The sequence below is a fragment of the Taudactylus pleione genome, unplaced genomic scaffold (genome assembly GCF_031769625.1).
Source record: "Taudactylus pleione unplaced genomic scaffold, aTauple2 ptg000095l, whole genome shotgun sequence".
NCBI classification, from domain to species: domain Eukaryota; kingdom Metazoa; phylum Chordata; class Amphibia; order Anura; family Myobatrachidae; genus Taudactylus; species Taudactylus pleione.
Window position 1 is genome coordinate 13,574,504 of NW_028284497.1, and position 143,770 is coordinate 13,718,273.

The window sequence follows — 143,770 nt, forward strand, 5'->3', positions numbered from 1 at the left end:
TCTTCGGGAAAAGGACACGATGTGCACAGGACCCCTCTAGGCAGCCGCTACTCACAACAGCGTGAGACGATTGGTAATCCACAGGTGTATGTGATAGACTGGAGTTTTAAGCTGTCACACATGCAGTTATCCGCTCTGTATTCAGAGCTCCGATTAGTCTATGCTCAATATGCCAGTCTCTGAAATCAGCCGGTTTAGTAGAAGGTGCAATAGCAGGATGAATACAAATCATAAAATCAGTAAACCCCACAGAAAATCAAATAATGTCGCTGATGCATCCCCAAATGTTAGCAGCATAATTGCCTGGAAATATTTAATGATAATAGTCTATCTGCCCACTTAATCCATAGTATGTTTCTAACCATAATATCAACTTTAGCTGGATAGTATTTGGTGCTTGTATTAATAGAGATGCGGTCAATATCCCGACCGCTGTGATTTCAGCGGTAAGAATGCCGACACCGGAATCCCGACACTTGTCAGAATCCCGGCACCGGCATCCTGACTGCCGGAATCCCAAGGGAAAGTAGCAAGGTTGGGGGGAGGGTTAGGCACTAAGAGGGGAGGGTTAGGATTAGGGTGCGGTAAGGGGGAGGTTTAGGCATCGGGGAGGGTTAGGTTAGGATACCGACCAACAAAGTGTCAGTATTCTAACCCTGTCGGGATGCTGGCATCGGGATTCTGACCACCTGGATCTCAAATGCCGGCATCCCGTACCCAACCTGTATTAATATACTTGTGACACAAAGCCTTTATATATTTTATCTTGCCCATTTCTTGCTAATTGTACGTATAATTTAGGTTGTTGCTTTAAATGGCTTTGACTGCACATATGCTGCTACTGCTGATTGAGCAGTTTATTACATATGTGTCCTTATACACCTAGCCTCAATACGCCACAAGAAGAGACTCCCGGCACGACTGTTCTGCTCCGGCAGATGTAGTGTTAAATTTTACGGCTTATTTGCATTGCAGACGCAACAAAACACAACTCACTGTACTATAGACGCTGGGCTGCGCCTTTAACCGCATAGGAATTAGTTTTAAAAACGTAGTTAGTCACAGATGAAGCACAGTAGAACTTGACGTGAGAAATAGCTGTATCCGCTTCGTATACACATCAAATTGATCAGTGTATTCTATCAAAGTAGTTTTGTCACTTCCAGTTATTTTATTTGTGCGAATAAGATGCATATTTTGAGCAAAAAAGGCACTCGGCATGCCAAGAGGGGCTGTTTGGCGCAACTGAAGCCACAGTGTATGAGGACACATCTGTACATGGGAAGGACAATTACATTTAATAAACCAGCACTAACTATGTACCTGCTATGAATTGTTTATAATACAAAATTTGCTAATGTGTTACACCTGTATGTAACACCCCTTTTACACTAAAACCCTGGGTCCAGCCAGGGTTTTAGAACAGGGTTTTCAAGCCGTGTCACTGCGGCTTGTAACTCATTCACACCGCAGGCTGGACCCAGGATATTGCCGGGGCATCATGTGCAGTTAATGGGACCTGGGTTGGATGACTCGGGACATCCATCTACACTGCCACGCAATGCGGATCCAACCCTTCTCGGTACGTGGGCTGGAATCTCGGGCCCTGGACCCAGGTTAACCCTTTTACACCGAGCAGCAACCCGGGTTAACCCGGCAATAACTTTTAGCTGAGGTGTAAAAGGGTTATTAGTGATCCAATCAGGTCAGTAGTAACTAACAGTGTTTTTGGCAATGATATCTACTGTACATAATGCTTGGTGTACTGTAGAGACCCAGTTTAGGTAGTGAAACATCCCTGGCTATATGTATAATGGTGTTGTAGTTATCATTATAAATGTGATGTTCTTCAGTTGAATGTTTTACTGATTTTTAAATTAACCTCCATTGGAGGGATTTTCATGTTAAAGCACTGGTTCTCAAACTCGAGCCTCAGGACCCCATACAGTTCACATTTTACAGTTCACATTTTACAGATTCATTTTCTACAGGTGGATGAATCTGTGAGGAGACCTGGAAAACATGCACAGTTTTGGGTCCTGAGGATCGAGTTTGAGAACATGTGGGGTAAAAGTCTCCTATGGTTACCAGTGCACCCATAATTGAGGGTATGGTGGCATATAGTAGATTTTAAGATAAAGTGCATACATATAAAACCAATATATTAGCTATTGTAATAATTTTACAACCAACACCTGAAATCAGACAGATGAGCCCTGAGGCAGTCCCCAGGTAAAACAAAATAAATTGAATAATAATAAGTAAACCAAAAAAGGAGAATAAAACACAGCTACTTGGTATCCCTATGCTTTTGTGAAAAAAAAAATTGTGTTGTAACTTTCAAAGATTAGACTAAACCCACCATAATAGCTAGCTATAGAATAATTAATGAACAATTATTTTTTTTTAATACTTTTCTGCTTTTCTTTGTATAATGCTTTTAAAATAAAAATGCTTCTCTATCCTATATAAAGTAATCATTATCTGCCAAGAAAAAAAAAACAACGCCTAATTCACTAGGACCGTGCTTCTCAAGCTTCATACTCAAGATACACCTACAGACCAGGTTTTAAGGATATCCATGCTTGAGCACAGGTGACTTTATTAGTATCTCAGAGCCTGATTCAGAGATTATCTGTTGCTCACTTTGCGAGCGGTTCCTATGTGTGAGAGTAGTCTTAGTGCATCTTACATGCATATGCATTTGCAAACAATCGCTTGGTCTGTGAAAATACTGGCTTTGCTTAAATCTCTGAATCAGGCCCTCCGTCATTTTGATTTACCATTTGTGCTCAAGTGTGGATTTCCTTAAAACCTGGACTGTTAGTGTGTCTAGAAACAAGTTTTGGAAGCGCTGTTCTAGGGAAGCATTTCCAAAATGCAGTCCTCAGGGCATCCTAACCGTGCATGTTTTCCAGGTCTCCTCACAGAAATAATTAGTCCCACCTGTGCATCTTTGAAAATGTCAGTCCGTAATGAGTACACCAGTGCTCCAGCAAAAAGATATTAAAAACATACACTGTTATGGTTGCCTGAATACTGAATTTGGGAAACTGTATACTAGGGAATAGGTTCCCAAAACATTACATGCTGTTGAGTATTTGAGATATTAGAGCAGTATCCAATTGGCCCCAAACATTGTTCGTGCGATCGGCGAAAAACGGGGATTTCTCGACGATTATCCCAGATTTTTGCCAGTTTTGTTTCACCCTATCTTATTATTTCAGTCGAAATAATAGGTAAGTTCTCCCGAAAACACATGGGTGCCACGATAAACTTGCAGACCTATGTGTTTTCGCCTTTTTTCAGATGAAAAAACTGCAATTATCGTGGATACTTTTTGGGACACATCAGGTCCGAAAAAAAACAAAACCTTATAAGTGCCGGCGCCAGGCTGACTTCGGGGCTAATTGGATAGCCCCGGGCGAGGTAATTAGCCGCAGTAATTTACCGCGGCTAATTGGATACCCCCCATACATGGAAAATAGATTTGTCCAGATATATTCCTAGACCTCACATTTGATCCTTGAATCCTTAAGGAACCACTCCTTATTTTTCAGTAGATGCTATGTCTTACCATACGTTGATTATTCAGAAGTTGAGAACTCTGATTAGTGTGAATTGTCGACAGTGTAATGTTGACTGCACAATACTGACGTGGCATTAATTTGATTTCAAGCATTTTAACCGTGTTGGCATTATACATGGTTAAAATGCATTGAATCTCATTACTATTGTGACTACCTCCCAACAAAACAGATAAAACACACATCTGTCCAGCTTGTTGAATATAACACTTTTGATAAATCTAGATTTGATGATTCCCCTTCCCCACTCTTTTGCCTTCTTTGAGGAAATATTTCTGTACTACTCTGGGAATCGCATGTTGCTCTAAATGAACATCCTCAAAAGAATATTAGTTTTGCAAACCTGTATTTCATTTTACCTCCCAACCCTCACGCGAGAAAACATTTCAAATGTGTCCAGCACCAAATTGTTTTATTGTTCTGTTCCTAAACTGCCATCACAGATTTATACCAAGAAGTGCTACCATCTGAGCATTTAAATTATTCATCTCACCAGTGATTCTTCAAAGGACTCAACAAGTGCATATGAAACCAATGGCATAATATGTCTATTGCATTGAATACTTATACTTTGAGGAACTGGAATTTAGCTAGTAAATTCTGTTTGGGGGGAAACAAATCTTGTAGGATGTTTTTGTATTTTGACGTTAAGAATAAGAAATGTTCCCATAGGACAGTGTGACAATAATGAAAAAAACATTAGGAATATATTAAATAATACATCAACAAGACAGATGATACTCCATACAGGAGCATTACTTGACTTGAATTATTTAGGTTTAATATTCTATTTCATAGACTTTCACAAGAAACCTAATAATGAAAAAATTCTAGATAGTGTATTTTGCCATTGCTTTTTTTTTGTTGCAGCTACAGAAACCACTACTAACTTTAGTTGTGCATTAGTGTTAATTATACATTTTGGACTTTTCTAATAAGAATTTAGATTGAGTATTCGTGACAAAATGTCATTTAGTGCAACAATTCTCTTTACTCCTCCTCCTGGTCAAAATAATGACAATTGTGCATGCAAAACTGAGAGTGTACAAGGTGGTTCAGTGTCTATTGAAGGAGCTACCCCAATCACTGTGGGTGGCCAAGGCGTTGCTGTCCAAGGTTCTGAACAGCTTCTACACCTTATCTATCAACGTGTTGAGAAGGCAGTTGGACTTGCTGAAGCTGCATTAAGTGTAGCCAAGGCAAATAGTAATCTCCTTAGTCAACTCCAGGATGAATTGAGCAGTCTGAGGAAAATTAACGAGGAGCAAGAAAGAACAAAGTCTCCAACAGATAACAGTCCAAGATGCAAATTATCAGAAGACGAGGAGGTTGAAGAAATTGGAGGAGTGCAGGTTGTTATAGAAGAATTGAGACAGTTGGGGGCTGCATCTGCATCATTAGTTCCTGGGCTCCATCCACCAGCTGTAGACCGAACAAGGGAAATCTGCTTACCTGTGTGTCCTCCAAATGAGGCTCCATCCCTTCTCAGTCCTATGCATATGCCGGTAAGTGAGAGCGCACATTTTTTTTATATATACAAAGGGATGATTGAAAAGTAATGAGTCTGCCTCTGTTCTTCTGTCCCATAGGTAGATATGGCAACGGTATGCTAGTTATTGTGAAGCTCCTATATCGATGTGTCTGAACCTGTGGTTGGACTGCCATAGTCTTTCTTTGGTCACAACGGGTGGAAGATCTTTGTACGTTTCGTTATTCATGGCGGATGAGGAAAATGTGTGTGAGATTACGGGCCATATTCAATTAGCTTCATACCCGCGATACTTTTTTGCATTCCGCACTTTTTGCCGACTTCGCGTGTTTTAGCCGCGGAAACTTATCGTTCGCACCCCCACTATTCGCCGTATTGAATTCCAAATGATGCGAAAACGCGTCCTGGCTAAACTGACAGGCGGAAAATGTTGGCAGAATTGGGAAAATCGGCCTGACACCCCCCAAAAGATGCACTAACATATGGGATCAATGTAGATGTCCCCGACTAGCCCTACTGAATCTATTTGGGGTACTTAAGTGCTGTCAATTGCTCCAAAATAGCAGCTTTGCACAAGTGGTGAAGAATAGCATTAAGCAGTTTTTTATGGTGAAAATAAGTTCCTGTCAAATTTGAGGTACTTGAAAATGAGTGCAAGCATAGTTAAAAATCGCTAAAGTCAAGTTTTAAGTGTTGCAAAAAATGCACCTTCAGCAAACACCTGCAATAAAAAAAGACAACTCCCCCATACTTGTAGACCCCCCAAAAGTCTATTTCGCTAGGTTTTTGCATTTGTACCCCCACTTTGTACTTATCCGCCCACATTTTCAAAGTGCTTTTTTGGGATGTTCCTCTTTTTTTGGGGGGATGTTTTTGACGCAGTTATCCTTTTAGGGGGCTGTCCAATGGGTGCAGAGTGGTTTCCGCACCACTGCACCCCTAAACCGCAATTCTGCATTTTTTTCTGCCGACTATTCAGAGGCAAAACTTTTTCGCCAGGTACATTGTATTGACTTTCCGCACCGGCGAAAAGTCGCAAGAATTGAATTCGGCGGAAACTTTCCACCTGGCGAAATGACGTCACTCGCGATACTTTACCGCAGATTCGGACTTTTCACCTGCAATTTAATACGGCCCTATTTCAGAGATGTGTGATTTAATTTTGTGTTAAACTTGGCAATCCACGATTCGTCACACGTTACAATCGATGTCAGGAAATCTCTGACACTGGAACGGTGTTCTTGCACAATTCAACTCGTCATTGCATCTGCATTTCTGGGTACTCACCTGGAAAACACGCGTTGCATTGTAAGTTCCTGAGCAATATGCTGAACTTGTTTGATTAAGATGCCAAGTAAAACCGAAAGTTTACGTAAAGTTAACCTGTCATTTTGCAACATCTCCGCAGTTTTGGCAATGTTGACATCTGTAACAGCAGTGGATGGTCTCCCAGAACCAAAATTCAATCACGCATCTCTGACATAAATCTCCCATACACATCTTCCTCATCCGCCATGATGAAACGTACAAAGATCTTCCACTCACTGTGACCAAACAGAGAAGACTACGGCAGTACAACCACAGGATCAGACACATCAATGTATGAGCTTCACAATAGCCAGCAAAGCATTGCCACGTCTACCTATGGGACAGAAAAACAGAGGCAGTCTCATTACTTTTCAATCAGCCCTCGTATTTAATTTACATGTACTGCAAACTTTTTACTAATATTGCCAACCAGTAGTGTATAACTGTTATTTTAATCCGACACTCTGAATTAGACTGTTCTGTTTCCTTCCTTTCTTAAAGCACAGCAGAGAGGCAGGTGTTCCCTCCCCGACACAGTAAACTCAAGGGAGGCTAAAATATATTTTATATTTCTAGAAATGTCTAGTGAAACATTTCTTAAACAAGTGCCAACAATCTTTATTATCTTTACTCCTTGAAGTCAGAAACTTTCAAATACATCACACTTCGACTACGAGGGAGGATCCAAAAGTTGGTGTCCTGATCATGATTAAAAGAGAGATTTAAGTTCAAGTGCCATTTATTTTTCGACAGTCATCAGTCCTATACAGTAGCCATGACATCATCATCAGATGAAAAGTCTTTCCACTAATGTGTTCCTTGAGCGTGAATTTCAGTTGGCGTCATCTTCTTAATTTGCAGATATTCAGTGACAGCTTGAATTTCAGGTTTCTCCATTTTTCAACTTTTAGTGATGTTGTTTCCAACTTTTAGTGATGTTGTTTCCAACTTTTAGTGATGTTGTTCCATTTATTATTCAATATCTGCAAAAATAAAAGCAGAATTGTGCTGTTATTTTTCCAGTGTTCTACCAAGACCTCCATTACATACATACAGAAAGTCAATACGGGGCGACATCTACTACTATGTCAGGGTACACAGACTTTTGGATCCACCCTCATAAATAAAATTATATTATTAATTAAAAAAAAAACGTAAAGGAATATTAATGGTTTTCCCTATAACGCTGAATTAAAGACAACTGATCTACACTTGACTCTATCTTAATTATCACTAGCTAAAATCTTATTATCCCTATATTACAGACCATTACATTAAGAATATATATTTATAATTATTGAAAAGGTAAGTATATTTGCAAAATCATCACTGTGAGGTTGTGTATACACTAAGCGGACTAGTGTAATAGTTGCAGCTGAGTGTGTGTACATTTTTTTTTTTACCAACACAGGTTTGTAAGACCTGGCTGAGGCGTCCCAATCCCTCTGTACACTTTATGACTGATCCTTGGAACAATTCCTAATCTTGTGCCTTCTTTCATTGGATTCTAAATTTAGGGAGATATTTGTAGTGATGGGGAAAACTATATAATTTCACTTGAGATATTTTTATACGGGTTGAGTAGCAAGGTCATTATCTGAGAGGGAGTACTTATTCAGTTTATCTTTGTTCCAGTTCAGAAGAATTAAGTAGTAAAGTACAGGCATTCGTAAGTAAGTAGGTTGGTAAGATAATCTCTTTCTATCCCTAAGGCTGTCAAAATTCAAACTGCTTTATTATAACCACCTTTATTCAGTAGCAAGATATGCATGATTGAAGTCTGCTGGAAGTAACAGGTCTCTCTTTAGGGTAAATTTATTAGGATATGTGAGTCCCTGTTATGTTATGGGGAGCTTATGCTTGTTAATTATTTTAGTCACTGGGGCTCTCTGTGAGTAAAGTAGGAAGGACAATTAACAAGAGAGAGGTGAACTGAGGGCCTGATTCAGACCCGCTCGCGAGCGCTGAGCGCTCGCTAACGGGTCGATGTTGCCCAAGTGCGCATGCACACGACGGAGGCTGCTCCGTCGGGCGCATGCGCGAGACCTGAATAACGATGGCCAAGCTGTGGTGATTGACAGCACGCCCCCTTTGGTGGGCGTGCCGGGGCGTGTCTGTCCAGACGGAGGCGTTCCCATGGGAACGCCTACTGTCTGGGGCCGGCCCCACTGACATCACTAGTGATGTCAGTGGGAGTGCTTTTGGCTCTGATAGAGCCAAAAGCACTCCAGGGTTTACGGCAGCGAGACCCTACCGCAAGGGTCTCGCCACAAGCCCGATGGTCGCGATGGTCTTGACCATCATTTTGGCAGCTTGCTATAGCTTTGGGTGGTCACCCACAGCTATGCGAGTGGCCAGGAGGCCGCTCCAAAAAGGAGGAGGGACGGCCCTGATTCAGAGCGAGCGCTCTGTCAGAGCGTCCGGCTCTGAATCATGGCCTGAATTCCTAAGTGTAAGATCTTCTGTAATGATGAAGGCAGTGGATGTGATGTATGAGGAATTACAGACCTCTATATTCCTTGTGCAGACTCTGCATCCACTGTGACTCTGGGCAATGCTCTCGTTCCAGTCAACCCCTACCAGCAATTTTTGCACTATATTAAAATGGAGACCCAGGAATAACATGGAGGAAAGTGGAACCATATACATTATGGGCCTGTTTATAATTCGGCCACGGTCTGGATGGTCAGCTTGAGACGTATTGCAAGTTTCATGGGTTGGGCCTGTACCAAAATATATTGACATGCTCAATGACTGGCCAAAGAGGAATGGTTGAATGTGAAAGTGCCCCTTTCAGTAGCAAGATATGCATGATTGAAGTCTGCTGGAAGTAACAGGTCTCTCTTTAGGGTAAATTTATTAGGATATGTGAGTCCCTGTTATGTTATGGGGAGCTTATGCTTGTTAATTATTTTAGTCACTGGGGCTCTCTGTGAGTAAAGTAGGAAGGACAATTAACAAGAGAGAGGTGAACTGAGCGCCTGATTCAGAGGAAGTGCTGAATATCCTCCCAGATGGTGATGTGACCGTGATATATAGAGATGCCTAAAATTCCCACCCTCACTCCTTATATCACTGAGTAAAACAAATTGGCTGTGTTCTTTTGGATCAAACATGGTGCAAAATGTACTGGAACAGTTGGATGAAAATCCCATATTCTTCTGATGCCCAAGATCAGGACAGATGACCTCCATATTCCACAACCACTAAATGATCGCATGGAACAGAGTATCTGGGAAACCAATATAGGCAAAAGAGGAGAGATCCCACCAGTGGACTAGAAGTTACCAACTAGTCCCCACTACTTCTGAGCCCAAGATACACAGGTCGTAGGAACATTGGCTGATGCTTGCATGTCTGAAACTTTGTAGATTGATTCCAGAATGGATTGATTTATGGAAGAAAAGTAAATTTTGTCCCTCGGGTAACCATGCAATAGGGCCTGTTCTGTAAAACAAAGGTACATATGACATTCTTGATTAATCTTAATCTATTTCAAGCCTAAAAATAGCTTTCTTAAAAACAAACAAAGACAGATACTTCTTGTATGTGTTATCCACTGCCCAAGATTTTTGCCACGGTGTCCTCTGTATCATTACAACATAAGCAGAGACTCTTTCCGCTAACCAGACAGTCGATGCAGCGGCCATGGCTTTTTTCCACGTCAAGTTCCATTGTGCTTCATTTACAGACTCTGGGCCTGATTCATTAAGGATCGCTATTGCTAAAGCATATGCAGACGGCCGATTGTTGCATACTGCGTATGCACCGCAGTGCGCGAAGGCACCACTGCGATCACACAGACCACAGCAATCGCAGAGTAATAGACAGGCAGTGAGCGTTTGGGAGAGTGGATGGAGAAATGCAGGCGTGTCTGTCCATTTGAACGCCATTCCTTGAGCGTGTATAACTTAGCCAGTGCAATTGCATACGCAACTTGAGAGCCCACTACGTGCAACAAGGTTAGCAATTTCTAAGTAAAGTCAGGGCTGCTGTAATTCTGCGTGAGGTGCCGATGGTACTCGATGTTACCGATGTTTATGGAGGATTGCAAGGTATTACGGATGTGAGATAGCGGTAGTTGGAGGCAGTGGTCATCTCTATGCTGGCAGTGCGATTGCATTCATTAGCATATTTTCGCAGCAGACCTGCTTGCGATTATGGAGCTACGATCGCAATAGCGATCCTGAATGAATAAGGCCCTCAGTCGCACACAGATATATAAATGTTGCATATTAAAAATTAATCAGATCAGTCTCCTGGTGCGTCCTAGTCGCAATGCCTTTTTGGGCAATAAAGATGCTCAGAGCTAGTAGAGTCACATGGGACCTGACTGCTCACTCACGCCAGCCGTCTCGCACTACATGGCCTATTGAGGCTAGGTGTATGAGGACTCATGTAGTTTCTGTGTTCACAGTACATACTGTACCGTACACTTGATGACAAACCTGAGCTGGTACTAATCAATCATTAAAATAACACTGTATTTTACAAGCTTTGTATGAAAATAAACTTGCCTAACTATATTGCTAGATAACCAACATTTAACCACAATCTAGAGTCAAAGCATGTGGTTCAGCTGCTTTCACCGTGCACTGGTATTCCAATGGCTCTGCTCCTCAGCAATAGTTGATATAATATATTGTATCTGCTCACAGCCTGTGTACACTTTAGTCTATATTCCATTACATTCCAGTGGGAGACAAGTCTGTCACTTTTAATAGGGACAGCTTCTGTTTGCAGTAATGCTGGCAGGTGTGTCATCTTCATACAATCTGTTGTATGCATGTTTACAGCCAGTGTTTCCTTACCGCCAGCCATGTATCTGTATGTTAACGCTGCACCTGCCATTCTGCACTGTATTTGTGTTTTGTATATTATACTGAGTTGATTTCAATCTCTATGTTGTGGAAAGCTGTAACATGTACATGATTTTGTTTGTGCAGGGCATTGATGACTTTTTAAATTCAGAGCCTCCTGCCCCAAGGATTTTAGCCCAAAATTTTGTGAAGCAGTTGGCTGACCCTCGATCTCATAGGGATCCAGTGGAAACACTCCATGAAGCAACTCCTTCGATCATGAAAATGACACATTCCCATCTTCTGATACAGAAGGATGGATCCCTTAGTCCAGGCGGTTTAATTATGGCAGAGTCCTCTCCAGATTCAGCAGAGATCAGGCCACCACATTCACCACCATCATTTGCATCTTTCTTTACTGGCTCACACAGTCGGCAGCACAGCAATGGCCAGAAAAACTCTCGAAGAAAAAGAGATCTTGTTTTATCAGTAAGTATTTAAACATGCAAAATATTCATGCATTACTGGCATGATCATTGTCAGTATATTGGAAGGTTTATTAAATACTGATAGAGATGTGCTATCTTACATACATACATACATACAACAGAGTTCAGTCTGCAGCAACATGCGGCTCTCCTGCTGACTTAGCATTGCCAGACAGCACTTGTGTGGGACTTGTAGTTCTCCGACCACTGGAGAGCAGAAAAAGTCACTGATGTTTAAGAAAATGTCTGCTCCTGAATAATATGGGTATGTAGATATATTTGATTGCTGTCTTAAGCTTATGGTACATTTATGGTATATGCACTATCCATCCTGTGTGACTAGAATGACAGATCTAGCACAGAGGTGTGCTTGGAGAAATTGTTGCATGAGTCAGTGCATAAACTATGTTGGTACATTATGAAAAACATTGTACATTTCTAGTGTTCATAATGACTTTTTATTTTCAGAAACTGGTGCATAATATTCACAATCATATCTCTAACAACAAGCGCTTTAATGGCTCAGAGAGGTAAGGGAAATCTCATTAACATCATTGGAAACTTTATTTTTTTCATTTTTTTTAATTCCCTGATCCCATATCTTTTTACAGCATAAAGTCATCCTGGAATATTTCTGTTTTAAAGTTCTTGGTGGAGAAGCTGAAACAAGAGCTGGTGTGTAGCATCCATCATTATACAGACAAAGAGCTGAAAGGTGACACAAACACATTTACCATTCTGTACATACGCATTCATATTTTATTTAAGATCATGTGATACTTAAAATACAGAAAATCTACCAGATATCGATGTTATGAGAGAAAACACAAAGTACAGAGACTTTTGAAGATGGTAGCAGTAAAATGTCTGATTTAAAGAATAAAAAAAAACTGCAAACTTTATTTACCTACATGCTTAATGTAAAAAACAAAATGTGCATATACATATACCGCTCCCTTTATAAGGTTAACCTAACTTTAAAACCAGTTCTATTCTATTCGAAAAAAGTGTATTCATATATATCCTATTATGTGTCATCCTGTTCATATCGCCACCCTCACTCTAGCCAGGGCCACCTGGAGATCTATTGGCCCTAGTGTTAGTGTGGGGACCTGTACATGCTGTCTTGTAAGTACCAAAGCCCTCTGCAGAAGTGAATCTCTGTATAGTATGTCTAGATGCAACAAACAAACTGTATATAGTGCCAGCAAATTCCATTGCGCTTTACAATTGTGAAAAAAATGGTAATAAATAAGTCAATATTCGGTAATAACAGTCTTCTCGCAAGTTTACAATCTATAGAAGGGGTGTAATGTGAAATACTGACTAAAAAGTGGTTTGTACAGTATTTGGCAGAGGACTTTCATTTCAACCTACAATATCCACAATCAAGTGGCTGACACTCCTCCATATATTATCTTTGCATGTCAGAGTAATTACGTAGAGCTTATTTATGTTTTATTTTCAAAAGTTGACTGTAGAGAAAAAAGATGTATAACAATAGTTGTTATTTTTTATGCAGTTTTCTTGGCCACCAAACTCGATTATTGTTAGAAAAAATCGTGCGCTCTTATTGAATGTATAAGCAGCTATCTATTAAGTTAGAAAAACTGAAAACCTATGTTGCAAGACCTCAATATAGACGCGCTTGTATTTGAGACAAATGAAATGTATCTGTTGCATGTGTTGTGTGAGTAATCCTTAACTGTTACACTAAGATACAATATACCCACTGTGTCACTGCAATGGTGAACTGTATCCGTGGAATGAAAATATCAATATCATAAATAATACAATATAAAATAATATAAAATTAAATGAAAAAAAGCTCCTTTGTGTATATATAAAGAAAGACCGGCAAAGTCTGACAACCTGTGCGCTAAATATAAAACATAAATGGTAAGATGTTTATGGCTCTTATATATACACAAAGGAATTTTTTGTAATTTCATTTTATATTATTTTATATTGTATTATTTATGATATTGATATTTTCATTCCACGGATACAGTTCACCATTGCAGTTACACAGTGCGAATTCACTCGGTAATATCACACTACAATCCGCATTCAATATGCGGATTGTAGTAAATAGAGCCCAAAGTATTAGTTACTCTCTTACATGCACTGTATATTTAGATAACACATTATGGAGCTGATTTTCTAGATGTAATGAAAACATTGCTTATATTTACTTGCATACTATGAGGAGCGAGCAAAAATTTGCGAGCATTGTGGGGTAACATAGCCCCTATTTGTTTTGTGTATTATTGGATTCAAATATATATGCTTCAGCCAATGTTTCATTATGCAATAGGTGCCTGTGTAGCCTACTTTCTTACAAAGAGGAGAGAATATCGAAACTCCATGAATCCTTTCAAAAGTCTGAGAGAAAAGGAAGAGAAGAAGTTGAGAAGTCGTCGATACAGGGTCAGGAAATACAGATACCTGTTCTTTCACTATCATAAGCATTTACCACTGGTGTTAATAACATGTATTTTAATAGTGGTTTTATTGATAGTAAAACACCTGTGTATACATCTTACACAAGAAACCTTTGTTTGTAGTGTCATCATACCCACTGCATTTTTAACATATGCTTGTCAAATTTGTTACATTGGAATTAGAAAATGCAACCGAACCAACCAGTGGGTATATGATCATACTGTTATTTTTGATTGGCATGGATTTACCATGCCACTTGTTTCCTTTTGTCCTTCTATAGTAGTACCCCTAGTTCTATCCAGAACTCTCTATATAACCATGCCATCATTTCATATTGTCATTACATTGTAGCATATCTCCCTGTCCCAAGTGGCCCGGTTTTTCCTCGTGTCATGCAGTAACACATTACCTATTGTCTGTGCAGTTCCTTCTGCTTTTGCACCACTGGTGATCATCTCCGTCTATCATGAAAAACTAATCATCATTATTAAGATGGCACAATCTCATATTGCAGGCGTGTCAAAATCTAGTGATACTCCAGGCCAATTTGAATGGTTAATGCTCAGTTTAGGCAGTACACATACTAATGGGATCCAGTCAAAATACCAACAGTCGGGATGCCGGTGCTTAGAATGCCGGCACCAGAATTTGGACACCTTTCAGAATCCCGGCACTGGCATCCGGACGGTAAGTACTGAGGTTAGGATTAGGCAGTAGGGGGAGGGTTAGGCACTAAGGGGAGAGGTTAGGTTTAGGCACTAGGGAAGGATGTTAAGTTTAGGCATCGGGGAGAGTTCGTATACTGGGCGGTATTCAATTGTTATAGAGCGCCCGATCTCCCATCTAAAGTGACGGGAGATCGCGGGGTGCTATTCAATTGTCGCAGTTTTTCGCGCTGATCGCGCCCAAAGTGGTCGGGTTTAGCCGCGTAAAGCAGCTATCCCCCAACCAAAGTCCTGGGCGCGACCGTGAAATGTGATGTTTGGGCGCGCAAACATGTCACTTTTCGCCCATTTCAGCTCGCACTCCGCTGGGGCTGCGAGCTGAAATAGTGCGCCGGCAGCTGATCGCACCTGACAGGAGAAACAATTGAATAGCTTCTGTTGAGGCACAACAATTGAATACCACCCACTGTGTCTCGTACCCAACCTATACTAAAGAGAGGTTGATATGTTTATTTTAATATTAAGCCTTATATAATTCTTTAACCGATCTACTAAATCACAGCTTCTCAAACTCAGTTCTAAGTACCCCCAACAGTGCATGTTTTCCAGGTCTCCTCACAGAATCACAAGTGAAATAATTACTCCACCTGTGGATCTTTTTAAAATGTGTCAGTGTGTAATTAATTCACTTGTGCACCAATTAGGTGACCTGGCAAAAGTGAACTGTGTGGGGTCCTGAGGACCGAGTTTGAGAACCACTGTACTAAATAATGTAAACATTGTATCCAAATTTATTTGAAATAAGAAGTCTTTCTCTGTTCCATTTATTATAAATGTGATTTTTTTTTTTCAGAACTCCTTCAATCCTATTTTTTTTAACTTCTGATATGTCCTTTATACAGCTTTTTGCAAACCGATCATGGGGTGTGCAGCAGTTTCCACCAGAGGAACAAGCCTTGTGGGAAGGGGTGACAGAGGAGTTAATGTCTGATGAAGAGGACAGTTTGTCTGAGCCAGGTGTCTGGGTCGCCCGGCCACCACGTTTCCGATCAGCAGATCTCTCCAGGCTATGTTATAGCATTGACTCACACTCAAAGCATGGCAATAAAACGAATCGTGTCTATGGTGCTCTCTCAGACCGTTTGCCTTCCACAGAGATTCAGCTTCTACCCCTGCACCTCTACAATCCAGACTGGGAAAGAGAGGTAGATGAAGAGGAGTTGACAGGGGGAGGGAGAAGCAGAAAATCCTTTTGTCCTGATCTAAATGCGTTCATACAGATAAAAGTTGAAAAAGATGAATGAGAGAGAATTATAGACAACAATTACATACCAATTCTTTTGATTACAAATGACACTTTGAAGAAAAGCTGCAAGTAATGGCTGGTATGTTTATGTGTGTGTGTGAAGGTTCATGTCCAAACACTAATGATAGATGTATTGGTGTGCACAGTGTAGGTCCAGCACACCACCTATGTCCACAATAAAGTGTTATTTTTATTTAAAGTGATATTGTCAAAGTTGTTCCTGATGAAGGCTACATATATGTTACAATTTACCTCAGCACAATGTTACCAATGCTGTCTCAAAGCACTGGGGTAATCAGTTCATTATACAACCAGCATTCCATCTGTGGGTAGTTTGTGTTCTTCCCATGTTTGCGTGGGTCTCCTCCAGGTGGTCGCTTTCCTCCTGCAGTCCAAAAACGTACTGGTAGTTTAATTTGGCTTCCTGACAAAAATTTACCTGTGTGTGCTTGTGTGTTAAGGGGGGTATCCACTTAGCGATACACAAACGACAGCACTATTGCGACATTGCAATCATGCTGTCGTTTGTATAGCTAGTGATGTGCTAGGACTGAACGTTCACTCGTTCAGTCCCGGCACATCCCTCATCCCCGCACATGCAGAACGTGACGAGATAGTCAGGTTGACCTGCATGTACGGGCGATGTCGGAAGCGACCCGCGGACACGCGCATTGCGGGTCGCTTCCATCCAAAACATCCCCTATGCAATATGCATGCGCGATTTGCAAGCGATTGCACGACAACGACATCGTTATCATGCAATCGCTTGTTTAAATCACTTAGTGGCTACCCCCCATTAGGTAATAAAGGGAAGATTAAATTTGCCACAAAGGCCGAGACGGGCCTCCTGGAAAGACTGGGCACAGGAACCTTATGGCAAGTAACTGCTAATTTTCCCTTGTACCCCATAGTGATGCACAGAAAAATAAGTAATGATCGGCTACTATAATAGACAGTGAAGTTCGCAGCCAGACCTCATGGCGGCACAAAGCTGCTAATTGAGTCTCCCCTTTAAAATGGCAAATAGTTGGAGGGCTGCATGTTTAATAATTTGTGTTTTGTTCAGGGCTTGATTAAGGGTACTGGATGCCTTAGACTTATACACCTGTAATACTGCTGAACACAGAGCACTTCATACTGTGCATGTACAAGTAACTATGGTTCTACAACTGATGTACTTGGAATCTAAGGATGTTTGTGGAGTGTTAAACAGACTTTGTCTGCTAGAGAATACAAGGAAGACTGTAAAGATAATCACATGCAGTTGTTCAAGCTACCCAGAAGGCATTGTAGCACAATGTACATAAAGATTTTAGCAGTGTTTTGTAGTTACATCACCACAGCCATTTGGTAGTCACTTTAAAAACTGTCTTCAGCACCTCCTTGGGATAGCTGCATCACTAACAAGCAAGGCAGGATTAATGGGGGGGGGGGGAGCGACAGGGGCGGTCATCCCGGGGCCCCCACACACAGGAAGGCCCTCATACACAAACCCGGTGACGGGAGGACTAGGGGCACAGATGGACGGCTGCCTGCGCTGCTGCATGATCAGCAGGGCGCAGGCAGATACCTGTAAGGGGACAGTCCGGGGATCCGCGGCGTTCAGTAACTTTACTGAACCGATGGTGCCAGTGGCCAGTGCAATAAAGTTTCTTTTGTTAAATTGATGCAGCGTTCGTGACGTCATGACGTCAAGCAGGGCTGCACCCATTGAAAGAGAGCAGGCAGCAGAGGAGCTGTGCTGCGATGAGCAGCCGCAAAACGTATAAGGTAAATGTGGGGTCTGGGCGCAGGGGAGGGAGACACAGTGTGCCGAAGAGACAGACAGGGTCTGTGAGAGGGTCACCAGGAGGGGGGCACTGTGGCTGTATTGGAGGGGGACAAGGGCCCCCGCAACTTAGTTGCCCCGAGGTCCCCACAAGACTTAATCCAGCCCTGCTAACAAGCTTCTAAGTTGTGTGGCCGTGGCCAACATGAAATGAATTAGGTCTCCATTTTATTCTCCTTTACCAACTTCTTGATGTCCCCTCACACCCCTCCATCCCCTCCCCTTTCCTGGCCCTGCAGACTAATCAGCCTAATGGATAATCAGACACTGGATTGAACTATATAACATTTGTTATGCCAGTTGAATTTAAATGTTAAACAGCTATTTAATTTGCCACTTTCTAAATCTTCACAGGATCATGAATCCAGTAAAACCTGGCATCTAAAAACCTGTATCTAATTTTTGGCTGCTCAGATTTTTCAGCAGTGACCATATAATAGATAGTTTTTACAAGCATTTTTATTAGTGGAACACGGAGACCATAAATAATTCCTTGAAAAATCTGACATGCTTCCCATGCAAAAAATATAGCAACTTAATTATCCACAGCAGTAGCCTGTAAGAATTGGTCTTCCATGTTAAACTTTTTAGCAGTTATTTTGCCTACCGAGAACTACTTTTATCTAATAGATTAACCTTTTGATGTAGGATAGCAGATATTAGTAGAGGAGATGGGAATATGTTTCACTGGATCCATCGACTGTTTAGTGCCGAAGGCTAATACTGCATTGGTGAGAATCCAGTGTTTACTCAATATTGCAAGTTTTTATCAGATGTATTAGTGGGCGGGGGCAGACATGCTTGTTTGCTTGGCTTCCACAACCGCAAGCCCATACATACAGGATATACATGCAATATCAGATGTATTAGTGGGCGGGGGCAGACATGCTTGTTTGCTTGGCTTCCACAACCGTCGGCTAAGCCCATACATACAGGATATACATGCAGTATCAGTTAAAACACCCTTGTATTTAAATCGGATATTATCAACATAAAATAAACAGGATTTAAACTTTCATCCTCATATACTGACTAAATTTTATGGCACTCTGCCTATTAAAGCTATAGACAGCTCTGAATAGGGACAATTTAATTATGGCCACATTGTATTTTGTTGGTTGTGTAAACCCACTACCATATGAGTTCATATTAAGTTCTGGGCATAAAGCTTGTGTTTGCCGACCAGGTCACAATGCCAACGCCTAATGGTAAGTACTCCTAACCCTCCCTACTCACAGCCTAAATCTAACCTACCCCCCTAGTGCCTAAACCTAACCCACCGGCAGCCTAAACCTAACCCTCCCCCTAGTGAGTATTGACTCTGGCTATTACCTGGTGGTCATAATAACGGCTGCCCCCCGGTAGGGAGCAGCCAGGTCGGACAAGCAGGAAGGAGTGATGCTTATATAGGGGGCGTGGGCGGGGATACTACCCTTCAATGGAGGCAGGGGGCGTTGTCGCGAAATCGCGTAATTTTGGCCCCGTCTCCGCTTCACAATGCCGTGGTCTTTGGCATTGTAAAGCAGGGGCAGGATGACGCGATTCAGTGCGTCATCGCCTCCCCCGCTGCAGGGGGATTCACTGGGGGGGGGTGACAGCTGGCCGGGAGGCTTACCTTCTTTTCCGGGGGGTCAGGAGCGGCACCCGATTTTCATGAGGCTCCTGACCAAATCGGGAGAGTAGGTAAGTATGCCCTGTATCCCACTTTTAAGATGGTCCCTGAGAGAGTCAACAAACTACAGAGTCCCTGGGTCTCTCTCCATGCCAGACACACATCTGAGGGGGCCGCTGGCAAAGAGAAAGTAAGACTTGTTACAGAAAGTGTAAAATTCTTATTGCCATTATGTACTGCTTCCCGGCACACTGCTTTTGAGCAGATTTGCTGGGCTTATTATTACTCACATACACTGTAGAGCCAGCTTGTCTCACACCTCCCCGAGTTTTCACAGCACCAGGCCGCTTTCCGTCCACGGTGGTGTCCTTGTTGAGCCGCCGGAGTTGTTACAGAGCAGCAACATGCTGCTGGCTTGGAGGAGAGAGGGGCTGTTGCGTTCCAGGACGCAGTGCCGCTGCACGTGTAGTCGCGCAGCGGGTGGTCTTCGGGGAACGCCAGAGGCTATGGTTACACAGGTGTTATGAGTGAGCAGGATGCTGCAGCTGGCCTTGCCTCCCCCAGGTATTTATTGTCAGTAGCCCAAGCTGCTGCAAAGCCAGGCATGAGACTGGCTAAAGTCTGTGTGAAGGCGCTCACAGCAGATACTGGGGGAGAGAGGCAGACAAGTTAAGCAGGGAACTAGGATTATTACTGTTATGTATTTAATCTGGTGTTTTCTGGTATTATAGATATATAAGCATATTTTCCTGCACTGTTTTCTCAGAAATTTAGGCAGTAACATACAGGGCTATGTGAGATTTATTTACCTTTTTTGGTTTTGGGTTTTTTTTTATCAAAGAATTTGGTCTTTTAAGAGTCCAGGTTCTTTGCATTTAACAGATGGGTGAATAGAGTCTTAATTAGCCTCTCTTTTTTTTCTATTCAATCAGTGCTACACTTTTTCCATGGGAATTTAGGTAGCTATCTGTTTTGATTAGACAGGGATCAGTCACTGTTTAAACTTGTATAAAATGTGAGAACAAATGCCAAAAAGTACAGACCCGGGGTTGATCTGTGCTGGTTGTTCACAGGGGGTTTCTTTATCAGGAAGTTCGGCTGAACAGCTGGTGGTGCCTGATTGGGCCACATCTATGGCTGACACCATTAGTGAATTACATCACTTTCAGGAAAATTATATGATACCCTGCACTCAAGCTCCTCCTTTGTCTGATCCCTCGGTAGAGCCCAGATGGGCACAGAATATGGGACGATGTCTCGCTCAGATGGCGATGTCCCTAAATAAAATAACGTCTGCACGGGCCACAGCCGTAAAAAGCTGTTCAGGCCATTCCTCAGTGGATTTTCCTGGAGAAGAGGTTTCAGCTACCTCTTCCCAAGAAGAAGGGGAATTGGATTATGACTGGGAAGACACCTTAAACTGGGAGGGTGAGGCAGCCAAAAGATCGGCAAGTTTGGTGCACATAGGTTACGCATGCAGTGCAAAATGTATATAGCTATGCATATGGGCGTATATATGCATTTTTCTGTGTAAACAGTTCGGGAGCTACACACGCCCCCGATTTATTCCAAATCGGCATAAGGTTGCTTGCCTTGCTGGCCAGGCACTGTCAATCTATTACACAGGCTCTCAGACTGTCAGCATGTCACATTAAGACAGAAGGGGGATAAGGAGGGCAAAGTTGTCACAGTGAGAACTGAGAGGGGTATTACAAAGCCTCTTTGTTTACTACATGATGTGCCATGTGGATGCCAGGGTGGTGATATAACACTGGAAAGCCAACAGAATTATCAATTATTAATAGCAGTCTTAATAAACAAACCAATGAGAAAAGGTAATTGCTAAGCAATTTCTTATAACCCACCACAGTGATTTACATAAAAAAAAACATTTGTACGGAATGTAGTCAGGAAGCCGGTAGTCGAAATGCCGACCGCTGGTTTCCCGACAGTGAATTCCCAACATGGGACTAATGATAGGCGTCTAAATACCGACGTCTATCATTAGCCCCATGCCAAAGTCCCGGGGCCGGCATACCGATCGTAGGTAAGCCGGGCATCGTGAGCGAATAGCTGCCTGGGGGGGCGGGCATTTCCCGGAACATGTACTTACTGGGTAAATATCAAATGGGGAACATCTGTACGTACTTCTCAGCCTGTACGTACTTCCCACCTGACCAGGATTGGGTGGGGCAGTCTGAATTTCAGGAGACTGACTTGCCATTGTGTTTTTCAGGACTTTTCTACTGATTCAGTTCATGCAACTTTGAAGGCTTGTTTTTAGACGAGAGAAAGGTTAGCTAGGGGAGAAGCTCTTCCGAAGCACTAAACATATCACCTAGAGCAGTGGTTCTAAAACTCGGTCGTCAGGACCCCAAACAGTTCACGTTTTCCAGGTCACCCAGCAGGTGCACAGGTGGATTCATTACTCACTGACACATTTTAAAAGAGCCACAGGTGGAGCTAATTATTTCACTTGTGATTCTGTGATGAGACCTGGAAAACATGCACTGTTAGAGGTCCTGAGGACCGAGTTTGAGAAACTGTGCCCTAGAGCACAGGTTCTCAATTCAGTCCTCAGGACCCCAAACAGTGCATGTTTTACATGTCTCCACACTGAATCAGGTTAAATAATTAGCTCCACCTGTGGACCTTTTAAAATGTGTCGAGTAATGAATACACCTGTGCAGCAGCTAGGAGACCTGCAAAACGTGAACTGTGTGGGGTCCTGAGGACCGAGTTTGAGAACCACTGCCCTAGAGTGTGATGTGATCATGCTCTTCTAGGGAGATTCTGCCCATGTCTTGTGTATGTGTTCCATGCACTATGTCATGAATATTAACCTGCCAGGACAGATCTTCTGATGTAGAGCTGTCCCAACAAAGTACTGACTTCTGGGTTTATGATCCAGGGGTCCCATTGCACATGCGCAAGCCATGAGGAAAGGAGAAGGATCCTTCGGATCGGTGTACAGGAACTTAGTTACATTGGGGAACCCAAAGGCTTCTGTAGTTCATGTCATCTATAGATGGCATTGCCTATCAGACACAAGCTTCGGCTAATTACAGACCCTCCAACATGACCCCTTCCATCTGGTACAAAATGTTCTGCTCCTGGACTTCCTTCTTAATTGATGATTGCAACCACCTAAGGTGAAACATCGGCCTCATCAATTAACCAGCTCAACAGAGGTGTCTGCAATCATTAATTAGATGGGAAGTCCAGGAGCAGAGCATTTTGTGTGGGTGAAGGGGTCATGTTGGAGGGCAGGTAATTACACTTTCTGGAGCTTGCTGTATATCATAGGTTCTCAAACTCAGTCCTCAGGACCCCAAACAGTGCATGTTTTCCAGGTCTACTCCCAGAATCACAAGTGAAATAATTAGCTCCACCTGTGGATCTTTTAAAATGTGTCAGTGAGTAATGAATACACCTGTGCACCTGCTAGGTGACCTGGAAAAAGTGACCTGTGTGGGGTCCTAAGGACCGAGTTTGAGAACCACTGTTGTATATGAACACATCACAGCCTTATAGAATTCTATGGGGCTTACTGTGCCGCAAGTCTGCATCAGATATGTTGTCCTGTGGACCTTTTTAATACGGTTACAGCTAGATACCCCTTCAGTTTCTGTACCCTGACATCATCAGTTATTGTCCAATGTCATTCCCTACCATTCAAGTGGCAGACCCTCCAACATGACCCATTCCATTAGGTACATATTGCTCTGCTCCTGGAATTCCCTTTTAATTTATGATTGCAGCCACCTGTGTTGAAAACACCTCATCAATTAACTAGGTCAACACAGGTGACTGCAATCACAAATTAGGTGGGAAGTCCAGGAGCAGAGTGTTTTGTACCTGATGGGGGGGGTCATGTTGGAGGGTTGGAAGTGGGCATAGAGGGGGAATATAATCTTGTGTCGACCATACTGAGCCCGAAGTTTGGCGAGCGAACAATTTTATTTTTTTAGTGAACTGTGAGGGCAGGGAACCTCACTGCAGGTCACTTCCAGGTACAAATACAGGAGGGGAAATATACCTTTCCTTTTTAAAACGTATGGCTAGCAATATGTATTGCAGACCCTCCAACATTACCTGTTCCATCAGGTACAAAATGCTCTGCTCCTGGACTTCCCTCTTAATTTATGATTGCAGCCACCTGCATTGAAATTCCCTCCTCATCAATTTACTAGTTTAACACAGGTGATGACATTCATAAATTAGGTGGGAAGTCCAGGAGCAGAGCATTTTGTACCTGATGGGTCATGTTGGAGGGTAGGGTATTGATGTAAACCACAGAAAAATAGCAGTTTAGAGATTATGCTGCATTTGTATTAATGATACATCCCAACCTAAAGAGTATAGTAAATATATAAAAAAAAATCAAGCATCCCTGACCAGGATACCTTTTTATGGTGGCACATATAATATAACGCAACAGCTCTTTCTAAAAAACAAAAACAAAAAAAACAGGGGCCATTTTCCCGAAGAGCAGCACATTTCGTTGTAGCAGGGACACAAGATTAGATTATATGCTCCCTCTAGAATGCTGATGAATTCGTGTGATACGCCTACTACAGTCAGGTGACTTCACGGGAAGAGAGTGACATGATGACTTTAAAAAAAACTCCCGCTTAGTGACATCTGCTGCTCTGTCTGGGGCGATATTATTGCTTTAACGACGAAGGCGACTTTATTATATAAGGTTTACATCATATGTGCTGGGAGGGAATGGCAGCACCGCAGTACATGTCACTCTTACGTTCTCTCCCCATTGTTGTATAGGAGACAGCAGTCTGCTCGGCGTCACACAATGTCATCCCGCAGCCTGCAGTATGGTGAGAACAAATCCTATTACCTAGCTTTATGCCCGCAGATGTGTGTAGTGTGTAACTGACAGGGCACAGGCTGATCATACTGTTACATCTATAAGGCTTAGCTGAAGAGCCTCTTCTCATGAAAAGTTGGCAGCTGTGAGTTTTGTATATCACAGTGTGATAATAATCTGCTTTTGGCTTCCTCAATTATTTCCATTTTGTAATAACTCATAAATAATTGATACTCCAGTATTTTTGAAGGCAGACTACCTTATTCCAAGTTACTGCTGATGTTAGTAAGTAATATAAGTAGATCCGTATATTATAATTAAAGTCATTGGATAATTTATCCAATAAGCTTGTGTCATATTTGTCTTCTGTCCTGAAATGAAACTTCGGATACTACTAATCTCTTGCAAGTCTGTACATAGTATACAGGTGTGCATACATGCCTGTATCCAAAGACATGCCTGCAAGGCTTGCTGTCTGAATGGGTTGGGCTTCAAGATATAGACGGGTGTCGGGATTTTGACGCCTGTCTTTAGTCCCGCATCGGATTTAGTCAGACGGTTTCCTGGCCGTCGGCATTTTGACTGCATTTTGAACTAGTTATTATTTGCAGGCTACTCATGTTTATTATGAATGGACTTTATGCAGTTATGCATGTTAGCTTGTTCATACCAATGTATAGTGTTTCTAAAAAAAAAAAAAAATTATGAATAGATAAGACTATTGTATTTAACTTTGTTTTCCTAACACACAACTGAGACTTCTACACTGTGCTCTATCCCTTCTAAATTTTATATACATACATGGTACCAGTGTTTTGGTCCGTGCCTTGGGTTTTGGTGTACAAAAAAGTTACCAACCAGCATACAGTACTCTGGCTTTTTGGACAAACAGTGGCAAGAAATAGTATGTGAACCCTTTGGTAGTACCTTTTATTAAAATGTACTCCAACCTTCATTAAGAGGCATATTTATCATTAAATATTTGTGGCATATTCCCTGGAAACACTGGTTTTTGGGGGATACCCACAACTATTAAGGCCCGTATTCAATTGCCGGACTTTCTGCCGTCATCACTGGTTTTGCCTCCGGAATAGTATTGTGATCGTTCCCGCTTTTCACCCTATTCAATAGCAAAGACGCGAAAGCGCGTCCCGGCGAAACTCATACAGGCGAAAAGTGCTGTCAGATTTGGGGAAATCTGCCAGACACCCCCCCCCCCCAAAAAGATGCACTGACATGGGGGATCACTATGGATACCCCCGAATAGCCCTGCTGAAGGTATTTGGTGTGCTGGAATGCTCTCAATAGCTGCTATTTACCGTATTTGCACAAGTGGTGAAGAATAGCATTTAGCAGGGTTTTTTTTGGCAAAAATAAATGTAGTCCCAGCAAATTTGGGGTACATGAAAGTGGGTGCAAGCATGTTTAAAAATCGCTAAAGTGTTTTAAAAACGCACCTTCAGCAAACAAAAAAAACACCTGGGGCATACTTGGCGGACTCCCTGGAGTCTATTTCGCTAGTTTTTAAGTTTGTCCCCCAACTTTTGTTTTTTTTTCACCCCCAAAACGAAAGTACTATTTTGGGGTGATCTAAAGTATTATTTATTAAACTTTTTTTTATGCAGTTTACCTTTGGGGGACTGTCCCATGGCTGCAGGGGTGTTCCTGCATCTTTACACCCCAAACCCCAATTCTGCACTTTTTTTCGCCTCCATTCAGAGGCAAATCTTTTCTACTGGTTACAAGGCGCAGACTTATCGAACTGGTGAAAAGTCTTTGGAATTGAATACGGGGATAAGTTCTCGTCTGGCGGAATGACATCATCGGCGAAACTTCGTAAAATGTACCAGTAGAGGCGCCACGCCTGTGTGTTCAGTAAACCGTGCATGTGTAGGAGTCCCAGCACAGGAGTGAAGAGACTGTTGATGTGGTCTCTTCACACTGAGCATATCGCAGGAACAGACTTCTTTCAGAGCCATAGGTGCGCTTTATAGATAAAAGCTGCCCCGTGTGAATACTTGTATCTGACACGTGATGGATTCTGTCTAAACCCTCATTAGCAGAAATATAGAAAAATGTCTGTGCAGGTGTAAACACACTAAGCCTTAAGGATTCCCAAAAGCTGTTAAAAGTAAACAATTTATTTCTCACAGTATCAATTCATCTGCAAATTCAATAAAAATATACATTTAGAACACACTTAATAACATTAAGTAAAAATGTAACAGAAATATTCAGCCTATACTAGAAGCCTCATATGCACATATAAATATAGTAATAAAAACACGGCCAATAATCAGAATTGTATCAGGGCTGCATACAAAAATCCACGATTCCAGGATAAGATCGGGCTGTGAGGGGGGCGAGTTGCGGGCCTTTGGTGATGCTTCCTCGCCGTTATAAAGGCAACTCACCCCCCTCGCGTCTAATGGAATTGACCCCATAGTATAGGTTGGAAGAAGTACCCCTAGGCTAATGACTTCTTAAAAAATAAAATAAAGTTAATTGGTGTCAGGAGTTGGCTAACCTGGGGCTCTTTACTAAAGTCGCGTTAATCTGCAGAGAAACTTTACTTTAGTATACAATAGAACATCCATGTTTTTACCATTATTATTGCGTTTATTAAGTGGCGGCTTTCAAATGACAAATCTGCCCAAATAAACGACCCACCTCCATTGTTATCCAGCCCTAGACCTTTAAGCCTATGCAGGATAGTGGAAAAAAATCAGGGGGACAAAGAATGTCTGTTCCTCCCTCCCCCAGCACAAGGCTTGACCATCCTGGCTTGGTGGAACCATATAGGAAATCCCCACAATGTCGGGGTCCCCTCACACTGATTCCACGAGACCTAGGGGATTTGGCACCTGGGCTGGCTTCCCCAGGGGGTTGGGCCTGCAAAACCAGCTTAGTGGCAGTAGCTATTCCCAACACACCAGGATGGTGAGTGTGGGATTGAAAATAGTATTAATATTATCCACCCTCCTGGTCCCAGCAAACCCTGTCATGCCCAAATATTAGGGCTTCCAGGACCACAAGTGTCAGCATGCCTTGCCAGAGGAAGCCCACTGGCACTTGTAGTTCACCTGGTAAGCAAACCTGAAAAAAAAATATAAGGCACACATATCTAATTGCAAAACACCTTTATTGAAATAAAGCTCCCTTAGACTCGGGATTGGTCCCCTCTGTTCATGTAGGCATCCAATGGAACAAAAAAGCCTAATATCTCTATGGAAATCACTTGCAGAAACTCTCAGAGGGATGGAAGGGCTGCGCCCTGATTGGTCAGAGTGCAACAGCTCTCACACTCTTTTTTGATTATTTTCACAATTTTTACATCTAGAAGCCTGCACAGATCCTAGATGGATTCGCAGCTGGTTTTGGGCAGGATAGGATCTTAGAATCTGATGGGATTAAAAAAATGAAGTCAAAACCAATGCTTGGTAAATACTGTATTTTGATGACCCTATAAAAACACACTCAAAGTGTGAGTTGCTTTTCACAGGAAGCTTGATATGCAAAATATTCTCTGGACAGATGAAACAAAGGTTGACTTGTTTGGAAGGAACACAACACTATGGTGTGTATTTGCTAAGGAGTGGGTTGTCAAAGCTGCCAGTATGGGGAAACAAAATGGCAAAGCATCAAAATCTTATCCCAGCTGTATAGTATGGTGGAGGGAGCATCATGTTTTGGGGCAGCTTTGCTGCCTCAGTGTCTGGTTCACTTGCTCTCATTGACCGACAAATGAATTCCAAAATGAACAAAACATTTTGCATGATAATATGAAGCTGTCTGCCAGTTTGAAGCACAATAGAAGTCCAGTGATGGGACAGGACAACGATCCAAAACACAGAAATAAATCTGCAACTAAATGGCTTCAATAGAAGAAAATTTGCCTTTTGGAGTGACCCAATCAGAGTCCTGACCTCAACCTGATGACATGCAGAAAGGTTCACACCAGACATGCCATGGATATTGCTGAAGTGAAACCATTTTTATTGGAATGGCCCAAATTCCTCCTAACCAATTTAATCAGAAATCCAAAGGGTTCACATACTTTTTCTTGTCTCTGTATATTTGCTAATTTTCAGCACAATAATAGACTTGCATAAAACAAGAAACATATTTTTTCCCCAAAATATATAATTTTGAAGGCCAAATTTCTAACCCGTAAAAGTCAAGACAAGCAGTTTGCTCAAAGTTATTATAAGGGAAACTCTCTTTACATCATTTGGTTTAGTCCTGTCTAGGGTGCAGTATGGCATGGTATTGATATATGTAAAAGACATAACTTATTGATGTCAAATTATCCCATTTGACACACTTGAAAAACCTGTTTTTATTACATATCTGCACTTTATTGCGCATTTTAAAACCTCAAATATCACTTGAGAAAATAATCTGTGTACCCATGCTTCTGAAATTGTATCCATCGCTAATTTATTATGGTATTTTGTTATGTCTTTAGTAAATGGTCATCTCCCAATGCTCCAGTTAGAGGACGAAGACCTGGAGAGGAATCCACAGTTCAATAAGCTTCTACTAGAATTGTGTCAGATCCTAGAGCCAAGTGGGGGTAGTGCCAGCTTAAACCGTGAGCTGGAGGAGGTAATTCATTCTATGTTATCAAGTCTGAAAGTAACTTTCAATAACGTTTCCTTGACCTGCTTGTAAAGTGAACTGTCTGCGGATCACTACAGGCCGCTGGGCAGCTGCAGAAGTGTATTTTTTACTAGCTGCAGTCATGCTGAACAATGGCCACCAAGGCACTTCCTGAATAAAAAGTGGATGGCAATGATGCAACTTCCGCCATCCACATTACAGCATACATCTACACTGCTCTTTCTGCTTGGTGGAATCGCAGGTTTTCCTGCAGTTATTCAGCTGTAAAAAAGATGATACAATTTCTTTAGGGGAAAGTAAGGAATAAAAAGAAAAAAATGGCAGTGCTAAATTGCATCGCGCATTAAGGGGTCAATATGCACTCCTGTGGTGTGGCAAATTAAAATGCACAATTTAGGGGTGATGAAGGATGTTATTGCCAGCATCCAACGTCGTTTCAACAGCACATTGTGAATAAATGGGGAACATACTTCGCCAAATGAATATAAATCCTTTAGGAGAGAACCAGCAAGTATTGGTGAGGTCTGACTGAAGCAGTCAGTATCCCTCTGTTTAATTATCTCTGAAGCAATCGTGCCCTAATTATCTACCTTTTCTAATCTGTCACTTCTACTCTTTGCCAAAACAAAGCACCTCCCTGTTCAGGTGCTGGCTGTATTTAAATAATGTACGTTTCTGTGTTTGTGTGTGGAAATTTTTGCCTTTAAATAATGATCCATACTACACAGGTTCCTAATAATCTCCATTACTTATTCTTTCTGATACAAGACACAGCGAGAGCTACGGCTGCAGAGGAAGGTGTGGCTAAGGTCAGAGGTTGTTCACAGGCTGATTCAGGAGATGTTATTGGATTTGCAAGTTAAGAAGCAGGAAGGCACAATAACTGATGAGGAGAACAAGGTATATATTTTTAGCTCTATATTTCGGTGTGTGTATATGTATGTGTGTGTACAGTATTTTTATGTGTTTATGCTTCCTGACTTTCTTTCATTGCAGTTTCAGGAAGGTCTGCAGCAGTGTTTGTTGGTAACGGAATGCTCGCGCCTCCTTCCTTCTGATTCGGAGTCTGGTTCTGTATCTCTGCTTGGGTTGGAGAAGCAAGATCTTCTGGACCTTCTTCCGTCAAATATGGTGACAAACTCTACCTGTAAATTACGTGCTAATACATTGCTTTGCTTCCTTGTATAACTACTTCCCTTGCTTTTTAGGATGTTCTCTGGATTAAAGACCGACTCCATAAGCAGCTGGAAGAGGCTCTACGAAAAAAATGTTTTACTTTTTTGTCATTCCACCAGCCGGAGACAGGTGGGTCCACATACATTACTAGCCCTTGAAGACTTTCACTATTTGTTCTTCTCTAGTGTGTAAAGGCAGCTTAGAAATATTAATACTACAAGCAATATAAGCATACTGAAAAGTTAATAAGTTGTAGAGATGGCTACCTTGAAAAGAAAATAATTTAAAATAAAGCTAGAGATGCTTCAAAGTCTGTAGAGCGATAAAGTACCTATTAGCTCCTGTCATTGTACAGGCTGTGTTTGAAAAATGACAGGAGTTGATTGGTTGGTACTTCATCGCTCTCTCTGTCCTTTGATAAATCCCCTCCCCCCTTTTCATTGCTAATATCTTCACTCCAGCTCTATTACACAACCTCTATGGAGTCATTCATTCTGTATATGTAATCCCCCAAGTAGTGCTGCACTATTTAAAAAAAAAATATATATATATATATATGTGTGTTCACTCTAGCTCCGGCGGCAGGCAGGGTGCCGGAGCTAGAGAGGGCAACTTTGTGCGCGCGGGCGAAAGGGGCGTGGCCATAAAAGGGGGCGTGTCTATAAGACGCGTCCCCTTTTTCATCATACTTGGGGGCATGCCCGGCACTTACGGACATGCCGGGCAGCCCCCAAGCGCTGCAGACAGGGAGAACAGATGCTGGGCGCATGCGCCCGGCGTCTATACTCCGGCGGTGACCGGGTCACCGCATATTTCTCCACCCGCGGGACACTGCATCCCGCGGGTGAAGACTGCACCCGCAGCCTGTGAGGGCAGGGTGCTTTTTGCCCTCCAGAAGGAGGGCAGGGTGCCGCACCCTGCTAAAACAGCCTAGCGAGAACGTTATATATATATATATATATATATATATATATATATATATATATATATATATAATATATATATATATATATATAATTAATATATTTATATTACAGTCAGGTGCATAAATATTGGTACATTGACGGAATTTTCATATTTTGGCCTCTATTCACCACCACAATGGCTTTGCAATGAAACAAGCAAGATGTGCTCTAACTGCAGACTTTCAGATTTAATTTGAGGGTAATTACATCCAAATCAGGTGAACGGTGTAGGAATTACAACAGTTTCAATATGTGCCTCACACTTTTTAATGGGACAGACTAAACAATCCTAAATCTAACTTTCACTTTTTTATACTTTGTTGCAAATCCTTTGCAGGCAATTACAGCCTGAAGTCTGGAACGCATAGACATCACCAGACGCTGGGTTTCATTCCTGGTGATGCTCTGCCAGGCCTCTACTGCAAATGTCTTCAGTTCCTGCTTGTTCTTGGGGCATTTTCCCTTCAGTTTTGTCTTCATCAAGTGAAATGCATGCTCAATCGGATTCAGGTCAGGGGATTGACTTGGCCATTGCATAACATTCCACTTTTTAGCCTTAAAAAACTCTTTGGTTGCTTTTGCAGTATGCTTCGGGTCATTGTCCATCTGCACTGTGAAGCGCCGTCCAATGAGTTCTGAAGCATTTGACTGAATATGAGCATATAATATTGCCCAAAACACTTCAGAATTAATTTTGCTGCTTTTGTCAGCAGTCACATCATCAATAAATACAAGGGAACCAGTTCCATTGGCAGCCATACATGCCCACGCCATGACACTACCACCACCATGCTTCACTGATGAGGTGGTATGTTTTGGATCATGAGCAGTTCCTTTCCTTCTCCATACTCTTCTCTTCCCATCACTCTGGTACAAGTTGATCTTTGTCTCATCTGTCCATAGAATGTTGTGCCAGAACTGTAATGGCTTTTTTAGATGTTGTTTGGCAAACTCTAACCTGGTCTTCCTGTTTTTGTGGCTCACCAATGGTTTACATCTTGTGGTGAACCCTCTATATTCACTCTTGTGAAGTCTTCTCTTGATTGTTGACTTTGACACATATACACCTACCTCCTGGAGAGTGTTCTTGATTTGGCCAACTGTTGTGAAGGGGTTTTTCTTCACCAGGGAAATAATTCTTCTGTCATCCACCACAGTTGTCTTCCGGGTCTTTTGGTGTTGCTGAGCTCTCCGGTGCGTTCTTTCTTGAATGTTCCAAACAGTTGATTTGGCCACACCTAATGTTTTTGCTATCTCTCTGATGGGTTTGTTTTGATTTTTCAGCCTAATGATGGCTTGCTTCACTGATAGTGACAGCTCTTTGGATCTCATATTGAGAGTCGACAGCAACTGATTCCAAATCGCAAATGTCACACCTAGAATCAACTCCAGACCTTTTACCTGCTTAATTGATAATGAAATAACGAGGGAATAGCCCACACCTGTCCATGAAATAGCTTTTGAGTTGATAGTCCCATTACTTTTGGCCCCTTAAAAAGTGGGAGGCACATATAGAAACCGTTGTAATTCCTACACCATTCACCTGATTTGGATGTAATTACCCTCAAATTAAATCTGAAAGTCTGCAGTTAAAGCTCATCTTGTTTGTTTCATTTCAAAGCCATTGTGGTGGTGAATAGAGGCCAAAATATGAAAATTCTGTCAATGTCCCAATATTTATGCACCTGACTGTGTGTGTGTGTATGTATGTATGTATATATATATATATAATATTTGATATAGGCCAAACTGGACAGAAATGTCCATATGTATAGGTTCCCAACTATCAATATTTGGGAGTGGGTCAATCTTTGTGCCATAATATAGTTTGCCAGTGTGATCATCAGCCAGTTTACTTATAGGGTCCAATGGAATTCTGTTGCTTGGCCATATATCCCTTTTCTAATGTGTCACCAGTTTTAGTATAGTAATGAACCCTGTCTATCAATCCCAGTTTGTGTAATCTTAGATGTAGTGGTCATTTTTCCCCCTCTCAAGCTTCCATTTCGTAACTGTTACACTTTGCTTTCCTTTACTACATACTTCAGATGAGGAAGGTGAAGTTCTCCGCGCAGCAAAAGCTCTCCGCTTGGCCAGTACACTGGAAGACGAGAAGAGGAGGCTGCAGAATGAGCAGGAGAAGCATCAAGAAATGGGAGCGCTACTAGAAAAACAGCAAGAGATGTATCCTCATGTGAGTACATGAGGAACATCAGATGTATATTGATAGAGCAATTAACCCACTATTGGACATCTTGAAATTGCTGAACTGAATAAAATACCTAACCGTTGTACTTAACCAAATCAGTAGGGCTGTGAGCAGACATTTACACTATACTGCTTAGTAGGGTGTTGCTTTTCATTCTTGTATCATTCTGGGAGAGTAGCATAGCCAGATTTAAAAAAAAAATATATATATATATACATACATATATACAGCAAACAAGCAGGCGGCACTCAGAGACTTAGACAATCCATAAATCAAGCACCCACAAAGGGCAACATCATGCAAAGTCGACGTTTCGGGGAACGTATCCCCTTTCTCAAGACAACATAAAGTGAATGAAACAAACATTTATAGTAGTGAACACACTAATCAACATACCTCTAAACAGGTGTGCCAGACACACTCCCCCGTCGAACAGCTCACCTCAGGATATGCTGATTAGCATAAATCGGAAGTGATATCATGCACCTCCGGCAGACGGAACCATGGCAACCTGATATATACATACAAACTGTGTCATATCAGACTGTGGCGCTAGCTCGGCCAACGTACTTTTCAATTTTTTCTATGTGGTTCACGTATTGATTGCACTATATGAAGCGCTTTTGCATGTATTATGGCTACCAGTGACTTGGAAGAAGATTTTTCCTCATTTTTATTACAGTGCGATAACTATGAGACCCTAACTATGAGTTTTTCAGACCAGGATGCGGAACATATTTTACATAAGGAACCGACTCTGTTGGATGCCCCAATTGATTCCAATGCAGATAATTTTAGGGAATTACTTAAGATAAAAAAGAGGGAATTAGACTATTTATATCATGCAAGAACTCTCTCAGATTACCACCGCTCCAAGCAAATCCCACGTGGGTTTAGAGTACATAATACTCCAACAATTGGGCGCTACAATATGATTTTTTGCAAAAAGTGGGTCTCCATATTAAATAAATGTTCCATGGATCTTATTTTACTGGTAGTGGAGGAATCCACTAGAGAACTGAACATCACGAGGGACAATATAGCCAAATTGGAAAAATAAATTCTACCAGGTTTAACCACAGACATAAACACTGACTGGATCACTAAGTTGGGAGAGCAGGTAGAACAGTACAAAACGGATCTATTAAAGTATAAGAAAAATAAATTAAGAAAAGTACAAACAGATTATGCTCTACACAGAGTCTACAGCTGGCTGGGAAACAGCTGAAATACTTTACGTACAGGACCCCCTAATCAAATCAGGAGACGTCCTTATAGAGTACGTTTTAACAGCACATCTGCTAGTGAATCTGAGGATTGTCAATCCCAAATTATAGCACCTCAAAGTTCCACTGGTGCACGTCCAAAACGCCCCATTATCCCTTTAGGGGTCAACACTCGGACTGGGAATACGGTCCGAGGTGCAAATATACCAGAAGAGGGGGCCAGAATAAAAGACAAAATAAACAAACAGACACCAAAACACAGGAGGATGTAATTTTTAATCTATCCTCGGTCGTTCTCTCAGCTGTTGAGCAGAGGGTGCTTTGCAAGGGACTTTCTTTTGTTCCTACTAACAAGGGTAACCCGTTTAAATGGAAGACTGACATGTATAAATTACACAGATCCCTGAGATTGAAAGAACATTTCTCCAAATCATCTATTAATGAGAGGGTTAATGTTCTACCTGCTAAAGTGCAGAAATTGGGAAAAAAGTCCCGTTTCGACCCTCCGTCAAATAATGCTTCCCTAAAAACTTTTTACAAGCTTTTAGATGATGCTGGTAAGCCAGGACAAAAAAAATGTTTTTCATCACAATCTTTCTGTACAGGAACGACAAGCTCTTTTTGCACTTGGTCAGGATATAATTGTGCGGGCTGCAGACAAGGGAGGTGCAATAGTGATACAGGACACTGACAAATATATTGCAGAATGTGCACGCCTTCTCAGTGACTCTGCTACCTATGAATTATTGGAATGGGATCCTTCTATGAGTTATAAAAATGAATTGGATGCTATTTTACAGCAAGCTCTTTCAGATGGGTTAATATCCAATGAATTGTTATCTAAATTATCGGTGTCTTGTCCGATTGTGCCATTATTTAATGTACTACCAAAGATACACAAGGACGCACAGAACCCACCGGGCAGACCTATTCTCTCTGCCCGGGGGTCTCTGTGTGAACCAGTAGCGGTTTATCTTGACGTATATTTGCAATCATGTATACAAAACACTTTTTCTTACTTAAAAGATTCCAACATGTTACTTTTGAAATTGCTTGATTGGGGCCAGGTGCCAGCTGATTTGACTCTAGTTACATTGGACGTATCAAGCCTTTACACTTGCATCCCGCATCAAGCGGGCTTGATTGCGGTGAGAAATTTAGTTACAGCCAATGTTTGGTATGCGGGACCAGATATAGATTTATATTTGAATTTGTTGAGTTTTACACTCACATATAATAATTTTTTATTTAATGGGCAGCTGTTCAGACAACGTACAGGCTGCGCTATGGGGTCTTCAGTAGCTCTGTCGTTTGCCAACTCATATATGTGGTTTATTGAAAAATGCCTTTTCTTTGAGAATGAGGAAATAGCCAGTCATATTAAATTGTATTATCGCTACATAGATGATATTTTATTGTTTTGGCAGGGGGATATACAAGTTCTCTTTGAAGTTATAGACAAGCAAAATCAGTCTTCAAATCCTATTAAATTGACAATTACAGCGGATAATCATCAGATCTGTTTCTTAGATATTTTGATTACTATTTCTGGAGTTCAGTTAGAGACGTCGCTTTATTCTAAGCCCACCGATCGGAACATTCTTCTACACTACGAGAGCTTTCACCCTAGGGCATTAGTGCATGGGTTACCGTACTCTGTTTCTCAGGGTGGTTAGATGTAATAGCAACAGAGAGTCCACTGAGGCTCAACTTGATGTCATGGTTGAGAAATTTAAATCACTGGGTTACCCATTGGATATCTTGACAAAGGCCAAAAATAAAGCTATGTCACAAAACAGACTGTCAATACTTAAGTCATTATCTGACAGTAAAAAAGAAAAAGGCTTCATACCATGGGTGAATGAATTTAGTATCAAAAGTAATCATACTCGTAAAAAAGCCAAGGAGTTGTGGCCGATAGTCAAGTCAGATCCTGATTTAAAATGTTTGTCAAATTTACGGTTGATGCCGTGTTATACTAGAAGTAGAAACATTAAAGATATTGTGGTTAAGACCGATGTGACAGGCTTTGCTAAACCCAAAATCAAAACGCCACATTTTCTAAGTCGCAAGAACGGCAGCTTTCGCTGCTTAGGGTGCACCACTTGTTCATACCAGGGGATTACATCACACATCCGTATACAGGGAAACACTTTAAAATTAGATGGCCGCTGTCATGTAATTCAAGCTTTGTCATCTACGTGATAATTTGTCCGTGCGGACTTTATTACATCAGGAAAACCGAATGCACATTTAAAATTCGTATGGCCCAACATCGTTCAGCTATACGTATAGCTTTAGCCGTTGGTTCTAATGAGCAGCCTGTGGCCCGTCATTTTTGTGCTTTGAGACATAATTTAGCCACGCTGCGTTATAAGATCATAGATCATGTGCCACTCTCCATCAGAGGTGGCGATAGAGCCAAGCGCCTTCTACAGCTAGAATCGTATTGGATTTTTAGATTAGACACATTGTCCCCTCGTGGGCTTAATGAGAATCTTGGCCTTATCAATTTTCTATGAGTCTGTGTAAGCACATGTCGTTTTAGTCAGATGTGATATTCTTTCAAGGTGTATTATTTTCAACTGTTAATTTAATTTATTTATTTTTTTACTTCACATTATCTGCCTATGTGAGCTATATTTATAATTAGGATGGGATTAGGTGGTCATATATATTTTTTCACTGTATTTTGCAGTCTAATATGATTTTTTCACAAATTTGACTTACTTTATGCATTTTTATTTATTTTATTTTTTTTTCAAAATCTGAGTTTTTCAAAAGTAGCATACACTAGTTGTTATAAACACGTAAAACATTTCTTATTAAATAACTCTTGACAGAAATAACGATAAGAGTAAGTTGGTTACAAGAGTTTTGGCACCATGTGAATAATGAAACCTATATATAACTTAATATCCATATATTTATATATGAAAAATAGAGATAGTAACTATGAATTGGTACATGTAGTGTAAAAGAAAGATCTTACGGAAAAAGATCATTCTATAATTATCCAAGAAAAGAAAAGTAAAACGAAAAAAACTAATAGGGGTTATTTAACAACAGACATTAGACAATTGACACTAGACATAGGGGAAACACATTAGGGGAGGAAGGGGAAGGAGGTATTAGAACACGTATATAGATATTCTGGAATGTAGGATGCATTTAGTGGACATCAACCAGCTTATTGATTTTATGAAAGTGAAGGCTCACAAAGTAAACTACCCAATTAGCAACATTTCAGGAAGTACAAATTAAGATGAGACTGATAAAAGTACATACTTATTCAACTTCGTACAAAACACAAATTATCATGATTAAACTCTGTTTCCTTTATGAAATCTTCTTAAGGAGAAACCAATCAGTTTGTTCAAATATTTTAAATATTTGTGTTTGAGTATCAGCATCTAGAGACTCCACAAATCTCCCCCATTTACGGTGAAATTTTATCCCTCCCGATTCTATGTTTGGAAGAGTAGAATACCTGTCAAAATACATTAGTTTTAACAATAGATCTCTTACTTCTTGAATCGTGGGTTTAGAGTGAGTAGTCCAGTGATTTAAGATGACCTTCTTAGCCGCAGTAATGGTTACAGAGAGGAAAGGCGTTAGTGATTGAATGTCAGGAGTGGTTTCCCAACCAGTAAAGTTAGCAAATAGTAGGGCCAAGGGATCTAGAGTGAGACTGAGATGTAGTTTATTTAGCTCCAGTATTAGTTTATTCCAGAACTTCTTAATCACACCACAATCCCACTTGCAGTGAACAAAGGTAGCATTTGAGTGTTTACATTTACCGCAAGCCCCTGTTTCAGCGACTACCATGTGTTTACGTTGGGAAGGAGCAATATAAGCTCTGTTTAAGGTTTTAAGATGTGTTTCTTGTAATAGGGAGGAACTTAAGGTGCACATAGTGGGTTCAAAATTATAGAGTAGGTCTTTCTCAGTAATTATAGAGGGGAAGTCTGCTTGCCAGGATTTTAGGGTTTTTGACCAAAGTGATCTATCTGTTGGTGAGATTAATTCCTTGTACAGGAATTTTGTTTTATAGGAGGATTTTGAGACTCGGGATACTAGTAGCATCAGGGGATCCTGTGATTGACTCACCATCATAGGAGGCGGTAATGATTGTATGTAATGTCTTATTTGTAGATATAAATAAAAAGAGGACTGGGGAAAATCGTATCACTCCCTGAGCTCTGAAAAGGACAAAAGGTTCCCGCCCAGGTCAAATACGTCTGCTGTAGACCGGATACCCTTGAATTGCAGTCTCTTAAAAATGGGATTTTCCATACCAGGGAGAAACTGAGGGTTGCCCCAAAGTGGGATAAATTTGGAATGTTTAAGATTTCTCTTAAGGAGTTTGTTGATGGCCCACCATGCCAAATATGTGTCGTGAAATATTAAGTTATCTAGATGTTCTGGAGGAATTAGTGCTTTCGGAGTGTGAAGAAGAGCCCCCGGGGAGTAGGGTGCCAATAGTTCACAGTCCAACGGATATAAAGTATAATTGTTGCGTGATAGAAACCACTCTAGTATGTATCGGAAATGTACTGTATATGTAAAGCTTAAAAGGTCTGGGAAGTTGACTCCTCCATTTTCTTTCGTAAGTTTCAATTTGGCTTGAGCTATTCTAGGTTTTTTGTTAGACCAAATGAACTTCACAAACAGTCTAGAAATACAGGTACTGTCTGCGCGAGTTAAGGAGATGGGCAGCATTTGGATCATGTATGATAGTTTAGGAAAAAGAATGATTTTAATTACTGCCAGTCTCCCAAGCAGTGATAGGGGTAGTAACATCCAACGATCTATCAATTTATATAACGTCTGAAGCAAAGGTGAGAAGTTCAAAGAATATAGTTTAGATAATTGAACAGGGATTTGTACCCCTAAGTATTTAATATGGGAGTCTAGAATCTTAAATTTATTCATGGAGGGGGGTTGTGAGATTGAGGTTATATCACCAGAGACAACCAAGATTTCGGATTTCTCGATGTTAATTTTATAGCCCGAGAGTTTCCCAAATTCTTCAATAATCTCCATGACCTGTGGGACAGAGTCCGAAGGGGACAACAAAAATAGCAACATATCGTCAGCGAAGAGAGCGACTCGTAAATCTACATTTCCAACTTTGATGCCTTGGTATAATGGGGATTGTCTTAATGCGATTGCCAGGGGTTCAAGCGCTATGGCAAATAATAAGGGGGATAATGGGCATCCTTGGCGTGTGCCTCTTTGAATTAAAACCGGCGCAGAGATATATCTGTCACAGACTACTTGGGTAGAGGGATTTGTGTAAAGGGTTTTAAGAAGAAGTATAAATTCTTTTTGGAAGCCAAACCTCTCTAAGGCAGAGTAAAGGTGTGGCCAGAGAACCATATCAAATGCTTTTTCAGCATCAAGTGACATTATAATTTTATCATTGGGGTCAATATGTTTATTAGTAGCTATAATAGCTGATAAGACGCGTCTAATATTGACCACAGAGTGCCTACCAGTGATAAAACCAGTTTGGTCCTCATGAATTATTGAAGGTAGGAGATGTTTCAGTCTTTCCGCCATTATTTTAGTTAATATTTTATAGTCTAGGTTGAGAAGTGATATGGGGCGATAAGAACTGGGGTTACTAAGATCTCGGCCTGGTTTGGGTAAAATTTTGAGGGTAGCAGAGTTGAAGTGTCTTGGCATAGTGTTATGTCGGATAATATGATTTAGTACCTTTGTAAGAATGGGACATATCTTTTTAGAAAGTGTGTGATAATATTCTGCGGTTAAGCCATCAGGGCCTGGTGCTTTATAGTTTTTCATATTCTTTATTGCTTTGCTCACCTCGTCCTCAGATATCGGGGAAACCAAAGTATCATTAAATGGAGTGGGTACCTGTGGCAGTGGTAAAAATTCCCAAAACTTTTCTGATATACATTGAGAGGTAGAATTTTTTCCTTCTGAATATAATGTTTCGTAAAATTATCTCATTACCTCCATAACCTGAATTCCTGAGGTAGTAGTGGAACCATCGGGCATACGTAGGGGGTGGATTACCGAAGGGGGATCACTACCATGAAGCAAATTAGTGAGTAACTTCCCAGATTTATTTCCGAATTTATGGAATCTATGGTCTTTTTTTAAAGGTAAATCGACTTTCCATTTTGATGAAGAGACCATCAAAACAGGACTTGGCTTTTAAATAGGCGAGTCTGTTCCCATTACTATTACATACGGAATAAGCTTGAAAGGCTAATGTAAGGGATTGCTGGGCAGCCAAGTAATCTTTCGCTAGCTTTTTCCTGTGTGCTGACAGGTAAGAAATAATCTCGCCCTTGATAACCGCCTTGGACGTTTGCCAAAATAATATCGGGTCAGTTTCTAAGTGGTCAAGGTTATTTTGCATATAGTCTTCCCAAGCTTTTTCTAACTTACACCTGAATTTTAAGGATTGTACTAGATATGAAGGAAACCGCCACATTCTAAAATTGCCTTTGTCACAATTCACATGAAGCCCCAGTCTCAAAAGAGCGTGGTCCGAGAGGCCAATTGGTTCCATCTCAGCTTCTGTGATAAGCGGAAACAATGCAGTGGAAAAAAGCATATAATCGATTCTGGAGAGCGTGCCATGTGCCGCAGACAGGCACGAATATGACCTCTCCAAGGGGTGTAGTGTTCTCCAAACATCTAAAAGGTTTAAGCTGGCTGCAAAGGCTGGGACTCCCAATTTGGGAGGCTTCCGACACTGACTAGGAGTCTTTTGTCTGTCTAGGTGTATTAAAGAAATCAGGTTCATGTCTCCACAGATACATAAGGATTCAGCAGGGTATTGATTTAGAAGGGCAATTAGTTGTTGGAAAAAAGGTTTTGAGTAGACATTCGGTGCATAAATGTTACATAATGTAAATTTTTTCCCCGCCAATAACACCTCACATATCAAATATCGGCCTTCGGGGTCAGCTTTCGTGGATATCAGCTCCACCTGTAAATGGTGTTTGATCAATATCACTACTCCTCTGGCTTTAGATGTGTATGGGGCAGATGCTAAGACTTTCCATTTAAGAGTATTCAATTTGTCAATCTCAGAAGGAATTAAATGAGTCTCTTGTAAGAGAGCAATGTCGATTTTAAGCTTATTTAGATAGAGAAGGATCTTTTTCCTCTTTTGAGGGGAATTAAATCCCCCCACATTCCATGAACCTATCGTAAATTCTGCCATTTAGCCTGAGTATCCAGGAAAGCATGAGGTTTAAACATATCTATAAAGGTCAGAGGGAGGGAGGACACAAGAGGGAAATACAAAACAAAGACAAAGACAGGGACATAATCATTTAAGCAAACATCCAAGAATTCAGATGTGGTTGCTAGAGTCAGTGAAAACATAACGTCTCCACAGAACTTCAGCAACAATTATACAATTAGTAATTGAACTATCCGGTGGACAAATATAATATACTTGTTCCAAACAAGTGCAGAGAAAATAGCTCCTAACCAAACCGGCAGCATTTAGTAAATATATATAAAGCCACTATAATTAAGACTTCTGTAATATCGCTTTAGTCGATAAATGCCTAATATATAGACCATAATATAGAAATAGCAACTAAAACAATAAGGAACCTCACCAACACATGAGTAACATGTTAGATTACCTCTGATTGTATCCTATTTTTTTTTTTTTTCCTTCCCCCCCCCCCCCCCTCTCTTCCCTCTCTCCTCGTAGCAAGACTAGCTAAACACATAAAAGTTCAGTATAGGTCTCTACCAATTCAAAGGAATCATACAATTCAAAGGAATCATACAACCTGAGAATGTCTCGGTATGGTCTCACATGGCCTGAGCCAAGAGGTAATGACCTCATGGTTTCCAGTATGAACTTTGAAAATACCCGGCAGAGGCAGTGATTGTGATGCTATTCGGTTGCATCCGGGTTGAGTCCCCTAGTTTCTTCATCTTGTTCTCGGAGAAATGCTTCTGCGTCTGCGACGGATGTGAAGTCGACAAAGGAGGAACCGTTATATAAACGAAGCCGTGCAGGGTAAAGTAAGGCTAATTTTTTCTGATCTCTAACCAGTCGGGAGCATATAGGGGAGAAGTCCTTTCGTGCTTTTGAGAGTTCTGCTGAGTAGTCTTGGAATATTAGTAGTTTACTTGATTCCCAGGTGATATCTCTTCGCTTTCTTGAGGCACTCCAGATAGCCTCCTTGTGAAGGTAGTTTAAACATTTAAAGAGAACAACACGGGGGCGTGCGTTCTTATCAGATTTCTGCTGCCCAATTCTGTGAGCTCTCTCTACAACTAAGTCATGACAAACGTCCTGTATGTGTAGCATAGTGGGGAGAGTGGTACGTATGAAGTCATAAAGCCCAGGGCCTCTGACTTCTTCGGGAAGTCCCACAATACGCAGGTTATTGCGGCGCGACCTGTTTTCTAGGTCGTCTAGTTTGCACCAAATTTGGTGTCTTGCTTTCTCCGTTTCCCCCACTGATTTTTTGAGATTGGCCACATCATGGAACATTTCCCCTAGTCTGTGTTCCGTAGTGAGAATTCTTTGAGATAGTTGGGCTTTGATGTCTGCTGTCTGAGCTTGTAGCAGAGGGCCCATGGCTTCCCTAACAGCTTGCACCAATGAGCCGTAAGTGACAGGTGTCTCATCCGTGTTGGCTGGAGAGGGAGAGGAGTCCTGTGAGTCTTCAGACTTATTACAATCATCTTGGGGTAAGCCTCTTGAGGAATGAGAGGGGAGTTTGGGTCCGGTGATGTTTGGCTCATAGTGTGCGACGCCATATTGGGATCTAGGGTGCGGCGCTCTGCACGCTGGCATTGCTGTTTCCCAGGCGCTGGCGGCATAAGGACGGACTCAATGCGTTGCCTGAGAGTTTCGGGGGTAGTGAGCGATGAAGGTGGCTGTCGGGAGGCTGGATGTCAGCCGTGAAATAGCTGTGCTGCCGGGTGAGTAGCGGAGCTCCTCCGTCTAGCAGCCGCTCATATCAGCGCCGGAACCGGAAGTCTACTTTATGCATATATGTGTTTTACTGGCACAGGTTTTCAAGATATCCTCTGTTTAGTGCAATAATTTTTTCCAGTCACCAGATGGCAGTATGATGTGTCTATATTGGTTTTCAATTGCATTTGCCTTTACATGCTTATTTTGTTATGGTTCATAAGATATTTTATGGCTTCACGATTTCTTTTTATTGATATTATTCCATATGGCTTATTGTCATAATTTCAATTAGTCTGTGTTTCACACATATCTTTTCATTATTATGATATATTTGTAGGTGTTTGAAGCTTTTAATCAACATGTTTTCAGTATAGAATGTTTGTTTTTATATTATGTGCAATAATGCTTATGTAACAGAATATGTGCTATATTTGTTTATGCGTTCACGCAATATTTTTGTGGCTAGCGCCACAGTCTGATATGACACAGTGTGTATGTATATATCAGGTTGCCATGGCTCCGTCTGCCGGAGGTGCATGATATCACTTCCGATTTATGCTAATCAGCATATCCTGAGGTGAGCTGTTCCGACGAGGGAGGGTGTCTGGCACACCTGTTTAGAGGTATGTTGATTACCTATAAATTTTTGTTTCATTCACTTTATGTTGTCTTGAGAAAGGGGATACGTTCCCCGAAACGTCGACTTTGCATGATGTTGCAATAAAGTTGCCCTTTGTGGGTGCTTGATTTATGGATTGTCTAAGTCTCTGAGTGCCGCCTGCTTGTTTGCTGTATCTATCGTGGGGGCTCAATACCCCTTGGGAGGGCACCAGAGCGACTATTCAGCCATCAGGACTGGCGAGTGCCGGGGCAGATTTGGACATATATTATTTTTATTCTTTTTGATAATGGAAATGCTAACTGCATAATGCAGATGGATGGAATCTCCTGCACACATGGGCATGGGAAACTGGCTAAGAGCTATGTAGATGAATATGTTCCAGAAAGGGTATGCATACTTAGATGTACTACAGCATGCTAACAAAGCTGCAATGAAAAGTCTTGATAAGTCTGAACAATGCAGTTTAGCTTCTTGTATAATTATTTTTATTTTTTCAATTTGTTGTGTTTTAAATACTACGAAAAAACCAGAAAATTCAGGAGCATCTGTTAGATATTATTTATTTTTTTATTTTTTTTTAATCTCTTTATTTAGAAAAATGGAAAACAAAACAAAAAAAAAATATATATATATATATATATATATTTGTAAGCAGAATGCAAAAGAGAAACCATCTTTCTTTTTTTGTTATTAGAAACTGTTTGCCACTAAATACAGTACAGTAAGTATAGTAGCAATATGAAAGGGAGGGGGAAACATAAAAGAAGGGGGGGGGTGATTGAGAAAGGCAATCACTGGTACAGATTATAAAAGCAACTAGGAGGCAGTAGGCCTAACTACAACTAATTGTTACCAGGGATCTGTCTATGAAAATAGTGGTACCAGGAACCCCAGATGTCATGGAACTTATCCACCTTGTCACGAAGCAAGGCTGTGATCTATTCCATGGAGGCTATATACCAAATGTTATTAATAACTGCCTGTATGGGAGGGGCAGTAGGGCTTTTCCAATGCTGTTAGATTTTTTAAGTATTTTAAAGGACAAAATAAAAGATGCAGAGAACAATATACACAAGGAACCAATAAAATAAACACAGGAGACCATGTGAGAGATTCATTTTCTAATTAGATTTATGTTTCAGGAAAGCTCTCAAATCTATATCCTCAAAATGTAAATTTCATCCATTCCCTCTGTATTTTAAGGTACTGCTGCGCTGCCTTTCCTTACTCAGACAGGCTGCCTCTGATCTCCGTCTCCAAGCACAGTCTGACATTGATCGCATGAATGCTGAATATTTGGAGGCAAAGAGCAACGCACTGTTTTTAAAACTGCGGTATGAATTGAGCAATACTGTTAAGCAAATGTATGTTGGCATGTTACTCCCTATGACTTCCATCCCCTTGTCCTGCACAGGATGGAAGAGCTTCAGATCCTTACAGACACTTACACCCCTGAGAAAGTTGAAGTGCACCGATACATAAGGTAAACCCCTCTCTTTGTTGTGTGTAGGTTAGGCTCCCTCGTCACATGTATAACCAAGATGCTTTTCAGGTCCAGTCTAGAAGCCGCTGAAAAAACCGAGAAGACTGAGCTGACTGCGTCCAAGCAGATTCTTTCCTCTTATGAGTTCCTGGGCACAAAGTTTGAGGAGTTGGTTCAAGAATATACTCATCTCAGAGATAAGATCAAGGACAACCGCTGGGCAATTCAGGAACTCAGCAAGACATTACCCTGAGCAATATAGACCTTTCCCTTATGAAATATACAAAATCCCTTACTACTTCACTGGACACCAGAATCACGAAGGACTCTTTCTCCACCAAATGGAAGAACTCATCATATTCCTCATACTTTGTATAATATGGTGCAACAGGTGGGCTTCTTCGTCAACAAAAGCACACAACTGCAATATCCCTTTCTCAGGAAAGGTCACACTGTGTGGAGAGTGGCTGTACACACAACTCTATTTATATAATGCACTTTTTTTTTTTTTTTTCTTTGTTAAAGTCTAAAAGTAGAGCCCTGTAAATAATTCACTTCAGAAGCAAAAAAGTAAATCAATTAACAATAACCTGATTAATTGACTAAACTCTTAAATTAAACAAAGGTAACTATGTATTTTCTTTTTTTCATAGAGGGTAAATACTTGTTTATTAACATTTACCGTATATACTCGAGTATAAGCCGAGTTTTTCAGCACATTTTTTGTGCTGAAAAAGCACCCCTTCGGCTTATACTCGAGTCATGCCCGCATGGTACGCTGCTGAGTAGCGTACCATGCGGGCCGCGGTGCAGACTGTGTCACTGTGACACAGCCTGCACCGCGTGTGTAGCGCTGACCGGACGGAGTTCGGTCAGCGCTACACACTGCTAAACACACAGCCGCCAGAGCCGGCAGCTATGTGTTTGGTGTAATCAGCAGCCGCTGAGAGTCTGTCAGACTCTCAGCGGCTACTGCTGTTCCCACTGCGGGAGCCATCTTCCGGCTCCCGCAGTGGGTAATGGGAGAGACGTCGTCATGACGACGTCTCTCCCATTATGCAAAGCGGCGGAGCCTGTAGCAGCGTCGGGACCAGGAGCGGGGTTACAGGTAAGTGTTTTTTTGTTTGTTTTTTACATTTCTTTCTACTGGGGGGGCTACTACCAGGGGGGGATATCGCTACTGGGGGCACTACCAGAGGGGGGGATTAATAATGGGGGCACTACCAGGGGGGGGATGTTGCTACTGGGGGCACTACCAGGGGGGTTAATACTGGGGGCACTACCAGGGGGGGATATTGCTACTGGGGGCACTACCAGGGGGGTATATTGCTACTGGGGGCACTACCAGGGGGGGGATTAATATTGGGGGCACTACCAGGGGGGGATATTGCTACTGGGGGCACTACCAGGGGGGGATATTGCTACTGGGGGCACTACCAGGGGGGGGTATTACTACTGCGGGCACTACCAGGGGGGGATATTACTACTGGGGGCACTACCAGGGGGGGGATTAATACTGGGGGCACTACCAGGGGGGGATATTGCTACTGGGGGCACTACCAGGGGGGGGATTAATATTGGGGGCACTACCAGGGGGGGGGTATTACTACTGGGGGCACTACCAGGGGGGGATATTACTACTGGGGGCACTACCAGGGGGGGATGTTACTACTGGGGGGGGATATTACTACTGGGGGCACTACCAGGGGGGGGATTACTACTGGGGACAGTACCAGAGGGGGGATTACTACCATAGCTGCTGCATTTCCCACCCTAGGCTTATACTCGAGTCAATAAGTTTTCCCAGTTTTTTGTGGTAAAATTAGGTACCTCGGCTTATATTCGGGTCGACTTATACTCGAGTATATACGGTAGTTATAAAGCTCCAGCATATGACAGTGCACTTTACTATTTTGAATAAAACTAATAACAGAAAGACAAAGAGGTAAGAGGGCCATGCATGCATGCTTACAGTCTGTAGGGAAATAGAGATCTTGATACATGAGGATAAGTAAAACCAACACTATACAGTGCTTAGCCAGTAAGCGCTCAATCACCGATAAGTGCGTCAATATGCCATATAACCAATGTTTCTAGGTCTCAACTGTGTAAATCTAGCAAAATTGAGACCTAGAAACATTGGTTATATGACATATTGACGCACTCTTATCATCTGTGATTGAGCGCTTACTGGCTAAGCACTGTATAGTGTTTGTTCCTGTATAACTTATTGCTGAGGTTAGTGGTGGTCTCACAAGTCTGCTGCTCCCATTATTTTTATTGTCCACTTGACTGAGTGCAACCGTCCCCTTTTTTTTTAACCTTTGATGAGTACAACTAAGGAATATTGGCTCAGATTGCAGAGCTTCTTGGGTTATATGACCCAGTCACACAGTTGGAGTGGTTTTGTGAGTTACAAAGAGAACATATGTAAAGTTGTGTGTGGCTTGTGTAGATGGGAAGGTCATTGGCAGCGTAGCTTATGAATGTGGGTGGTTTTGGAAATTGATACGTTTCCCTAAAGGGGTGAGCTTTCAGGGAACGCTTTGTGTAGAAGAATGTCTTGTTGTGCGAGGGAGGGCATTCCACAGAGTGGGAGCAGCCCCCAAAAAGTCCTGTAACTGAATGGGAGCAAGTGATGAGTGTGTATGAGAGAGGCAGATCTTGCGCAGAGAGAATCTGTTGAATTGGGAGGTAAGCAAAGATATGTACAATATGTTAGTGTAGTTTGCTTGATAGCCTTATATGTAAGAGGTAGTTTATGTTGAATTTGGTAGAAAACAGGCAACCACTGGTATAACTGCTGCATTCAAAATAGATTGTAGAGATAAAAGGCTGTATAGGGGGAAGAATAGTAAGGAGACTATTGCAATAATCAATGCAGGAGATAATGAGTACATGAACTAGAGTTTTTGCAGTGTGAGATATGGGCATATTCTGCATATGTTTCTTGATTGTAACATGATTTGGATACAGATTGAATGTGTGGAACAAAGGACAGTTCATAGCCAAGGAAACACCAAAGCAGCAAGCTTTATATCTAAGGTTTATTGTTGAGTTGTCAACAGAAATAGCGTCCGGTTGGCAACTATTACTGGCTGAAGGATATTAACTGTTTTTGAAAGATTGAGTTTGAGGTGGCAAGATGACATCCACAACGAAATGTCAGAAAGACATTCGGTAACGTGGATTATGAGAGATCTGGGGAGGATAGGTAAATGTGGATAGCCTTTGCAAACATATGATACCCACATTTGAAATAGCTGATTCACTTTCCAAGAGAAGTGGTATAGATAGAAGAAAAGCAGAAGACCTAAGACTGAGCCATATGCTTCTCCTGATAAAGGAAATTAAGATGGAGATGTATCCAGAGAAATTAACACCGAAAGAGTGATTCGATAACCAGGATTGGACTGTGTCCTGAAGACCCAGGAATTGTAGGGTTTGTATGAGAACAGAGTAGTCAACAGTGGGCCTGCTTCAGAGATGGGCGCTAATGTGATTGCAGCTGCGATTTCATATGCAGCACAGCTGTGATAATATGCTAATAGTTAAAAAGCTTACCTGAGCATACCTGCCTTCTCATATGCGTACAACATCGCATACCAGCGTAAATATCGGTAACATTGACGCACCTCGAGTGGCATCTTGCCCTTGCTGCAGATCTGACCAGCCGCAGATTCAACAGTCCTCCTGAAAAGTAGAGGGCTCTTGTGTTGCATAGGAGATCGCCAGGGCTAATTTATGCAAGCCCATGTAACTGTTTAAGCAGTCACACGCCTGCATTTTATTGACCACACCCCTGTTACCACGCCCCAAACGCTGACAACCTGTCACTCACTATCTGATGGATTCCTCTGTGTGTCTGTAATCACAATGCAATCGCTGCATAAACACAGTGTGGCTTATACGCATGTGCGATTGCAAACAATTGCTCTATCTGCTCATGCAATCTTCATTGCGTCCATCTCTGAATCGGGACCTGCATCAGAGATCCAGGAAAATTAGAAGAGTAATGTCCTTGAAACTTGGCATTGTTAAAACCATTCACCTCCTTATTCTGTGCCGTCTCTGTGGATCGTTGGGATCGGAAGTCTGACTGAAGTCAACAAAGATCTATGAATCTCTGGGAAGTGATAAATTGGAAAGTGATAAACCAACCAATCAGCTCCCAACTGTAATTTTTCAAACCCGGCCTGTAACATGACAGTTGGGAGCTGAGTGGTTGGTCATTTATCACTCTCCACTTTATCACTTTCCAGAGCTTAATACATCTGCTGCAGTGTGTGAGGTTGTTGTAGGCAAGTTTCTCAAGTAGCTTGGCGGGACATGGAGGCTGATAGATGGGACGGTAATTTGAGAGAAAGTTCCAAATACATTAGGGCTTTCACATTGCGCGAACACGGCACGGTCACTGTGTTACAGCCGTGATAACCACTGACTAGGATGGCTGCCGTTCCGTCTCCAGGACTATAGTGCCTCATATAACTTTATGCATGCTTTCACACACACAGATTTCAGACGTCCGGTGGTCTTGCATGTCAAAGGAAGTAATCTGTCCGGGGAAAAAAATAGTCGTCTTTTTTTTTGGGGGGGGACGGACAAAACCGTTGTGTGTGTGTGTGTGTGTGTGTGTGTGTGAAACTAGCCTAAGGGTCAGAATTCTGTTTTTTCAGAATAGGAGTAATCACTGCATGCTTGAGTAATGATAGAAATATACTGGTAGAGAGAGATTACAGATTTTAGGTATGGTTGGGATGAGCACAGGAGGCCAAGCTTTACGGATTTGTGAGGGTATAGGAGCAAGAGGAGGGGTAGAAGAGTAGGAATATGGGAAGAGTAGATTCTTCATTTGTGGATCAAATGAAAATTAGTTTTTCAGTTAAGAACGAACAAGGGCCACATATTGTTCAACCCTTACGTCTCGGGAGGATGAGAACGAAAAGGAGGCTGCGTGTAGCCTGAGCTTTGTAGAAAAACTTTTAATTTCTTAAATGATGCTGAAGAAAGTTGCACCTATTAGAACACTTATGTCGAGCCCTTTACCCTGCAGAAAGGAGCAGATGGCAATCCATATGCGCCTTGCGTGAGGAAACACAGATTTCTATGGTAGACAAGGGATAAGGGCCCTCATTCAGAGCCGTACGCTTTGAGCAGAGCGCACGCTCTGAATGAGGGCTGGGCTCCATTTTCATGGAGCGTCCTCCTGGACGCTCGTATAGCTGTGGGTCACCACCCACAGGCTATACGAGCGTGCATTGTGATGGTCGCGATGGTCGAAACCATCGCGACCATCGAATTTGCGAGCCGGAGCCTGCGGTTGAGGTTTTCAACCGCAAGCTCCGGAGTGATTTTGGCTCTATCAGAGCCAAAATCACTCCCACTGACATCACTAGTGATGTCAGTGGGCCGGCTTCTGACGGGAGGCGTTCCCTTAGGAACGCCCCCGTCAGGGAGGCACGCCCCCGGCACGCCCACCAAAGGGGGCGTGCTGTCAATCAACATTGACAGCACGCCCCCTTTGATCGGACACAACGAGCGAAGGACTTTCCTTCGCTCGTCGCGTCTGGCGCATGCGCACGACGGAGCTCCCTCCGTCGTGCGCATGCTCAGTCCATAACATCGACCCACTTGCGAGCGGACAGCCGCTCGCGAGTGGGTCTGAATCAGGCCCAAGGTTTCCATGCCACCTTATGATCTCATAGCATTGTTCTGTAAACATTGTTAAAGAAAAGAAGGAAGATTAGTAAATGCACGCTGTATCCAAGGAGAACATCTCTTTAATTTAAATGGATGACCTCTTTATGTGTTATTTTCTACATCTGATGAAAACACCACAATGTAATAATACAAAATAACTTATTTCCTGCCAAAACACATGGGCTTATGGATCAAGTTGGTGGTGGTTGTGGAGTGGCAGGAGATTACTTGTCTAGTTTGCACAGTAGTGCAAAAATTAGATTCCATTTTGTGTCATAATGAGAGAAGATAAAGGAGCAGAGGTACTTGGATAGCAGAGCTCTGACCTTGTCTTCTATTTAATTGCATTTAGCACCTTCTAGTTACATTTAAGATGATCAGTATTTTAGGATATAAAAGAAAATACTTAAATAACATTTACTGAGCCATTGAGAGAAGACTTGTTTAGCAATGTGTTTTAACACTTTGGATTGTTGATGGAGCACGCATATTGCTTTGTAATCAGCAAACATAGAAAAGCCATAACACTACTTTTGCAGCAAATCTGCAAGAACTTATTATCCACCATGCTAGTCAGATGATTCTTTTATTTGCTAATAAATTTACTATTTTTAAAAGGACTTATTCTACCCTTTTTATATGCTTGAGTAACTAAATAAAAGTGTTGGTTGCAATGTTGTAAGAGGTTGGCTTGATTTTAGGGTTTTCACTTTTCCACAGTGTAACTCAGTGGAGATATATCCCAAGAGGTGTGAAACTTAAATTGCATTGGAACAGGGGTGGATTAAGAAGTGAAAGTGACCCTGTTAGAAAAAAAAAAAAAATACTGAATGTGTCCTCATGTAGGCTGTGCCCTACACAAATAAATACTGGGTTAGAAAGCACTAGCCACAATACAGAAAGCATCCACGTGATCGCCATGTAGTACAGACTGCATCCCAGTGACCACAATGCAGTACATTGAGCATCCCTGTGCCTGCTGTATAGTACATTAAACATCCCAGTGACCGCCATATATCACAGACTGCATCCCAGTATCCTCCATACAATAAATTGAGCACCCCCTAGAAATAGAAGACGTTAACTGATGTATATGTACCACTACTGTTCATTTTTAAGTTTCTACAGAGGTGTCCACATATATCCTCCGTGCGCTACAAGTTGCGCCACACAATGTGGGAGCTCGCATGTATCTGCATGCGTAATGCTACGTTACAGTGTCAGCGGCTGTAACACTGTAACGTAGTGTTTTGCATGCAGATACACCCATAGACGCACAGAGAACATAGGCATGCTGCATATAATTTTACTCAGCGTAAGCTGCTTGTACTAAATATTCCCATCACTGTGCCAGTATGATGCACTTGAAGGTAAAAAGTCGCACAAAAAAGACGCTTGGCACTACCAGGTCACGCCACAGCATGGCACGACTAGAAGGGCTGTTTAACGCACAAGGAGGCTAAATGTGAGGACACATCTGTATTTTAATCTTTGTAACCATGTGAACTTCCATTAGTATTGCTTTTGTTGGTACATGATTTTTTTCAATTTAGTGTAGTGGACATACACTTGCATTACATCGTTTCTAGCATGGTGCGGTGTATATTATTTACATGGTCATAATGTCATCATTGACCATGATGACATTAATCATGAAGACACTGATGAAATGTTGACATGATTAGAATGTTGACAAAATGTACCTGGTGGTTTGGTGGTAATTTACCTGGTACAGTGGGTCCGGAGGGTCCAGCGGTGTCTTCTGAGTCTGGCAGTGATAACCTGATGATGCAGTGAGTATCGCTAACCCTCCCCTCCCGTAGCCTAACCCTAACATGCTGGCATGATAATACTGCAGATGCTGACATGTTCAATTGCGACATTTCAACAATGTCAACATGATATCCATCAAGACTGTGGTGTAAACAATATGAATGTGGACATTGTAAATGACTACATCCCTCTCCAACATTATAGCAGATTCAGTATGATTTACCGCCGGCCGGCGGTTCAAATCCCAACAGCGGCATCCCGGCAGCACTGAAAATCCCGACTGTCCCCAGGTAAGTATTCTATAACCTATTCTAACCCCTAACCCTCCCTTAGGGGTGCCTAACCCTAACCACCCCCTTCCCCGCCCCCTAAACCTAAGTCCTTCGAGGGGGTGCCTAACCCTAATCCTTCCCCTGGCCTAAACCTAACCTCCTGGGGTGGTGCCTAACCCTAAATCCTCCCCCCCCCCCCCCCCCCCCCCAGGGAACCATAAACCTTCAATCGGTAAGACGGGGGTCGGGCTCCTGGCGTAGGGAAAATGACAGGTGTCGGGATTTTGACGCCTGCCATTTAACCATTGCCGGGATTATACAGTCGGGATTCCGTCCATCGGGATTCCGCTTACCAACTGTTTCCCATTATAGCCTCCCTCAAGTACTGCTATTGCATTAATATTACAGCTGATTCCATTGTTCTTTTCAGACAGAGCTTCAAGTCTGCCAATTATTAGATTGCTGCTTATATCCATATCAGATTTCCAAAGAATGAAAGCAGTTTTTGCGATCAAAGCCATGGATCTGGCCTAAGCAGGCCCGCAAATCTGCTTTCCCCTTGCCTAGTCCTTGCCCCTGTCTCCAGAGTTTGAGAAAGGGATGCAAGAGCCAGGGAAAAGGGACACGGGGCCTAATTCAGACCCGCTCGCAAGCAGGTCGATGTTGCACAAGTGCGCACGACGGAGTCGGCTCCGTTGTGCGCATGCGCGAGACCCGAATAACGATGGCCAAGCAATTTGTAATGGGTCTCGCACCAAAGGGGGTGTGCTGTCGATGGTGATTGACAGCACGCCCCCTTTGGTGGGCGTGGCTGCCCAGACGGAGGCGTTTCCAGGAGGCCGCTCCAAAAAGGAGGAGGGACGGCCCTGATTCAGAGCGAGAGCTCTGTCAGAGCGTCCGGCTCTGAATCAGGGCCACAGTCTACAGATGCTCTCACATGATGAGATTCCCCAGCAAATGCAATTGGGAGGCACAACAGGATGTGCAAAAGAAGCCTTGGAAGGCCTGAGCAGCTTAGTCTTACTGTACATTTGGTGCAAACATGGCACTGAACTATTAAGGTAGCTTATTTAAATATGGATTCCTATAGCTCAGAAATGTTGAAATGATAATCCCATGAACATGCAAACATGGACCCTGTAGTGTATTTAGGTTAGCTTCTTGGGAACTGGGAACCTTCACCCATGAGAAATAGATTGCACACCACGGTATACAGAGCAAATAAGAAGTAAGTATTTATTTGTACTTTTTTGTGCTGCAGGGACCAGAGGAGATCAGGAGCTGTAGGAGCTTGTGAGGTGGCAGCATGGTGCAGACAGAAAGGAAAAGCTGGACAGCGGTGTATGAATATGTTTTTCTAGCTAGAAAATCACTAACATTCATAGAACACCCTTACTGTACTTTTGATGAGACTGCATTCCTACTACCCATGACTCCACACCCATCGCAGTCTCAGCCCTGTAGTCGTGCACTGTATCAAATCACTTTTGAGACTGAAAAAAAAAACATTTATGTATCTGCAATATGAAAAATCGCAACTTGAGACAAAATAGCAAATATTGTTTCAGTCTGAGGAGTAACTTATATCCTGCATCATGCAAGCATGTGCGAGTCTGCCCAATGTTTTAAAGGGGCAATCAATTAAACATCAGGCAGACTCACCGATGCCTGCAAGTCGTAGGCTATTACACTAACCCCTGACTGTATTAGGCCCCATATCTCTGCAAATACAGGGCCTCATTTATCAACGAGTTTTATCATTCATAACGAGTGATAAAATTCACTGCATATGATAATGGTGCTCCAGCCAATCGGCTCCCAACTGTCATCTGTTTGAAAAATGACAGTTGGATAGTGGCGTAACTATAGATTTTGCTCCCCCGTGCCCACAAAACAAACACACCCAAAGACGACATTTAAGATGTGTGGTTTCATGATACAGTAATGTCCCTTACACATTATGACAAGTAATGCCCCTTATAACATATTATGCCACACCGTAATATCCTTATAACAAATTATGCCACACCTTAATGCCCCTACAACACATTATGCCACACTGTAATGCCCCTTACACCACATTATGCCACACAGTAATGCCCTTTATAACATATTATGCCACACTAATATCCCTAATATCACATTGTGCCATACAGTAATGACCCTTACACATTACACAGGACAGAATATGAGAAAAAGAAACTCTCCACACAGCAATGCCCATTACATCTGACCCTGACAGATCTACTTCACCAACCCTTCTCTCTGCTCCTGCCAGTCTGTCACCTCAGCTCAAGACAGGTTGCACAGTTTCTATGTCCGTGTAGAATCAGATTATTGGGAACATAGCTTATTACCTGTAAACTGTGTGTATCAAATTAGCACCTCCTGTAGTTGTTCCCCGTATGCAATGCCCCCTGTAGTGTCCCTTATTCAATGCCCCTTGTAGTGGTGTCCCTTATGCAATGCCCCCTGTAGTAGTTCCCATTATGCAATGCCCCCTGTAGAAGTGTCCCTTGTGCAGGGCTCTCTGCAGTTGTGCCCATATGCAGTGATCACTGTTGTTGTGCCCCTTAAAGTAGTGCCCCCCCAGTACTTATCTGACTCCACGTGGCCATCGTCCGGGCTGTAGCTCCCGCTGCCATGCTAACTGGATGTAACTTGATCCAGGAGGAGCGGCTGCGCAGGCTCCTCACTTGGCAGGTGATGTCATGACTTCACCCGCGCACTGCATCACTGGGATGCTGGTGGCCTCTGAAGTGATCGGAGACTTCTTTAGCATCCGATCACTTCAGAGGCCAGCGTCCACAGTTGCAGTGGTGAAGCAACGGCCCCCAAGCCACCGCGGGGACCATAGCTTTGCCACTGAGTTGGGAGCTGATTGGCTGGAGCACCATTTATCATACACAATGAGTTTTATCACTCGTGAATGATAAAACGCGCTGATAAATAATGCCCACAGTATGCCAGTCAATGTCTGGTAATTGCACTAGAGAAGCTCCTCTCCCCTAACATAGCAACCCACTGCAGCGCAGTGACAATGAGCATGATGGACAGTTAAGTATAAACCAGAGGTTCCCAAATGTGATCCCCAAGGCACCCCAACAGTTTAAATCAAATTGACTGAGATACTAAGTAAGTCACCTGTTGTCCAGCATGGATATCCTTAAAACCTGGACTGTTAGGGTGCCTTGAGGACCGAGTTTAGAAACCTCTGGTATAAACCCATGTACCTTTATTCTGCTCAGAGATGCACATTTGAAGATGCTACATGAAACATTTTTTTAACCTAATTGCTACCCTTTATTTCAGTGTTTCACCACAGTTGTGATTTATTTTATGCTTGTATTATTATTATATTATGCTCTTTTTTTTGTTTTGTTCTTTTATGTGGCCCATCAGAAAATAGATTTAGTCAATGATGAAGGATAACAAAAACAAACCGTAAACCATTTTTGTTTGTAAGACGATGCAATAGGTTATAGTAATTGAATCCTGACTAAAATTTCATTTTTTTTTTTTGTTAACTTTTTATAACCTCTCAGACAAGATGATTTCATTTCATGCAGGGCTCGTTTAGACTGCTAAAATCACATGAAAACTAAGGCTTGCTGTAGATATGTTTGGAGGCATTATATATACACTTTATACAATGCACTTTTACCAGCACACAGGGCTTATAGAAATACATACACATACATTTAGGAGAGAGCGCTCTGCGCTGTCTCTGTCCAGCACTAGGACACCAGACTTGCTGCAGGCATGACCTCCGATCTTTTGCATTACTGCGCATGCCTTCAACGCCATCCGCCATTCTAGAAGGACGTTCCCCCCCCCCGATAGTCTCCAGTGTTACATATGACAGAGGGCATTACAGAGAGCAATGACCCTGTTAGTTCCACTGCACCACCACCGCTATATGAACTGAGCCAGTATACACTGGCTATGAATTGAGCCAGTGAGCACTGCCACCACTGTATGTTCACACACAGGTGTTTGCTCCCATCTGTTGCATACCACCTGTGCTTCCCTATATGTTCCTAGCTGGATCTGCTACATTCATTAAATGAGCACTGTCTACCTTGTATCCGTTAAAACCTGTTCTACCTGGTTAATAAACTAAATACTAGGTTAAGTTACCTACTGTGTGTACTAAAGGGCCCAATACATCAGTCTGCCATTTCACGATTTCCCAGAACCGCCAATCCGTCCATTGGAAATGCTGAAATTCTTCATGTTAAAAATCCCAGATGTGCTGATCACGATCATATTTTGGTCGGTATCTGCAAATCGGGGAAATCCAACATGTTGGATTTCACCGATGTCCCAACCCTGGAGTGTGGGGATCGGGGATTTGGCCCAATCCTTCGCTGATGTATGGGGCCAAACACACAGGTGCTACCTATATCAACTATACATTTGTATGAAAAGTTTTGCATTGCTGATTCACAAAGTTTGTTTCTATAGGGACTGCTAAACTCACATTTACCCAGCTTTAGATGGTATTGGCTATTGTAGCGTATATATATATATATATATATATATATATACACATTTATATATATATATATATATATATACTGTATATATAGCAAAAATTTCCTAGGGAGGGACCCATAGGTACTGCCTCTCCTCTGTACTGTCCGCTAGCACGTGTGGTCTGATGAGTCAGTGATGACCACACATTTGCAGTAGCATGATCGGGATCCGAGCCCAGAAGTAAAATTATTGCATTAGTGATCACTTTACTTTTACACATTGAGATAAATATGCCCCTAAATGAGCCCCACAATTTGTTGTAGTGGAAGTACATAAGATAAGTCCGGGGTGCCCTTAGCGTTAGTCGCGCGGGGGGGGGAAGGGTTAAGATTAGGGCCCTTAGCGGGGTTACAGTTAAGTTTAGGGGGGTCAGATTAGGGTTAGGCACCACCGGAGTTAGGTTAGGTTTAGGGGGAGGGGGGGTTAGGATTAGGGGGGGTACAGGGGAGGTTAGGGTACTTACCTGTCCATGTCGGGATCTTGTATGCAATAAACTTTTACTTGTCACGGTGTGTGTGTTTTGTCTTTATTTAACTATTTATTTTACAGTGGAGGTACAGGTTCTGCCCGTCTGCTGGCACTTGTAATTCCACATGCCTGCCAAAGGGCAGGCATGCTGGCATCTGTAGTCCCACTGTAAAATACAATAGTTTAATTCTATTTTTAACTTTATTACCCCCGTACCAAACGCTCCAGGGGTGCGGGGAAGAGCCCCGGGCTTCAGTCCAAGCCTGGGGTTAAGGAAGAGAGGGGACACCCCTTTTTTCAGGGGTCCCCACCTCCCCTGAGATCCCCGGCTTGGCCTAACCGGCTTGAGCTGATAATGCTTTGGACCCGGAGACCTGGTGAAAGGATCTCCGGGCTGTGGCATTACAGCCCGGCCGTTTTGGATCCGGTGCTGGTTTTAAATATAGCGGGTACCCTACTCCATTTTTCCCCCCCCCTATATTTAAAACCAGGACTGGCCCTGCAGCCTGGTGCTGGTTCTTAAATTACAGTGGAACTCTACACATTTTGTTCCCCATAATTTTAGAAACCAGGACTGCCTGGCAAGTCCGGGGCTGGTTAAACTTTAGGAGGGGGACCCTGTGTAATTTTTTTTTATTTTTTTTACTTTTAACCTTTTTTTTCACAATTTACAGGCAGAAACATTCATGGAGGATCACAGTGATCTGTGTATGTTTCTGCCAAACTCGCAGATCACAGGGAGGTGTATTTATTTCACGAGTTTTTACAGGAGAGTTTTCCCATCTCATTAGAGTTTAGAAACTCTGCTTGGTAAATTCCTGAATCCTATCTTCACCAGTGAAAAGGTTCGCGAGTTTTGCCAATGGTGAATTGAAGAGAGTTTGCTAACTCTCCAGTATTTTCCCGTAGCAAATTAGATCTCTTTCCCGAGTTTGACATTAGTAAATTTGAGAATGGAAAAAAATACCCAAACTAAATTCTTCGTAAAGTTACCCCTAGGAGTGTACTTGATGAAATTTGGATATCTTAATGAATACATTTTATTTGCCTTCAATAATTACCTATTGCAGTGTTGAAAGGATTAAGGTAAGTCTATCATCAAACATTACATGTTTAATAATAAAAAAAAGACCTCTAAAACTCAGATGTGTTTATTTTAACTTGAATTTATAATACAACTGGTTTTAAATACAAAACTCACAAGCAGCACTCAGGGAAACTCAGAAGAGAGGAGTAAGTGAGAGGGAAGGCTTGTCTTTTAGTTTAACAGACAACTTGAGAGACTTCAGTTATGTCTGTGGGATGCAGTGCTAGCAGATCCAGATGGCGGCACCCAGTGGTCCCTACATTAAGATGCAGACATAAGGCAACTGAAACAAACTGGCATATCGGGTACCTTAGTGGTCTTTAATCAGGGACGTGCAGTCCCCTGTCATAATGATTAAAATAATACAAAGAAGATATTTATAACACAGATTATGGGCGGAATTCAATTCTTTATAGCCGCTGTCGCGCCCGACGGAGCTATTCAATTCTTGCTCCTGTCGGGCACGATGATCTACCAGCGCTACATTTCAGCTCGCAGCCCCTGGGGGATGAGAGCTGAAATGTGCGAAAAGTGACATGTTTGGGCGCCCAAACATCACTTTTCGCGATCGCGCCCAGCACTTTGGTCGGGTTTAGCTGCTTTGCGCGGCTAAACCTGACCTCTATGGGCGCGAACATCTTGGACAATTGTATAGCGGCCCGCGAACTCCTGTCACTTTAGACGGGAGATGCGGGCCGCGAATACAATTGAATTCCGCCCTCTGTGTCCTAAATATCTGATTTGCATTATTCTATAGTAAAAATCAGACGGGAGGCAGCGAGAGCACTGCTTCCCACTGACAATAGAAAAGCGGGGGGTGGGGCCATTCCATAGGCTTTAAAAGCCCATTGAAAATAGAGGGGAATCAGCACATATACAAATGCTTAATTGACAGGGACGTGCTTTCAACCCACATGAAAGCACGCCCCTGTCAGTCAGGCAGATGTGATTGGAAAGCGGCTCCAGAGATGGATCCGCTGTCATCACTGGGTGGGTATGCAGCGGGAACCCGGCAGAGGTGTGGGCGTTAGTGGCGGTGGTACACTGCCAGCCATTCTGCAGAGTTCGGCAGCGTTGCCAATTTCAAAAATGGCGCCTCAGCGTCATTTTTTAAATTCAAGATGGCTGCCACGAGCCCCACCCCATCGGATGGCTTATATAAATCCAGTGCGAAGCCGCGGCTGGCAGTCCGCCAGCGGGGATGGAGAGTGCTAGAGCTCCCGAAGACTCAAAAGCCCTGGGAAGGTGGGGGCCATGCAAAAGAGCTTAAAGGCAGTCACCACCCAGGTGAAGATACCGGATCCCTGGGGAGTGACAGCATGCAAAAGAGCTGAAAGGCCGCTGCCACCCAAGTGAAGATACTGTATAACAAGCTTTTATTAAAATATTAAAGTGTATTTTGTTTATTTTAATATTTTCTTTACGGTGGACTAAAGGTGCCAGCGGGCTCTTAATGACCAGGCATGGAGGACCTTGTGGTTCTCCAAGTGCCGGCATTCTGGGGCAGGCTTGCTTGGAGCTGTAGGCCGCCTGTAAAGAACAATGTTATACCATGAACCCCACACCCACCGTGGGCATAGCACTGGGCTTTCAGCTCAGTGCTGGTTGTTGCTCAGGAGGGGAGACCCCATTTTATTTTAGTTTGGGATCCCCACTTTCTGAGGAATTCCAGCCCTGGGCTGACTAGTTTATGGGTGCTCAATGTGATGGCAGGGGGACCCCACACTGAGTGCTATGCATTATTGTTTTCCCAAATTACCTATATTATTTGGGAACTGTGTAAGTGACCTGTTTCTATATTTTAGATGTCCTTCAATGTGAACGAATTTCAGGACAGTATACATTTTTTTTTAAGTTGTGCTCATGCCAGAAAATACAATTTCAGGATCATGTCTTCTTCCACTCCCTTAATAATTTTATGTTTTTCTTCTAGTACACTGCTAGTAGGAGGCTAATCTATGTTTACAGTAAGCTGTAAGAGTAATGCTGGGTACACACTGGCCGATATATCGGCCTTCATTTCAGCATTTCAGCGGATGTGTACCAGCAATATGTCTGTGAACGACGTAGTTCACAGACATTGCGTCATCTGTGCAGCGCAGCCCATGGCCTATATATCTGCAGATATATTGGCACATAGTCATGGGTGTACGGGCGGTCAGCCAGCCGCCCGTACACTTGCTGCAGAAGCCTCTGATGACTGACATCACAACTGGGCGGGCACATGTAAATGCTCGCCGAATTGTGAATTCAGGCACGACACATTGGGCCGACGATTGGTAAGTGTGTATGCACTTGCCAAAGAGGGTGTCCTTTTTTCACCTGTTGAATGTTTACATTAGTCTTTTGATGACATTGGTTTATGAGCACATATAAAATGTGCTTTCCCATTCACCATGCACCTGGATAGCATGAAAGGCATCCCGTTTGAATTAAACGCTGACAAGCAATCAACAGCACCTCTTAGGACATTTAAATATGTTGAACAATAATTTCTTTAGATGCCATAATTATAGTAACACCATTGGTGGGATTGTGAAAGATCCAAATTTGAGTGGGACGCAGCCGCATCAAAGTATGCATCTATTGGCGGTCACCCTTCTGTGGCTTCATGAAACTGCTGCTACAAAGCACTTCCCTAGTGTACATCCGTGCATCCGAATGTGCAAGGACTGAGATTAGGTGCTGAATTACCGGTTGGTGTGTCTTAGATGCACCATTGAAACTTGCAGAGCGTCCCTGTCTGCACCTCAGCACCCTGTCCTGCCCATGGTGTAGCGGGAACACTATGCATGCACTGTGTGACATATACACACACGCACAGAAGAAAATAAATGCTCCACTGCGTCCGACATCGGCAGTGTGTGTGATCCAAATCATTAATCTCTATGCTTTTAGGAGCTGTCAGGATCATATTTATTATTTTCAAACATAACATTTTCTAATTGACATTTATTTCTGATTTTTGTTATTTAAAGCACCTTTGGGCCTTGTATGTAAATGGATAGCAGTCTTTCTCTACCCCCTGTTACTGCCCCCTCCTTTTCTCTTCATGCTTACCATACAAATTAGAGAGGCCACAGTGAACTCCAGTCCTATGGAAGATCACTATGAAGTAGCAATGGAATATCTATGATGGGTACACTCAGACCCTTGAGTCAATGGGGGCCCTTCGCTGTAAACCCTGCATCCAGGATAGATTTCTACTTGCTACCTGTGGCGTGAGAGTGTTTGTTATTTGAATTTGTTAATTTGTGGCTAAATAGGCTTCTCCAAATATGTGTACTACCTTACATTCTGTAACACATAAACTGGTAACAGTTCAATTGTCCTTCCCTGTAATAATAGTGTTAAGGTGCGTACACGCGTAACGATTTGTGTATGCAACGATTTGCGTTAAGGATTTCCCTTCAGATTTTCCATTGAAAAGGTGAACGATTTTTTTGTTATGAACTGAACGATTTTGTCAACGATTTCCTGAACGATGAACGAAATAAGATGTAAATGAAGTTGAAATAGAAAATCAGTTCAGGGAGTGGACGTCGTTCATCGTTCTGTCAAACATGAACGATTTTCTGAACGAAAATCGGCATGTTGGACAGTCATGAGGGACGATGAACAAAAACTACAACGGGAGTGCGCATTTGTGATTTTCGTCCATCGTTATAACTTAGAAACTGAACGATTTTTTGAACAACTTAACGATATTGACGTTGTTAACGACAAATCTTTCAAAAAATCGTTACGTATGTATGCACCATTAGTATACAGTAAAAAGTTGATTATCAGAAAGCCAACTATCTGAACACAATCTGCAGTAAACAAAAATAATATTTGATGAAATATTGGTCCATACAACCTGCATGTCCCTTTACTTGAAAAATGGATTATCTGAACTGCCCTTGGTCCTAATAAGTGTGGATAGTCGTTGTTTTACTGTATTTGCAGTGTTTGCCACTCCATTATCTAAGGTTTTAATTGCAGCACAGTTCAAAATACATTTTTAAGTGGAAATTAAAAGAATCTAACCACCCCCAAAAAAACACATTCATGAATGAGAGAAAGCTTCATGCTACCTTCCATCACCTAAGAACACCTTTGAATTGAATACCTCCCATCTTCACACAAATTAGGACTGTCCTGTTGTAATGAGGACATTTTTAGAGTTATGCACTCTCTGGGTGTAGTGATCTCTAGTTGTGTTGAGAGCTGAACTAGCCTAGGAATATATACTATATCTGCAGACTGTAACTTTCCTAAAGGCCCCCAGAGATATGCGATGGATTGGAGCAATTCCCTGATCCCCAGATGCTGGAACATGTTGGATTTCCCTGATTTGCCAATCCCGACCAAAATATGATTGTGATTAGCAAATCAGGGATTTTTTACATGAAGAATTTCACTGATTCCCCAAAGGATCATTACCATCGATGGCTGTCGATCGGCATTTCCGACCAGCAGATCAGTGGTTCCGGTCCGATCGGGGAAATGGACAGCAGATATATGGGAACCTTTATCCTTATGTCAATGGAATTTGTTCCATTTATTTTAAAAGCATACCTCCCAACTGGCTCGATTTCAACAGGACAGACCCTATTTGAGGGTTCTGTCAAGTTGTCACGCTCGGGACTGCATTGTCCCAATCTGCCCAGGAGTTGTAAGCTATGAGTCATTCATGCTGCTCTGTATAGCACAGCAATGAACGGTAGCCACAAGCACATACCTGTGATGAAAGCAGCATTGAAACATTCATGGCGAAGGGACAGGAGAGGGAGATGGTATAGCTTAGTGCATTTCAGTGCTAGGCACGACCCCTCACTGACATGGACTTGACCCATTGGCATCATGGCGGGCTTTTCAGTGCTAGGCATGCCAACTTGACGTCATAGCACACACCCCTTTCACAACTCGACCTGTATGCTGCAGTGTTTTTAGTAAAATACTAAATTCCATTATTTCTTATATTCCTTACTGACACTAATAAATTGGCGGGAAGATGTAGGGGCAATGAAAGGTTTGTACACTTAGAAAACCAGTAACAAAAATGTAAACTGTTTAAAAAAATACTAATTCAATTAGCAGTGAAAAGTCCGAGGTCGGACTTTTTGCCATCATCGCCATTTTTCCTGGAGATAAAGTATCGGGCGCGTGCCCGCGTATCCCCGAATTCAATTAGGAATCGGCGAAAACAGGACCCAGCAGAAAGGTAAGTATCAAAAAGTCCTGTCACTTTTGGGGAAATCAACATGTCACCCCCCAAAAGATGGTTTGACATGGGGGATCACTATGGGTACCCCCGAATTGGCCTGCTAAAGGTATTTGGGGGTTTTAAACGGCCACGACAGGTGCTTTAATGCATCTGTAAAGAAGTTGTGAAGAACAGCATTTAGCTTAATTTTTTTTTTAAATAACTAGTCCCATCAAATTTGGGGTACATGAAAATGGGTGCAAGCATATTTTGAAGTCCCTAAAGTGAACTTTTAACATTTTTCAAAAATTCACCTGCTGCAACCAACCACATTCTAGAGAACACCTGCCGCATACTTGGGAACCCCCCCCTCCCCCCCCGGAGTCTATTTCGCTAGTTTTTATGTTTGTGCCCCAACTTTTTTTTTTCGCCCCCAAAACGAAACCACTTTTTTAGGGGTGTTCTATGCTACTTTATAATTTTTTTTTGACACAGATAACTTTTAGGGGACATTCCAATGGATGCAGGGTACTTTTTTAAAGTCTGCACCCCAAAACCCCAATTCCTCACTTTTTTTCGCCACCTATTCTATGGTGAAAACTTATCCCCGTTTTTTGGCAAGGTGCGAAAAGTCTTTGAAATTGAATATGGGGATAAGTGAAAATGGTAAAAAGGACGTCATGTGACGGACTTTTCGCCTCTGATCGAATATGGCCCATAGTATCTTAATTCACATCAAGTTCTGTTTTTGCTTTCTTTGCAACAGTACATTAATTTTGATACATAGATGATAGAACATTTTATACGTATATATATGTATATACATATATATATATATATTATAATGTGATTACAAGATTTAAAAAAAAATAAAAAAAAGTCTCCGAGCCAGCCAGGAGTCGAACCTAGAATCTTCTGATCCGTAGTCAGACGCGTTATCCATTGCGCCACTGGCCCATAGACATGTAGTGAAGAATTAATCGTGCCTTATAAACAAACTCGAGCGGTGATTGGTTTGCTTGATTGTTGCTATGGTTGTGGCTGGGCGTGGTAACAAGTATTGGGAAGAAAAGCCGGCTGCTAGTAAGTTGCGGCCTCCGTGCACAGTCCTTCTCACTGATTGGCTGGCACTTCTCGCGGCACTATTTGCCTTTTCACGACTTAGAGGGACGTACCTAATTGGCCAATCACTCATCGCCCATTACCTATTCTCATTGGCTGTTGATGACAGGAGTTTAGAGAGAGGGGTGTGTTCTGGCTAACGCGCGTGGAGTGAGGGTCCGTTCAAGATGGCGGCGGCAGGCAGCGGGGGAGGCCGGGTGTCCAGCGGAAGAGATCTCAGTTGTGTCCCGGAGGTGGCGGACACCCTAGGGGCTGTGGCCAAGCAGGGGTGAGGCACCAGCTCAGGGCGGCCGCTGTGTGGCATGTGACATGTGTTGGGCTGGAAGACATGTGCGCTGTGCTGGTGCTGTGTAGTGTTCCCCACAGTGTGCGCCGCTCTGCAACTCAGCATCCTTCTCTCACACATGCAGCGCGACCGCTCTGTGTGCAGTGCTAGTTATATAGTGCTATCTGTGTCAGTAGTGGGGATGTAACATTGCTCATGGTCCTTCTCTTCCCCCATCATAGAGCCGGGGGATAGTCTCTTATATTTAAGACCGTTTGTGTATGTTTCCCAAATGTCATATCTCAGATCTGCACTAAGATGTAGTTAGGTAACTAGTGCTGTTGGGTGTACATTAGCTTTTGGAATAAAATCTGGTTATGGGCCTACTCAGCATCCCTTATGTGCCCATTACACATGTTGGGTACGCTAGTTTCCCTGTGTGTTTTGTAACGGGCCCATTCATCTGATGGGGCCGCGTAGTATTAAGCAAACTCTGAAAACTGGGCAGCTTTCGGAGTTTGCTTGCGGGAACCAATGCCATCTTCAGATGGTTGATTCCTGTACCCCTGCTCCGTCCTGTGGGAAGGAGGATCTGGATTGCAAAGCGGTATTCAAGGTAATCCCTCCAAACTGCGAGACTGGTGGCCGTGCGCATGTGTGAACTCGCATAGTGCATTCGCAGTTCTGAAGGGGAAAGTAACACTTCAGTGTTAGGGATCAAACGGACATGTGATTTTTAGAGCAGCTGTCCCCACACCAGAACAATATTGAATTGCTCTGGTACTTAAGTACCCATCACAGCAACTTGTGACAAGTTGAATACATATTTTTGGGGGGCCGGGTGATGATGATTAGTCTCCTATGGTGTCTATTCATAAAGAAAACTGAATTGTTACTTTTATAGCTTTAAGTAACAATTCACTTATCCTTACCTCTCTGGCGTTTTCATGCGCTGTCCGGCGGTCCTGTCTCCGGCTGCAGTCCAAAATGAGCAGCCGAAAGGCGAGGGCAGGTCCTTCCTGCGCATGCACTGGCAGCTGAGGTCAGGCATGGCTGCTGGGACATCAAGGGGGTGATGCCAGGAGCCGGGCACTGCGGGCAGAAGACAGGGAGGTAAGCAACTTCCCTGCCTGCTTCGTAACGGTGTTCGGATTCCGCTATCCTGAGATGGCGAATCTGAACACAAAGGAGGGTTTTTGTGTTGTTCTAATGGTGCATACACATGGTCAGATCTGAACGATAACTATTTTAAAAATCGTTAAATCATTCATATCTGAAAGAGAAATCTGACATGAGCCTGCAACGATGAACGATGCGCGTTCCCGCATTTCAGATAACGATATCTGACATCTGATGTGTTTGTAGTCAGATTTGGACGATTCCATTCATTTTAATAGTGTCTGAAATTGTTCAAATTGTTGGTAAAATCGTTTATCTGACAGATCTGGCTGTGTGTATGCTCACACTGGTTACTTGGTGTTGCATTAGTTAGATGTGGGCAGCTGGTGTTACAGAGCACATTACTCAGCAAGGTAGAATTTTTGCAATAAGCAGTGTTTAAGATAGTGTTCCACAGTGTGTAAAGCACATGTACAAACTGCAGAAGTAAATCACCCCTCAGGACCGGCATATTTACCATAACTAAACCTAATTCAGTGGCTGGACTTGCGAGTGGTGGGCCCAGGTTCAAAAATATGCTTTGGACCCCCCCAACGTCAGTGGGTAAGGGCCATTAGATGAGTGAAAGGCCACAAGCAGACTTCCAAGCCTTCACCTGGCCCCCATCTCCTGTCAGCTGTGGTTTGTGCCTGCTGATATGTTTAGCAGTAAAGTTGCTTTTAGTAATTCTCCTATGTGGCATTTAATGCATTTAGGTCTACTTTAAAAATATGGGATTATTCTTATAATTTCATATATCTACAAGTTGTGGGGATCCAACGGTATAATAGTACACTGTTTTGATAGCTTATACTTCAGTAAGTACACCTTTTGTTATTCCACCACTGTGGTTCTCTGTAGCTACTTCTGAAGCTCGCGATGTATTTAAAAGTAGAGGATACTTGGGACTGAAAATCCATTCCTGTTACAAATTTTATTACAATACTTTAATATTTGTTTGTATTATCATTTAGTAATTTGTAATTGCTATAAAAGTAGTTTAGCTTTTTCTTATGAAAACTCCTTCTTATGCCATTTCTACCCCCCTCCCCCTTTATTTAGCTTTGACTTCCTCTGTATGCCAATCTTCCATCCACGCTTCAAACGAGAGTTTTTCCAGGAGCCAGCTAGGTCACGATCTGGACCACAGACTCGCTCAGACCTGCTACTCTCAGGACGTGGTAGGTATTTATTGACATACACTATTTTGATCTCCCATCTCTGCTACTAGAAGAGGTGTAAAATCTTGTTGGCCATCAGTGGTTAGCGACCATTGATGGTTGGTTTGTGAGCGGTTTCACTATCGATGAGAGGCCACCGATGTTGAACATTGGTGACTGATCAGTGGCCAGACGGAGATTGCCGGCCCCACTAAGACTATGGACAAACCATCGATAGTTTCTTACCGATGGTGGAAACCCATTGATCATCGATGGCCATTCCTAGTGTAATGATGCATACATACGGTCAGATTTTGTTAGATATGAACGATAAAGATTGTAAAAATCGTCTATAGCGTTGACATGTGGGGCATGCATTGACCAATGATGCACGTTCCCATATGTTGGATAACAATATCTGACATCGACTGTGTTTGCAGACAGATTTGGATAATTTCATTAATTTTAATACTGTCAGAAATAGTTAATCATTGATGAAATTGTGCAATTGATGATCTGACAAATCTGGCCATGTGTGTGCACCATAACACATTTTAAAACTAGTCCATTGCAGCAATGGTAGTCAACAGACAGGCTACCAGTGGTCTGGTGAGTTTTCGCTCGTTGTCCTCAGCTACTCTGATTTATTTCATAAACTTTTCTATAGATAAGTAGACTATAAGACTTTTTTGCATAACATGACTTTCTCTGTACAATGCTGGGAGGTCACACAGCACACCGGTTGGGGGTGGAGTGTATGCTTCTCGATTTGTTCTTCCTCCTTCCTCTATGGGCTCTGGATCTATTTTGTCATTCCTCAAATAAAGGGTAATGTGTGGGCTTTTTGAAGTGTTTAGGGATGCTTATGCACCCCTAAAATATATCAATTTAAAAATTGCTGATGCAATAGGCCTATCTTTGCATGATACAGCTGAGGAATATGGAGGCTCTTTGCAAGTAAAAGTGAATTTGTGTTGTGAGCAAAATGTTACTTAGTGGAGGGAAGCAAAATATAGTTGCTAAAGTAAGTTTTCTTGTTTATGGACATAACTTTTGCAAAACATCAATGTCCTGAAGAAAAGTTACTGCTTTATCAGTGTGTTAAAAGTTTTTAGTTTTGCCATTAAAACTTTTTTCTCCATGGGTACTTGAATTTGTTCTATTTAAATGCAGCCCAGTAACACTATTAATATAAATATATATATATGGATTTATACTTGTAATGTTCAACTTTAGAACAAACAAATTTAGCTTTTTTTTCCCCTTAGATTGGAATACTCTTATTGTGGGGAAGCTGTCTGAATGGATTAAAACTGATTCAGAGATGCCAGCTCTGCGCAGAACTTCAGAAGCGGTAAGATATTGATGGGAGAGTTACCTTGATGTGTAGTAAGAAATTAAGAGGATTTGTGACTGATGGCCTTATCTTGAGCACTTCCTTTTTACCTTGTCTTTATACTGCTGGTTTGGGATTTGTGGAGTGATCTTCTCTTCCTCTTGTCTAGTAATTCACACAGGGATGGTTCTTTGGGGATACTAGTTGCTGCTTCCAAGTAGTAAACGCAGGTTTGAGCATTTGGCACTCCTCCTATTAGTGAGCACACTGAAAAGTCACAACTCCTTTGTGACATAACTTACCGGTCATGCCCTATACTGATTGGTGGGAAAGCTGCACAGAGCACTTGGAGCAACTTTGTAGGAACTACAGTTTGAACGCTTTGTACAGTATAGAACCTGAAGCTACACTGAAAAAAGCTGAAAAGCATCCTTTCAGAGCCTGGGGAAAAAAGATGGTCTCATCATTCTGTTTGCGGAGCATGTGCTCAGTCTTGGTGGTAAATGTAGTAGGCTACGGCTTTGAGACATCGGCGAGTTCTGTGCGAGACTGCATGGTGTTCTAAAGTAACAGTCTTTTAATAGGCAAAATCAACCTGGTTTTGCCTACTAAAAGATTGCCACTTTAAAACATCAGTCTCTCATACTTTCATTTTAGAAAGTATGGCAACAAAACAAACCAAAAAAACAAGTGTATCAGACCTACATTTGGAGTAATCGGCCTTTTCTTCAGGATCTCCTAAAACGTTAACAAAAATAAATATATATATTTGAGGGAGTATGAGACAGCACTCAAACAAATTTCAGCAAGGAGGTGCAAGATCCTGAAAAAATGGTCATAGAAACACTCACTTTCCCAGCAAGGAAAAGTTAAAAAAAAAGAACCAGCACTCACGTTTAGATGAATAAAGATATAGGTTTATTCACGTGGTCCAAAGAAACAGAAAGCAGTAGCAGCCCGACGTCCGTTTCAACTGATCCTTTTCAGCTCCTGAGGAAGACTGGGAAGCATCAGTTGAAACGGACGTCGGGCGGATGCTGTTTTCTGTTTCTTAAGGCACACATCCACTACACGATTAAATTGAGCAGTTGAATGATATCGTTATCGTTCAATAATAGTTTGCAAATTATTCATTAAAATGTCTAAAACGACCGGCGATGCGCGCTCCCGCTGGTCGTTTTAGACATTATTATCGGCCAAACATATTGAACAACCTGACGATAACGTCAGGTTGAGCATGTTTGCAGATGATTGATGTGCCTACACTGAACGACTGCTCATTCAGTGTAGGCAGAGTACAGACTGTCAAACGACTGCACGATTACAATGTCTTAATCGTGCAGTTGTTTTGAGGTCGTCTGGTGGATGTGTGCCTTTAGGTTTATTCACATGGTCTGATCTTTGCTCATCGAAATGTGAGTGATGGTTCTTTTTTTTTCTCCTTTTCCTTGCTGGGAAAGTGAGTATCTATCTTTCTATTTAATGGTGTAAAAAGGCAAATAGCAAGTTTTACTAGCAAAAGAAAAGGGATTCAGGACACAGAATTGTTAGTTATATGTAATATATAGATGCCCTCCCAGGGTGCTGCTCACATTGTCAGGTTATGTGAAACTCTACAGTAGGAAGACAAAAAGAGAGTAGAATGGGCTGCGCTTGTTTCTATTGTCAGCACTGGTGGCTCTAGAGGTGGGGCTGCAGCGCAGTCCAAAATTCAAATAGGGGAGCCACACCAACTGCTCTTCCAAAACGCTGTCAAACATGCCCACCGGACCTCACTGGCAGGTGGTGTGGCTCCCCTATTTGAATTTTGAGCTGTGCTGCAGCCCCACCTCCTGAGCTGCCACTGATTGTCAGTAAAGACTAAAAAAATCCTGTAATACTGGTAGCCATAACTACCAACATTTTATTATCCTGTTGCAGAACTTTGTGTGGCCTCGTGCCTACTACGGACACTGCGGCCTGCAGATGGGACACTGCCTAAATAGTGGAACTATCCCTCTGAAATCAGGATGGTTGTGAAGTATGGTATAGCAGCTTTAAAGCAGGTCTAAATTCAATAAAGTATACAGTATATTAAATCAAAATAATTCCACATGTAAAAATGTATCTCCATGTATAATAATTGGTCACCAGAAGTGAATAATTGGGTGTAAAGTGCAGAGTAATTCTTCTTTAGACAATGGTAGAAAGATTAACAGCCTTGTCTGCTTTGTACTTAAAGTACTCGTTCATTCATATTCAACCAATGCTTTGTACTTACAACCAGAACAGGCTGATGATCTTTTCTGCCATTGCCTAAAGAAGAATTGATCTGCACTTGGCACCAGATTTCTCATGTTATTAATATTGTTTTGTTTTAATAAAATACTTTCCTTTTTATTGAATTTAGACCTGCTTCATTCTTGCTATACCTGTTGTATAGGATTTTTTAGTCTTTACTTAAAATAGAAGCAAGCGCAGCCCACTCTTCTGGTAACTCCCTTTTTTATTAGACTACCTCCTCCCCCCCCATTACATGATTCTTGGTCGCTCCTGTCATCCATGAAGCCTAATGCTGCCAGCAGCTGGTTTATGACTCCTCTCAATCCTGGTGCAGCCGTGCTGGTCACATCAAGCTAAACAAGGTGTCAATGCCTGACTCCTAGTCTATACATCGGATGACATTTACATCGGCTATTGGAGGGCCTAGATGGGGCAGAATCCTATTGGCGCAGTACATAGTAGACAGATACTATTAGCTGCAGTGCGTCTCAGCCGTAATTGGTTGATGAGTGTGTCCCCCGGGACCCCCTCACTTTTATGAAAGTGGGTCCCCCACTGTAATTTTGTGGTAAAGCGATCACTGTACAGGGCCAGGAGACATCCAGTGAGATAAATGTGGTCAGAAGATGTACAGCCTGATGCCAAATGGTCCCTGGGTTCTCTTGTTGACCACATTTAAAAAGCCTTCCTTCAGAAATAAAGGTTTTCCAGGGTCCAAGGTAATGCAATACTCTTTTCTAGTCCAAGCTCAACTGAAAGTATGTAGAGGCATGGATACCCACCATTTAAGATCACGGGGATTGCAACATCAGCAAAAAAAAGGGCAATTGATTGAATTCCAGTTTATACCTAGAAAGGAACATCTTTGTAAAGTATCCTTCTCAGCAGTGGAAGCATTACGGAACCATTTACAGACCATGCTTGAGTAATTTCTTGGTAGAAAGCGCATCAAGGATCTTCCATTTATTTATGCCAGATGTTTCTGCATGGAGTCCGTACATTCCTTTCTCCAGGTGGTAGAGAAAATAGACCTATATGATATGGCTGTAATGGAGTTAATGGAAGAGGAAGAGTTATTAGTCATGTTTTCTACTTCAGGGTCCATAGGGTATCCACAGGATACCTTGGGGTATAGGTGTGACGTCAGTCGCTGGGCACCATTGAGTTAAGCTTTTCAGCCTCCCAGGATGCACTAGGGTCCCCCTCCTACACCCCGCCCCCGAGCCAAGGCACCTCAGTTTAGTTTGGTGCCCGGCCGGAGTCGGGTGCACCTGTCGGAGTGGGGGCTAGAAGAGCCCCTGAAGCTTTCTTCAGTGCAGCTTTGGCTGCACATCTGGATGTACAGCATGGACAGTCAGTCCTGACGTCCATGCTGTCTTCCCTACACCCCCGCCGGTACCAGAACGCCGGTACCGATCTGGGGATGCTGGTGAGCATCTGGGGTCACAGCTAGCGGTGACCCCAGATGTTCCGGACCATGGCCGGATCCAAGGGGGACAAAGGTAAGCAGCGGGGTCCCGCGGTGGGTCCCCGCTGGTCACATGGTCCTAAGTCCCCAGGCAGGGGGCTCCCTGGGGACTGGCTGCAGCGTGGAGCCAGGCGACCAACCTGCGCTTTCCACTACCCCCTGGAACAGCGGACCGCAGCAGAGCGGTAGCGCTGCGGCGTCCCAGCGGTTAAATGCATGCCAGGGGAGCGCGCCTTCCCTGTCTCACAGCCGGCGCCTCCCCCGCTGCACACAGCCCTCTCTGCACGCTGCCGACTGGTCCTGTGGCAGCACTCCTCCCCCAGGCCAGCCTCCTCTCTGCTCCTCGGCGGCCATCTTCTCCAGAACGCATGGTGAACGCTGCTGGAAGCGCTGGACGGAAGCATCGTGGTCTGGGTCCCCCCGCATACCTCTCCTCCGCTGTGGTCAGGTCTGTGTATGCAGCGCTGTGTCCTACCAGGCCCTGTGTCTGCGTAGATGAGTGATCAGCGCTGTTAGTGCAGGAATTGATTTTCTTTGCATTGTATGTGACTGTGCTAGCGCTGCTGCCTGTAACTTTTCTCTAAACTGTCAGCTTTATTACTGTCCCTGTTCTTTCTGCTAAGCCCTTGCTGTGCGGTGCTGCAGGGTGGTCTCTCGCCTATTTAAGTTATAATTGGTGAGAGAGGTCACATACGTGGTGCCATCATGTCCGAAAGTGATATTCCCCTCCGGCTACAGTGTACTACGTGTAAAGTACCGTTAGCGGAGGGGGAGGGTAGCGCGGAGGGCCTTTGCCGGCAGTGTTTGTCCATGGCGCGGCCTCTTACGGTTACAGCACCGGTACAGGAGCCGCCCTGGGCTTGTTTCGCTCAGGCGCTTACAGCCTTAGTGGGCCAGTTAGCTCTGCAGCCCGCGTTTACACCGATGGGTTTATCCCAGCAGTCAGTGGTGTCGTCACCCATGCAGGGTTTCCCACGACAATTGGTGGTACCCCACAGTCTCCCTATTTCCCCGCTCCCGGTTTCTCAGGAGCCGGCGTGGGTTAACTCCCTGACGAGTTCTGTACAGCACTTGTCGGATGTGTTGCAAGGGGAGTCTGTGATGCGGCCGCATAAACAGCCGGTGGCGTCTCTGTCGGCTCCTTATGAGGATGACGAGGGGACGTCTGATGATGGGGAGATTCTGGATCCTTACAATCAGGAACCTCTCCATACTAAGGACGCTGATGCTGTCCTAAGTATATATTCCTGGACTTATTCGGGCGGTCCGCACAGCCTTGGTGATTGAGGACGAAGTTCCCCCAGCGGCTAAATCTAAGTATGCCTTTTTCAAAGATGTGAAGGGCAATGCCACAGTCTTTCCTCTTTCGGGTCAGTTGGTGGACCATTTAGAGGAGGCGTGGAAACAGCCTGGCAAAAGGTACCAGCCGCAGAGACGCCTGGCGGTGGCTTATCCGTTCGCGGATAATTATTTTGCAAAGTGGGAATCCCCTCCACAGGTGGATTCTCACGTGACCCATCTTGTCCGTAGTGCCACATTGCCGATGCCATCTATGTCCTCCCTTAAGGATGCTACGGACCGCAAGGTGGAGATCTGCCTGAAGTCCGCTTATTCCCTTGCGGGGGGGGCAGCACGGCCGGCTATGGCCATTTGCTGGGTTGCCAGAGCGATGGAGCACTGGGCGGATTCATTAGAGGCTTCTTTTGATTCCGACTGTCTGGCCGAACAGGCGGAGTTGATTGGTAATCTCCGTGATTCGGCCACTTATATCAACGAGGCGGCCCTAGACATTAGTACTCTGGTGTCTAGAATTTCTTCAGCAGCGGTGGCGGCTCGTCGCACCTTGTGGCTGCGATCCTAGAAGGCGGACGCAGATTCCAAAAAGGGTCTGGAGGCGTTGCCGTTTACCGGAGAAGTTCTCTTCGGTCCAGATCTGGATAAGATTGTGGCCACGCTGGCGACAGCCAAATCGGCTTGTCTCCCGTCGGCCGCTGCTCCTTCTAGTTCTGGACCATCGTCCTTTCGGTCATCTAGGGCCCAGGGCAGGCCCAAACCACAGTCGTTTCCTCGACAGGCTGGCCCTAAGAAATCGGCCAAGCCCCGGAAGCAGGCATGGAGTACCAGACGCCCGGCCCCCAAGCCAGATGACAGGCCTGCGGCCTGACGGTCCGGGCCTCCCTTTGGGGGATCCCAGGGTGGGAGGCCGCCTGCTGCAGTTTGCCCAGTGTTGGTCGGCCACTACGACAGACACTTGGGTTCTGGAGGTGGTTTCCCACGGATACGCCCTCTCTTTCCGGCACAGACCCCCGGCTTGATTCTTCACCACGGGTCTACCGTCCGACCGGAACAAGGCTACGGAGCTGCGGAAGGTATTGCACACTATGCTCCAGGCTGGTGTTATAGTGCCTGTTCCATTCTCCCAGAGGGGCCAGGGTTTCTATTCAAATCTATTTTTGGTACAGAAACCCAATGGGTCGTATCGTCCGATTCTCAACCTCAAAGCACTCAATAAGTCTTTGCGGGTTCCGAAGTTTCGGATGGAGACCCTACGGTCCATCATTCTGGCGCTGGAACCTGGGGACATGGTTTCATTGGACATACATGACGCTTACCTGCATGTCCCTATTCTTTTGCGCCATCAACAGTTCCTCAGGTTTGTAATCCGCAGCGACCACTTCCAGTTTTGGGCGTTACCTTTTGGCCTGGCGACAGCACCACGTGTTTTCACCAAGGTGATGGCGGTCATGGCGGCTTCTCTGCGGCTGCTGGGAGTCCGCATGTTGCCGTACTTGGACGACCTGTTATTGGTGGCAGGATCTCCAGAGCTCCTGTTAAGCCACTTGGACCTGACCATTGCACTGCTGCAACGGCACGGCTGGCTAATCAACTGGCAGAAGTCCACTCTAATCCCGTCTCGGAGGATTCTGCATCTTGGAGCCTTATTGGACTCGGGACAGCAAAGGATCTTCGTGACGGAGGACAAGATCTCTGCTTTACAGTCAAGGGTGCGCAGTTGTCTGCACAGCCGCCGGGTGTCTCTACACTCGGCGATGAGGTTACTGGGCTCCATGGTGTCGGTGTTCGACATGGTGGAATACGCCCAGTTTCACTCCAGACCTCTGCAGCACCTGATCCTGTCCAAGTGGAACGGGCTGCCTCAGTCTCTGAAGTTCCGGACGTTTGTGATCACCCCGGAGGTTCGCCTGTCCCTTGCGTGGTGGTTACAGACAACCCACCTCAACAAGGGACGTCCGTTCTGGGTTCCAAATTGGGTCCTGTTGACAACGGACGCCAGTCTTCGGGGCTGGGGAGCAGTTTCGGGTCCACACTTGTTCCAGGGCAGGTGGACGCCGACAGAAGCGGAGCTTCCCATAAATATCTTGGAACTCCGTGCGGTCTTCAATGCTCTCCAGCAGGCACATCGGTTTCTCCAGGGTCACCCGGTGCAGGTCCAGTCGGACAACGCTACCACCGTGGCCTACATAAACAGGCAAGGAGGAACTCTGTCGGGCGGCTCTCGTAGAGGTCTCTCGGATCCTGGTTTGGGCGGAGCGCAATCTTCCGGCCATATCAGCGGTCTTCATCCCGGGAGTGCTAAATTGGGAGGCGGACTTTCTAAGTCGCCAGGACGTTCATCCGGGGGAATGGTCCCTGCACCCGGACGTTTTTCAACTGCTGGTGGACAGGTGGGGTCTTCCAGAGATCGACCTCATGGCGTCCCGGCACAACAACAAGTTGCCGGTGTACAGGTCTCGCAGAAGAGACGAAGGGGCGTCTCTGGTGGATGCTCTGTCCGTCCGGTGGACGTTCCAGTTCGCATACCTGTTCCCTCCGGTCTCCCTTCTTCCACGGGTAATCCGGAAATTCAAACAGGAAGGAGGGACGCTCCTGTTGATAGCTCCCGCGTGGCCCAGACGGCACTGGTTCTCAGACCTTCAGGGTCTGTCCGTGGACAGTCCTCTGCGGTTGCCGCTATGACCGGACCTTCTGTCTCGGGGTCCTTGTCTTCACCCGGACCTGACTCGGCTGTCTTTGACGGTGTGGCTGTTGAGACGGCCATGCTGAGGTCCCGGGGGTTTTCCAGCTCTGTGGTGCGTACCATGTTGCGAGCTCGGAAACCGTCTTCCGCGAGGATATACCATCGCGTGTGGCATACGTTCTTCCAGTGGTGTCGACCGAGAGGTTATGCACCGCTGGAGTTTCGTCTGTCTCGGATTATTGCCTTCCTGCAAGCGGGACTAGATCATGGGCTTCGCCTTGCTTCTTTGAAGGTACAGGTTTCGGCCCTATCTGTCTGGTTTCACCGTAGGATTGCTACAACCCCGGATGTGCGCACCTTTATGCAAGGTGTTCTCCGCATTCAGCCGCCCTTTGTTCCACCTGTGGCGCCTTGGGATTTGGCTGTGGTCCTGAGGGCTCTCCAAGGACCGCCGTTTGAACCACTGGGCTCAGTGGATCTTAAATGGCTAACAGCTAATACTGTTTTCCGTCTGGCTATTGCTTCGGCCAGACGTGTTTCTGAGTTAGGGGCTCTTTCTTGTAGACCCCCTTTCTTGGTTTTTCATGGGAACAGGGCAGTGCTCCGCACTCGGCCCGAGTTTCTTCCCAAAGTTGTTTCCCAGTTTCATGTTAACGAGGAAATCGTTGTTCCGGCCTTTAACTCACCGGGTCTTTCCGTGGGTGAGGCCTCTTTGGATGTTGTGCGGGCCTTAAGGACTTATGTTGACCGCACTTCTTCGTTTAGGAAGTCGGACGCTTTGTTTGTCCTCTATGGCTTCCGTAAAAAGGGTTGGCCTGCTTCAAAGCAAACTTTGGCAGCCTGGATCCGTATGGCTATTTCTGAAGCTTATCTTCATGAAGGCCTGCCGATTCCTCCTTCTGTGAAGGCTCATTCCACTAGGTCTGTGGGTCCTTCATGGGCAGCTCGACGTGGTGCCTCTGCAGTCCAGATCTGGAAGGCGGCTACGTGGTCCTCTGTCCATACCTTCGTGAGGTATTACAGGTTTGACACCTTCGCCTCTCAGGATGCTTCCTTCGGGCGGCGGTTTCTCCTTTCTGCACAGGAGCGTCCCCACCCTTAAAGGATACTGCTTTGGGACATCCCCAAGGTATCCTGTGGATACCCTATGGACCCTGAAGTAGAAAATATGAGATATGGTAAGAACTTACCCTTGTTATCTCTATTTCTACGAAGTCCATAGGGTTCCACAGGACTCCCGCCCTGTCGCACCTGTGCTGCAGATGGGCTTTGCTCTGGTCACCGGTTTTCCGTCTCCCTCTGGTGAGAACGTGATTCTTGTATGTGTCCAGATCTTTTTTCTCTCTCTTCCTTCTCCTCCTCCGGCCTATGGCTTGATAACTAACTGAGGTGCCTTGGCTCGGGGGCGTGGTATAGGAGGGGGACCCTAGTGCATCCTGGGAGGCTGAAAAGCTTAACTCTATGGTGCCCAGCGACTGACGTCACACCTATACCCCAAGGTATCCTGTGGAACACTATGGACTTCGTAGAAATAGAGATAACAAGGGTAAGTTCTTACCATATCTCATATTTTTTCCTTCAAATGAGTATTACACATTTTTCATTTTACAAAGCAAAAAATCATGAAGCAATACAGTAACTAAAATAGAAAAAAAAGTAAACGTTTCAAGGATACTTGAGTTGACAAATACAAAGTCACATAGTATAGGTATCACATTGGCAGGAATAACAAACTACATAACATTGTTGAAATATATAACACATATAATACAGTAGAAAAGACAGAGCAGTCTCAGGAAACATAGATTAATTATTAGTCCATTTTAGTTCCTTGAAATTCTCTATGGCTCCCGTGTTGTTGGTTTTGGTTTTTAGCACAGCTTGGGAATTCTGTCACCAAAGGGCAGTAGGAGTCACATTATACAACTTCTAGGGTTTATTTTTTCTCTCTACTCAGCTGACTGTCGTAATTCTTTTATGTCTGTATGTTGAATGTTAGACACCCAAATATTTTCCTGATTTTCTTTTTCATGTGGGCCTAGAGTGTTTATTGACACCCGCAAGGATTGGAAAATGAACAGACTTTCATATTGTGTCCTTTCTGTTGCTCCTCAACAATGGGATGTGCTAAGAGGACTTAATTTGTTTTTAAGTACCATTTGTCTGCCCTATAGGGGCAAATTCAATAAGCCTTGGTGTTATCTCCGCTGCTAAAGCTAAGCCCTGAGCTATTCAATCAAGGGTTGCTACCCCATGTGTTAAGCTCCAGAAAGTGCACTTAACGCAGATTTTTCCTTGCAGCTTAAGGATCTGCAAGAAATAATTCACGTTAAATGCACCCTCTGGGGCTTAATGTGTGGAGCTGCCCATAAATTCCGGGCACTTAGCCTGTGGTGTATACCACGCTGGGAAATTGCCTGATAATTGAATAGCTCCAGATGTAAACACCGTTTCTAATTGAATTTGCCCCATAGTGTCAGTTTTCTGTTTTTAGGGTTATATATAGCTAAATGTCCCAAGTCATATGCTTGGGTATTCAGTGCAGGCAAATAATACATATCTTCTGTTTTAAATCCGTAAAACGTTTTTGTAACCTATTATTTTTTAGGCTCTGCTGCAGGAGTTACATTTCTCAGCCTATCTCGGGCTTCCTGCGTTTCTGATCCCTCTTTCACAAGAGGAGAACAGCAACTTGGCTCGGCTCCTTCTCAATCACATTCACACTGGTCACCATTCCACAATGGTAAGGTTACTATGTCCATTTACACATTATTAGTGCACTCCTCATGGCGCTGAAATGATCAGTCATGTTCTGCTTTTAGTTCTGGATGAGAGTACCATTAATGGCTCCAAATGACCTGCGAGATGACCTCATAGAAAATGAGCCTGCTCCGCAATGTGATGAGAAAGATAATAGTGGGGAAGAAAGGACTTGGCTATGGTATGAAGCAAGGAGTAAAAATTAGTGATGCACTGCAGATAAGCAGCCCAGTTTTTTATTTCTCTCTCAACCATTACCTCCCTAGGTGGCATCACTTCAGAACCCTGTGTGATTACAACAAGAGAATTGCTTTGGGTGAGCTACCTAACCTATAAGAGTAGATTTACTTTTGAATCCCATTTTGCAATAAATGTATAACGAATATTCCCGATTACTCCCTGTCAGCTATTGAAGTGGGTGCTGATCTTCCTAATGATGATATAATTGACCGGTGGTTAGGAGAACCCATCAAAGCAGCCATTCTCCCAACAAACATATTCCTCACTAATAAAAAGGGATTCCCGGTACTGTCCAAAGTGCACCAACGCCTCATCTTTCGATTATTTAAGGTAACACTATGGTGACTACAAGATGACAAAGAAAATGTGCTTAATCAGTATCTCCTCTTACTTTGTATATTTATTTTTCTCTACAAGCTGGAGGTGCAGTTTGTGATTTCGGGATCGCATCACCATTCAGAGAAAGACTTCTGTTCGTACTTGCAGTATCTAGAGTATTTAAGCCAAAACCGCCCCTCACCAAATGCTTATGAGATGTTTGCCAAGGGATATGAGGATTATTTACAGTCTCCACTCCAGGTAGACATTCAGTGCATTCAAACAAATGTAAACCTGTAGAACTAATGGGCTGCAGAATGTAATCTTAGACCTTTTGTCTCTTTGCAACATTTTACTAGTGGTTAATATTTATGAACAATAGCACAAGGGTAGAAACATGCGCTCTAGAGTGTTGGAGTACACTAACCAGACAATATTAAGCAATATTCATTGTAAAGTCCATTTCAGTTTCAACAAAGGCAAAGGAAAAACCAATACACATAAAAGGCAAATTAAAAGTTTTTCTGCCCCCTCCCCCCAATTTGGAATTGACTATTATGAACATGTTAATTTTTTAATGAAGGTTGTTTGGGTTGAAGATGATCACACATGTACTCCCACAACAACATTAACACGCTACCCACTCGAAAGTGACATCACTGTAATCCTAGAGCACATGATTCTACCCTTGTGTTACTGTGTGTCTAAATGTATGAGGTAGGACACATCTTCATATAAGCTGCTAACGGTTGAGATTCATTTGGCGCCTCTGAGCGCTGTATGCAGTAATTTATTCTAATATCATTGAGCGACTTCAGGGGGAGAAGGGGTTCTACATGGTATGTTTTTTTGATTTCTTAAATACTACTTGTAGTAGAGTATTTCTGCCAATCTATCATATTTGTCTTACTGGTACTTTTCTTCACAGCCTCTGATGGATAACTTGGAATCTCAAACCTACGAAGTATTTGAGAAAGATCCAGTGAAATATTCTCAGTACCAGCAGGTAAAATTGATGGTTATCTGCTGGGATCTGCTTTGTACTACATAGTAGAGTTGATGTCTGTTCCAGATGATTACATTAACAGGAGACCCCACATTATATTTGTTCAGTGTCGGGCTGTAATGAAACACTGGTGACTCAGCATAGAAGTTAATTATGGTTAGGGTGACTAGTGGTAATAGATGTTGCAAGCAGCTAGAATAAAGCCAAGTTAGGATATACAATCAGGCAGCATTCAAATAACAGTCTGATACGCATACAAGCGGCAAAGTAAAACTCTATAACCAGTAATGACTGTTCGCTGAAACTGCTTCATAAGGTATCCAGCATTAATTGGAACACAGAAAATTAGCGTATAAAAGCATGTGACTGCAAACAGCCAAGATATATGAATACTCACAAGACATCCTGTGTGCCCTAAGTACAGTGCAGTCACCGACTGTTCCTAACACTTAACATATATTCACTCGGACTTTTAATACTATCCCAAATAAACAAAACCTGTAAAACATCTGATATATATGCCTGTTTTATAAATAGTCCAACACAGCTACCTAGAGTCTCTAACCCCTGGGCATTCCTACACCAAAATTAACCACACTTTGGACATTTTGAATTATTATGCCGGATAGACATTGGCAGATATATTGGCCGATCAATTGATCGGACAATATATCAGGTGCCCGTCGGCCAGTGTGTACCAGCGATATGTCTGTAAACGACGTCATTCAGACATATCACGTCTGTTCTGCTGCAAAGCCGATGGTCATATCTGCAGATATATTGGGGCATCGTTCTGTGTGTACGGGCAGTCAACCAATCGCCCGTACACTTGCAGCCGTGGGGAGGGGGGCCGTGACACGCCCCCTCGCCAGCAGGACCCGTCCCCCCTCCAGAACACAGATGATAGTAGTTCTGTGTGTATGAACAACCACCATCTGCAGATATACCTGTTCAGTGTGTACCCAGCTTAACTCTCTCCATCTGATATAGTCTAAGTGGAGTGAGAAACACTGCAAGATATATATACAGTCAGGTGCATAAATGTTGGGACATTGACAGAATTTTCATATTTTGGCCTCTATTCACCACCACAATGGCTTTGAAATGAAACAAACAAGATGTGCTTTAACTGCAGACTTTCAGATTTAATTTGAGGGTAATTACATCCAAATCAGGTGAACGGTGTAGGAATTACAACGGTCTATATGTGCCTCCCACTTTTTAAGGGGCCAAAAGTAATGGGACAAACTAAACAATCCTAAATCTAACTTTCACTTTTTAATATTTGGAGCGAAAAGTCAGTTTTTGCGATAATTTCGCACCGATGTCATTTTAGCTGGTTTTGGTTTTACACCGTATTCAATTTCAAAGACTTTCCGCAGGTTCGAAAAGTCTTTGAAAAAAAAAAAACGGGGATAACTTTTCACCACTGAATAGGTGGCGAAAAAAAAGTGCAGAATTGGGGTTTAGGGGTGCAGGCTTAAAAAAAAAAATAGCCTGCATCCCTCGGAATGACATTTTAAAATTGTCAAAAACAGTTTTAACAAAAAAATGGACACCCCAAAAAAAATTATTGAAAATTTGGGGTGAAAAAAAAAAAAAATGGGAAAAAAGTGTTTAAAAACAGGGAAATAGGTTCAGGGCTATTCTGCAAGTATGCGGCAGGTGTATTCTAGAATAGGCTGGTAGCGGCAGGTGCATATTTGCAGAATTTTTAAATTAAAGACTTTAGAGACTTAAAAATATGCTAGTACCCATTTTCATGTACCCCAAATTTGATGGGACCACTTAAAAAAACGAAAAAAAAAACCTAAGTGCTCTTCTGCATCATTTCTTCAATGTCGGGGGAAAAAAACACCTGCTGCCGCTATTTAAATCCCTGACTTTCATTTGCAGGCTAAAACGGGGGTACCCATAGTGATCCCCCATGATTTTACAGTTTTAGGGGGAGTCCTACAATTTATTCCAGGTAAATTTTGTTTTTTTTTCGCCGATCCTACTTCGCCAGGTCCCGTTTTCGTAGCTTTCAAATTGAATACAGGGATAAAGCGGGCGTGCGCCCGATACTTTATCCCAGGAAAATCTCCGATGTGGAGACTGAGAGGGGTATTCAATATGGGAGCGAAAAGTCTCAATGTTTCTACAGACAATTCAGTGGTATTTTCCCAATAGTCAGTGGCCACAGATATTCAGTGATGAACAATAAGCAGCCTATTGTACACATGCAGCCCATAAAATCAATTTTAGCAGTAAGCAGAACAGAACTGCTACTCGGGTTGTTCCCCCTCCTTCCCTCTATGCTCTTTTCTACTCTATTATTATCACTGTTCTGCAAATTTGGTGTCTATGGCGTGATACATCTTGTACTTTTTCATTGTGGTTAATCTATTGGCTATTCTACTAATATTGATGGTATTTTGATCTGCGAAGGGTTTTACCCCGTGTCAATGAGTTTGGTGCTCTTAATAAAAAAAATGCATCGCAAGAGAAAAAAAAAAAACTGTTGCCAGTTGAACTTAGTGGAAGATGTTATCAGTTGTAACAAATGCAGTGTACAGCTTAGTCAGGAAATTAGAAAAATAGCTGTATGAAAGCTTAAACTAGCTGTATAATAAAAATCGAATTATACTTAACAATAATTCAATTTTTTCAAGGTAACTTCATGGCAGCCATTACTCTGGGATTATAGACCATTCCCCCAGTATAGACGGGAAGTTTTTTTGCTGCCAAGGACCACCCACCTAGTGTATATAACCTTGCTCCTCCCTGTCTTTTGAGTGCCTGTTTCCCATATCTGTTCCTGGGGGAAAAAACACCATAAGAGAGGGTATTATAGGCTGCCATGAAGTTATCTCGAAGGAATGGAATTATCGGTAAGTATAATTCGCTGTTTTTCTTCTTCGGAACTTCATGGCAACCATTACTCTGGGATATACCAACGCTGAATATAGGGAAGGCCAATAATTTGCCAACTAGCACATCCATGCTTAAATATTGAATTTATTCAGAAGACTGCCCCCTGCAGGCATGACATCCAACGCATAATGGCTTGAGAATGTATGTATCGATGACCAAGTGGCTGCCGCACATATGTCTTTCACTGATGGCTACTCCTTTTTGGCCATGAAGTTGACACATCGCCTTGGTCGAGTGTGCTTTTAAGATTTTCTGGAGCTTTACGTTCGTTTTTCAACCTCTCTGATCCACCTTGCGATATTGTGTTTTGTTGGAGCACAACCTTTCTTTATACGCACTAGCAGAACAAACAAGTGCTTTATTTTCCAGAACTCCTTCACCCTGTCTAAGTAGACAGATCTTTCTCTAACCAAGTCCAATTTATGTAACTTTTCTTCACTCATCTTTAGTTTTAGGAACGTAAGCCTGCAAAATATTTCTTGATTTAAATGAAAGGCTGACACTACCTTCAGTAGAAAAGTTGGATTTGTTCTAGGAGCAACTTTGGCAGTATATTTAGATAAGGCACTACTGCCCATAACACCTGCAACTCACTTAACCTAACCCCCAACCCTAACGCCTAAACCTAAGTCTCCCAGGGGGTGCCTAATCCTAAATCCATCCCTCTCCCCCCACGGCTGTCCGCGCCTGGCTTACCTTCGATTGGTATGCTGGGCGTCGGGCTCCCGGCGTAGGTAAAATGACAGGCGTCGGGATTTAGACGCCTGTCATTAGATCCCTGCCGGGATTAGACAGTCGGCTTCCTGACTGCATCCCGTTCAAACAGAGGTTAACATAAATGCATTTAGTTTCAAGTTTAGATTCCATGGGGCTACTACCGATCTTACTTGTGGCCGTATTCTCTTCAAAGCTTGGCAGAATCTCTTTACCAGATCTCCCTCTGACAACCATTTATCTAGTAAGACACTTAGAGCTGCTATTTGCACCTTTTATAGTAGATACAGATAGACCTTTTACAAAACCGTCAAGCAAGATATGCAGAACCAAGGGGGTAGTGGTCTTCAAAATATCAGATTTAGGATCCGCCCAGGAAATAAATCTTCTAAACTCTCTAATCTGAGAAGACATCTTTTTCCTTGCTTGCATAAAGAAGCTGACTGAGATGAAAAAGAGTAACCGATAAAGTCAATCTCCATGCCGTCAAATGAAGACTTTTTGGGTCCGGATGAAACAACGGACCTTGACGCAGTGATTCTGTTTTGATAGGTAAGGTCCATGGCTCCTCGACTGCCTTCCTCATTACTGCCGAGAACCAAGCCCTTCTTGGCCAATAAGGAAGACTTACTATCACTTTCACTCGTTCCCCTCTAATCTTTTTTTAATGTGCCAGCAATCATTGGAAATGGAGGAAATACATACAGTACCCCAGTTTGAACTTCCAAACTAGAGAGAATGTCTATACTGCGTGTTTGTGGTAGATAGTGCCTGGAGAAAATCAATATGGTAACTTTGTTTCGATGTGTAACCATCAAGTCTATTTCTGGGTGACTAAATTTCCTTGTTATGGCTTGATAGTTTTGCGCATCCAGCTCCCATTCCCCCTGGTTTCTGCTGAGGAAATCTGCTACAATATTGTTTTGTTCCCTGGCACATGTAGAGCCGATAAGGCTTTTAGGTGGTGTTCTGCCCACTCCGTGATCTTTGATACCTCTACCATTAGAGTACAACTTTTTTGCTGCCTTGGCGATTCAAATATGCCACCACCGCTATGTAGTTTGAGAATATTCTTAGATGATTCCCTTCTAACTGATTCTAGAAGCACCTGATTGCCCTCCAGACTGCTTTCATCTCTCGTTTGTTTGAAGATGCCTTCCTTTCCTGAGGAGTCCAAAATACCTGTTGTCCTTGTTACAGCAAAAGCGCACCCCAGCCTGTTAAGCTCGCGTCCATGGTTAGCACCAGAAATTTAGGCTCTGATAGTGATGTTTTCCGGTCGTTTAATTATGTGCATATCCACCAAGATAGACTCCTTTTTGTTGCTTGTTCCAATTTTATTCAGCAATACCAAGGGAGCCTCTTCCCGCTGTTTCAGCATGTTCCATTGTAATTGCCTCATTTTCCACCTTGCCTTGGGTCTATACCTATTGTTGAGGACATCATCCCAAAAAGTCAGAGCGCCAGACTAGACAAATTGTCGCATCCCTTCACCAATACTGCTAATTCTCCAGTTTTCTGGCTTCTTTCTTAAAGCGTAATCGTATATTGATGAGTATCTATTTGCACGCCTAAGAATTGTATGTTTTGTACTGGTTTTAAGTGACTCTTCTCCCAGTTGATTATCCAGCCCTGAAACTGACGGAATTCTATAGTTTCGTCCAAAGCTTGTTTCACCAGGTTTTTTTTTCAGATTTTTCCTGAAAGTAGCAGGTTGTCCAAATATGGCCAGATCGCTATTCCTTGTTTTCTCAGAAGGGCTATAAGAGTTACAAGAACCTCTATAAACGTTCTTGGGGACGTTGTCAGACCGAACGGCAGACAGGTACATTTGAAAAGTCTTCCTTTGGCACAGAATTTCAGATGCCTCCTGTATTTCTTGACTGGAACATGGAAATACGTGTCCTTCAGATCCGAGACCAGGAAATCTTCTCTTATTCCTACCAAAATAGTTTTCAATGTTTCTATAAGAAACTTCTTTACTTTCAAGAAGTTGTTTAATTCTTTGAATTCTTTGAGATCCAGAATCGTTCTGAACCCCCCTGTAGCCTTTCCTACCAGAAATAGGTGAGGGTAAAACCCCCTTCCTCATCTGTGTAGATGGGACAAAGTCTTCTAAAGCTGTGACTTCCAAAGCTATAACCTGAACTTACAATTCCACGGATTTGTTTATTCTTGGAACCTGTGCAAATTTGTCAACCCTTGGATACTACAACCAGTACCCATTTGTCTTGAACAAATTGTTTCCACCTGCCGGCAAATCTTAAGTCTGCCCCCTACCAACACCGATGTGAGGGGTTTGCAGTAGTCATAATTTCTGATTGCCTCTCCAAAGGATTGACAAAAGAACCGATGCATCATTCCAATTGAATACCTTCCACTATATTGACTTCCTGGCCGATTAACTTTTAGCTTCTCTAAACCATTGCTTAGGAGATGGCCCAGGATACCTGCCTTGGTTATCTTGAGGTAGCTTTACAGACTTGCCACAAGTCAATCTATGAATTGGTGCTTCCAGCTTATTAACAAACACAGAACCATCATATGTCAACAAAATCAGTCTCTTCTTTGAATGCGTATCCGCTGCTCACGGTTGCAACCATAAAGCTCTTCTTGCCATAACACATGCAGTCATGGTTTTTGCTGAAAACTCCAGTACTTCAAGAGATGCTTCACACAAATTCTCTATAGCCATTTGCATTATTCCTAGGCTCCTGCAAATATTGTCTTGCTTTTTCTCTTCCAAAGCTGACTGCATAATTGAACCTCATAGCCTCAAGGCCTGAGAAACTGAAGCCAGAGCAACCCCAGATTTTAAAGAGACAGCCGAAGAAATATGTAATTTTTAAAAAATAATTTTCTGTCTTTTTGTCCATAGCATCTCTTAGTACAGCACTATCTTCTAAAAGGATAGTTGTTCTTGATGTTCTATCCACTACTGCAGCATCTGTTCTAGGAACATTATACCATCCGATGAACTGCTCATCATTAATCAGATGTATACGACCAATTATTTAAAAATTTCCCAGTCACTTATCAAAGTTCAGCTATTCCTTACACATTTTTTTCTTTAATCACCTTTATGTACTGGAAAAACTCTACCCCTTTTTGGACCTGTCTTCGAACAGCAAATCTTGATCACTAGGCTCTTCCAGAATTTCCTTAGAATTCATGGATTTATAGATCTTCAACATTCTATCCACAATCTCCAAATAAATATTTTCTTATCCTCTTGGATTTCTCTAGGTTCTGTACTAGACATTTTCCAAATAGTCTTCAGATAAAAACTCAGGTGACCTAGTCTCATAATCCAGACTAGTCTGTTACCTATTTAGTAAGCCTTGGATGGAGATAAAGTACCAGCCAATCAGCTCCTGTCATTTTTCAAACACCGCCTGTTACATGGCAGTTAGGAGCTGATTGGCTGGTACTTTATCTCCCTTCACTTTATTTCCATTCAAGGCTTAGTAAATAAACCCCCTAGTTCTCTTAGCTTTGTAACGCCATAAATTCCTCCTTAGACACACAGGATTTTTTCATCTACTCCATTCATTCCTGCAGTTGATTAGGCTGACTAGCAGCAGGTGAGGTTTCTTTAACACAATCCTCGCATAACACTGCATCCTGCGCTCCTGGGAGAGGTATGTCACAAGCCATGCAAATATTAGAACAATGTTTGTTTTTGTTTTTTTTCTTGCCTGATTTCTTCCTCCCAAAGCTGAAGCCACACTGTAGAATTGACAATAATACTCCATTACTAAATAGCCTAAGTAACACTATTAGAAACGTGCCCTCTATGAGGACTTGCCTCTCCTGGGCGCTCGCTGGCTTTCGGGGAGAAGGCTCCTTATCCATGCTGAATCCGGCTATATAATACAGCAGAAGGACACCAATCCTTGTGCTGAACGGAGGGCAAAGGCAACTCCTAAGTTCTGCTGTCCCGCTGTGCAGCCCCGTCTTTATTCGTCCCTAAGCCATATGACCCGGGCGGGCGCATGCACCCACTGTCCCACACTGCTAGCTGGACAGCATCAGTGCCTTCGACCAGTCCGGCCGCACCCAGATCGGCTCCAGAGATCTTTCAGGTGGTGAGGAAAAATTACTTCACAGGAAGGGTAGTGGACAAGTGCAATAGCCTCCCTTCAGAGGTGGTAAAGGCTAAGACAGACAGTAGAGCAATTCAAACATGCATGGCATAGACCTAAGGATATCCTTCAGAAGAAGTAAGGATCAATAAGGGTTGAGGTAATATGTTTAAAAATGGGGCAGACTAGATGGGCCAAGTGGTTCTTATTTGCCGTCAAATTCTATGAGCTATAAGGCAACTGACCACGCTCAACTACCTGACGACCACCAGCAAACATAGCTGCGCATCTGCCTCCTACCTGGGCTCCACTGCGGCTACACAGTGGCGCATACGCTGGGTTAGAAATTAAGTAAGCCATTTAAATTAACAAACTTCCCTACTCTGCCTGACTAGGAGACAAGGAAAAAAAAAAGACAGGGAGGAGCAAGGTTATATACACTAGGTGTGTGGTCCTTGGCAAAAAAAAAACTTCCTGTTTATACTGGGGAAATGGGATATAATCCTAGAGTAATGGCTGCCATGAAATTGCGAAGAAGAAAAATTAATTACCTGATCTCTGTATTTAACATCTGGAGTCCATAAAGTGACTATCCCGAAGAGAATAAGATAAGAACTGCAGTATGCAGAGGATTGTGCTGCTACAGAGCAGTTTTGGTGAGGGAGTTTGCTGTAGGACAGAAGGGGTGTGTTTTGGTACAGGAGTAACATGGCTCATTACCTATGTAATGTGTCAATTCCACACCTAATACTTGGGATGACCATGCCCCCTCTTGCACACATTTCTGTCTCCATGGAGACTTTATAACATTGCTGAGAGGGATACGTTCAGTATCCCCGGCACAGGGGATGCCGGCGCTGGTATCCCAAAGTAGCGGGGTTAGGGGGAGGGTTGGGTTAGGCACTACTGGGTGGAGGTTTAAGTTTAGGCATTAGGGGGGAGGTTAGGTTCAGGCACAAGGGAGGGTTAGGATACCTACCAACAGCTGTTGGGATTTTGACCCCCGGCATCCCATACCCATCCCTGCTGAGATGTATAGTATAACTACATAGAGGTTGCTCTTTCCTTACTAAATTCTGCATCTTTTACATGTTTAAGGAGGTTAAGTTCTATTGTGGGCCGCTTAAATTGGTGTCCTCTTGCTATGTGGCCCTCGGACCAGGAAAGGTGGAAAACTGTTCTGACTAAAGCATTCTACAGTTGTACAATGAGTTTCTAGTTTTTCAACAAAGCAATGTGACGCATAAAAAAAGATGGTTGATGCAGTTCTCATGCTCTTATTACAAGTCTTCATCCCTGGGTTCTGTCACTTGTAAAAATGGATTATATAGGGACAGAGATTTAGGAAGATTCATTAAAGACTAGTTCTCATAATTACTTTCCATAGACCTGAAAAGCTCAACTGCATGCTCTATAGTAGCTTGTGACTGTAGTGCCTCTTTCTAGCTTGTAAGGGGTGCCAAATGCTTTTATAGGCATGATCATGCCCTTCCACAAAATGTCTTTACAGCCTTGGAAGATAAAGTAAAAATGTTAAATTATTACGGCCTGATATTGAGTCCTGTGCACTGTGAGGGGAATATGTGTACTTGAAGTTCTTTACCTTTTTGCTAAGGTTTTGTTTCAACACTTACATTTACATGAAGTGACATCACACACATGGCTTTTCTTTTTGTGGATTTATACTGTTGAGGTCAGTCTGCCAAATACCCCTGTGCCTTGCACTATTCTAGCTCTTCTTGTTAATATGCACAAGCGTTATTAAATTGTTTTCTTCACTGTTTTTGACAAGTGGAGGAGATCATAGATTACACGGCATTAGTAAGGCTTTTGACAGCAGGAATGTAGAGCATGCTGTTGGACTTCAGTTTCTCTTCTGCTATACCCTTTTGGTTAGGGTACTATATATACTTTATATCAATGATCTGCCAGTCTCTGACTCCTCTCTGCTCAGCTGTTGCAAATGGATTTGAATAACTCATTAACAGACTCTCTACAATGAGTCAAAACCCATGTGCTGCAAATATATTTAATCCAACAACTTTGTTTCCCAGCCAATTATAAACCATTTTAATTGCACCCATGCACAGTTGTTTTTTGGGCTGCGATAATGTGTGCCTGGCAGAGCAATTAATTTATTTTGGGCGCCCGTTAGTTATGCCCAAAAGCACCATGTTTATCCGCGCAAAGTGGCTAAACCTGTCTAAACTTATGGGCACAATTCAAAATGTGCCATTTGGGTGTCCAAATGGCTCACTTTTTGCACATTTCTTGGTGATTTGAGCAGCAATTGAATTGCTCGATCGTTCACTCATTAAGTACGGGCACGCAGAAAACTATTGAATTCCCCCCCACCCCCATTGTCTGATTACTTGCAGCTTTAAAAGTACATTTTGCTTCCATTTCAGGCTGTGTATAAATGTTTGCTGGACAGAGTTCCGGAGGAAGAAAAGGAGATTAAAACGCAGTAGGTGTAAATTTCTATTTATGCAGGTTTCTAATCCAATAATAGTGCCTCCATAGTAGCAAGCCTTCATATGAAATCTGAATTTATCACTGGTTAAGATCTGTACGTTGTATAAAGTCTTTCAATACCTTGAAGTAAATAGGTGTCCATCTCTTATGAAACTTTTTTTAATTTATTTTTTTTTATTAAAACTTATGTAGTAGTTAGCAGCCATATGGAATCTCATTCCAATTCTCTTGGTGACGCAAGTGTTTATTATTCTGTAGAGTTCTGATGGTTCTCGGAGCAGGGCGGGGTCCTCTTGTGAATGCATCACTTAGAGCTGCCAAGCAAGCAGAGCGTATGATTAAAGTGTATGCAGTGGAGAAAAATCCCAATGCCGTAATCACGTGAGTAACTGGAAAATACTTTATTAATCATTCAGCATTTTGAGGTCATAATACCGTCCCCTTTTTTTTTATACAGTACCTGTCAAAAGTTGGGACACACCTTCTCATTCAATGGTTTTTGTTTATTTAAGTTATTTTCAACATAGTAGATTAATACTGAAGACCTCAAAACTATGAAAGCACCCCCCCACCATCACACCTGCATGTGTGGTTCCCACTGTGAAGCATGGAGGAGAAACAATCCGCTCACCTTCTCTGTGTCTCTGAAAGACACGGCGGTTGGAACCAAAAATCTCAAATTTGGACTCCTCAGACCAAAGTAAAGACTTCCACTGGTCTAATGTCCATTCTATGTGTTTCTTGGCCCAAACAATTTTCTTCTTGTTGTTCATCCTCAGTAGTGGCTTCTTCGCAGCAATACGACCATGAAGGCCTGATTCACGCAGTCTCCTCTGAACAGTTGATGTTGAGATTTGTCTGCTACTCGAACTCTGAAGACTTTATGTGGTCTCTAATGCTGAGGTGCTGTTAAGTAGCAGTTTCTGAGGCTGGTAACTAATGAACTTATCATCTGCAGCAGAGGTAACTCTTGGTCTTCCTTTCATGGGGCAGTCCTCATGAGAGCCAGTTTCATCATAGCGTTTGATGGTTTTTGCAACTGCACTTGAGGATACATTCAAAGTTCTTTACATTTTTCCGTATCGACTGACCTTCATGTCTTAAAGTAATAATGGACAGTCGTTTCTCTTTAATGAGTTGAATGCTTGGTGCCATAATATGGATTACAACAGTAGTCAATAGTGGTGTCCACTGTGTACTAACCCTACCTCTGCACAACACAACTGATGGTCTCAAACACATTAAGAAGGCAAGTAATTCCACAGATTGACTCTTGACAAAGCACACCTGTTCAAAACCATTCTAGGAGACTACAGTACCTCATGAACCTGATTGAGAGAATGTCAAGAGTGTGCAAAGCTGTCATCAAAGCAAAAGGGGGCTACTTTGATGACTCTAAAATATAAAACCTATTTTGATTTAACACCCTTTTGTTTACAACATAATTCCATGTGTGTTCTTTCATAGTTTTGATGTCTTCAGTATTAATCTACTATGTTGAAAATAATTTAAATAAGCAAAAACCATTGAATGAGCAGGTGTCCAAATTTTTGACTGGTACTGTACATGTTTTCTCCTCAGGCTGGAGGGCTGGCGCTATGAAGAGTGGGGCAGTCAAGTTACTGTTGTGTCCAGTGACATGAGGGAATGGAAGCCACCGGAGAAAGCAGACATCATTGTCAGTGAGCTATTGGGATCTTTTGGAGACAATGAACTGTCTCCTGAATGTCTGGATGGAGCCCAACACTTTCTTAAAGGTTTGTTGTGTGATAGTTTGGATTGTGTTTGTTTTTTCTGTATTCTTCTTTGCACACATCGGTGCTAATTTCTCCTTCATCCACTAGGGGACACTGGAGTTCCAGACACTGGGGTATAGATGGTGGTTTAGTAGAGCCTGGCACTTTAAATAATTTAGAACTGTGACTGGCTCCTTCCCCTCTATGCCCCTTCAGCCCCAGTTTTAGAAATGTGCCCAGTGGAGCTGGTGCACATTAGGCTGTCTCCAGCCTTCTCTTCATGATTTAGTTTTATTTTTACTTTAATATTTTACACCTCTTACGGTGAGGACAGGTAGACTGCTTACTGTGGCAGTGTGCCTGCGACATTGGAGTCTCCAGGAAGGGCACCTGAAGGTGGGGGGGGCAGCTCTACAAGGAGGGTCATTGGAGCCCACCACAGCTGACCAGGGCTAGTGTCCGGGTCCCCCGCCCAGCATCTTGGCCGCAGCAGCGGTATGTATACCTCTTCCTCTTTAGCAGGAGCGGAGGGTAAAACATTGGCTGGGCTCGGTTACAGTGCGGGCTGCCGCAGCTGCCACATGGGTACCCTTCTCCCCCTCCTTCCCAGCAGTGATCCCGATTAAGGAGCTCAGGGTATTGAAGCTCTTATCCTGGCGGTTCGTGAGGCCTTCACATTTCAGATTCATAGATGACTGAATCTCTGGATTCATCACTATTTGGTAAGAAACAAAAATCCACTGTCCCTTTTCCAACTTCTCTACAGTTAGATGAGCAGATGGCGGCAACCTGGAAACACCTAAACAGGAAAAGGAAGTTTCAGCTGCCCAGGCGATTTCTCTCGCTTTATCCTTTTTCCGCAGATAACAGAAGTAAATGGGAAACTCCTCCGCCAGTGGATTTTTCAGTCTCTCGTCTCGAACAAATTTACACTGTCCGTTCCGGGAGCTACGGCCTTGAAGGAAAGCTATGAGCGTAAGTTGAAGACTACTCTCAAGTCTATCTACACTGCTGCTGGTGTTCTACTCAGACCGGCCTTCGTTGGCTCCTAGGTTAACAAGGCAGTAGAAAAATGGGCTAAGCAGTTGACTGAGGGCCTTCGGTCAAATGCTCTGCGAGGGGATCTGATCTCCTAAGCCGAACGTATTCCGGAATCGGCTAGTTATCTGGGCGAAGCCTCGAGAGATATTGGACAGGTCGGTTCCAGGATCCTCTGCTTCTGCTGTGGCAACCTGCCATGCCTTATGGCTTCGCACTTGGCAGGTGGAAGCGGAGTCTAAATGCGCGGTGGAAGCTCTCCCGTTTACTGGAGAAATCCTATTTGTTCCAGAATTGGGCAAGTGGATTTCTCTGGCCGCGGATGGCAAAAGTACCTTTTTGCCTTCCTCAGCACCGACTCCGCAACGCTCTTTTAGGGGTCCTTTTCATTCCTTTCGGGCCCCCGCTATGTTTCAAAGAAAAGCCAGTGGTGCGTTCTCTGTACTGAAGGGTTCTCTCCAGAGGACGCCAGACTTCTAACGCCCGTCGTCTGGACCCCAAGCCAGCAGACAAGCCAGTGGCATGACTGGCTCCTGTCCCACCTGGGGGATCTCTAGGTGGGTGCCGGCCTTCTGAGGTTCTCGCAAGTCTGGTACCACTCTTGTTTCGACTCCTGGGTTTGAAGTCTTCTGTCCAAGCGTTACAAGATAGTTTTGCTTTTCCTCCTCCAGTTTGGGTTTTCACCACAGGTTCAAGGGAGTTCCTGGATCTTGCTTCAAAAGTGCTTGAACGGAACATATTTCCTTCTGTGTGCTACACTTACCATTCCTCCCCTGAAACAACTGGTTCTGCGACAGGCAATCGACAGGCTGCTGGACTCCGAAGTCCTTGTTCCGATTCCGGCTCCCCAAAGGACTCGGGGAATCTACTCCAGTCTGTTTGTGGTTCCCAAGTCGGATGGATCAGTTAGGCCCATTCTGAATCTGAAATCATTGAATCTCTACGTATCCTTTCACAGATTTGAATATGGAATCTCTTCATTCGGTAATTGCTGGTTTGGAAGTGACAGAATACATGGTGTCCCTGGATATCAAGGATGCGTGTCTACATATCCCAATCTGAAATCCGCATTAGGCTTTCCTTCTGTTGCCATCAAAGAGTCTCACTACCAGTTTCAGGCTCTACCCTTGGGCCTATCGTCTGCTCCCAGAGCCTTCACCAAGATGTTGGTCATCTTTGGGCTCAGGCAGTGAACATTGTCCCTTATCTGGACGACCTACTTATCAAAGCGCTGTCGGTGGAAAGACTCCTGGACCAGGTTAAGCTTACTCATCAGATCCTCATCCAGCATGGCTGGGTCATCAATTTCCAGAAGTCTCAACTGGTACTGTCTGTGTCTTCAGTCTCTGGGGATGATACTGGACACGTCGTTACAACATGTTCCTTCCTCTGGACAAGGCACAGGCAATTCAGGAATTGGTCCGCTTGGTTGTCAAGCCAAGGAGGGTGTCGGCACACCTTTGCATTCCCATTCTAGGGAAGATGGTGGCCTCTTTCGAGGCCATCCAGTTCTGGAGATTTCATTCCAGACTGTTCTAGTTGGATCTCCTGTCGAAATGGTCAGATGCACAGTCTAGTGAGATTGTCTCTGCAGGCTCGCATTTCTCCGATTTGGTGGCTCCGTATGGACTGCTTAGTGGTGGATCGCCGGTTCCGCATCTGGAATTGGGTTCTAACTACGGACTCCAGTCTTCGCGGATGGGGTGCTGTGGTCCTGTACAGCCAATTCCAGGGGAGTTGGTCTCTTCAGGAATCTCTCCTGCTGATCGATGTTCTCAAACTCTGGGCCGTTTTACAATGCGCTGTTAGCGGCAGCTCCTCTGCTGCTGGGGTTGCCAGTTCTTGTGCTGTCCGACAACACCACAGCAGAGGCATGCATCAATCAGCAGGGGGAACACGCAGTCGCATGGCAATGCACAAAGCCAGTCTCATCTTACAGTGGGCAGAACAACCTGTAGAGGCAATCTCCACAGTCTTCATCCCAGGAGTTGACAACTGGGAAGTGAATTATCTCAGCCGTCAGGACCTTCATCCAAGGGAGTGGGCTCTACATTCCAAGATTTTCCTGCAGTTGGTCGCTGAAGGTACAGGTTTCGGTCCTATCTATAGTTTTTTCAGCGTTGCTTGGCTCTTCTTCCCGAGATTCAAACTTTTCTTCAGGGGGTGCTTAGAGTCCAGCCTCTTTTTGTTCCGCCTACTTCTCCGTGAGATCTCAATCTCATCCTCTCCTTTCGTCCTGCCACTGTTTTTGAACCCATAGACGAGGTGAATTTGAAGTTTCTCACTTGGAAGTTGGTTCTTTTGTTAGCCCTAGCTTTGGCTAGGTGTGCCCTAGTTGGAGGCTTTATCTTGTTGAACTCCCTATCTTGATTTTCATGAAGACCGGGTGGAACTTCGTACTTGCCCTTCCTTTTTGCTGAAGGTGGTATCTGCCTTCCACATCAGTCAGTCGATTTGTCCTGGTTCTCCTGGATTCTTCAGGGGCTTTGCACCTCCTGGATATAGTGGTGGCTCTCCGATGCTTTACTTTTCTTTTATTTGCCCTTTGATGCAGCTTGGCAGGGTTGGCCTGCATCCTAGCAGACTTTGGGCTGATGGATTCGTCTGGCTATTCGGCAGGCTTATGTTGCCAGCGCTCGGACCCAGTCTGTCCATTTCTGCGCATTCTACGCTCTATGTGGGAACTTCTTAGGTTGCGCGCAGAGGACCTTCAGCCTCTCAGCTCTGTAGTGCTGCTACATGGACTTCTCTTCACACCTTTGAAGCAACAAAGGTATCAAAACTGTAAAAGCGAACCGTGTCTAGGTTTGGCCGCAAGGTGTTGCAGATTTCTCAGCATTCTCACCAATCCCTCCCCGGGAGGAAAGCTATGGGACGTCCCCAGTGTCTTGAGCTCCAGTGTCCCCTAGTGGATGAAGGAGAAAAGTATTTTGGTACTTTATCGAATTCCACAGGGGACACTGGACGCTTGCCCAGCGCTGCTTCAATGTATTTCGTTGGACTATTTCTGTTCCAGTTCTGTTGCAATTTCTGTAATTTTTTTTGTTGTAGTGTGACTGACTGCGGTACTTGCCGTGTGTTGTTCTGTTCTCCTGGGGAGCTTATTTTATTTTGCAGGTGTTCTCCTGTTTATTCTCAGTCTCCGCTCAGTTTCTTAACTGGGGTTGATGGGGGCATAGAGGGGGAGGAGCCAGTCACACTTCTAAAATGTTTAAAATGCCAGGCTCTACTCAACCACTGTCTATAATCCAGTGTCCTGAGCTCCAGTGTCCCCTGTGGAATCTGAGAAATGGATTTATAGGTAAGTACTAAAATCCTGTTTTTGTGTTTGTGGGAATGTTTCACCTAAATCTACTGTTGGTATAAGTTCTTTCTGTCCTTCTATTTCTCTATTCTGTTTATGTATCTGTTTTTAATCTTAGCTTTCTGCATCTCTCATGCTCTTATTTTGACAGAGGGTGGTGTTAGTATTCCAGGGGAGTACACCTCTTATCTGGCCCCAATATCTTCCTCCAAACTGTACAATGAGGTTAGAGCATGCAGAGAAAAGGACAGAGATCCAGAGGTAAGTTACTTTTTTTTTCTTTTTTTTTTAATATTAAGTATGGAGGACTGTGGATACCTTGGAGGGTATATAGCATGGCGTCAGGAGCTTGGACACTTTTTTTTTTTTTTTTTAATTTACAATCAAAAAGCTCAAGCACGTGACATATCTCTTAATGTACTCTCCCACGCCATTTTAATTTCTCTAATGGATCATTTTGTTTTATTTCAATACATTGTTACTGAGTAGTGATGGGACACCTATTTCAGATTGCTGTGTATCTGTACCTAGATATGCCCCCTTATCTTTGTGTGGTTTGAATTGTTTTACATCTTGGTCTCCTTAGGCTATTAATCTTGCCCCCTTCTAGTTGGTTCCCGTCATGACTTGGGTGAATTATATATTGCGCCACATTGCTGGTTTGATACTTTTAATTTGTTTACTTGTATATGGTGCTTATGTAGCTCAGTATATTTGATGTATGTGTTGAGAGATCTCCCCTAACTCTTACACCTTAGGAAAAATGTATCCACATTTGTAAAGTTTTTCTATTCATACATTTTGTTTTATCTGTGTAATTGTAAAATTAAAAATAACAGCAACCTCTATCTTTGCTTTCTGTCAAGTAATAATGTAGACATCTGCTCAAATACTGTATAGTAATTTATTCTTTGTGTAATGTATTTTGCTGTTCAATAAACAGATTTTAAAAAATCAAGCACCTTCCCCTGTATAACTCATTGACTGCCCGGGCACTCAATGTTGTGGTTGCAGGATCTGTGCTCTTTTTCTTAGGCTGCTTTTGGTATCCACCTCTTTACACATTTATTTTACTTTTCTTCAATATAAAAAGTGACCCGTTTGCCAAAAAGGGAGGAGGGTAATAGTGCCAATCCACACACCAGCATATGAAATAACTATGCAAGGGAAAAAGTTTACATTCATCAATTCAGAACGTGAGAAAATAGCAATAAGAGCATTGTCCTGTCGAAAGGATTTATCACTATCAGGGGAACCTCATGTGCCACCCAGCTACAGGGAATAGAGTGACCTATCACAGACTAAAGTTTTGAGGCAAGTTAAGGCAACCAGATGCCAGTGGACTGGTCTGCTATGACAATAGTGCCAGTATGTACTCCAATTGCCAGATGGCTTCTTTAATTGGGGGGAGCAGGGGCTACTTTTCCAAAATACAATAATCTGACATCATAGGCCTCCGCCTCCCGTTCTCATGTTAACTCTTACTTCTTGGGAGATATTCCTTTCAATAGCAAAAGTTAATTATATGGTAGAGAGTAAACCAAAGCTAGAATACAGATTCCAGCTTAGTCTGTTCCCAAAATGTTCGAGAATTAAAGTCTGAATGGTAAATTCTGAATTTGAAGATATTGGAATTGTTTATTCAGAGAAAGCTGTTTAATGCATTCTGATCCGTTCCTGGGGGAGAATTTTGGGTGTTCCATGTTGGCATTAATGTATAGGGGGGAAGAGGAGGTTAAAGGATCTAGTAGCACAATCCAGTATGTTGAGGGAGAATGCAGTTGTTAGAAATTTTGTATAGGCTATATAGTATAGGCAAAAGATAGAATCCATAGAAGAGGAAAGACTATTATTTAACTAGTTCAGGCTCTATTCTTACCCACACTCACTCTATAGTGTCATAACATCCCTTGTGTTAATAAGTTCTTATTAAATAACTGTCGGTCAGCGGCTCAGAGAACACCCTCCTTGACGGATTTATATGGAACATGCATTTTCACATTTAAAATGAGTTGACTGTTATTTTACAGTGATTAGGGTAAGTAAGGGTCTAACATTTTCGCTTTAGACCAATTCATCTTGAATTAGAGCGCACACTGAAGCAGTCTATTACCTTTAATTTATTTATCCTTCTTCCTAGGGGACACTAGTCTCACTGGGGTATAAACGAGTGTTCTACGGAGCCTGGCACTTTAAATTTCCCTGAAACTGGCCCCTCCCCTCTATACCCCACCTGACCCAGTTTCGACAAAGTGCCCATGGAGACGGGTGCTTGTAAGGCTGTTTCAAGCCATATTCACTTTATTTTATTTTTTTTACTACTTGAGCTTCAAACAAGGCTGCAACAGGCGGCTGTATGCTGCTTACAGCCGCCGCCTTCATCGAGGGAGCCTCCGACAGGACCCGCTACAGCTGCAGGGTCATCAGACCCTTATCTGCCTCCCACGCACTGGCTGGTGAGAGCAACTGTGAGTTGAGCTGCTTTTCCATGGCTAGCAGGGAGAGCAGCGGTGTAGTTAAGTTGCGGGTGACACCCGGTGCACTAATTGGAGCCAGGCATTAGCAAGCCGCTACAGCGAGTGGGTCTGGCTGGGGGCGGGGCTTAGCGGTGGCGCGCCAATCATGCACTGATGGTCAGATGCGTGTGCTGGGGAGTTCAGCCTGAAAGGAGGCTGCCCAATGGCCTGGAGCATCTGCAGCCCGAGAAGTGATACTCCCTCCACAGTTGGCGCACTTCTTTCCCGTGGTCTCACGCCATCTTGAGACAGCGTGCGGACAGGCTGTACATCCTCCCCTGGGACCTCTGCTTTACACTGGGGGTAGTGGTGAGGGAGGGTTCAGGCCAATTTGGGAAGATTCACGACTTCTTCCCCCTTTGTGCTCTCTGCTCAAGTGAGACTCCAGCCTGCAGTTTTTTTTTTTTCTCCCTATTCTGTCTCTGATCTGGTGTGTGTATGTGTTACACCATGTCAGGAAAGGGTAATCCTTCAGGTAGCCAGAAGATTTTTGACATGCTCGCTCCGACAGTGGGGCTTTGTGTGAGAGCTGTGAGACTGAGGATGTGTATCTGCTACTGCTACTCCTGATACTCCGGCATGGGTTGCTACATTAGCTGGGGCTGTGTCTAAGTTATCTCAGGAATGGCTGTCTACCAGAGAGAGACTAGGTGACCGCTCCCAGGAGTCTACTTTGGTTCTGGGTTTAGTCTGCTCTGTGGAGGCTTTAACTCGGGTCTCTTCTACATTAGAGCGGCTGGGGGACAGGATGCTCCTCTTCCAGGAGCTCTGCTAGTATGGCAAAACGTCCCGCTTCTGAGCGTAATTTCCCGGCAGTATTACAGTCGGGGAATGACTGAGGAGGAGTATTATCCTTATGAAGAAGGGGGGTTAGAGGTGGAATCCGAGGAGGATATTTCCTTGAAGGATACAGGGGCGCAGGGAGTTGAGGCGCTTATTTTAGCGGTTTGCAATCAGCTTAAAATCCCAGATTCTGGGGATGCAGACTCGCATGATGTTGCTCTCTTCAGCAAGAGGAGGAGGTTAGCAGTTACCTTCCCTTCATCACCTCAATTGGAAAACCAGCTTACAGCAGCATGGAAACAGTCTGATAAGATATTTCAGACATCCAGGCATTTTCTCTTTACCCTTTTGCATCTCAGGACAGGGCGAAAGGGGAGACCTCTCCTCCGGTGGATCCTTCAGTTTCTAGGTTATCCAAAAAAGATGGCGCTTCCGGGTCCAGGGGCCATGTCCTTGCGGGATAGCTCGGATAGAAAATTGGAGAATACCCATTTACTTAGCAGTTGGTGTATCTCACCGACCAGCGTTGTTTGGTGCTTGGGTTAATAAAGCTGTGGAAGAGTGGGTGGAGCAGCTGGTGGAAGGACTTCAGTCAGATGTTCCGTGTGAAGATTTGATTCCCCTGCCTAAACACATGAGAAAATCAGCCATGTATCTGAGGGATACCTCTATGGATGTAGGTCAGGTCTCTTCTAAGATTTTTGCCTCGGTGATTGCGGCTCGCAGAGCCCTTTGGCCTAGGTCTTGGCAGATTGATCCTGAGTCAAGTGGGAGTGGGAGACCTTACCGTATACTAGCGAGGTCTTATTCGGGCTGGAGCTGGATATATGGATTGCTTTAGCTTTTGGGGGGGGAGGGGGAAGAGCCCGTTCCTCCCATCTACCTCCTTGGCCCCTCGGCGGCCCTTTTCGGGGCCTTCCTTTCGATACCCTGCCCGATTTTGTGCAGCCCCAAGAGGATTGACAACAGCAGTTCGTGGAGGCAAATCAAGAGAACGTCAGCTGGTTCCTGCCTATCGTCCAAAGCCCAAGACCGCAGAAGATCCTGCAGCATGACTGTCTTCCTTCCCACCTGGGGGCTCCCACAGTGGTCGTGCGTGTCTCTCTGTTCAAGGACGTTTGGTTTCAGACTTGTTCGGATGTTTGGGTTCAGAATCTGGTGGCTCTCGGCTACAAGGTTCAGTTTCTTTATTTCCCTCAAGTTCAGTTTTTTACCACAGCTCTTCCAGTTACCCCACAAAAGCAAATGGCCCTACACTTTAGAAGCTTCTCATTTCCGAAGTGATTTTTCCAGTTCTGGAGGGTCAACCTTGAATGGTTATTTAGTATTTCACCGTTTCAAGATTGAGTCCCTGCATTCAGTGATCGCAAGACTGGAGGCAGGAGAGTTCTTGGTTTCCCTGGACATCAAGGATGCTTACCTCCACATCCCAATTTGGAAACCGCATCAGGCTTATCTCAGGTTTGCAATAATGGATGCTCATTACCAGTTCCGGGCCCTTCTGTACGGATTGTTTTCAGCTCCCAGGGTATTCACCAAGGTGCTGGCTGTTCTTGCCGGCCATCTCTGGTCCCAGGGCATGTTTGTTGTCCCGTATCTGGACGATTTTCTCATCAAGGCCCTGTTGGTGGACATTCTTCGACACGTCGCCTTGACTCATCTGGTACTGATCCAGCATGGTTGGATTGTAAACTTCAAGAAATCCCACCTGGTGCCTACCCAGCATCTTCAGTTCCTGGGCATGATTATGGACACCGCACGTCAGAGAATCTTTCTGCCAGAAGACAAGATTCAGAGGATTCAGGATCTCGTCCACTTGGTTCAAAAGCCAAAGAAGGTGTCAATGGATCTCTGTATTCATCTGCTGGGCAGGATGGTGGCCTCGAATTTGAGGCCGTGAATTTCGGCAGGTTTCATTAAAGGCCTTTCCAGTCGGACAGTCTGTCCCAATGGTCAGGATCCCATCTCCAACTTCACTTGATGATTTGTCTGTCTCCCCAGACTCGTGCCACACTCCTTTGGTGGCTGAAGAATGAGCAGGGTCGCTCCTCCGGCATGTGGAGCTAGTCTCCTGGCTACAGATGCCAGCTTACGAGGAGGAGCAGAAAGGAGGGTGGGTTGGTGAAGTAGATCTGTCAGGGTGGGATGTAATGGGCATTACTGTTTGACATAATGTGTATTTGGCATTACTGTGTGCACAATGTGCTATTAGGGGCATTACTGTGTGGCATAATGTGTTGTATGTGGAATAATCTGTTGTATGTGGCATTAGTGTGGCATAATGTGAAATAGGGGCATTACAGCATGGCATAAATTTGTTATAAGCGCTTTACTGTATGTCATTATGTGTTATATGTGGCATTATTGTGTGGGATGTGTAAGGGGCATTGCTATGTGGCATAATGTGTTGTAAGGGGCACTCCGGTGTGGCATAATGTGTTGTGTTGTAAGGGGCATTCCGGTGTGGCACACTGTTGTAAGTGGCATTACTTAGTGTGTCATAATGTGTAAGGCACGTTGCTGTATCATGTAACCACACACCTTAAACGTAGTCTTTGGGTGTGTTTTGATCTTTGGGTGGGGGGGGCGCGCCTGAAACTTTTTTGGCATGGGGGAGCAAAATTTATAATTACGCCACTGACTGTAATGATGAAAAGACCTTTTCATGAAGCGCCAGGAAACGTTGAACAGCTTTTTAGCATCTAGTGCTATTGCCATGGAGATGATACTGGTCAAATGAGTAATTTATCAAGCCTGCAAACCATGGACAAAATCCACCTGGTCCAGGTGGATCAGGGAGGTTAACCACTAATTCTGGCTAATCTGTTATCCAGAATTTTAGCAATTAAAACTTAACATCCAGATTTATGATGTGCCAGTAATTACCACACTTATTTGGATTTTCTCATTTGGGGATTACCACAATGTTTGCCCTGGTAGTGGTGCTATCAAATTTGGAATCCTTGATGAAAGCATTGAAAAATGTACCCAAAACCGCAATAAGTTTGACAGGTTATCTTGACCCAGAGCTGCAGCATTTTTGCGTTTTTTTATATTAAATATTTATTCTAAGTAGGTTTCCTTGTTCAGTGAATAGTTTGGAAGGTCAGAGTGTAGATAAGAGCTGGAATCTAGAAATTGGTCTATACTGAGCACTTTTCAAGCTGGCCATACACTATAGACTTTCATCCAACTAAACAACTGTCTGTCTAAAACAGTACTTCATAAACTGAACCAACTTTCTCGCCAGACTAGCTAACTATCCAAATGAAAGATTCTGCCCTCATTAAAGAAAGAAGACACTTGTCAGCCTTCTTCTATTGTGAAAACAGAGAATAAAAGTAATAAAAAAATAAATAGCTTTTACATATCCCTATCCCCCTCCTCCCAACCAAGTCACCAGTGGTAGCCACAATGCTTTCCCCCTTCTCCTCCACCCCTGGTTACCATTGTTTGCTCCCCCTTCCTGCCATTAGTCAGTTAGCGCCAGGAGCAGTAATGGGTGTACAAAGTGTCTGCCGCCTTCTGTACATATTGTTCAGTTGACGTGAAAGTGTCCAGCTTTCCCCCTACTCTAAAATGATTACCCAACTAGTGTTGAGAAATTAAATGTTTGATGTCGGGGCGTGGCCACGGAGAGCATGCTGTAACATGCGTTTGGCTGAGCTCTCCGGACCACTATTTCCTATTTATCCATCCTGATCGCTCCCCCGGGATTGAAAACCGGCGTGGGGCCAGCGGATGGTGTGGTGACTGCAGCGAGCAGCGTTTGAGGGGACAGGTCGGCTGACTTATCTGGCATGAGGCTGCAGCAGTGAGGCGGGGCCGAATCACGTGCACCGCCAGCGCCATCTTTCCCTGACGGAGCAGTGTCTGCGTGGCGGCTCCTCAGAGTCGGGAGGGGTCACATCCTGCGGCTTCCCAGCGTGGCAGACGGTGAGTCGAACTCTCTGAACAGTGTGAGCACTCATTTCGGCTCTCTATACTGCAGGGCTGTGTGTGCCAGAACCGCAGGGTGACTCATATGCAGCCCCAGTTCATCATTTTACACCCTGTCTCCTGGTGGCAGTTACTGCTATTATAAACACAGTGCCTGTGTGTGCCTCATAGATAGAATATTATAAAGCAGGAGGTGTTACATATATTTACACCTGTATAATACAGTACTTTGCCATATTCTACATTAAACAGCTCCTCCCATCTATACTCATGATGGGGAAGAATTCAGCTGCTGCAGCTAAACTGGAAAAGTTCCCCAGAGTACCTCCTGCCCAATCCACTTCTGCTGCACAGGGAGACAAATCCCCTCCTACATGCCCTGCAGAATCAGCAACCTCAGTTGAGCGGTCTGACGCTATGCTTCAGCGTATTCTTGAGGCGGTGACGGCTTGTGAGACTAGGCTGTCAGAGAAGATCAGGAAAGTACAGTCTGACCTCTCAATTATACACCATGATTTGCAGTGTGTGCGTGAGAGAGTGGGCGAGGTGGAGACTCTCACTTCCACTTTAGAGGACAGAGTGGCACCTTTTAGGCGTCCGCGTTGATTGTATGGATTCCCAGCTTGTCTCTATACAGAGGAAAATGTCCGTCATGGATGGACTCCTAAGGCGTAGTAATGTCCGTTTTGTGGGGTTGCCAGAGAAGGAGGAGGGAATTGATCCTGAAAAATGGCTTTCTGATACGTTCGGATTTACCTCTTTCTCATCTTATTTTACAATTGAGAGGGCTCATCGGGTGCCATTTAGACCCCTGCCGCCTGGGGCGCCGCCACATACTCTAATAGCGAAGTTCTTACACTTCCACGATCGAGACTCTGTTTTTCGACTGGCCCGCACTAACGGCCCTTTACAATGGAACGGGACTCGTGTCTCCGTATTTCCGGATTTCGCTATGGAAGTACAAAAATATAGGGCCCAATTTCTTCCGATTTAAAAGGCGGTTACGTGATCTTAATATTTCATACGCCATGATATACCCATTCAAGCTTCGTGTCATTGCTGATGGTGAGACCAAATACTTCACGACTCCGAAGGAAGCGGCACTGTGGCTGGACCACCGCAGACCAGCCAGGGAAGCACTGGCTAATGATTGATATCCTGGTATCTTATTTTGAGTTTCACCAATTATATGTGGTTACAAAACTATGGTTCATGCTATAACGATGTTGATATGATGTTGACAAATCATTATATTTATATAAGGGCCTGTTGCTGCTAACATTATATATCCACAATTTGGTAATGTGTTTTCAGTGATTGTATTATTCTGTCCCATATGGGTAAATTGATATGTTTTCTTTCTCTTGTTCACTGCTGGCTAGACATCAGATGATATATACTATATTTTCTTTCAGACTTGTTTATATTCCCGGGGTAAAACTCTGTGTTCGGAGGCTTCTATGTGTTTTGTTCTTTAGCCATTATATTTTTTGCTCCATTTATGGTTTGATAAACAAGGTAATATACTCTGTATAGCCTAGTTTAGTTTTGTAGTGTGGAATAGAGGTGTTCAGGTACAAGGTATGCCTAGGTTGGGTCTGGTATACAGGGTGGGGGGTGTTATAGGGGATGGGCCCATGCTAGTTATATGGGATAGTTTGTTTATTTATTTTTTTCTTCTTTTCAATTGTATTGGTTTCTCTTTTATTTTTTGTGGTGTCACATACTCATTCTTCATATAATCTCATGGATGTTTAAATATTTTTATATCTGCCTGAATTACTGCTTCACACAATATTAATGTTCTCACTTGAAACGTGAGGGGCTTGAACGATAAGGTTAAGAGATCGCTGGTGTACAGACAGGTGAAAAATAACGGAGACTCATTTGACGGGTGGGAAATTGTTGTTGTTAAAGAAGCCATGGATAGGATGGACATATCACTCCTCACATACTTCACTGTGTGGAGGTGTGTCTATTTTAGTGAGGAAATCTGTCCAGTTCCTTTTGGAAAAGGTGCAGTGTGATGCATGGGGTAGATACGTGTTCTTAAAATGTAAAATTAATTCTATATCCTTATTATTATTGGCGGTATATATCCCAACACCGTACTCCCATGATGATCTCAAAAAGGTCGCTGAATTCTTGGCCGTATTCCCGGGAACGCCAGCTCTATGCGTGGAGGAGGACTTTAATAACATATTAGACCATCTGTTAGATAGACATAGAATGTCTGCTCCAGCTACACAAGGGAGGGGAACAAGTTTCTCAACTATTGTTGGAGGAATGGGCCTAGTTGATGCCTGGAGGGTGAGGTATCCCTCTGTGATACAATATTCCTGCTTCTCATACACACATTCAACATTTTCCAGGATTAATTTGGCTTTAGCTACACCAGATTTGTTGCCTAGAATCCACAAGATAACATATGAGACCAGGGGGATTTCTGACCACTGCCCAATAACAATCAGTCTAGACTTAGAGGGTCAGAGGGGCTAACAATTTTGGAAATGTAATCAGTTTTGGCTGTCACGCTTGGGCACTGGAGCGGAGTTGGAGGCGGAGTGGAAAGAATTTTTTTAATTAAACAGTGGTACTGCATCTGTTTGAGTTTTATGGGACGCCTTTAAGTCATTTCTCAGAGGCTCTCTTATTCGAAGAGTTGCTGGTTTGAAGCTTTCCTATAAAAATGTTGAAATGGATTTGGAGGTTTCATGTAAATCCTTGGAGTTAGCCTATATTGCTGACTGTTCAGAATTAAATAAAAAAGCATGGTGGGATGCCCAAAAATTGTGGAAGGATTGTTTGATGGACAAAGCCCAATATAAGTTACTTTTTAATTCACACTTGCAATATGCATCAGGTGATAGACCCGGTTCTTATCTAGTTAACTTGGCCCGAATTGAACAAGTCACCCACTACAGTGATAAAATTAGTTGGGTCAGATAACGTTGAATATGTGCACACCCCAGATATTGTGGAGGAATTTGTTAAATATTACTGTGACCTTTACAAATCTAGGTTGGTCCATTCCCAACAGGAGGTGCGTGAATTTCTGTCTGCTGCATCACTCCTGACACACTCCCCGGAGGCAAGCGACTCTCTTGACTCCCCATTGACATTAGAGGAAGTAGAGGTGGCCCTAAAATCGTTCCCAAATGGTAAAGCCCCTTGCTTAGATGGCTTAGATGGGGTCCCCCGGAGTTATACAAAAAAAATAACAAAACATTTGTACCTCAACTATTGGAGCTATTTAATAAAATTTACGTGAACAATATGTTGCCAAATTCTATGTCTGAGGCACTGATAGTTGTCTTGCCTAAATCAGGTAAAGATCTTACCAGGACTGAATCATACAGACCTATTTCTCTCCTCACTACAGATGTAGAAATCCTTGCAAAAATATTAGCCTCCAGGATTAACCGTGTCATAACCCAATTGATTCACCCTGATCAGACAGGCTTTATGCCCGGTAAGTCCAAGGCAATAAATTTACGGCGGTTATTTACACACTTACAGATAAAATGTGGGGACCCACAAACCACTATTATCGTGTCACTGGATGCCGCCAAGGCATTTTGATTGAATGGGTATTTCTCTAGGAGACTATGGAATGTTTTGGTATCGGCCCGGGTTTTATTAAGTGGATAAAGCTTTTATATACGGACCCTGTGGCGAGGGTGTCGGTGAACGGATTTATGTCCACATCCTTTTCTCTGTATAGGGGAACAAGGCAGGGATGTCCCCTGTCACCCATCCTGTTCGCTATGGCCATTGAGCCCTTGGCTTGCATGATTAGAACTCACGCTGACATACATGGGTTTCAGCTAGGATCAAGGGAAGATAAAATTGCGCTGTATGCGGATGACCTACTACTTTTTGTCACGCACTTTGATATCTCTATGCCTAAGGCTTTAGAGGTTGACTTATTTGGAAAATATTCTGGCTTATTAATTAATTGGGATAAATCATGTATCCTTCCCTTCAGGGGGACCTGCCCTGATGTTGCTGTTATAAATCTTCCTTTAAAATGGGTGACTTCATTTATATATTTAGGAATATGGATCTCTAATACCCCTCAACAATATGCATTACCCTTTTTTTTTAAATTTTATTATTTTGCTGCACATTTGACACATGTATGGGAATGGATTAATAACAAAACTGATAATTCCTTGCCTTCCCTTTTCCTGGCTCACTATAAGACAGGCCTATCTCCATTGCGACTATTGCTGAGTGATGATATACAAGTAGTTAATATGCCCTTAATTGGGCAGGCCATCACTATCTGGAGATTTGTTTCACGTCTATTACAAGCAGAGGACATAGATCCAGATACTTCTCTTGCTCATGCTAATTGTCTCAGGGAGCTCTCTGCTCTTCAGGTTGGTGAGGCCTGGGGCCAGTGGGGTATAGTGTCTATTGGGCAGATATTTCAGGCAGAAACGCTAAAGTCCTTTCACCAGTTGCGTCTAGAGTTTGACATTGCCGACCATTTCTTCTTTAGATACCTCGAGCTTAGACATGCTATCAATGCCCAGTTCTCTGAAGATCCTCTATCTCTACAGGAGTCTCCCATTAAAACTTTTTTGTAATCTGATGGCTCTGGCCGCTTAATATCTGGGATTTACTCTAACTTGTTGAACAAGCATCATAAGTCTTGAGTTATCTTTAAAACTGCAGTGGGACAATGATGTTGGAGTAATGGAGGAGGATGATTGGAGAGCAGCTCTTGCTAGCCCTCGTTTTGCTACCACGTCCGTTAGATACCAGCAGATACAATACTTTATAATACACAGAGTATATATGACACCCGCCTGATTAATGAGAATAGGGGGCAGGACGGACTCAAAATGTCCTAAATGTAATTCATCTGAGGGGAACTTTTGGCATTTAATATGGTCATGTCCTCTGGTGAATTCCTTTTGGCAGGGGGTACTCCATGTTATTATTGCTACGGGTATACCTTAAAGATATCCTTACCCCTACAACATACATTTTGGCAGTGATTGATTCAGACACAATCGATAAACATGCCATACGATACACTACTAATCTCTGTACGCTTGCCAAAGTATGTATAGCAAGGGAGTGGATGGCGACTTCTGGACCAAACCTGGGAACATGGTTATCCTTGGTTGGGGCGGTTGCTGCACATGAAAAGTATGTTTATACTGCCAGAAATGCAGTGCAGAAATACTATGCTACCTGGGAAAGATGGCTCGAATCCCCACATAGCTGTTCAAGGATAACTGCCTAACCTGTTCAATATTTAATTCCAAGGAGTTACGTTACCAAAATACGTGAATATTGTCGTGTGAAAAGGCATCGCAGTATACTTGTATGTCAAATTATATATTTGCTGTTTGCAATTCATGTGAAGGAAGGAATATACTGTAATTCATTTGTTATTTAAATGTTGTGAAGTGAGACCACACACATTTATCTTTTTGATTTATGTACTTAGTTTTTTTTTTATTGTATTATTTACAATGTATTTATAATGTAAATTTATTATGCATTTAAAAATCAATAAAAAAAATTATTGCATTAAAAAAAATAAAAAATAAAAGTTTGTCTCTAGCTAGATGGACCAACAGTTTTTGCCTGTTTACCAGCGTGTGTGAGCAAATAGTCTACATTCCGTTTACTCACACACACCAGCAGATTACTGTTCCAATAATCTGGGTCAATAATTTAATGTATGGTCCGCTTTACACTCTGAATTGTAAGTGAATGACCCAAAAGGATCTTTGATTTATTTATTTTATTTTTTTAGTACACAATGTAGCTACCATTAAGGAGTCTGCATTGTCCCTTTTTATCATGAAATCAATATTGTAACCAATGTAGAGTTTTTGTAATCTTAAACAATAAAATGTTAAGTTGGCCTTTCAGCAGATATTAATTTGTCATAAATTGAGCATTTTGGGGTAAAGTTGCTGTGTTAAGGTTCTAGTACTTGCTATTTCTTTTGAATCTTCTGGCCTTTCAGCCTCCAAGGAGATGATGGGTTAAGAGGAAGTGAGGATTATTGAGACAGCTGCGTGGTCTGGCCAGGGTATGGGAGAGATCAGTCTTGGACAATTCCTGGGTTGTCTGATTGTCAAGAGGATACTTTTTCTTTACTTTAATGGACCGCATTAATCAGTTGTCTTGGGGTAAAACATTCCAGTCATCGCAGTGGTTTTCATCCCCGAGGGTCTTTAAATAGTTTGGGCCGTTGGAGGCAACTATATATTGACATAATGGCTTCTTGGTTGAACCACAAGATAAAGCACTTCCCTGATGTGGGTTCTGCAGGCGTCTCTGGTAGACAACCTGTCAAGTCCTTGGACCTGTTCTCTTTGAACTACCGGTTTTCTCCTGTAGTGATGCATCGGTGGATTTAAAAAAATTAAAAGATCCTTCCAGTGACTCGGCTACATAAGGGGCCCACATATCTGTGATAAATTACCCCAATTCCCTTTTGTCTGGGAAAACCAGTGTGTTGGAAATCCTCAATTTGTTGATCCCAACCAATAAATTCAGTTTCGGGAATTTTAACACTGCTTTTCCCTGAACAGCCAACGGATCGCCGATCATCAATGGCATCAGTTCGTCAGGTTGTGAAATCTGGCCTGCCAAAGTTTTGCCTGCAATAGTCGGACTAGAATTATCACAGGGATTGGATGATCTACATATTTCCTGCTGTACACTGCATCTTCTAAGCATACACACCTTTAGGGGACCGTGTTCTCCAATTGGATGCTAGTAAAAATTTGTTTTTCTTCAGGGTCCATAGGGATCCACAGGGATACCATGGGGTAATGTGGTTGGAGAGATCCAGGCACCAAGCTTTCAGCTCCCAGGATGCCTGGGGTTATCCTCCATATTTACCCGCCCCCAGCCACAGGCCTTCAGTTGTTTGTTTGGTGCGGCAGGATTCAGGCGCACCGTTGTAACGGGACTGCTCAGGTAGTCCTAAGCTTTTATTTTATGTTTTTCTTTTCTATGTTTTTGGGTTGGCAGTACTAAGCGTCTGAATTAATACGCATGTACTGCGACTCAGTCTACCTCCGCCAGGCTGCAACACCAGTATCAGGGCTGGTTATTTCGGCGGGTCTCTGCTGAGCTTGCTAGCAGCGATGCTGGGACCTGGACGCACTGAGATGTCTGGTAAGGCGATTCCTCGCTTCTGGTGCAGGAGACTCACCGGAAGCCACTGCAGTCAGGGCCTAGATTGTCCGCATCCTCACTAGACCACCAGGCCCTTACAGTCTGTTCCCGGGGATCGGCAGCAGACTCTTCTGCTTCCACGAGGCCAGCATACCTGGCTGGTTGATGCAGCTTAGGGGAGGTAGGCGCTCCCCTGGCAGCTCCTCCCCCGACGCAGTCCCATCAAAGGTTTTCACGGGTCTGGGTCGCTCCTCCTACCCGCCTCGTGTATATGAGATGCTCACAGTCCACTATTTGTGTGCTACTGTAGCTTTTGGTCTCCAGGAAGTTTTGGGTCAGTCTCCCTGTATACCTCTCCCATGGGCCAGGTATATAGTGCTCTATATCCTACCAAGCATTGTGTTTTGAGTAGTTGATTCAGAGCCCAGTGCAACTAAATCTGCATCTGCATTGTTTGTGACTGTTTGCTAGCTGCTGTGTTAATACTGCCTTTTATTTCTGACTGTCCTTTATAACCATCACTGTTTTTCTCCTCATCCCTCTGTAGCAGGTGTGGGTTTTTTCTTTATACTTCATATTTATTTGTTTTTCGTGAAAGTTGTCACATTACATTGCATTGTTATCTTTATAATTGACATGTCAAAATGTAAAGGGAATCAAGAGTGGGAGGCCCCTGTGCTAGTTTCATGTAAAGCCTGTTTGACGGATTCTCAGAACTTTATAAAGGATGGTTTGTGTGCTGTCTGGTATACTTGACTGGTTAGTTGGCTCTTTATAACAGTCACTGTACAAGAGCCATCTTGGGTGTCCTTGTCCTCAGGTTATGAAGCAGTATGTGGATTGTATGGCTACTCCCATATTGCCTCTTTGTATGGGGTACCCACAGCATGCTATGTATGCATATTCTTCACATGCTTTCTGGATGGATGCTTATTCCCACTCAAGTCAGTGTATGGCTCAGTCAGCTGTTGCAAGCAGACCGGTAGTTACTAAAGCGCCTAAGCGTCACAACCACAAGGTCCCCAGATACGGGTCCAGGTCCAGAGACCCATCAGCAGCATTCGTGAACGCACTGGCAGTAAGATGGGACTTCAAGCTGGCGTGTCTTTCTCCCAATTACCCTCCTCCCAAGAGTCCTCAGGAAATTCAAGCAGGAAGGCGGAACAGTAATACTAGTGGCTCCGGCTTGGCCCGGATGTCATTGGTTCACCAACATACAGAATCTATTCATAGACAGTCTATATCCTCTTCCTCTATGGCAGGATCTGTTAATGCAGGGTCCCTGCTGGCATACGGATTTACCTCGTCTGACTTTGACGGCGTGGCTCTTGAATCTTCCATTTTAAGAGCCAAAGGTTTCTCCAGCTATGTGATTCAAACGATCCTTAGAGCACGAAAGCCTGCCTCTGCACTCATCTATTACAAGGTTTGGCATTCTTTTGGTCAATGCTGTTCCAACAGAAAGTATGACCCTAAGGTGTTTAGGGTTTCCCGGGCACTGGCTTTTTCTCCAGGCTGGTTTATATCTTGGTTTCCGCCTGGCCACTTTGAGAGTGCAGGTTTCTGCATTATCAGTGTTTCAAGAGAAAGATTGCTTCAGTACCAGATGTTAGAATTTTTTTCAGGGAGTTCTGCGAGTTCAGCCTATTTTTTGTCCCATGGTAGCACCGTGGGACAAGCACCCCCATTTAAACCTCTGGTCTCTGTAGACTTGAAATGGTTGACAGTGAAGACTCTTCTTCTCCTTGCTATCTCTTCTGCACGCAGTGTCTCTGATTTGGCAGCGCTCTCTTGTCACTTCCCATGTTTTTTATTTTCACCAGGATAGAGCTGTTCTTCGTACAAGGGAGGGTTAACTTCCTAAGGTAGTGTCCCGTTTTCCAGTAAATTGTAGTTCCAGCTTTTCAGGCTCCAGACCTCTCTGTAGGTGAAACCTCCCTGGATCTAGAAAATCAGATGCTCTTTTTGTATTATATGGTTTTCACAAATAAGGATGGCCAGCTAACCAGCAGACCTTGGCTCAATGGTTACGTATGACTATCTCAGGTGTACACACAGACTGATCTCCCTTTTCCAAACACGGTGACAGCACATTCTACTGTCTGTAGGGCCATTGTGGGCATATAGTCGTGGTGCCTCTGCTGAACAATTGTGGAAGGCAGCCACGTGGTCTTCTATCCACACTTTTCTTAGGTTCTATGTCTTTTGATATTTTAGCCTCTTAGGATGCTTTCTTTGGGCGCCAAGTTCTCTCTCTGTTATGCTAGTTAGGATTACTCTTTAGAGAAAGTTGTTGTGGTTTTTTTTTTCTCTCCCTCTTGTTCTGTACTCCTGGCCTTTTCTTTAAGGCTTACATTTTAGACAAAATTGAGTTCCCAGGCAAAAACTGTGATGAAGAATAACTTAAACATGTTGACTGTAAATTAAAATGCCCAAGCGCCTGTCACTGCACTCTAAACCCCATGTTATCCACTTCCTCCCATTAGACTGAACAAAAAAGTTTTAACTTAAATATAAAAAGCATTTCAGTTTTGTAAATAACGCTGTAAATGCTTTTAGTATGTTTATATAGTTGTAATTCAGAAATGTACCTTCCTGCTATTCATTTGTTCTACCATATCTCCCATGTAACAGGCTCAGTTTGAGATGCCCTACGTTGTTAGACTGCACAACTTCCACCAATTATCGGACCCCTTACCATGTTTCACTTTCCAACATCCAAATAAAGGTGAGAGCAATGAATGTCTGTAATAATGTTCAAAGCTCACTGTATCTACATAAAAGCCTGGGATAAAAATACCATGTGCTCGATTTACTACAAATTTTTCTACATGCAGGGTTAGGGTGGGGAGGTAAGTTCCCAGTGGCTATCAGTCCAATACTTGTTTTGTACATAATTGATCCCCACACTTTGGAGATCCCCCTTGGGGAAGTGTAATAGAGAAGATGGTATCTTCGATGAGGTGATGACCACAGATGCGAAGTCTTTATACACCCCCTGGAAAAAAAAACTGAACAGCTTGACTAAGTTTTGTCCCTTCCAATCTGTTCCATCACAAGACTTCTTACTCTGAGAGAAGTGAGATTGAGATCTAAATCCAATAGAACAGCCAGAATGCTGCCAGATTCAGGTTCCGTACAGAGCACCAGACCAGGTAGAGGTACAAATCACCCAAGAATATGTTCTTGGCGACCCTGGTCTCTCAGAGGTAAATCCTGATGTGCACTGTCCGAAAAAACTCTAGATTTTACAAGGGTTTCAAGCCACCCTGTCAAGCCGGTCAATTTGCATTTCAGGTGCAGATCTGGGCCCTGGACGTAAAGTTTAGCCCCAGAAGAAAAATTTCAAGCGACTACCGACAGCTGTTTCAAGTCTTGTAAGGCATAGCTGGGGCTACCCTGATAGCTGTTCAAAAACCTAGCCAGCAGGGGTAAAATATCTACCGGAAGAAACCCCAGAGTCCTCTTACCATAGCAGGACCTATCCACTCTGTAGGTCATGTAGAGATGAACTAGGTAGCATTTCCCTATATATTCTCACTATAGGAGGAAGAGTGTAAAGGGCATGTGGACATCTAGAACTCTGGAGATCTAGAGTCCTGAAGAGATGTCAGAAGAGTTGGACAAGAACTGGATTGGCTTACATAGCTAGAGGACCGCATAAGCCGCATTGACCTGACGAGCAGTTAGGTAACTTAAAATGGCTCACACCATAGCCTAGTTGAAAGACCTGGAGACTGTACCTGGTGTACTCGACCAGTAGGACGAACTGATCCGTTTAACCAAGGACCCAATGGTTCAGACTGGTACGGGAACAACCTACCAGCCTCTGTCTATAGGATTACTGTAGAGCGTAGGTCATAGCATACTCCTGATACATACTAGAGGGAGAAGTCCCAATTTCTGACGTGGCACATGTATACAACAAAAGATACTTATGCTGAGGTATCAAAAAACTTCTCTGCCATTCAACTACCACATTCTATAGAAGAAGCGTTATAGGTCACACATCACTAACCTGTCACGCAATGTAAATGGGTAGAAAAAGCCAACAAAGGAACACAGCATAATCAGAGTGGCCACGGCTGTGCCACATTGCACCTGAGTAATTACCACTGTGGGAGCCAATGTCGCCCCAATCCACGTGGGTAGTGTCAAAGACACATACTCAGTAGGCAAATAGCCCTAATGCAAGTTGAACACCTTATAGGATAAAGGTGGAACTGGTCTGACTGAAGGTACCTCAGGCAATAAAGGAAAAACAGCCAAAAAATATTAATGCAGGTAGCCTGTGCAGCAAGTGTACGGGCTGGCATCTGACCGCTCGTACACACAGCACGATGTGCGGATACATCTGCCATCGGCTGTGCAGCACAGCTTGTGCGATATGCCTGTGAGCGTCATTCAGACATCGTCTGTATTCACTGGCCGACGCGCACACAATACAGTGAGTCCGGAAAGTATTCACAGCACGTCACTTTTTCCACGTTTTGCTATGTTACAGCCTTATTCCAAAATTGAATAAATTAATTTTTCTCCTCAAAATTCTATACACAATACCCCATAATGACAATGTGTAAAGTGATTTTTTTATTTTTTTTTGAGATTTTTGCAACTTTAATGGAGGAAAAAAAAAAAAACTAAAATCACATGTACATAAGTATTCACAACCTTTGCTCAATACTTTTGTTGATGCACCAAGTACAGCCTCAAGTCTCTTTGAATATGATACCACAAGCTTGACACGCCTATCTTTGGGCAGTTTCACCCATTCCTCTTTGCAGCATCTCTCAAGCTCCATCAGGTTGGATGGGAAGCGTCGGTGCACAGCCGTTTTCAGATCTCTCCAGAGATGTTCAATCGGATTCAAGTCTGGGATCTGGCTGGGCCACTCAAGGACATTCACAGAGTTGTCCTAAAGCCACTCCTTTGATATCTTGGCTGTGTGCTTAGGGTCGTTGTCCTGCTGAAAGATGAACCGTTGCCCCAGTCTGAGGTCAAGAGCGCTCTGGAGCAGGTTTTCATCCAGGATGTCTCTGTACATTGCTGCATTCATCTTTCCCTCTTTCCTGTCTAGTCTCCCAGTTCCTGCAGCTGAAAAACATCCCCACAGCATGATGCTGCCACCACCATGCTTCACTATAGGGATGGTATTTGCCTAGTGATGAGCCGTGCCTGTTTTCCTCCAAACTTAATGCCTGTCATTCACGCCAAAGAGTTCAATCTTTGTCTCATCAGACCAGAGAATTTTGTTTCTCATGGTCTGAGAGTCCTTCAGGTGCATTTTGGCAAACTCCAGACAGGCTGCCATGTGCTTTTTACTAAGGAATGGCTTCTGTCTGGACACTCTACCATACACACCTGATTGGTGGATTGCTGCAGAGATGGTTGTCCTTCTGGACGGTTCTCCTCTCTCCACAGAGGAATGCTGTAGCTCTGACAGTGACCATCTGGTTCTTGGTCACCTCCCTGACTAGGCCCTTCTCCCCCGATCGCTCAGTTTAGAAGGCCGACCAACTCTAGGAAGAGTCCTGGTGGTTCCGAACTTCTTCCATTTACTGATGATGGAGGCCACTGTGCTCATTGGGACCTTCAAAGCAGCAAGTATATTTCTGTACCCTTCCCCAGATTTGTGCTTCGAGACAATCCCGTCTTAGAGCACAAACCAAGCATGAAGTCCAAGGAATTGTCTGTAGACCTCTGACATGCAATGTCAAGTGTGGGACCTTGTATATAGACAGGTGTATGCCTTTCAAAATCCTGTCCAATCAACTGAATTTACCACAGGTGGACTCCAATTAAGCTGCAGGAACATCTCAAGGATGATCAGTGAAAACAGGATGCACCTGAGCTCAATTTTGAGCTTCATGGCAAAGGCTGTGAATACTAATGTACATGTGATTTTTTTTTTTTGATTTTTTTTTAGTGGTTTTTGATTTTTTTATACAAAATTTGGAAAAAGCTCTAAAAAACTTGACACGTTGTGATTATGGGGTATTGTGTAGAATTTTGAGGAGAAAAATAAATTTATGCCATTTGGTAATAAGGCTGTAACATAATGTGGAAAAGGTGACGCGCTGTGAATACTTTCCAGATGCACTGTATATCGGGCTGTTCAATATGAATGGCCATTATGTCGGCCTGTGTGTACCCAGCATTAGTCTTTCAAGGAAAGACATCTGTAATGTAGGTGTAAGCAGATGTCTGTTTTATAGCACGTTCAAAGAGGCATATTGGACTTCAGTTAACCCCCTAAAGTCTAGATTTCCTTATCCTGTGATTGAACCCTTTCAGCAGTTTTTATAGGCTTACCTAATCTGTGTTCTCTTTTCAGATGCTGTGATTGATAATAATCGTTACGGTTGCCTGAAATACTGTGTAAAGCTGAATACAGTGCTGCATGGATTTGCGGGATATTTCCAGACCGTTCTCTATAAAGATGTTACGCTAAGTTAGTATTGAATCTTTGTAAATCAGATGGTCATGTGATAAACTATTTCTCTCCTCCCATTCCTACAATCTTTAGTCTTTTTCTAACCTCAAAATTGTCTGACTTTATTTTTTAATACATTCCAATATTGTCTTCCACTGTAGGTATCTGCCCTGAAACACACTCTCCAGGGATGTTTTCTTGGTTTCCAATTCTCTTTCCAATCAAGGTCAGTTTTTGTTTTGTTTTGTTTTTGATAGGCAAGAAACGTAACTTTTTTTTTTTAAGCTGGATGAAAGCCTGAAACTTTTTTTTTTTTTTTTAAGAATTATTTTTAATAAACATTCTATAGAGGCATTGCAAAGGAACAACACAATAGTAAAAATATATTCGATATCACAAATATGAAGCCTATCAAACAGATGGGTATGAGTGTCAACCATATGTAACTATAAAATATTGTCACTAAAGTACATATAAAAAGACCAAAAAAAAAAAAATGGACAAGTTTGTAATTAAGGGTGAATGGAGTAAACAAATGGGACAAGGGTTGAGAGAAAGACAAGGTGGGGAATGGAAGAATTATACTGACGTCTACTATTGAAGTATAAATTAAGTAACATACATGGTGTCGATGCACCACGCAGTGAAGAGTGCAGGAACGATGAAAATGTACTTGATAAATGCTACCTCAAAGCTGACTGACTGCTCGATATACCCCACCCATCCGTAATAGGGTCATTATGATACTGCTAAAGGAGAATTTAGAAAGCAATGAAAAACTGGTCATATTAGAAATTATGATATCCACAAGAGGCTATAAAGGCAAATATCAAGTAAGTTGACATTGTAAACACCAGGTAATAGACTCAAATACTTTACCTAAATTGAACTGAACTTTGGTCGGAAGCGTTAAGGCATATGGCTCCCACTTTTTGTAAAAATGTTCTTATTTCTATTCTATGTCTGAAAGGTGCCCCTACTATCAGAAAACATATGATCCAAAGTTCTGTTTAATTTCAATTAGAGGGGGCATATTTAGTCGTCCTCTTACCCCAAAGTACTTTGGCTGTAGTGACTATAATTGTAAGAGAGGTATTATACGTTTATTGGTAGGGGTGGATAGCCACACATCAAAATGGCTACACACACAAGGTATAGGGCCTGATTCACAGCTGCAGACAATTCCAATGTTTACGTAGTTGAATGATTATTTGCAACTGCGCATGCACAATAATTTCTGAAAACCCCTACGACACATGCGTTACACAGGATGTATGCACAAAGGTGCTGCTGTGATCGATTCAGACAGTACCTGAAAGGTGGTTGAAAAGTTCCTGGTCGGTGACTGTGAGGCAGCTACTATTGCACGCAGAATAGGCTGTTAAGAGGGCGCATTCTGGGAGTGTCAATGCAAGACGCATTGCAGAAGAGGCTGTGGTCAGGCAGAGAAACCATAAGGCTGGTGCAGTATTTAATAATGTGATGGAAGGTGGCATATAAGGACAGTCAGTATTACAGCATGCACAGGCGCTAAATGTGGGTGTCTCAGTCCTTGTACATATGGCCACACACATAAACACAAGTGACAGAGTTTTCTAGGTCATTTGCATTATCACAGACAGGAGATCGCCAATAGACACTGCTGCGTGTGACTCAGAATGAGGCCTGTAGGAATTGTGTATGGAAAGTTTGGTTAATAAAAAGCAGCACCTTGTGCCAAAAGTGGCACATTTTTGGACAACTGTTATGAATGCAAGTGGCCGTTTTTAAATTCAATTTTGGTCAGTGACCTTACACAAACCGTATATCTGTGCTATCCCTGCAAAATATACACACTCTGAATGTGCCTCTTGTGATTGAACGGATCCCCTGAAACGTTTTTTTTTTTTTGTTTGTTTGTTTTACTGTAACTTAGACATTTATTACATGGTCTATTTTAAATTGCTTTTGCAATAGCCAAATGTACCGCCTTGGCTGGGTAGCTCAAGTGAGAGCCCTGCTCATGGCAAACTAAAGGGTTAATTACAGAACCATTCATCTATGTACAGTGTGCTGTTCCACACTTAAGGCTTAGCTGCCCTTGCCACACTGTCATGGCTGATCTTATGATTTACTGAATGTGTAGGTTTAATTGAGAGGAATAAATACTAGTCTGCACAGTTGTCACAATTTGCATGATTGCACACTAAAAGCTGTACTTTTAGCCCAACCATTCCATTTAACTTGACAGCTGTTGGCTGTAAAAGATAAGTTATTTGCAATGCATACCTGGGACTCGCAGTGACTGTCTCCTGGGATGTCTTTGCTAATTTGTTAGGAAGTGTAACTATAGAACTTGTTACAAGTTTATTTGTATTACTTTACAGATCAGGTATTTAATATGTTGTACAGAAATGTAGTGTATTTATTCTTTGAGTCTATTTACAAATTCTGTCCTCTATTTTACAGCAACCCATTCCACTGCGGGAGGGTGATACAGTATGTGTACGATTCTGGCGCTGTAATAATGGCAAAAAAGTCTGGTATGAGTGGGCTGTTACATCTCCCACCTGCTCTGCCATTCACAATCCTACTGGTCGCTCCTATACCATCGGCCTGTAACGCAACAATGAAAGACTTCTGGTCTGGACAATGCTTACTGGAGTAGACTGTCTAATACAGAGGGTGTCCTGGATGGCGATGTACTCTGTACTAAAATCTGTGTCCTGCAGGAGATGCTGGGATTTAGAAGACTAGTAACATGGTTCTCTTAGCTCTTTTTTTATGTGAACAATAGAACAATAAAAACAAAACTGTTGAAGACTTAAGTTATTATATTCATAAATATATTGATCTGACAACTTTTGTTCATATTCCCACTGTGGGCATATTGCAGTCTCTTCTATCTAGGCCTTGTTTTATCATACACCAACTGATCACACATCAATAGCTACTATATAGGACGCACGCCTATTGGATTTTAGCTGTGCAGAATTGTAATCTGAACCATAAGCACCAGATCTTTTGAGATGTGACTATACATTTTGGGGCATATTCAATTAGTTTCGCGCACACAATACTTTTCCGCCTGCCAGACTTTTCGCCTACATCGCGTATTATGGACGCGAAAAGTTTTCGTGCGCTCCACCACTATTCGCCTTATTCAATTCCAAAGAATGCGAAAATGTGTCCCAGCAAAACTGAAACAGGCAAAGTGCTGTCAGAGATGGGGAAATGGGTCTAACACCCCCCCCCCCCCAAAGATGTACTAATATTGGGGATCAGTATAGATGTCCCCGATTAGCCCCCCTGGAACTATTTGGGGTACTTAAGTGCTTTCAAATGCCTCTATATAGCGTCTTTGCACAAGTGGTGAAGAATAGCATTAAGCAGTTTGTTTTGGGTTTTTTTTGAGAAAATAAGTAGTCCTGTCAAATTTGAGGTACTTGAAAAAGGGTGCAAGCATGGCTTAAATTCGCTAAAGTGAAGTTTTAAGTTACTTCAAAAACCACCCTTTCACTATGCACCTGCAATCTAAAAAAAACCACCTACCCCATACTTGCAGACCCCCCAAAAGTATTTTTCACTACTTTTAAGGTGTACCCCCACTTTGTACTTTTTCGCACCCAATTTCAAAGTCCTTTTTTTGGGGTGTTCCTCTTTTATATTTTTTTTTATGCAGTTATCCTTTTGGGGGGCTGTCCCAAGGGTGCAGAGTGGTTTCTGCACCTTTTATACCCCAAAACCACAATTCTGCATTTTTTTTTTCCACCTGCTATTCATAGGCAAAACTTTTTTGCCTATTACATTGCATTGACTTTCCGCATACGTGAAAAGTCTTTTGCAATTGAGTATGGCAAAAAGTTTCCACCTGGCGAAATGACGTCATCCGCGATACTTTTTCGCGGATTCCTACTTTTCACCGCTAATTGAATACGGCCCTTTCTGGGCTTAATTTCAGTAGCATTATTTTCTTCACCTAGATCAACAAAAGTATTGTAGATCTACAGGTCAATGTATAGTCAAGCATTTGTACTTGATGCTAAACCATGTGTACCTTTTTACAGTATATATGATAGATGGGTGGAAACCTACAAAAGCTTGTTAGGTGAAGAGTAATAAGAATGAGTATGGTCTACAGGTTATAGTGCAGGCCAAATTAGGCCTTGCAGCAGTATTATGGATTGAAAATGAAAGATTTCAGTTTACTGTAATACAGATGGTTTAAAACACAAATGAAGATTAATCCATTTCTAGTAATGTGGTGTAACTAAATCCATAAGAGATTTATTTGAAACATTTTAAATCTTACATTTAACCGAACTAAACAATATACAGTACGCTTTGTTCATCTGCTAATACATTATTTTTGTAGTAAAATACACATGGGTGCCAATATTCTAGAAGCCAGTGAAAGATTAAAACAAAATGAATGTATGGAGGGAGACAGAGATCCTATAATAACAGAGCATACACTGAGCCCCTACCTTTTTTATACATATGCTGTCCTACGCCTCTTAGAGGCTGATTCAATTGTTGCTGTGCCAATTAACAGGTGCCGGATGTAGCAATTGTTTTTGGGAGTCCGTTAATTAACGCGCTTGTCTCTCCCAATTAGACTGGGTTTAGCTGTGTAAAACTGCTAAATCCGTCTAAATTCCTGGTTAGTGCGTCCAATCCACTGACTTATAGCACATATCTGCTGGTCCCCAGGGAAAGTCTGCAACTCCTGCACCCCGGTGTAAAAAAAAAAAAAAAAAAAAAAAAGTGTTCAGGCCGCTAGACCATGCCCCCACCTGCGAGGCCATGCCCCCTTATTTACAGGTTTGTGGCTCTGTCGCAGTACCACCTCCCCGCATCGGGTACAAAGACTGGTAGAGACGCCACTGCTTCTGTGCCACTCTGGAGCCTGTGTATGCTTGATTAGTTTGCATTGAGCAAATTAAAATTTTGCGTTTCAGAATGCTGTACTGAGTGCGTCAATAAGATGCTGGGGTCAGAAGAGTGTTTGTGCATTGCAGCAGAGCGTGCTGTAATTAACACAGTGTTTTCTCCAAGTGCAGTAAGACTATTCAAAAAGAGACAAATTTCCGGATTCTTAGGTATAGAGGATGGTCGAGGAGTTGCACTAAAGCTGGGTACACACTGAGATGATGTCATAACAATTTGGACTAATTGTAACAACATATTGTGCAGTGTGTAATGCACAAATATGTGCACTCCTGTGGTCACATGTGAAGCCATCAGGTTTGATGTGCTGTACATCAAACCTAACTATATCGCTTGCATGTTAATGACGGACGGAACAAGGGATTGTTTTGTCCATTACATTGTTCTATTGTATACCCAGGATCCGATGTCAGGCCAACAATATCGGTTGGGTATACAATACATAATCACTCTGTGTGTATCCAGTTTTAGGGGAAGATTTATCAAGCTTGGAGAGAGATAAAGTACCAACCAATCAGCTCCTAATTGTCATTTTTCAAACAAATAAAAAATGTTAAGGAGTCTATTGCGCACACAAGCAGCTGCAGTTGGGGAGTACTGAAAGGAGGGGTCATCCACCTCCCAAAGGGTACAATTAAACAAAGGTTAAGTACTACCCGTTCCTGCACACAGCTGGTATGTATACTATATACCACTTGGTAGATCACAATAGTGCAATAATTCAGTCAAAATTATAAAAATATATGTATACAGTGAACATAAATATTCAAAGAGGTATAAAAGTCACTTATTTCAGGCGGCTCTGAGTTGCATCTCTCCACTCACCCCCCCCCCTCAAGTGTTCCATGGAGGAGGCGGGTCCGTATGGGATTAATGTAAGGTAAAAATAAAGATTAGGGCAGCCCCCTGTCATAGTGCCCATATGCAGTGCCACAGGAGAGAATACTCTTATGCAGTGCCCCCAGTAGTAAGCCCCTTATATAGTGCCCCTAATAGTGGTACCCCCTATGCAGTGCCCCTTATATAGTGCCCCCAGTAACAGTCCACCCCCCCATGCAGTGCCCCCAATAGTGGTAACCCTTAGGCAATGCGCCTTAAATAGTGGCCCCAGTTGTAGTCTCCCCCCTATGCAGTACCCCCAGTATTGCCCTTTACATAGAGCACCTAGCAGTGGTCCCTCGATGCAGTGCCCCCAGTGGTAGTCCCCTCCCCCCTATGCAGTGCCCCTAGTAGTAGTCCCCCTCCCCCCCTTTGTAGTGCCCCCAGTAGTAGTAGTACCCTCCTTGTAGTGCCCCCTGTAGTAGTCCCCCCCCCCCCCCTTGTAGTGCCCGCAGTAGTAGTCTCCCCCTTGTGCCCCCAGTAGTAGTAGTCCCCCCCCCCTTTGTAGTGCCCCCAGTAGTAGTAGTCCCCCCCCTTGTACTGCCCCCAGTAGTAGTAGTCCCCCACCCCCTTGTAGTTCCCCCAGTAGTGGTATTAGTAGTCCCCTTATAGTGTCCCCAGTAGTTGCAGTCCCCCACCCCCCTTGTAGTGCCCCCAGTAGTAGTAGTCCTCCCCTTTATAGTGCCCCAGTAGTGCCAGACACCCCTCCCAGTAGACACACGTAATATAAAGAACAAAATAAAAAAAAACACCTGAATCCCCGCTCCCGCCATCTACTCCTCAGTGTGTCCTCCTGGGCGGGGCCGCTCTGCATTATGGGAGAGATGTCATGACGCCTCTCCCATTGCCCACTGCGGGAGCCGGCAGATGGAGCGGCTCCTGCAGTGGGCGCAGCAGCAGCTAATGAGAGTCTGACAGACTCGGCTGTGTGTTTGTCAGTGTAGCGCTGACCGAACTCCGTCCGGTCAGCGCTACAGTCTGTCACAGTGACACAGACTGCACCGGCCCGCATGATGCTGCGGCCCGGGGGGTACATGGCACCCTGCCCCCCGGCCCAGCCCGCCACTGCTCACACCCCAGCTGGTCTCTGACAAGCGGCTGGCCGGGCCGCCCGCACCCCTGCTAGACCACCAGGGCATATAGGTAACGGAGGGCACTTCAAGTGGTGGCCATTGCCCTGGGGGATCTATGCAAGAAGGGGAAGGTGGGATCCTCCCCTTAGTGCATTCCCTCATGGAGGCTTCACACCAGTGGGTTGTTCCTCCTCTCCCCAGAGACGCTGAGCAGCCATTTTCAGTGCATCAGCCAGCTAAGCACAGCTTTGGAGAGCTGGGCTCCTGTATACCTCACTCTCCCAGGTCAGGTTACACAGTTAAGCTCCTTCCAGCTGACTGGGGCTTGGACTGTTGAGCACTCTCTGCCGATTATAGTTATATTGCATTGAATGTGCTTGTTCTTATAGAAAGGTATTTTCTTTTCTGTCCTGTTTCACACTGCAGTCTGTGTACTGGCCAATTAACCCTTGTGTTAACAGGGTGAGGAGTTCTCGGTGCCTCCCTTTTATTACATCCCACTTATTTGTTACTTTGTGTGGCCTTAAATACATTGTACCTTCCTCTTATTACACATGTCTGTTGCTACAGCTTTGGGTGTGGGGATTGCCTTGGATTCTACCATGTCTTCCAGAGGCAAAGCACCTAATGAGATGGCCGAGGAGATGGGAGCTCCTGTGTTATGCACATGTAGATCTTGTTCTGTTGGTCTCTACCTGCAGCATCCAATCCAGGACGGTATCTCTATTCGGTGCTGCACCGATGTGGAACGAGAGGTCCCATCCACAGCCTCGATCCAGGAGCCAGGTTGGGCTGCCTCGCTGGCACAGGTAATGACACAGCTAGTTGACTGTTCCCTCCCTACAACGTTGCCCATCCTGCCGCGATTCTGCTGACGATATTGAAATGAACCTCTATATACCCCTGCCTGTACCTTCTAAAATCCTACCTATAAACCTCTTATGATGACGCCAATTTGCGTATGCAGTCATACACTAAATAAAAGACTCCAGACTTGGAACGTGTGATTCCGAAGCACATAGTATTATTCAAGTAAAAAGTACAGTCAGTTACACGCTATTGATCCAGACACAATACAGACCCCAAGTACAGTATACATACACCGCGCTTTCTGGTCCAGATGTTAGGCATCAGCAAGAAACCCCATCGTCATTCAGCAAGAAGACTAAAATCCCAGTGTTTGAGCACACATATTTATACCCCCCCAGAATAGACCGGACAATAGAGAAGTTTGTTGCTGATGTCATTGGTTCCCAGGGAGGAAGCATCTGTTACAGAGAGTTTAACAGGCTGGTTCAAATAGACTCACCCAGCCTCTAACAACTGGGGGTCTCTGCCCTCCCGCCCCCATGCAAAATCCTAACAGTTATACATTTTGTTGCTTGAAGACTATGCGGTCCATAAGTTCAGAATGCATGATGCGATCTCCACACCGATAGTACCGGAATTCTGTTGAAAGAGTACGCATCAGTACGAAACCAAACACTGCTTTCTTAGCATGTATAAAACCTTAGTTATCAAATATCTTTATTTCACAGCATTTATACTAAATGAACCAACTTAAATCTTATACCTTAAAGCTTATTAAACCTTTTATGTGGATATGTAATGTGTGAGTATGCGGGGTTTGATATAAAGACTCTAGTTAACGTGGGGCAGATGCCTGCGCATGAAGCTAATAAAACAGTGTTTTCATACAGGATCTTATGCATTCGCTAATATGCGATTAGTTACCAGCGTAATTGTGCGTATTAATGTGTGTATGAGAAATGGTGCACTTAAATCTCACTAAGTGAACACCTAGCAGTGTGGATTGCTGAGCCTGATAGTTCCACATGCCCCTTCTGTCAGCAGCCCCCACCTTTCCCAAGCTCAAAAGAAAAAGTCCTTTGTTCTTCCAGACTCTTGTGTGGATGCAAATGAAGCCAGCTACAAGACACAAACCTAAGATAACACTCTAGTCTTTGAAGTTATTTAATTGCAGGAAGCCTGCTAATGTAAGGTGTGTATTCTAGCCGAGCCACCTGGAGTGAGAGCAGACGTTTTTCAGGAAGCTTATCTACACAAGCTAGTTGTCACTTGGCCATTTGCTCTGTTCAGCTAATGCAATCCAATTTTGACCTACTGTAAAGCCATTTCTGAAATATATCCTTTATAATACGTAAAGTCATGAAATGGGCTTTTGGTGAATCGCCGTAACTTATGGCGATGGTCACAGATGCATTCGCATGATGCTAATAATATTATCGCCACATGTACTAAAGTGTGAGTTTATCTAAAATGGCGCTTAGGCAGCCTTCTCGCAAAATGGCGTCTTGCAGCCAGTCGCAAGATGGTGTTGCTGCGATTCAATTTTAAACTGATCTTTTCTCAGCCAATAATCCAGTTTCGACAGTCCACCCTTTGATAGCAAACAACATGCTATCACAATCTGCTATTAGAATTTTATTTAGGCTTACATTTACATATTATTTTGTGTTATTATGGGATGGCACAAGGTGGTTCTTAATCCATCAATAATGTGTCTCTGGGTAGGGACATAAAACTACTATTAAACGCACACTGCGGATCTTGGAAGATCATGTGAAAGGTGTGGGGTTGCACCAGTCTTAGAAAAGCAGTCTTGAAGGGGAATTTAGACTTTACATTATCTGAGGTGTTTTAAAAATAACATTTAAATAATACATTCTATGCACGTCTAAATATAATACATTAAATGATGGTATTTCCTAGTTCACGGTTGTAATACAGTTCTGTATTTACCTCGGTATTCATACTGGCCACCATCATAATTTTGTTCTTTCATTTTACTCTATTTTTACATTTTCCACACTTCAACACAATAGGAACACACCGGACGCATATGCCAATTATTATGATGACAATTAGTATAAGGATCAAGAATTTGCCTATGCTGGCGATCACTTTCTGGACCCATTCCCCTAGACCTGAGAACCATTTCACTGGGTTAAGCCATGAAACCCATCCTTCTATCTTCTCCCCTACTTCAGCCACTGAAGCATTATGGTTCTTACGAAACTCCCATTTTAGCTGCAGAATTTCATCCATCCTCCGGTCTATCACTTCCTTAGGTATCATTGGTGACATAGGTGCAACATTTTACTCCAAATTGGGTGGCTAACGTTACGCAATACCCTCCAGTAACAGCAGTTAAATAATTTAACACTAGCCTGTGTTGCACCAGTTCTTTCTTTTACGCTTGCAATTCTCTCCCTGCATACCTGAATGTGTCATCGTACATCTTAGTGATATTATCTATCAATTTAGCAAGTTCCTGAATATATCTAAAATTTAATGTACCCCGAGCAATTCTGGTGGGATCCAGTGCGACTAAAACTTGAAAGCCAGTTGTCTCACTAATTAACTGAGTGGCTTTATGCACGTCACCAGGTATCATATTTCTTTTGCCTCTGTGTTCATATTGCGTGTGAAGATTTGGTGATGGTATGTTTTTATGTATACCAAGCATTTCAACATGTGTGATGGTCATAACTTCTGGAAGTATTCTTCCCAAATAACATAACAATTACAGTACTAAGATTAGTCAGACTCTCCCCTGATTGGCATTGCACTCCTCCTGACTCCACTCCATCAGCACTGCCATCAGCTCCCATTTCCTCAATCGGTCCTCCATCACAGACACTGAGTATCCCCAAACAGATCATCACGACAAAAACTCTGGAAAAAAAAAAGGATGACCACAGCAGACTACTCCATTACTGGAAGCACTGATCTACACATTTCTTTAGCTCAGATATCTCACCGTCACCTTTTTAATCCTTCCGGCACAAGCTTACAATCGACAGGTCCACGTTATCTGCCTTGTCTCCGCCTTGTATCTCCAGCGGTTGGTTAACCTCCCTATAGTGAGTGGAATGGACCCACGTATCTTCCTCGGCCACCCTTTGAGGATGTTGTATCGTCAGATATGGACCTTTCCACCGAACGGTCAAACAACCTGAGCTAAAAAAATTTGGATCATAACAAATTCTCCAGATTTGACATCATGACAGTTTGCATTAGACATGTTAGTTAATAACACTTTCAATTTCGGTTATTCTCATTCATCTTCGTGAGACCCTGCACAGTAACCTCATTATCATATTTTCACATGAGGCTGCCTGTTTGGACAGTATCTCCAAGGGGGGGCAAATAAAGGAAAAGACAGTCTGGGATAATCTTAGTGTTGTTACCCATCACCTTACACATGTTCTTGGAAACGTCACCTGTAAAATAAGTCCCCCTATAATTTTTAATAATTCTAGGGATATAGTATCTGCATACAGGTCCTGCAATTAAATCTTGTTATTAATAGCTACTGCTCTAAATAATGCCTGGGCCACTGGGTTGGATGGTATTCCGAGTAGTCGACCTTAGCCTGGCATGGCTGCCGTTTATCCTTAGCAACCTTGTGTCCTATGAGTGGGAGATAAAGCACAACAGTTTAATATCATTTAAACATGACCTAAAATACAACAATAAATCATCCACATTTTACATTAGAACAGATCCATTGATAGGTTGAAAAGATTGTAAACAGTCATATAAGGCCTGGGAGAATATACTGGGGTTACCTATGAACCCATGGGAAACCCGTGTTCATTTGTGGTGTTCTTTACTTTGCAGTACTTACTTATGTGTCCCGCTTGGTTGCAGTTAAAACATGTTTTTGAGCGGGGTGGATGAAAAGATTGTTGTGGGATTTGAGCAAGAGGGAAAGGGTAAGGATATGGAGGATAAGGGTATGGTGGGAGGTATGAAGTTTGTGGGTAGTATGAGGCCTGTGGTTGTGTATGATATGTGGGGTAAGGATGTGTTTGCTATGGTGCGGGATTGGTGAGGACATGTAATTGTTTGGGTGCAGGTGTGTCGGTTGGCTGTGATGTTATTGTCATTCCTTCCAGAGCTTGGATACTGACAGACATTAGTTTTTTGCTCTGGGTCTCTCTCTTCTTTGTGATATTTTTGTCATGTTCTATGGCAGACTCTATGAGGTTATCTATTGTGAGTCCCCTCCAGCCAGGCTGTGAGGTCTGAACCTGAGTCTTTAAGTCGTCTTTCAGACCGTCCATGAGTACCGTGACTATCATTCCCCTGTGGTGAGCACTATCTTTAATATCTTCTATCCCAGTGTACTGGGTGATAGCCTGCAGAGCCCGGTCGCAATAGTCTTCTGCAGTTTCACTCTCCTTTTGCTTGATTGTGAAAATTTTGTTCCGGTTAACTACTACTGGAAAATATACACCCAATTGAGTTACAATGCGGGAAATATTATCTTGGTTTACTTGGTCTGTTAAGGGAACGTCACCATCCAATACACAATCCGTGATAAATTTTGTCACGTTGGTATTACGTGGCAGACAGGCCCTTAACACCACACGCCAATCTTTATTAGTTGGCTCATGAGAACTACCCAAATTTCTCAAAAATCTCTGACATTTGGCTGGTTCCTTTTTGTGATCGGGGAAATCATTTATGATGGAATTTAGTTCTGCTCTTGTCCAAGGACAATGCATTACCACTTCCCTTGTGGGCACTACACCGTTCGCATCTGCATTTCCATTCGGAACAGTTATCGTCCGAATGGGATGCAGACCGACAGCGCTGCTACCTTTGACCTGGTTACCTGGCTGGGGGTTTAATCTGCTGCTGCTACGTATGGTATGAACAACTTTCTCTACGGGTGCAGAGGGTGTTAACACTTCCCTTGCTGTTACCGATGGAGATGGCGGCACCACCCGTGATTGTGGTGATGCAGCATCTATCATTTGCACAGCATGGGAAATGGCAGACATTACAATAGGCTCATCATCCACATCATAAACATTTTCTTCATGGTTGCTTAAGAGAGGGTACAAATTGCTTGTTACATTTGTATGGGTATTTTTGGTAACTGTACTTGCACCTCCATCCACATAAGGTGGGGGAGGTGAGCGTGAACTGCTGGCAATACTTTCCACAAAGCTACCTTGCCACATGTGCGCACCATTTTGCGGCTCGCCTGTATTGCAATTTAGCGCTGCGGATGCATTCTCTGGCAATGCGCTCGCAACGCTAGTTTGCGTCGCTTGCACATTTTTAAGCCACGCATCCCCTTCATGCTGCCACAATTTTATTTTTTATTTTTTTCATAAATGTATTTATTGAAGTTATTAGACAGATTGTAATACACATATAAATGTATCATAGGATAAGTCATAATAATATAATACGTATATATCATTTCTACATTATAGAAAAAATAACTTCACCAGTTTTCTCTTTTTACCATTCCATACAGAGAGAAAAAGATACAATAGAATGTTGTTATTATAATTGCAACCGTACTTAAATGATAAGGTAAAATAAAATAAAATAAAAAGCGGGAATTGGGGTAAGAAAAGGAAAAAAAAAAACATCAAACAAGGGATATAATGGGAAGGGTAGGGGGTATGAGCTGTGCACTCCCGACTCCGACTCCACCACAATCTATCCTCCCTTTTCACTTTTTAAGTATCAGATATATGGGGGTTCTTGTGAAAGCATTCTAGTTTCATACCATTGTGTTGATTTGAAACATTGTTGTATTTGTCTTTTAATGTCAGGGTTTAACGTATCAATAAAACTTTCCAAATTAAGAAGAATTGTTCTGGGGTTTTTTCTTTGTCAAGGGAGGAGTCAACCCAGTCCATTTTGAAAATATAAAATAATTTTTCTTTAAACATATTTAATGAAGGAGGGGTAGGCGCAATCCATTGCTGCAGGATGCATTTCTTAGCTACAGCCGAAATTATTAATAACAATTTTCTACATCCTTTAGAGATTCTAGTAGTTCCTGAAATGTATCCCAAAACTGCCCATTCTGGTGATAAGGGCAAATAGTTAATTAAGTCTGTAATTACATATTGCTTCACTTCTATCCAGAATTTTTTAATCGCTCTGCAATCCCACAAACAATGATATAAAGATGCTTCTAATTGGGCACATTTTGGGCAAGCAGAAGAAGTTGTGATACCAATAAGATGACAACGTGTAGGAAAAAGGTATCCTCTATAAAATAGTCTATAAAATATTTCTCTGCAAGTTGTAGCTGTCAATGTGCGGATGGAGAATTGTAAAATACGTAAGCTGCCACAATTTTAAACATTCACAATATTTGACCTTTTTCTCTCGGGAGCGCATCAAACTAATGTGATCCCAGACATTATCTAATAAATCCTTATCAAAACTACCAATTCTGGGAAACGGTCTAACACTCTTCATCGTCATTTTAAACCATACATCACAATACCTTATTGCATAAGTACCGTACTTAGGACCTCATTCTGAGCTGGACGCTATTTGCGCTCGCTCGTTCAGAAAAAAGGGGTGGCTATTCAAATGAACCGTTCGCTCTTTGCGGTCTGTTCACGCCTCTAGGTCTGAACGAGCGTACAAAACATGCGGTCATTTCTTTGAAAACTACGCCCCCTGGCCGCTCGCATCCTACGTCATGTCCGCTATTTATTAGATTAATCGAGTACATCGACCAGCGTATGAACTGCTCGCTATTCTTGTGGTTGGTTTTTCCTACCGCAATCTTGCGAGCAGTTCTGACTATAAAATAACCCAGTGACGTGGTCAATGACGCTGCTGTATTAATTATGCACACCCATAAAATGCCCGTTTTGACCTTTAAGCACGCCTGCGTTCGGATCTCCACTCCCCGTTTTCAAGCACCTTCCCCTGTTACCACCCACATACGCCTCCTCCTGTCACTCAAATTAGCAGGCATTCGCTATTTAGCGAACAAACGATTTTCGGCCGCACTGACTGGTTCGCGCATGCGTATTACGATCCGTACCCATGCGCAGTTGTGCAAACATCGCTCGGAACGAACGAGCAGCCGCTTACGAGCGGCTCTGAATCAGGCCCTTAGTATGCATAATACGACGGGCCGATCCAATCAGAGCTTTCATTAGCAGCACATCATTGTCTAACATCTCTACTGTTTGCATGGCTCCCATTCTGAGACAAAATCCTACGCTTTTCAATAAAGATTTAAACTGGTGAAAGACAATCTAGATACTCTCACTTGCCTACGGAAGAAATTTCTAGATGCCCCCGCTCACCTACGGAAGAAATTCTAGATGCCCCCGCTCACCTATTATCTCTCAGCTCACAATCACACCTAGTGCGGCTCAACTACAATGCTCAAATAACCCAACCTTATTATTGAACACTGCAGTCACACTGAGAGCCCGGTCCCTAACAAAAATAACAAACCATACACCTGCTCTGTGTACTGAACGGTAAGTTACTTACCAAGCGGCTAGACTAACCCTTGCACCTAGCCCTTAAGGATCATACGATACCCTTAACTGTCCAACACATGCTCACTGTTACACACTTTTTCCTGCGCAGAAAAATACACGTTAACCCAGATATTGATAACAAGTGAAAAATGTAAGCCTCAATGGCTTTGTTTAAACACCGTGGCAGTACAACCGGAAGTACGTATACGCTATTGTGCGACCAGCCGCATACACAATAATGCGACTACCACACAACCGTATAATGACTTTTTAGCTGTGTACGCAAAAGTGCTACTCAACCGCGTAATACTGTGGCACCCTTTTAAACGTTAGGTTCTATCAACAAAGGAAAACAAACTTTTTCCTCTCTTGTCCCTGGATTCTAGTCAGCTTCCTTTGCTCACACGAAAACGGATAGCGATTTTTTAGCAGAAAGCGGTTGCAGGAAAACCCTGCATGTGGCCACTCCACCCTTTGCTGAGATATCGATAGCAGTATGTGCCATGTGAGTAGGTAAGTGACTTCATCCCGGATGAGCCCCCATCTGACGATATTGAAATGAACCTCTATATACCCCTGCCTGTACCTTCTAAAGTCCTACCTATAAACGTCTAAGGATGATGCCAATTTGCATACGCAGTCATACAGTAAATAAAAGACTCCAGACTTGGAACGTGTGGTTCCGAAGCACAAAGTATTATTCAAGTAAAAAGTACAGTCAGTTACACGCTATTGATCCAGACACAATTAGACACAAAGGAATTATACAGACCCCAAGTACAGTATACATACGCCGCACTTTCTGGTCCAGATGTTAGGCATCAGCAAGAAACCTCATCATCATTCAGCAAGAAGACTAAAATCCAAGTGTTTGAGCACACATATTTATACCCCCCAGAATAGACCGGACAATAGAGAAGTTTGTTGCTGATGTCATTGGTTCCCAGGGAGGAAGCATCTGTTACAGAGAGTTTAACAGGCTGGTTCAAATAGACTCACCCAGCCTCTAACAACTGGGGGTCTCTGCCCTCCCGCCCCCATGCTAAATCCTAACAGTTATACATTTTGTTGCTTGAAGTCTCTGCGGTCCATAAGTTGAGAATGCATGATGCAATCTCCACACCGATAGTACCGGAATTCTGTTGAAAGAGTACGCATCAGTCCGAAACCGAACACTGCTTTCTTAGCATGTATAAAACCTTAGTTATCAAATATCTTTATTTCACAGCATTTATACTAACTGAACCAACTTAAATCTTATACCTTAAAGCTTATTAAACCTTTTATGTGGATATGTAATGTGTGAGTATGTGGGGTTTGATATAAAGACGCTAGTTAACTTGGGGGAAGCTAATAAAACAGTGTTTTCATACAGGATCTTATGCATTCGCTAATATGCGATTAGTTACCAGCGTAATTGTGCATATTAATGTGTATGAGAAATGGTGCACTTAAATCTCACTAAGTGAACACCAAGCAGTGTGGATTGCTGAGCCTGATAGTTCCACATGCCCCTTCTGTCAGCAGCCCCCACCTTTCCCAGGCTCAAAAGAAAAAGTCCTTTGTTCTTCCAGACTCTTGTGTGGATGCAAATTAAGCCAGCTACAAGACACAAACCTAAGATAACACTCTAGTCTTTGAAGTTATTTCATTGCAGGAAGCCTGCTAATGTAAGGTGTGTATTCTAGCCGGGCCACCTGGAGTGAGAGCAGACGTTATTCAGGAAGCTTATCTACACAAGCTAGTTGTCACTTGGCCATTTGCTCTGTTCAGCTAATGCAATCCAATTTTGACATACTGTAAAGCCATTTCTGAAATATATCCTTTATAATACATAAAGTCATGAAATGGGCTTTTGGTGAATCGCCGTAACTTATGGCGATGGTCACAGATGCATTCGCATGATGCTAATAGTATTATCGCCACATGTACTAAAGTGTGAGTTTATCTAAAATGGCGCTTAGGCAGCCATGTCGCAAAATGGCGTCTTGCGGCCAGTCGCAAGATGGTGTTGCTGCGATTCAATTTTAAACTGATCTTGTCTCAGCCAATAATCCAGTTTCGACACTGCAGACTAATCTACAGCCACCCACTTTGAAACAGCCATGGATGAGTTCCTTCTCCTAGTCAGTTCAGGGTTTGGCGCAGGTGTCCGCCTCCTTCCAGCAGATGCTGTATAAGGACCGTGCCTCCAAATGCGGGCCATCCATGTGGGAAGGTATTGCTCCTAAGTCTGCTTATGCTGCTGTTGCTTCTGATGGGGAGATCACCTCTGTCCCGGAGGAACCCTCGTATCAGGTAGATGTAGCAGCCTTATTTAAGGTGATTAAATTGGTTCTGCAAATTGAGGACGAGGAAGCGGCCCCTAGACCCACGGGTCCAGTTTTCAAGCAGCAAAAGCGGGTTTCAGTAGAGATCCCTAAGTCAGAACAGCTGGAGGATCTCTTAGCATTGGCTTGGACCATTCCTAATAGACGCTTTCAGGTCTCCGAGCGCATTTTGACCTTTTATCCGCTCCCTGCAAAGCAGTGTCACAAATGGGACACACTTGCATCACTGCTGAGTGTCCATTCACTCCTGCATGCGGATTCTGGTTTCACTAGTCTCCACCTTTGAGATGGTGGTGTATGCCCAGTTTCACTCCCGGCCACTTCAAAGGGAAGTTCTGACCTGATAGAACGGTTCTCATCTCCACATTAGGTCCCTTTTCATGCTGTATGGCTTTCACAAACTAGGCTTCCTGGCTACAACACAGACCTTGGCCCGCTGGCTCCGTTTGACTATCCGCCATGTGTATGCTGCGACAGCCCTCCTTGCATCGGCCATGGTGACGGCTCATTCCATCAGCCAAGTAGGTACTTCTTGGGCAGCTCACCAGCGTGCCTCGGCAGAACAGCTTTGCAGGGTGGCTACCTGGCCCTCTGTCCACATGTTTATCCTTTTCTATTCCTGACACCTTTTGCCTCCGTGGATTCGGCATTTGGGCGGAGAGTGCTCAGTGCAGCTCAAGAGCATCCTCTCCCTTAAGGAAATTGCTTTGGGATGTCCCCAGCGTTGTCCCTGTGTCCCCTATGGAACTTGAAGAAAAGTATTTAACCAGGTAAGAATATAAATTTCATTTTCTTCTTCTTACCTGGTTATATCCTTTTCTTTGAGTTCCATAGGGGACACAGAACCCCCACCCTGATGCACCTGGCTTGCTGGGGTTTGTTCTGTTTGTTTCCTGTGTCCATCTCTGTGGTGTGTTTGCATCTGTATGTGTGCCAGTCTTCCTTCTCCTTTCTTACTCCTGCCTTGGGCTTGCTAACTTAACTGGCCTGCCTGAGGCCAGAAGGAGGCTGGGCTACCCTGATGTAAAAAAAGATTAGCTGTCTGGTAGCCAGTCCTTCTGCACAGCCTATACCCCCAGTGTTGTCCCTGTTTCTATGGAATGCGAAGAATAAGTAGGATTTTATCCTTTTGCTTTTTAGTTAGGTTTTCTATTGGTTTTAACTGGTCAGCGCTTCAATCCCTGTTCAGAGGTGGCTGGTGGAGCGAAGTTAGTATAAAGGGCTAGTGTGAGCCCCAGTCCCACTTTCTTTCTGCCTTTTGAGGCCTCACCGAACTGGTTCTGCTGGTCTAGGCACTTTGCCGCACCAGGACACTTCATTGAGTGATGAGGAGCTGGTGACAGGATAGAGAGGTGATGGCCGGAGAGAGGCAGTGGGTGACGGCCGTGAAGAGGCAGTGGGAAACTGCATTAATAAGACCAAATAAAATAGAAACATAAAAAAAATAAATCTAAGCTTACTTGACAATAGCTTGACTGAAAACGGTCTGTGACCAATTGGAGCAGCGAGAGAAGGTCCTCCAGTGTGCGGCAATACCTACAATTCCCAAAATATGTTTATGATTGGGAGAGGGTGAGAGGCAATGGGAGATGGAAAGGCAGAGTGGGTGACACTGGGGCGAGGTAGAGGGTGACAGGGAGAGAGTGAAGGGAAGACAGGCAGTGGGTGACAGGCAGTCCTAAGCTTTTATTTTATGTTTTATATTATGTTTTTCGGTTGGCAGTACCCAGCGTCTTAATTAAGACTCATGTACTGTGACTCCCGTTGGGCTGCAACACCAATAACTGGGCTAGTGATTTTGGTGGGTCGCGGCTGAGCATGCTAGCAGCAATGCTACAACTGGAAGCACGGAGATGTCAGGTAAGGCGATTACTCGCTTATGTGGTATCGCGCGTGGCAGTCCTTGCTTCTGGTGTCAGAGACGCACCAGAAGCTGCTACAGTCAGGACTCGGGATTACGCACTCAGTCTCACTGTGATAGTATACTAATCCATTGCGATCGCTATTCCGCCACAGCACAACATTAGGACGCCCACTTTACCTTACACACATCCGTAATCCTTAGCAAGACTGCGAAACCATCAGTAACATTGAGTACCATTGCAGCCTCACGCACACTTGCACAAGTTCTGAACTTACTCAGAAATTGCTAACTTCAGCGCATGCTATGAGGCTTAAGGCTGCATAGGACATCGCAGTGGATAATTTATGCATGCCCATGCTACGCCGTTCAAACGCACTGGTATGTCTGCATTTCGCCGACTACCCCCGTCACCACCCACAAACGGCACTTCCTGTAAATCACTCTGTGATGGGTCTGTGTAGTCACTGCGATCGTTGTCCCGGTCGCAGTGGCCGGTTGTGCATGCGTAGTACGCAACAATCGGCCGATTGCGTGCCTACTAGCAGATGCGATCCTTGCCCCTGGGTCAGAAGAAACTGAGGTCTGCCCAGAAGCTCCCAGAGCACTGGGCGAGAACGGTGGCACGATGCGCATTCACGCCCCAAAATTTGGGGGCATAGTCCTAAAGTGCGCGCACAACAAATCCTGACGCCATCCTTCCAAATGATGGGAGGTATGCATGAGGGAGCAGGTGGCGTTAATTTTAGTGACTTGTAATAGGCCTAAAGCATCTTGAAGTACTTCACCATATGAGTCCTTTCTGACCTTCTTTGCATATGTTGAAAGTGGATCCAACTTTTTAAAGACAGAAGAACAGATGGTCGTCCTATATGGAGTGGTGAATACATCCTATAGCTGTGGATATCATTGGTGAACTTGGATAAAAATCCTAACATTGGGCCTGATTCAGACCCACTCGCGAGCGGCTGTCCGCTCGCAAGTGGGTCGATGTTATGGACTGAGCATGCGCACGACGGAGGGAGCTCCGTCGTGCGCATGCGCCAGACGCGACGAGCGAAGGAAAGTCCTTCGCTCGTTGTGTCCGATCAAAGGGGGCGTGCTGTCAATGTTGATTGACCATTGTTCCACATAACCAGCCACAAGGCTGTCTACTTCACTATGCCAATTCTCCCAGGTGATAAGTCATTCGACCTTATTATTTAATATCAGTTACTTATATAGCACCAGCATATTCCATTGCACTTTACAATTGGGAAAAAAATGTCATAGAACAATACTGTCTAATGACAAACAGGCATAGAGGTCCCTGTTCGCAAGCTTATATTCTATAGGGAAATAGGCATTGATACACAAGGATAGGTGCTACCTATTGCATATTGGCCCAGCCAGATTGTAGAGGTTCTTGGTGGGCTGTATGATCTGACACAGAAATTCTGACCTAGGGTCAGGAGGATGTGAAAGTGAAAAAGAGTATGTAAAGTTATGTATGGACTGTATATAGGTAATGTACTTGGGTAGAATAGCTTATGGTGGTTATGTGGATGGTTCTGAGATTTGATAAACTTGCCAGCAGAGGTGAGTTTTCAGGGAACGCTTGAAGGTTTGCAGACTAGAGAAAAGTCTCATTGTGCATGGGAAAGCATTCTACAGAGTGGGTGCAACCCAAAAAAAGTCCTGTCACCATGAATGGAAGCAGATGATGCCTCAGTATGAGAGATGTACAGCCATGGCCAAAAGTTTTGAGAATGACACAAGTATTGGTCTTCACAAAGTTTGCTGCTTCAGTGTTTTTAGACCTTTTTGTCAGATGTTACTATGGTTTACCGAAGCAAATTACAAACATTTCATAAGTGTCAAAGGCTTTTATTGACAATCACATTAAGTTTACGCAAAGAGTCAATATTTGCAGTTTTGACCCTTCTTATTCAAGACTTCTGCAATTCGCCCTGGCATGCTGTCAATCAACTTCTGGGCCACATACTGACTGATGGCCACCCATTCTTTCCTAATCAGTGCTTGGAGTTTGTCAAAATTTGTGGGTTTTTGTTTGTGCACCCACCTCTTGAGGACTGACCACATGTTCTCAATGGGATCAAAGTCTGGGGAGTTTCCTGGCTATGGACCCAAAATGTTGATGTTTTGTTCCTCAAGCCACTTAGTTATCACTTTTGCCTTATGGCAAGGTGCTCCATCATGCTGGAAAAGGCATTATTCGTCACCCAACTGTTCTTGGATGGTTGGGAGAAGTTGCTCTTGGAGGATGTTTTGGTACCATTCTTTATTCATGGCTGTGTTCTTAGGCAAAATTGTGAGTGAGCCCACTCCCTTGGCTGAAAAGCAACCCCACACATGAATGGTCTCAGGATGCTTTTACTGTTGGCATGACACAGGACTGATGGTAGCGCTCACCTTTCCTTCTCCGGACAAGCGTTTTTCCAGATGCCCCAGACAATCTGAAAGGGGATACATCAGAGAAAATAACTTGAGAATGAATAAACATACGTAAAAATGAAGAACACCATTGTTTTTCTTATAAAATTATGCATGTTTGATGTCATATGACTTCCTTCTCAATTAAAAAAATTACAGTTGTTACATACCCTAAAAAGGTTTCTCCCCCTCCCATATCATGTGTAGACACTGGATTAATATTTCCTTACTCATTTACGTTTTCTAAGGGTATTTCCACACTTATGGATCACCTATATTTATATTGTTTTGTACTTGGCTGAACAAGATAGGTATTTACCTGCCTTGGACTCCCATCATTCCTTTGACTTCTCATGTCTGCACCTTTCTGTGCCAGACCTACTCTTTACCAATCTCACAATGCACATATCCACTAAAGCCAGAAAGACCAACACTAGTGATATCGCCCTTTATTTTGCTAAATCTTACAAATTGTCTTCACCACAAAACTCACCTCCCTCCCCTTCCACCTCAGTCAAAACAAGAAGAGGCCCCTAACCCCACTCCCTCCACTAAAGATTATATCATGGCGCTTAAATCTCTCATCAGTCATTATGATAAAGCCATCAATTCCATTAAAACAGATATCGCTTTCTTGCAGCGTGCACCTCTAAGCTCGACAGGACGCCTTGCAATGGACCCAAAATTAAACAAGCAGGGTCTTGGGTCACAGTAGCAGTGCATAGCTTATCTGGAAAATCTAGATCAGTGCAATAACATCCTCATTAGAATCCTAGAGGTATCGATTGAACACAGCCCTACTTACAAGGCTTATCTGCCTTGATCTTGCAAGACCCTGACATTTGTGTATTGCTACTTCAGCACACCCTGGTTTTTTACATAGGAAAAGTGAGCCACTACAGAATGTCATAATCCATGAACTTCGCTTCAAGGACAAGAACCGTGTTCTGGCACAGACTCATGGCAGAGCCCCATATCATGTACGAGAACTCCAAGTTACAATTCTTCCAAGACCGTTCTCCAATGATGATTCCCAAGTGGAGAGAGTTGTGAGACCTCACTAAAGGGCTTCATGACAGAGGTATTAGTTATTGGTGGGATTACCCCTTTAACTGATTGATGATCACTGTCTTGCCCTCAAGATAAGCAGAGACCCCAGAGAAGGTAAAGACGTAACAAGCCTAGAATAATCCAGCCCCACACTGCATTAACCTACACCAGAGGTTCCCAAACTTTTTTTAAATCACGGCGCCCTAGAGTATCAGCATTGTTTTCATGGCACCCCCTAAGCCAAACATTTGTTATTGAGATATTCAGAAATTTTTTTAGTAAACTTGTAAAGTGAAGTAAATTGTGCTTACCTATGTTCCTTAGGGTCAGCTATGTGGTGGTGGACAGGTTTGAGCTTCTGTTTGTCAACATATTTACATTACATTGACCATAAATAATTTGATTTTGTGCTGGACCACCAACCTGAGGCACCCCTGCAAGTGTCCCGAGGCACCCCAGGGTGCCACGGCGCAGTTTGGGAACCACTGACCTACAAACAATACCGAAAGCCTTATCACCAGACTCTTAACTGTTTTACTTCCCACAGGAACCTCTGGTACTACTGCTCATCCAGCTCATTCTCTCAAGAACTTTGTACTTGCCCAACTAACTCCCACTTCCATTGTCACTGTTCCCTAAGTAGTGATGTTTACTATCTTTGATGATGCCCCTCTTCCCTTTTTCCTCCCTCTATTCTTACTTCTTTCTCCTGTTTTCTGCTTTTATTCACAGATTCCAATGAAAATTGCTACTGCTGTTTCTCCAACAAATCCTAATGCTTTTTGTCAGCTTTTGTTTAGACCAAGGGACTCGGGTTTTGTAAGTGTGTGGATAGAGGTCTGTAGCACCCACATTTAGCTTAATTTTGGTTCTTTGGGTCAGAGCTCTGTATGTTGTAAAAATCCCTTAAATTACCTGGCTCACCCTTTTTCTCTGTACACACCCTTACATGCTTCTTAGATGGGGGTATAGTTTGGTACCTATTCCTTGTCTCCTATCACCTGCCCTTTAACCCGCTTCCTTGGTCTCTACTTTGCCCGAACACACCTGTGCCCCAACAAAATCTGGAATACATGCACTGTTAGAGGTCCCTAAAGACTAGAGATGGAAAACACTGCATAGAACTGATTATTTGTGGTTCTCCACAAAACATGCAAGTGATTTCCCTTGTGGGTGGGGACGTTAATGCAGTTTTAGACCTTTCCCTTGACAAAGCCAATACAATGTACAGACGGGCAGCTCGTAACATTACTGCTCTTTTACAACGCAATATCATAAAGCCTTGTTCCCTTGACGTGCACTTAATGCAACCTTCAAGGATTCCATCATCTTCTCTTCTCCTCACCAAAAAAATACCCCAATTCCAAGGAAAATTAAATCTGCACTATCTTTTCTCATAATGTATGGGATTCCATATGCTTGCCCCTGGGTTGGGAAGCCCATAGTCAGGGGGCATATAAGTAGTTATGCCTCTCATTACAATAAGGTGCAAAAACTGAGATTTGACCCATTTAACCTTCTCATTGTGAATGTCATTGTTCAGTTGCTGTCACTTGCTGTTCATGTGTTGGAATTGACTTATCTGTTTTGGATTGCGGTTACTTTTATATAACATCTATTTAATATTTGCTGAGCTTTGGATCGGCAAATATTGGAATGAACGGCTGTTGAGAACACAGTCAGGTAGTGAAAAGGCGGGCAGAACCTCAAGGGTTGGCTCTTGGACAGCTATTCAGCCAATGGAAGTCAGTGTACCCCATGTTCTAAACTTTTAACAGGTTTTTATGGGAGGAGGGGGAGTTATACAAATATACACACTTATCCCTTGTTTATACTCGGTCTGTTAGGACTAGCATTCATTTTTTGAGACCCAGTAACAGCAGCATATCCAACAATCTTAAATAACCTAGTAATTGCTTATTTACATCTGAGGGTGCTCCTGCCCCATGTTGCCCTGGAGATCATCATAATAACCGGCGTTGTCGCACAAATACCCCCTCCCGACTAATTCCTGCTCATGTCAGTCACCTGTCAGAGGGAGGCGATTGAGTAAGTATAGTATTCAGCAGTTCAAGCCTCAATTGAATTCTCTTGTCCAATTTGTTCGTACGGTGCTTCTGCTGGCTTCC

General features: G+C 43.3%; 3 protein-coding genes and 1 non-coding gene across 5 annotated transcripts in view; 3 read left to right on the forward strand and 1 right to left on the reverse strand.

Annotated features, from left to right (window-relative positions):
• The window catches only part of CUNH14orf93 (chromosome unknown C14orf93 homolog), a 22,949-nt gene extending 6,663 nt beyond the window's left edge, over window positions 1–16,286 (forward strand). The window contains exons 2-7 of the mRNA XM_088469977.1: window positions 4,031–5,092; window positions 11,331–11,672; window positions 12,140–12,201; window positions 12,283–12,386; window positions 13,989–14,101; window positions 15,684–16,286. Coding sequence (XP_088326103.1) covers window positions 4,553–5,092; window positions 11,331–11,672; window positions 12,140–12,201; window positions 12,283–12,386; window positions 13,989–14,101; window positions 15,684–16,085 — 1,563 coding nt within the window. The 5' untranslated portion in view covers window positions 4,031–4,552 and the 3' untranslated portion in view covers window positions 16,086–16,286. The remainder of the gene's footprint in view (window positions 1–4,030; window positions 5,093–11,330; window positions 11,673–12,139; window positions 12,202–12,282; window positions 12,387–13,988; window positions 14,102–15,683) is intronic.
• Window positions 16,287–23,770: 7,484 nt separating this feature from the next.
• On the forward strand, window positions 23,771–46,218 carry HAUS4 (HAUS augmin like complex subunit 4). 2 transcript variants are annotated; one of them, XM_088470234.1, is made up of 10 exons: window positions 23,771–23,802; window positions 24,313–24,365; window positions 28,824–28,963; window positions 29,747–29,878; window positions 29,975–30,109; window positions 30,187–30,283; window positions 33,168–33,313; window positions 45,315–45,445; window positions 45,526–45,594; window positions 45,664–46,218. In XM_088470234.1, exons 1-10 carry the CDS (start codon window positions 23,786–23,788, stop codon window positions 45,845–45,847), a joined length of 1,104 nt encoding a protein of 367 aa, XP_088326360.1. In that variant the 5' UTR covers window positions 23,771–23,785; the 3' UTR covers window positions 45,848–46,218. The 2 variants fall into 2 exon arrangements, with proteins under 2 accessions (XP_088326360.1, XP_088326359.1); XM_088470233.1 differs by lacking the exon at window positions 23,771–23,802 and adding an exon at window positions 24,015–24,111.
• A 19,287-nt stretch (window positions 46,219–65,505) lies between these two features.
• On the reverse strand, window positions 65,506–65,578 carry TRNAR-ACG (transfer RNA arginine (anticodon ACG)). Its single transcript has one exon. It is a non-coding gene; the product is annotated as a tRNA-Arg (tRNA).
• A 236-nt stretch (window positions 65,579–65,814) lies between these two features.
• On the forward strand, window positions 65,815–121,599 carry PRMT5 (protein arginine methyltransferase 5). The gene is made up of 17 exons (XM_088470235.1): window positions 65,815–66,011; window positions 68,229–68,347; window positions 69,595–69,680; window positions 79,980–80,114; window positions 80,194–80,312; window positions 80,398–80,447; window positions 80,538–80,701; window positions 80,789–80,950; window positions 81,618–81,695; window positions 91,819–91,877; window positions 92,144–92,266; window positions 93,467–93,642; window positions 98,115–98,224; window positions 114,994–115,087; window positions 118,694–118,810; window positions 118,954–119,018; window positions 121,241–121,599. The coding sequence occupies exons 1-17, from the start codon at window positions 65,911–65,913 to the stop codon at window positions 121,391–121,393; spliced, it is 1,911 nt and encodes a 636-aa protein (XP_088326361.1). The 5' UTR covers window positions 65,815–65,910; the 3' UTR covers window positions 121,394–121,599.
• The last annotated feature ends 22,171 nt before the right edge of the window (window positions 121,600–143,770 follow it).

Excerpts from the sequence above, each read along its gene's own strand:
- HAUS4 (XM_088470233.1), top strand. The coding sequence starts at position 24,074 with ATGCTGATGAATTCGTGTGATACGCCTACTACAGTCAG. Across the intron at positions 29,879-29,974 it reads TAACTGATGAGGAGAACAAG|TTTCAGGAAGGTCTGCAGCA; the intron begins GTATATATTTTT and ends CTTTCATTGCAG. Across the intron at positions 33,314-45,314 it reads AGCAAGAGATGTATCCTCAT|GTACTGCTGCGCTGCCTTTC; the intron begins GTGAGTACATGA and ends CTGTATTTTAAG.
- PRMT5 (XM_088470235.1), top strand. The coding sequence starts at position 65,911 with ATGGCGGCGGCAGGCAGCGGGGGAGGCCGGGTGTCCAGCGGAAGAGAT. Across the intron at positions 69,681-79,979 it reads TGCGCAGAACTTCAGAAGCG|GCTCTGCTGCAGGAGTTACA; the intron begins GTAAGATATTGA and ends ATTATTTTTTAG. Across the intron at positions 80,313-80,397 it reads GAAGAAAGGACTTGGCTATG|GTGGCATCACTTCAGAACCC; the intron begins GTATGAAGCAAG and ends TTACCTCCCTAG.